We start from the raw sequence: 144179 nt of genomic DNA on the forward strand, positions 1-144179 counted from the left end.
ATACCTTTACTTGTAGTTATTGCTGCTCAAAGGGGTCACACCTGATACTGACAGCAAACGTTCACATATTTTTACCACTCACAGACATGTGGATCATTTTTCTCATAAAAAAAATACAGCCTAATGTCTTGACTAGATAATTTTATTTTGTTCTCTTTATCTACTTTTAGGACATCTGTGAAAATTTGATGTGGGTTTTAAGTTAAATGTGTGCAAAAATATGGAAAAATCTGTAGTGTTCAAAAACTGTCAAGCACTATTTAATGTCAGGATAATGAGGGCCTGGATACTTTTGGCATAGGTGTTGTAAACTTAACAACAAAAGGTGAAGAAAATGGCTTTATTTAGGCTGCACTCAGACGGCTATAGATACTTTCACCCGAGAGAATCGGGCCGATTATGCTAATGACACTCTGATCAAATTCTGATCAAAGTTAGATCCGAGTGTCAGCTTAGTGTGATCTCATACTAAGAGAGAATAGAAGCACATAGTGTCACGAGTGTGTCACGGGTGACAGACGGTCATGTGCTTTCTGGCTATAGAAGTTCACAGTGTTTGGCTGCACAGAATGCTCCCTGCTATCAGTAGTCATTGGTATAGGTAGCTTTCCTGCTGGATTTATCACTCCCCTTTTAGACTGAGGAGGACCTCACCTTACACCCAGCTGCTGATCATTTGCATTCTCTTGGTGCTTAAATACCCCTTTTTTCCTTGGACTGGTGCTAGTGATGTTTTCAGTTCATTCAAGCCTTGGTTGCAAGCAGGTGGCTTGTACTTTTCTGTGGTATCATTGCTGAAAAGTTTGCTGAACTTCTACCTTTGTCATCTGTAGATAAGTAGCTCATGCATTTTTCCCCCTAGGTGTCCTTGTGTCGTGTATCGTGTTTAGTGGGGTTGACGAAGAGCTCATCCCATCCACTCGCTATTTAGGGCCCAGCACTAGGGATACCTAGGGTCAGGTACCCGGCTCGACACATAGGTGCAGAATCTATCTAAGGTGTTGAGGGACTCCAGAGATTAGCTATTGGTTTGGTTAGGGGTCACCATCTTCCCTTTTCCTAGACACAGAGTTTTCCTTCCCTTCCCTTTTGCCATTCGCTTGATACTTCCCCGTACCTAGCGTGACATAAGTTCTCCATATTCTCCATTCTATGAGTAAGTGGAAATCCGAGTGCAATTTGATGACTTCCATTCACCCACAGACTTGGGGTGGGCACCGTCCAATATATACTGCCACTCACAGCAAGCTGTGGTTTTTTTCTCATGCTGATTTGGTATGAAAAAAAAAGCGCTGATCGGTATTGACCCATACTATAACATTGGAACGAGCGCCATCAGATAAAACATCAGCTAGCGCTTATCGAAGTTATACGCTCATGTGAGTGCAGCTAAACTCATAGACTTGCATTCTCCAACAGATTTTTGAAAAGCATCCTTGACCCGTATACTTGTATACCACATCACCCTAACAGACATAGATACAAAAGGGAACAAAACTCTTACTAGTGCTCTACATATTGAAGCTATCCACCCTTTACATTTTAACAAGCCTTTCAACATGCAAAATGCAACACTGGTTGAAAGGTTGGACACTGGCAATTATATAGTAACTTCTCAGATAGCACTAGTTCAACCTCAGTCTTGTGTAAAGTTAAATGTCATATTTTTCTTTATTTCCATGGATTATTGCCAATAAGACTCCACACCTCCCACAAAATCTTCCCCAATGTCACAATGTACCATTACACAGAATGGTATGAAAAGGAAGTAGGCAGCGCATTTTTACTGTTTATGGGAGTCAGAAGCAGATGTATGCAGCTGTATATGTCACTCATTCATTGAACGTAATACCCAGAGGCAGAGTAAAGCCAGCATTACCTGTGTATGTTCCATACACACCTCATTTCTGGTAGAAACCAGTAATTAGGAATGCAAATAGCTTTTGCAATTGTATTTTGTTGAAAAATCCCAAATATGGAGGAAGCAGGAAGTCCTTTTAGTATTTTGCAAGTTTTAAGTACTCTCTGGTTAGAGTTTATTATTTCATCTTAACGTAGAGTACATATTCTTGGTTTTATAGAGTTGGATATAAGTAATTTGACGACGTGAAGTGAAAAAGAGGATGATCCGGCACAAAATCTCCTTAGGTAAAAACATCCAAAATTTATTGAAACATCATTAAAAACAGCGTGAAGACCAAGTATCCACTCAGATGGTAAACATGGGGGTCATGACAACTTAACGCGTTTCGGACTGTGATAAAAGCAAAAAAAGTCCTTAATCATAAGTGTCTCATGAACACTGCAGAGCTACTAAAATAGACTGGTCTGATGAGTGGATAAGAGGGAGGAGAGGAGGTATGCTAATTACATGCAAACATCAGGTGGAAGTCAGAATTAATGGAGTCGCCCTTCAGCTAAGATTATGTAATTAATATGTGCAATTAATTATATGTAAAGAAAAACTGAAAGGGGGAAAAAAATATATATATAGATAAAAATGAAAATAAATATAAATATGGAAATGAAATAAAGAAAAATATGAGAGTAAAAATAAAAATAAAAATAAAAATATAGATATGAAAAAGACAAGGAAATTTGGTATCAACTGATTTGATAAGCAGTAGTGTTCCAAATTGTGAAATTACATGTCCAATGTATCAAATTAGTATTAATTCATTAAGCATAATCCGGTATGGATATAAATATGGGCAACCTCCCTAGGTGGATCTACACTGTTTACATATGTGTACATAAATCTCTCCTTGACCCATACAGGGGGGGGGGGGGGCGAGGGGGGGTAAATGGGTAGGGAAATCCATAAAGAAATGATCAGATCAATCATGTCCACATATTGGGTAGAGTTAGGAAAGCCCACCAAAAACTATCCTGTAAAACTGATGAATATATACAGTAAAAGCCCCTATATTTATAATTCCCGATTAAACGATGTGTGCCAATAGAAATAAGAGGCCGCTTCTTAAAGAAAAAAGGGGGGGGGACGGATAGCCTATTGGTAATATGAATGTGTGTATAGATGGAGTCCCTTGAGAAGGAAAAGAAGAAAGGGAAAAAATATATATATATATATATATATATATATATATATATATATATATATATATATATATAGGGGGTGAAGAGGCATGAAATATATATCCATATGAATATGTGTATGGTTCATGTTGAACTGATTTATATGTACCAAAAAAATATATATATCAGAAACATGCCAAAGCAATGTTATGTGGATCGTAACCGCCAAAGAAATATACACTCATATCAACTACAATCCCCATAATTATGATACCCCACTACCTCAGGACCATAAATGCTCGGGCGTATCCGTCTATTAAAAAATGAATCTCAGGTCGGAGCGATAATTAAACCCGTTAGGGTATCTGGAATTTAGCTTAAGGATCCACTTAGCTTCCGCCAGTAGTAAGGCTTTAAACCAATCACCTCCACGCGGAGGTCTAGGAATATGTTCTATGCCCGTAATCCTAAGTGTAGAAAAATCACCCGCATGGTTTTCGATGTAGTGCCTAGTCAATCCTGATAAGGAACGCTTTCTGACAAGTGTAGCATAGTTCAAGGAAGTTTTATCTTGGGCGGCTATGGGGATGCGTATGTGTTCTGAAATCCTCGTCCTTAAAGTACGTGAGGTACAACCCACATAATTTTTACAACATAAAGTACATGTTGCTACATAAATAATGTGTGTGGAAGAACAATTGATGAATGTCCTGATTTCAAAGTTCTCCCCATTGTTACCCAAAATGAATTTACCCAAAACTTTGCTCCAACTAGTAGAGCGGATTTATTTCAAACTATTACCGACATTAATAAATTTATGAGAAATCTTACAGTCAAAAGGCATTTCTTCAATAATGAAATTAGGGAAGACACGGGACATGAACTACCGGATCCAGCTGCTACTAATCTTAATAATATTCCCTTGCATTTGAGCCTCAAGGAACAAATTGCGATCACACAGTTACAGAAATTGGGCAATTTTCATATTAAAACACCAATACCCCCTAGTTTTTCCACCAAAAGCCCTAGTTTCTACCCAATTGCATCTAGAACCCCTCTAATGGACACTTTCCAGGACCTTATGGAAACAGAGGTCAGGAGTATACTGTCCAAAAAATCTCAAGCTTGTAATAATCTTACATTTGGGGAGAGGAAAGCCCTTAAAGATCTGAAAGACAATGACAACATTGTGATACGCAGGGCCGACAAAGGAGGGGCAGTGGTAGTGCTCGACAGTGGCTTATATGTAAAAGGGATCAATGCGATTTTGAGGGATGAATCTACATACAAGAAGCTCTCATGTGACCCCACATCAGATACTTCATCTAAGCTACAAGCCCTTTTATTAAGAGGCTTTGAATGGGGCATTTTTACTAAGAAGATCCAAGAGTACCTTTTCGTGGCCTCCCCCATATGCCCCATATTCTAAGGCCTCCCCAAGGTTCACAAAAATCTATTTCCCCCCCACTCAGACCTATAGTAGCCAGTACAGGATCCCTGTTGAGTAATCTGAGCAATTGGTTGGATCACCAGATCCAACCATTAATGAAACGCACCGTAGGCTACATCAGGGACACTAAAAATCTACTACAGAGTTTAGAGAAAATTCCTTGGACGGAGGACTCCTATTGGATTATGAGTGATGTTGTTTCACTATACCCAAGTATTCCACACAGGGAAGCCATTCAAGCCCTTTATTTTCACCTTGAGAAATATAGCCCATTAGATGATGTAGTGAAAGAATTCATTCTCATGGTGACAGGTTTTTTACTAACTCACAATTTCTTTCAATTCAATGGCGATTTCTACCTCCAGGTAGCAGGTTGCCCGATGGGAGCGAGTTTCTCCTGTGCCTTAGCGAACATCTACATGGCCTACTGGGAGGAACAGTACATCTATACGGACAATAATCCCCTTATGGATACCCTTGTCTGGTACGCTAGGTACATAGACGACCAGATTTTAATCTGCAGAACTGGTCAATTCGATACCCCCCAGGAGGCCATGAATAATATCAAGAAATATTTTGATAATAATTCCCTCAATCTAAAATTCGATATGAATTTATATATGGAAACAGCTCCTTTTTTGGATGTCCTACTATCTGGAGAACCAACCACAGGCTCGATACGTTCCACCTTATTCAGGAAGCCCACTAGTGGGAATTCTTCCCTTTATGCAACCAGCTGTCACACACCCCACACTATTAACAACTTACCTGTGGGGCAACTTTTACGAGCCAAACGTTTGTGCTCTACTGAAGCTTCCTACCATAAGGAAGCTAGCAACATCAAAGGGAGACTCAGTAGGAGAGGATACTCAGAATTGACCCTTAGGAGAGCATCCTCCATTGCTGCTAGTCGACCCAGGGCCAAACTACTGGGGGATCGTCCTACACCCCCTAAGATTGGAGATCGGGTAACATTTTCTACACCCTTCAGCACAGATTTTTTCAAAATTAAACAGACCATCTTACGTTTTGTTCCCGTACTATGTCAGGATGTCACTTTGAATCATATCCTTCAATCAGGTGTTAACATAGTAGCCAGGAAGGCAAATACTATAGGTAACTCGGTTGCGCCTAGTAGATATGCCTCCAATAAATCCAGTAAATCAAGCAAAAACTGGCTCAGTATCCAGGGTTCTTTTAAATGTGGATCCAATCGCTGCGGACTCTGCAAGTTTATGCTGAATAATAAATTCATTTTGGGTAACAATGGGGAGAACTTTGAAATCAGGACATTCATCAATTGTTCTTCCACACACATTATTTATGTAGCAACATGTACTTTATGTTGTAAAAATTATGTGGGTTGTACCTCACGTACTTTAAGGACGAGGATTTCAGAACACATACGCATCCCCATAGCCGCCCAAGATAAAACTTCCTTGAACTATGCTACACTTGTCAGAAAGCGTTCCTTATCAGGATTGACTAGGCACTACATCGAAAACCATGCGGGTGATTTTTCTACACTTAGGATTACGGGCATAGAACATATTCCTAGACCTCCGCATGGAGGTGATTGGTTTAAAGCCTTACTACTGGCGGAAGCTAAGTGGATCCTTAAGCTAAATTCCAGATACCCTAACGGGTTTAATTATCGCTCCGACCTGAGATTCATTTTTTAATAGACGGATACGCCCGAGCATTTATGGTCCTGAGGTAGTGGGGTATCATAATTATGGGGATTGTAGTTGATATGAGTGTATATTTCTTTGGCGGTTACGATCCACATAACATTCCTTTGGCATGTTTCTGATATATATATTTTTTTGGTACATATAAATCAGTTCAACATGAACCATACACATATTCATATGGATATATATTTCATGCCTCTTCACCCCCTATATATATATATATATATTTTTTTTTTTTTCCCCTTTCTTCTTTTCCTTCTCAAGGGACTCCATCTATACACACATTCATATTACCAATAGGCTATCCGTTCCCCCCCCCCCTTTTTTCTTTAAGAAGCGGCCTCTTATTTCTTTTGGCACACATCGTTTAATCGGGAATTATAAATATAGGGGCTTTTACTGTATATATTCATCAGTTTTACAGGATAGTTTTTGGTGGGCTTTCCTAACTCTACCCAATATGTGGACATGATTGATCTGATCATTTCTTTATGGATTTCCCTACCCATTTACCCCCCCTCCCCCCCCCCTGTATGGGTCAAGGAGAGATTTATGTACACATATGTAAACAGTGTAGATCCACCTAGGGAGGTTGCCCATATTTATATCCATACCGGATTATGCTTAATGAATTAATACTAATTTGATACATTGGACATGTAATTTCACAATTTGGAACACTAATGCTTATCAAATCAGTTGATACCAAATTTCCTTGTCTTTTTCATATCTATATTTTTTTTTTCATTTTTATTTTTACTCTCATATTTTTCTTTATTTCATTTCCATATTTATATTTATTTTCATTTTTATCTATATATATATTTTTTTCCCCCTTTCAGTTTTTCTTTACATATAATTAATTGCACATATTAATTACATAATCTTAGCTGAAGGGCGACTCCATTAATTCTGACTTCCACCTGATGTTTGCATGTAATTAGCATACCTCCACTCCTCCCTCTTATCCACTCATCAGACCAGTCTATTTTAGTAGCTCTGCAGTGTTCATGAGACACTTATGATTAAGGACTTTTTTTGCTTTTATCACAGTCCGAAACGCGTTAAGTTGTCATGACCCCCATGTTTACCATCTGAGTGGATACTTGGTCTTCACGCTGTTTTTAATGATGTTTCAATAAATTTTGGATGTTTTTACCTAAGGAGATTTTGTGCCAGATCATCCTCTTTTTCACTTCACGTTGCCTGTTACCGGTTGGGATAACCGAAGGATCCTAGGCGAGATTAGAGATTAGAGATTAGAGATTAGAGATTAGAGATTAGAGATTAGAGATTAGAGATTAGAGATTAGAGATTAGAGATTAGAGATTAGAGATTAGAGAACCCTGCTAACCATAAGAGCTTACACTCTACAGGAGAAAGAGAAAGAGAAAGAGAAAGAGAAAGAGAAAGAGAAAGAGAAAAAGAGAAAGAGAGAGAGAGAGAGAGGACCCTGCTGACCATAAGAGATTAAACTCTACAGAAGAGAGAGACTTATTTTGCTACTCTGGTAAGATAATATGGACTCTGCTGTACAAACTGTGCTCCACTAAGATTTGCTGAGCTGTGATGGCCCCAGTACTGACCACTAGAGTTGAGCGCGGTTCGAGGTTCTCCAGTTCGCGGCTCGAGTGATTTTGGGGGCTGTTCTAGATCCAACTAGAACTCGAGCTTTTTGCAAAAGCTCGATAGTTCTAGATACGTTCGAGAACGGTTCTAGCAGCAAAAAAAAAAAAACAGCTAATTCCTAGCTGGCTTTCCGCTGTAATAGTGTAAGTCACTCTGACTCACACTAATGACATTTCAGTGTATAGTGTGCGGGAACAGCGCATTCAGATCACTGCTGTATGGATAATGGCGATCGCCATTTTTTTTTTTTCCTTGCCTTCCTTCCCTAAGCGCGTGCGTGTAGTGGGGAGGGCCAGCATGTCAGCCAATCCCAGACACACACACAGCTAAGTGGACTTTTAGCCAGAGAAGCAACGGCATGTGTGATAGGATGTCCATGTCACATGTCCCTGCATTATAAAAACGAGTATTTGCCCGTCCGGACGCCATTATCTCTTCTACGTCCTTGGTGTCAGACACCACTGGCGCAGCTCCGTCCTGAGTCCTATCGCCGATACAGCTGTATGCGCTCCATACACAGCGCTGGACAGCTTAGGGAGAGCACTTTCTATCAGTCCTTTTAAGGGCTCGTACGGGCAGGGTCAGAGCCATAGGTGACAGGTCCTGAAAACAGAGACAGCGTCTGTGTAGCAAAGGTCAGGGATTTCCTCGCTGCATTTCCCCATTAGGAGGGATAAAAAGGCAGGCTTCCATTCCTCTACCCAGAGACCCACAACCCTGGCACTGTACCCTCCTGTCCTCTGCACACTCCAACTCATTATAACTAAGCCATTATACTAGCAAACACTGAGTGTACCTAGTGGCATCCTAAATGTGGCTATTGGACTTTTGTATAGTCCCACTAGTGCAAAGATATTTGCAGCACGTCTGCCTGCATTGCACACTCAAACTCATTGTTACTAAGCCATTATACTAGCAGACACTGCTGCCAGTTTAAGGGCCGTAGTTGCATTGTCAGTGATAATTATTGTTGTTTATTCTGCTGTTAATAAAGATAGACCACCGCTGCAATCTACACCACCTCTCAATTTTCATCCCATCCCAATCAAACTTGCTTTCTCCCAGCTCTGAAGTCTCCATCCGCCCTGCACAGTATGGTGGAACTGAGATGGCTGATTCTGCAGAGCTGTTCAGTCACACTATAGCCTGGGAATCAGAGGTCTGCTCCCAAGCTACAGTGAGTACAGACCAGGAAATGGTATGCAGTGATGCCCAGAACCTTTGTGACTCTGATTCAGGCCGTGAGGACCAAGTTTCTGAGCATAATGTTGACCCTTTGTCACAAACTGTAACACCTGTTATAGACAATGAGGAACATACTGAAGACGATGAGACGCAGATACCAGATTGGGATGACAACTTAAATATTCGGTCAGGGCAAGAAGAGGCTCGGTCTGAGGTTGAGGGCAGTGCAAACACAACAATTGATGAGGAAGTTCTAGATCCCACCTACTGTCAACCCACAGTCAGGCACTCGAGGAGGTCAACAGAGGTGGTGGAGGAGGATGCAACTGATGACGAAGTTACCTTGCGCCTTCCTGGACAGAGTCGGAGTACTGGTAGCACGTCTACAACTGCATCCTCAGCCACCACTTGTAATACTATTGTATATACTGAGGATTTCGATTGCGTTAGGGCAATGACAACCAGAGACGAGTTCTTGGTGCAAGACGTTTATAATATGCAACCAACAATATGTACATAAACGGAACAAAAACACAGTAGAACATAAACACAGGAAATACCTTCCAGGGTCGGAGCGAAAGGGAATTCCCGGGACCACGCACCGGACTCCCCCAGGGAGACCACCAAGAGCGAACCCCTATACAGGGACTGTCTGGCAATCACCCCAGAAGGCCTAAATGCGCAGCAGCCGGGACACAAAAGGGCAATAGGTATAGTCCAAAAATGTCCGTACGTGATGTGAGTCCAGAGTGGTTATGAAACGGAAGGAACCGGGCAGAAGTGCCGACCAAAGACGGCAGACGGAGTCCGGGCACAGCTAGATGAGACCAGGTGAAGTCCAGAGTCAGATTCGTTTGTTTTTCAAGAGGATCCAAATAACAATCAGGAACCAAGAGCAGCAGGGCAGGAGCACACAGGAAGCAGTATACTCAGGCACTGGACTAAGCTTAGGGGCGGCTTTTAAACAGATGGACAGGAAGTAGGGCAACAGAACAGAAAACTCCATGTTAACAAAGGGCAAGCTCTTTCAAAAGAAAACTGGAAATCCCGGAACTCTGACAGTACTCCCCCCCCCAGAAACGGCCTCAGGACGGATCAGGGCCTGGCTTGTCTGGGTACCGCCGATGAAACTGAGCAACCTTCCGGGGCGCTCGAATGTTACCCACAGGTTCCCAGGAATCGTCCTCGGGGGAGTACCCCTGCCAACGTACCAGATACTGAAGCCGATGCCGATGGAGCCGGGAGTCAATAATGTCCTCAACCACGAACTGCTCCTGGCCGTCAACCATCACAGGCGGAGGATGAGGCACGATACGACCATGAAACGTATTAGGGGAGACAGGTTTGAGTAGAGAAACATGAAAGACCGGGTGTACCTTCAAATGGTGCGGCAACCTCAGCCGACAGGCCACAGGGCTCACAATCCCGGTGATCTTAAACGGACCGATGAATTTCTGCCCCAGCTTCTGCGAAGGAACACCCAATCTCAGATTTTTGGTGGATAACCACACCGAGTCCCCTACCTTATACATGGGTGCCTGTTTCCGGTGACTGTCTGCCGACTTCTTGTAACGCTCCTGAGCTGAAGCCATAGAGTCCTTTAAAACCTCCAGATTCTGTCGTAGCTCCGTCAATCTGTCCTCCACCGCTGGCACCGAAACCGCCACCGGTGACCTAGGCAAAACATTCGGATGGTAACCCAAGTTAGCGAAAAAGGGCGTTACCTTAGTGGAGCTGCTCTGAGTGTTGTTATACGAGAACTCCGCCAAAGGAAGCAGCTTCAACCAATCATCCTGCAGATGGCTGACATAACATCGTAGGTACTGCTCCAGGGTTTGATTAGTCCGTTCGGTTTGCCCATTTGTCTGAGGATGGTATGCAGAAGACAAACAGACATCAATATGGAGTGCCGAACAAAACCCCTTCCAGAACTTAGACGTGAACTGCACGCCCCGGTCAGAGATGATCTCATCTGGTACCCCATGCAATCGGAATATATTCTGGATAACCAAATCCACTGTCTCTGCGGCTGAGGGAAGACCGGTACATGGAATAAAGTGAGCAGCTTTTGTCAACCGATCCACCACCACTAAAATGGTATTGTGACCGCCTGAGACTGGCAACTCCACAATAAAATCCATTGAGATGGATCCCCAAGGGCGAGATGGAACGGGTAACGGTTGAAGGAGTCCCGTAGGAGCCACACGAGGGACCTTGCACCGGGCACAAACCACACATGAGTGGACATAGTCTTTCACATCCTTTAAGCAGGTTGGCCACCAGAAAAAACGACTCAGAAATTCCTGCGTCTTCTGTACCCCCCTATGACCTGCCAACACGGAGTCATGGACCAATTTGAGAACCCGAAGTCTGACGGCCTCCGGGACATACATACATCGCTCTCTCAACCACACACCATTCCGAAGAACAAGAGTCACATCATTCGGGGGGGCAGCAAGAAATACGTCACCATCATAGGCCAGCTTGATGTCCTTCCACAAGTTCTGGTCCTGGATTACTCCAACGAAATTGGCATCAGATAACACGGTCTGAGACGGGGTTCCAGGCACGGAGTCCATGGCGTGGATTCGGGACAAGGCATCGGCTTTCCCATTGCGTGACCATGGACGGTATGTAACGATAAAATTGAACTGGTTAAGGAACAAGCTCCAACGGGCTTGCCGTGGAGACAGGCACCTGGCAGATTTAAGGAATTCCAGGTTATGATGGTCTGTGAGAACTATCACTTGCTGCGCAGCTCCCTGTAAGTGGTGTCTCCATTCCTTAAAAGCTGAAATAATCGCCAACAATTCCTTGTCCGCAATGTCATAGTTCCTTTCTGCAGGGGACAACCGGCGAGAAAAGAAAGCACACGGATGCAAGAGACTCTTGTCCCCAGTCCTTTGGGAAAGGATAGCCCCTAATGCATAATCGGAAGCGTCGACTTCCACAATAAAGGGGAGTGCGGGATTCGGGTGTATTAGTATTGGTGCTGAGGTAAAACAAACCTTGAGACGATTGAAAGCTTCCTGGGCCTGGGCGGACCACACAATCTTCTGTCCTTTCTTGGTTAACAGAGTGATAGGACGGACGATCTCTGAAAAGTTACAGATAAAGCGTCTGTAAAAGTTGGCAAAACCGACAAAGCGTTGTACCTCCTTGATGTTTCCCGGTTCCGGCCAGTCTAGAATTGCTTGTATCTTGCCAGACTCCATGTTCAGTCCCTGAGGAGAGATGACATATCCTAAAAATTGTATTTTTGAGCAATGGAATTCGCACTTCTCCAGTTTAATATACAGGTGGTTATCCCTCAGTCGGGAAATGTCAAGCTCCCCGGGTCTCCTGCCTCGCTCCCCGGCTCCCCTGCCACGCTCTCCGGCTCCCCTGCCTCGCTCCCCGGCTCCTCTGCCACGCTCCCCGGCTTCCCTGCCTCGCTCCCCGACTCCTCTGTCAGGCGTCCCTCGCTCCACAGCCTCCAGGCCCCATCACCTGCGATCCCCAGGCGGCCCAGTCCCCGCTCCCGGCGCCCGTCGGCAGCTCCGCTCCAGCCCGGCTCTCCTGCCTCCTGTTCACCGCTCCCTGCCCTGGCTTCTGGCACCCGGGCCTCGCGCATGCGCATTAGGGCGCGCGCGCGGTCATTGACCCTTTCTTAAAGGGCCAGTGTCCTCCAACAGGATATTGAAGGATCAGGTACTGGGTATATAGGGGGATCCTTTCCAAGTAGGCGGGGCCTGTTCTTCGTGTTTTGCTAAGCTAGGAGTCAGGTCTCCTTGTGTCTTCTGGTATACTTACCTATCTCTCTCCTAGAGCCGCTCCTGCCTCGCCATCCGGTCCTGATGATTCCCGAACCCCGAACGGTGACTGTCCGCCATCCCGTCAGTCCATACCATCTCTGATCCCTGTGGTGACCCGTCTTCTCGCTTCGTCGGTTCCGGACTCTGCCTGACAACATCTCGGCCTCCGAACCTGAGCTCCGTCACCCGGGCTACCTTCGGTGACTCCGTGGTCCCAGGGACTTCTACACTCCACTCCTTGAACGGACTGTCCTGCTACCTGTAGTGCTCCGGCTACCGGACCCTTTGCCTTCAGTGAGGTGTTCGGCCCAGTGGATCCACCTCCTGGGTCTGCCCGTCCACCCGGCCCTAACAGGTAAGTACTGTCTTGACGTGCTCCTGGTGTTCCTGTAGGGAATCAGAAAAGATCAAGATATCATCCAGGTAAATCACCATGAATTGGTCCATTATATCCCTAAAAATATCGTTGACTAGGTGTTGAAAAGCCGCAGGGGCGTTACAAAGTCCAAAAGGCATCACTAGATACTCATAATGTCCATACCGACATCTGAACGCTGTTTTCCACTCGTCCCCGGGACGTATGCGGAGTAGATTATATGCCCCACGGAGATCCAATTTAGTGAATATCTTTGCCTGTTGAACTCTCTCCAATAGCTCAGGAATCAACGGTAACGGATACCGGTTCCGGATGGTTATCTTATTTAGTTCCCGGTAGTCGATACAAGGTCTCAGAGTCCCCTCTTTTTCACAAAAAAGATGGGTGCCCCTGCTGGTGAGGTAGAAGGGCGAATAAATCCCTTGGCTAGACTTTCATCGATGTAATCTTTTAGTGCTTCTAACTCAGGTGCCGCCAACAGGTAGACATGACCAAACGGGATCTCTGCCCCTGGGAGTAAGTCTATGGGACAATCATACGGTCTATGCGGGGGAAGCCGATCTGCTTTTCTTTTGTCGCATATATCAGCGAAGTCATGATAAACCGGGGGTAGAACAGGTACCTGTACAGTGCCCTCCGCATTCGGTGTTACTGGAACCGGTACAGTTGGACTAATGGTCGGACCACTCTGCGGTGGAAAGGATATTTCTTTAGTCTCCCAATCGATGACTGGATTTGTAGACCGCAGCCAAGGAATTCCTAAAATTATCGGAAAATGGGGAGAAGAAATTAACATGAAAACAAGGGTCTCCTGCTGACCTGGCTTCATCACACATTCTAGGGGTACTGTCTCCCGATCAACTGGTCCAGAAACTAATGGAGAACCGTCTACCGTCTCCATGGTAACCGGTGAGGATCTTTGTTGAGTCTGGATACAGTGTTTCCTGGCAAAAGAAGAGTCCATGAAATTTCCCCCTGCCCCAGAGTCTATCATAGCAGATGTAGGAATTAACTGTCCCTCCCACCGTATCTGAATGGGAAGCGAGCAATGGGTGTATTTCCCTTCTGAGTCCTTAGGTGAAGTTGACATTACAGTCAAGGGAAATACCGCATCCAGGTGTCCACTTGCCTCAGAGATATCGGACTCTGCGTCCGTGTTGTCACACTCTGCCATGGCTGCCAATACCTTATTTGGGCGATTTGGACGTTTTGGGCAGTCAATCAGAAAATGGTCCGATTGACCGCAATAGAAACACAAACACTCACGGAGCCGGTGTTCACGAGTTCGTTGGTCTCTCGCTTTTGTAGAGAGTCCACTTGCATAGGAACATCCTCGGCCTCCCGTGGCGTCTTGAGAGCGGGTTCTCTAGAAGGAAACGCAAAGTTGGTTACCCGGTTTACAGCTGCCCATTTTTCCTGTCTACGTTCCGTCAAGCGGGTATCGATACGCACACAGTGTTGGAGAAACAGTTCAAAATCCCGTGGAGATTCGGAACGAGCTAACTCGTCCTTGATGGTACCAGACAAACCCTTTCTGAAAACTGACAATAACGCATTGTTTCCCCAGTCGGTGTCTACCACTAACCTTTTGAACTCAGTGGCGTATTCGATGACAGACCGCTTTCCCTGACGTAAGGAAAGGAGAGCCGATTCAGCGGTAGCACAGCGATTAGGATCATCAAACATTTGCGCCATTGCTGTTAAAAAGTCATCCAGGTGATTTAAACGGATATCACGATTCTCTATCATAGGATTAGCCCAAGCCAGTGCTCGGGAGGTTAACAACATGATTATACATAACACTTTTGACCTGTCAGAACGGTAATAATCAGCATGTACATCAAAAAACAGTATACACTGGTTAACAAATCCACGAAACTGACTACGATCACCACTGAAACGAAATGGGGGTAACCTAGGCATACCGGCAGCTGATACGGACGTAGTGGGGGCGGCTACCTGAGCCTCCACTCTGGTTTGCAAATCCTGAATAGCCAGACCCAGTACCTGATGATCATGGCCCAGCTGTACCTCCACATCTCTAAGCTTAGTTTGCACCGCCTCCATCTCCTGCTGTAATGAGTTAATCATGGAGAAGAGCTGATCTACTCGTGTCTCAGTCATTGCCCCAGCGCAATCCTTTTATGGCCTGAGTATAATGTAATACTATTGTATGTATTGAGGATTTCGATTGCGTTAGGGCAATGACAACCAGAGACGAGTTCTTGGTGCAAGACGTTTATAATATGCAACCAACAATATGTACATAAACGGAACAAAAACACAGTAGAACATAAACACAGGAAATACCTTCCAGGGTCGGAGCGAAAGGGAATTCCCGGGACCACGCACCGGACTCCCCCAGGGAGACCACCAAGAGCGAACCCCTATACAGGGACTGTCTGGCAATCACCCCAGAAGGCCTAAATGCGCAGCAGCCGGGACACAAAAGGGCAATAGGTATAGTCCAAAAATGTCCGTACATGATGTGAGTCCAGAGTGGTTATGAAACGGAAGGAACCGGGCAGAAGTGCCGACCAAAGACGGCAGACGGAGTCCGGGCACAGCTAGATGAGATCAGGTGAAGTCCAGAGTCAGATTCGTTTGTTTTTCAAGAGGATCCAAATAACAATCAGGAACCAAGAGCAGCAGGGCAAGGGCACACAGGAAGCAGTATACTCAGGCACTGGACTAAGCTTAGGGGCGGCTTTTAAACAGATGGACAGGAAGTAGGGCAACAGAACAGAAAACTCCATGTTAACAAAGGGCAAGCTCTTTCAAAAGAAAACTGGAAATCCCGGAACTCTGACACCACTCTGCCTATGAGCACTAGTCGGGGTGGATCAACAGGTCGCATGCCCTCTAAGCCTTGCCTAACCTGGTCCTTTTTTGACATAGCAAAAGATTGCCCAAATTATGTGATCTGTAAAATTTGTCTTGGACCAGTAAGCATGGACAGGGACGTTACATGTCGCTGACTGGGCACTGGGTAACTATGGTGATAGATGGTGAAGGGTCTGCTGCACAAGTCTTGCCGTCCCCACGACTTGTGTGTCAATCCTCTGTCTGTCCAAGTTCCGCCACTGCTTCTGCCTCCTCCACCTCATCTGGGTCCTCCACCTCCGCCCCAAGCCTGCCTGGTCAGGCCACCAGCGTTCTCACTGCGCAGAAGGAATCACGCACCCCTCATTACTATGCTGGCAGCAGAGCGCAACGGTATCAGGCGGTCTTTAGCTTGACATGTCTTGGGAATAAGAGTCACACAGCTAAGGAGTTGTGGTCAGCTCTGCGGTCCGAGTTTAATAAATGGTTGTCTCCACTCAACCTGCAGCCTGGTAAGGCCGTGTGCGACAATGCTGCAAACCTGGGTGCGGCCCTTCGCCTGGGCAAGGTGACACACGTGCCTTGTATGGCTCACGTGTTGAACCTTGTTGTCCAGCAATTCTTAACACACTATCCCGGCCTAGATGGCCTTCTGACCAGGGCACGAAAACTGTCTGCTCACTTCCGCCGTTCAACCGCCGCAGCTGAGCGACTTGCATCGCTCCAGAAGTCTTTTGGCCTGCCGGTTCATCGCCTGAAATGCGATGTGCCGACACGCTGGAATTCGACTCTCCACTAGAGTTGAGCGCGGTTCGCGGTTCGAGGTTCTCCAGTTCTAGGCTCGAGTGATTTTGGGGCCTGTTCTAGATTGAACTAGAACTCGAGCTTTTTGCAAAAGCTCGATAGTTCTAGAAACGTTCTAGAAACGTTCGAGAACGGTTCTAGCAGCAAAAAAACAGCTAATTCCTAGCTGGCTTTCCGCTGTAATAGTGTAAGTCACTCTGTGACTCACACTATTATGACATTTCAGTGTATAGTGTGCGTGAACAGCGCCTTCAGATCACTGCTGTTTTTTTTTTTTTTTCTTGTCTTCCTTCCCTAAGCGCGTGCGTCTTGTGGGGCGGGCCAGCATGTCAGCCAATCCCAGACACACACACAGCTAAGTGGACTTTTAGCCAGAGAAGCAACGGCATGTGTGATAGGATGTCCATGTCACATGTCCCTGCATTATAAAACCGGACATTTTCCTCCAGGACGCCATTATCTCTTCTGCGTCCTTGGTGTCAGACATCACTGTCGCAGCTCCGTCCTGAGTCCTATCGCTGATACAGCTGTATACGCTCCATACACAACGCTGGACAGCATAGGGATAGCACTTTCCATCAGTCGTTTTAAGGGCTCGTACCGGCAGGGTCAGAGCCATAGGTGACAGGTCCTGAAAACAGCGACAGCGTCTGTGTAGCTAAGGTCAGGGATTTCGTCGCTGCATTTCCCCATTAGGAGGGAATAGAAAGGCAGGCTTCCATTCCTCTACCCAGAGCCCCACAATCCGGGCACTGTACCCTCCTGTCCTCTGCACACTCCAACTCATTATAACTAAGCCATTATACTAGCAAACACTCAGTGTACCTAGTGGCATCCTAAACGTGGCTATTGGACTTTTGTCTAGTCACACTAGTGCAAAGATATTTGCAGCACGTCTGCCTGCATTGCACACTCAAACTCTTTTTAACTAAGCCATTATACTAGCAAACAGTCAGTGTACCTAGTGGCATCCTAAACGTGGCTATTGGACTTTTGTGTAGTCACACTAGTGAAAAGATATTTGCAGCACGTCTGCCTGCATTGCACACTCAAACTCATTATAACTAATCCATTATACTAGCAAACACTCAGTGTACCTAGTGGCATCCTAAACGTGGCTATTGGACTTTGCTATAGTCCCACTAGTGCAAAGACATTTGCAGCACCTCTGCCTGCATTGCACACTCCAACTCATTATAACTAAGCCATTATACTAGCAAACACTCAGTGTACCTAGTGGCATCCTAAACGTGGCTATTGGACTTTGCTATAGTCCCACTAGTGCAAAGACATTTGCAGCACCTCTGCCTGCATTGCACACTCCAACTCATTATAACTAAGCCATTATACTAGCAAACACTCAGTGTACCTAGTGGCATCCTAAACGTGGCTATTGGACTTTGCTATAGTCCCACTAGTGCAAAGACATTTGCAGCACCTCTACCTGCATTGCACACTCCAACTCATTATAACTAAGCCATTATACTAGCAAACACTCAGTGTACCTAGTGGCATCCTAAACGTGGCTATTGGACTTTGCTATAGTCCCACTAGTGCAAAGACATTTGCAGCACCTCTACCTGCATTGCACACTCCAACTCATTATAACTAAGCCATTATACTAGCAAACACTCAGTGTACCTAGTGGCATCCTAAACGTGGCTATTGGACTTTGCTATAGTCCCACTAGTGCAAAGACATTTGCAGCACCTCTGCCTGCATTGCACACTCCAACTCATTATAACTAAGCCATTATACTAGCAAACACTCAGTGTACCTAGTGGCATCCTAAACGTGGCTATTGGACTTTTGTCTAGTCCCACTAGTGCAAAGATATTTGCAGCACCTCTGCCTGCATTGCACACTCCAACTCATTATAACTAAGCCATTATACTAGCAAACACTCAGTGTACCTAGTGGCATCCTAAACGTGGCTATTGGACTTTTGTCTAGTCACACTAGTGCAAAGATATTTGCAGCACGTCTGCCTGCATTGCACACTCAAACTCTTTTTAACTAAGCCATTATACTAGCAAACAGTCAGTGTACCTAGTGGCATCCTAAACGTGGCTATTGGACTTTTGTGTAGTCACACTAGTGGAAAGATATTTGCAGCACGTCTGCCTGCATTGCACACTCAAACTCTTTTTAACTAAGCCATTATACTAGCAAACAGTCAGTGTACCTAGTGGCATCCTAAACGTGGCTATTGGACTTTTGTGTAGTCACACTAGTGGAAAGATATTTGCAGCACGTCTGCCTGCATTGCACACTCCAACTCATTATAACTAAGCCATTATACTAGCAAACACTCAGTGTACCTAGTGGCATCCTAAACGTGGCTATTGGACTTTGCTATAGTCCCACTAGTGCAAAGACATTTGCAGCACCTCTGCCTGCATTGCACACTCCAACTCATTATAACTAAGCCATTATACTAGCAAACACTCAGTGTACCTAGTGGCATCCTAAACGTGGCTATTGGACTTTTGTCTAGTCACACTAGTGCAAAGACATTTGCAGCACCTCTACCTGCATTGCACACTCCAACTCATTATAACTAAGCCATTATACTAGCAAACACTCAGTGTACCTAGTGGCATCCTAAACGTGGCTATTGGACTTTGCTATAGTCCCACTAGTGCAAAGACATTTGCAGTACCTCTGCCTGCGTTGCACACTCCAACTCATTATAACTAAGCCATTATACTAGCAAACACTCAGTGTACCTAGTGGCATCCTAAAAGTGGCTATTGGACTTTTGTCTAGTCACACTAGTGCAAAGACATTTGCAGCACCTCTACCTGCATTGCACACTCCAACTTATTATAACTAAGCCATTATACTAGCAAACACTCAGTGTACCTAGTGGCATCCTAAACGTGGCTATTGGACTTTGCTATCGTCCCACTAGTGCAAAGACATTTGCAGCACCTCTACCTGCATTGCACACTCCAGCTCATTATAACTAAGCCATTATACTAGCAAACACTCAGTGTACCTAGTGGCATCCTAAACGTGGCTATTGGACTTTGCTATAGTCCCTCTAGTGCAAAGACATTTGCAGCACCTCTGCCTGCATTGCACACTCCAACTCATTATAACTAAGCCATTATACTAGCAAACACTCAGTATACCTAGTGGCATCCTAAACGTGGCTATTGGACTTTTGTCTAGTCACACTAGTGCAAAGACATTTGCAGCACCTCTACCTGCATTGCACACTCCAACTCATTATAACTAAGCCATTATACTAGCAAACACTCAGTGTACCTAGTGGCATCCTAAACGTGGCTATTGGACTTTGCTATCGTCCCACTAGTGCAAAGACATTTGCAGCACCTCTACCTGCATTGCACACTCCAGCTCATTATAACTAAGCCATTATACTAGCAAACACTCAGTGTACCTAGTGGCATCCTAAACGTGGCTATTGGACTTTGCTATAGTCCCTCTAGTGCAAAGACATTTGCAGCACATCTGCCTGCATTGCACACTCCAACTCATTATAACTAAGCCATTATACTAGCAAACACTCAGTATACCTAGTGGCATCCTAAACGTGGCTATTGGACTTTTGTCTAGTCACACTAGTGCAAAGACATTTGCAGCACCTCTACCTGCATTGCACACTCCAACTCATTATAACTAAGCCATTATACTAGCAAACACTCAGTGTACCTAGTGGCATCCTAAACGTGGCTATTGGACTTTGCTATAGTCCCACTAGTGCAAAGACATTTGCAGCACCTCTACCTGCATTGCACACTCCAACTCATTATAACTAAGCCATTATACTAGCAAACACTCAGTGTACCTAGTGGCATCCTAAACGTGGCTATTGGACTTTGCTATAGTCCCACTAGTGCAAAGACATTTGCAGCACCTCTACCTGCATTGCACACTCCAACTCATTATAACTAAGCCATTATACTAGCAAACACTCAGTGTACCTAGTGGCAATCTAAACGTGGCTATTGGACTTTGCTATAGTCCCACTAGTGCAAAGACATTTGCAGCACCTCTACCTGCATTGCACACTCCAACTCATTATAACTAAGCCATTATACTAGCAAATACTGAGTGTACCTAGTGGCATCCTAAACGTGGCTATTGGACTTTGCTATAGTCCCACTAGTGCAAAGACATTTGCAGCACCTCTGCCTGCATTGCACACTCCAACTCATTATAACTAAGCCATTATACTAGCAAACACTCAGTGTACCTAGTGGCATCCTAAACGTGGCTATTGGACTTTTGTCTAGTCCCACTAGTGCAAAGACATTTGCAGCACCTCTACCTGCATTGCACACTCCAACTCATTATAACTAAGCCATTATACTAGCAAACACTCAGTGTACCTAGTGGCATCCTAAACGTGGCTATTGGACTTTGCTATAGTCCCACTAGTGCAAAGACATTTGCAGCACCTCTGCCTGCATTGCACACTCCAACTCATTATAACTAAGCCATTATACTAGCAAACACTCAGTGTACCTAGTGGCATCCTAAACGTGGCTATTGGACTTTTGTCTAGTCACACTAGTGCAAAGATATTTGCAGCACGTCTGCCTGCATTGCACACTCAAACTCTTTTTAACTAAGCCATTATACTAGCAAACAGTCAGTGTACCTAGTGGCATCCTAAACGTGGCTATTGGACTTTTGTGTAGTCACACTAGTGGAAAGATATTTGCAGCACGTCTGCCTGCATTGCACACTCAAACTCTTTTTAACTAAGCCATTATACTAGCAAACAGTCAGTGTACCTAGTGGCATCCTAAACGTGGCTATTGGACTTTTGTGTAGTCACACTAGTGGAAAGATATTTGCAGCACCTCTACCTGCATTGCACACTCCAACTCATTATAACTAAGCCATTATACTAGCAAACACTCAGTGTACCTAGTGGCATCCTAAACGTGGCTATTGGACTTTGCTATAGTCCCACTAGTGCAAAGACATTTGCAGCACCTCTACCTGCATTGCACACTCCAACTCATTATAACTAAGCCATTATACTAGCAAACACTCAGTGTACCTAGTGGCATCCTAAACGTGGCTATTGGACTTTGCTATAGTCCCACTAGTGCAAAGACATTTGCAGCACCTCTGCCTGCATTGCACACTCCAACTCATTATAACTAAGCCATTATACTAGCAAACACTCAGTGTACCTAGTGGCATCCTAAACGTGGCTATTGGACTTTGCTATAGTCCCACTAGTGCAAAGACATTTGCAGCACCTCTGCCTGCATTGCACACTCCAACTCATTATAACTAAGCCATTATACTAGCAAACACTCAGTGTACTGTGAGGTATCAACCGGCTGTATTACAAAGGGCCGGTATGTTTTGCAGAAGCGTGGGTGCTCTGCAATGTGAAGCTGGCTGGGACCTGTGGTTCCACAGGATTGCATTACATGCAGAGCCATGGAAGGGTGTGTGATGCTGATTACACACTCCTTACCACCTGTGGGTGTGGCTCCAGGGGTTAAAGCAATCCTGTCTCTGAACCCGGGAGAAGTGTGTCTAGGGCAGTCTAGAGAGAGACTGGCTCTAGACTTCCAGCGTGTATGCTGGGAGAGAGTGAGAGCAGAGCCGAGAGTTCTGCATGAAGTGTGTCTAGGGCAGTCTAGAGAGAGACTGGCTCTAGATGTCCAGTGTGTGGACTGGAAACAAGTGAGAGCAGAGCCAGGAGCTTTGGGTGTATCAGCCTGCATGGAGGCTGATCACAAGGCTCTGATATTGAGTCTGAGGTGAGTGCAGCCAGGCCAGGGCTGTAGGGCCGAATCTCTCCTGGAGGAGAGACAGACAGGGGTCTGCAGAGGGCCCTGGGTGCTGGAAGGAACCTTGGCTAGAGCTGTACGCTGGCAGGTGCCAGAGAGTGGGGAAGTTGCTAAACTTCCATTATGGACTTATTGTTTATGTTTGAGGGCACTTTATGCTGAGTGTTTTTAATAAACTGGCAGAATTTTTATGAAGAGACTGTGTACGTGTGTTGCTGAAGCTACCTCACACCGCTGCAAGCGAGTGAAACCCCCCACGTTGCAGGGCGCAACGTTACAGTACCTAGTGGCATACTGTCACGCTCCCCGGGTCCCCTGCGCTGCTCCCCGGCTCACCTGTCACGCTCTCCGGCTCCCCTGCCTTGCTCCCCGGTTCTTCGGTCCGGTCTCCGCCGCTCCCCGCTCTCCAGCGTCCATCGCCTGCGCTTCCCAGGCGTCCTGGTCCCCGCTCCCGGCGCCCGTCGGCTTCTCAGCCCCAGCCCGGCTCTGCTGCTTCCTTCCCTCAGCTTCCTGCTCTGGCTTCTGGCACCCGGGCCGCGCGCATGCGCATTAGGGCGCGCGCGCGGTCATTGACCCTTTCTTAAAGGGCCAGCGTCAATTGACAGGAAATGAAGCACACAGGTACAGGGTATAAAGGGGTTTAATGTCCAAGTGGGCGGGGCCTGATCTTCGTGTTTCTCTAGCTAGGAGTCAGGTCTCCTTGTGTTCCTGTGAGATACTCACCTCTCTCTCTTCTAGAGCCGATCCTGCCGTGCCATCCGGTCCTGCCGAATCCCGAGACCCGAACGCTGTCTATCTGCCATCCTGACAGTCCGTACCGTCTCTGATCCCTGCGGTGACCCGTCATCTCGCTCCCAAGGTTCCGGACTCCGCCTGACATCATCTCGGCTTCCGAACCGGAGCTCCGTCACCCGGACTACCATCAGTGACTCCGTGGTCCCAGGGACTTCTCCGTTATACTCTTGTGCACGGACTGTTCAGCTACCTGTAGTGCTCCAGCTACCGGACCCCTTACCACCATCAAGGAGTTCGGCCCAGTGGATCCACCTCCTGGGTCTGTCTGTCCACCTGGCCCTAACAGTAAGATCAGGCCATGGATCCCGCTGAAGCACTAGCAGCCGTACAGGAGGAACTCCAACGCCAGCGTGAGTCTCAGACCCGCATGCTGCAATTCATGTCTTCTGTGAACGCCCGCCTGAACACGCTACAAGCGTCAGTTACGTCTTCAGCATCCCGGGCTTCCACTAGTCAATCCACGGCTCCAGCTCCCGTGGCGACTTCTTCGGATGCTTCCAGACTTCGTTTGGCCTCACCACCCCGGTACGCCGGAGACCCCAAGACCTGCAGGGGATTCATAAACCAATGCTCCCTCCATTTCACGCAGCTGCCGCATTTGTTTGCCTCCGACCAAGCCAAGGTCGCCTTCATCATGTCCCATCTAGAGGGTGAGGCACTGGCGTGGATGAACCCCTTGTGGGAGAAGGGGGATCCTGTGACCACAAACATCCAGGAGTTCCTGCAGGCATTCCGTGGCATCTTTGACGAGCCAAGACGCGCCTCCGCGTCTGCTTCCTCTCTTCTCCGGTTACGTCAGGGGACTCTGACGGTGGGTCAATACGCAATCCGGTTTCGCACCTTGGCTTCGGAACTCGGGTGGAACAACGAGGCCCTAACCGCCGCCTTCTGGGAAGGACTCTCGGGGCGAATTAAAGATGAGCTGGCGGGTCGTGACGTACCGTCCACCCTGGATGCCCTGATTACTCTAGCGACTCGAGTGGACATACGCTTTCAGGAGCGATCCAAAGAGGTGTCCCGTGAGAGACGTCCGGTACGGCATTCCTCTCCTCCGCAGAAGCCCCTTGTACTTCAATCAACGGCATCTGGTGTCTCCGTCCACGAGCCCATGCAGATCGACCGTGTGCGGCAGTCTGAACAACGTCGAGCCGAGCGGCTCGCCAAGGGCCTCTGCTTTTACTGCGGAGAGGGCACACACCTTCTACGCTCCTGTCCAGAGAGGCCGGGAAACTCCAAAGCCTAGGGTTGGTAGGAGAGGCCACCCTAGGTGCTGGGACTCTCTCAGACCCGGTTACGTGGACTGTGCAAGTGACAACGGGAGAGACGCGGTTCACGGCTGAGGCGTACCTCGATTCTGGGGCCGCAGGCAATTTCATCCAGCAGACCACGGTGGACAAGTACCAGGTGCCTGTTACTCCACTCGACAAGCCCCTAGTGATTGCCTGTGGATGGGAGACCCCTCTCTGACACCATCTCCTGGATCACCAGGCCGGTCGAACTGCGTATCGGTGCCCTGCACACCGAGAACATCGCTCTCTACGTCCTCCCACACATGTCCCATCAAATCCTGCTGGGACTTCCCTGGTTACGGACACACGAACCATCAGTCAGCTGGGGCACTGGTGAAATCACCCGATGGGGCTCTTCGTGCCATGATAAATGTCTGAAGACCATACAACCCATCCGACGACCTCCGGTTCCAGAAAACCTACCGGGACTGCCCTCGGCCTATTGGTCCTTCACGGACGTCTTTGATAAAAAGGAATCTGAGGTACTTCCGCCACATCGTCCTTATGATTGTGCCATCGACCTGCTCCCGGGAACAACACCACCTCGAGGACGGATATATCCATTGTCTCCAGCCGAAACAAGGGCCATGTCTACCTACATCACAGAGAGCCTGGCAAGGGGATTCATTCGGAGATCCTCCTCTCCTGCTGGAGCAGGCTTCTTCTTCGTTAAGAAGAAAGAAGGCGACTTATGCCCATGTATAGACTACCGGGGATTAAACCAAATCACCGTGAAAAACAAGTACCCTCTGCCGCTCATCCCCGAATTGTTTGACCGGCTTAGAGGAGCTCGTGTGTTCACCAAGCTGGATCTTCGGGGTGCCTACAATCTGGTCCGCATCCGCTCTGGGGACGAATGGAAGACCGGGTTCAATACTCGCGATGGGCACTATGAATACTGCGTGATGCCCTTCGGCCTGTGTAACGCACCAGCAGTCTTTCAAGAATTGGTGAACGACGTTTTCCGGGACCTTCTCTACGTCTGTGTGGTGGTGTATCTGGATGACATCCTGGTCTTCTCTCCGGACCTCCAGACCCACAGAGAGAACGTGCAGCTGGTTCTACAAAGACTGAGAGAGAATCGTCTGTACGCCAAGTACGAGAAGTGTGTCTTTGAGCAGTCTTCTCTCCCCTTCCTGGGTTACATCATCTCCGATACCGGACTGCAGATGGATCCAAAGAAGGTCTCCTCCATTCTCAACTGGCCTCCTCCTTCTGGACTGAAGGCAATCCAACGCTTCCTGGGGTTCGCCAACTACTACCGCCAGTTCATCCCTCACTTCTCTGCTCTGACTGCTCCTCTCTCCGCCTTGACCAAGAAGGAGGCTAATCCAAAGGACTGGTCACCTGCGGCCGACGCCGCGTTTGGCTCTCTGAAGCGGGCATTTGCCTCCTCTCCTGTACTCCACCGTCCGGAGTTAAACCGCCAGTTCACCTTGGAGGTGGATGCCTCCTCCTCGGGAGCCGGAGCAGTGCTCATGCAGAAGTCCTCCTCCGGGAAGATGGTGACTTGCGGATTCTTCTCCAAGAGCTTCTCAGCGCCTGAACGCAACTACACCATCGGTGACCGAGAGCTATTGGCAGTCAAACTGGCTCTGGAGGAATGGCGCTACCTTCTGGAAGGAGCAGTGTACCCCGTGATTATTTACACGGACCACAAGAACCTGGAATACCTGCGGTCCGCTCAGCGACTGAACCCACGGCAAGCCAGGTGGTCCTTATTCTTTGCCAGGTTTGATTTCCAGCTCCATTTCCGACCCGCAGACAAGAATGTACGCGCTGATGCCTTGTCCAGGTCTTTCATGCCCATGGAGCAGGAGGAGGAGACTACCCAACCCATCATCTGTCCTAGCAAAATCATTCCGGTGGCCCCTGTCACCCTGGCCCAGATACCGCCCGGGAAGACCTATGTCTCTGAGACTGACAGGCAAAAAGTGTTACACTGGGGTCATGCCTCGAAAACAGCCGGTCATGCTGGTCAGAAGAGAACATGGGGTGCGATTGTACGTCATTACTGGTGGCCATCCCTTCGCACGGACGTCGCTGCTTTTGTCTCTGCCTGCTCCTCTTGTGCCAGGAACAAGACGCCCAAACACCTGCCATATGGCCGTCTTCTGCCTCTGCCGATACCCTCAGTTCCGTGGCAACACATAGCGATGGACTTTATTACGGACTTGCCATTGTCCTCCGGACACACAGTCATATGGGTCGTGGTGGATCGGTTCTCTAAAATGGCTCATTTCGTCCCTATGGCTGGACTGCCCTCTGCTCAGGAACTCGCGGACGCCTATATACATCACATCTTCCGCTTGCATGGCTTTCCATCACACATCGTATCTGACAGAGGAACTCAGTTCACCTCCCGCTTCTGGAGGGCTCTCTGCAAACATCTGGGAGTGACTCTGGACTTTTCTTCTGCCTACCATCCTCAGTCTAATGGCCAAGTGGAAAGGGTCAATCAAATCTTGACCTCCTTCTTACGTCACTATGTCAACGCCCATCACGACGACTGGTCCACGCTTCTTCCTTGGGCTGAATTCTCCCATAACCACCACATCAGTGAGTCGTCCTCCAGCTCTCCCTTCCATGTCGTTTACGGACTTCAGCCCTCCGTCCCATTGCCTGTATCCCCTTCTTCGGATGTCCCTGCTGCTGATATTGTAGCCCGTGACTTTGCAACCATTTGGGACTCTGTCAAGGCGTCCCTTGGGCGTGCTTCCCTGCGGATGAAGAGACACGCAGACAAGAGACGTCTGGAACCTCCGTGTTTCTCTCCTGGAGATCTAGTCTGGCTTGCTTCCAAGTACGTCCGATTGAAGATACCATCCTACAAGCTGGGTCCTCGTTACATCGGGCCGTTTAAAGTCCTCAACAAGATCAATGAGGTCTCCTACAAGCTACAGCTCCCAGCCACGATGAGGATACCCAACTCATTCCACGTCTCCCTGCTCAAGCCGGTTGTCCTTGGTCCCTTCTCCGCTGCTGCCAGTTCGGCTCCTCCTCCTATTGCCGATGACGACATCTATGTGGTAAGGGATATCGTGACCATGAAGACCGTACGGGGTCGACAGTTCTTCCTGGTGGACTGGGCAGGGTATGGTCCTGAGGATAGGTCCTGGGAGCCCCGGGAGAATGTGGGTACTCCGCTGATCTGTGCCTTCCTGTCCCGGTTGCGGGGAGGGGGGCGTGGGGGGGGTACTGTCACGCTCCCCGGGTCCCCCGCGCTGCTCCCCGGCTCACCTGTCACGCTCTCCGGCTCCCCTGCCTCGCTCCCCGGTTCTTCGGTCCGGTCTCCGCCGCTCCCCGCTCTCCAGCGTCCATCGCCTGCGCTTCCCAGGCGTCCTGGTCCCCGCTCCCGGCGCCCGTCGGCTTCTCAGCCCCAGCCCGGGTCTGCTGCTTCCTTCCCTCAGCTTCCTGCTCTGGCTTCTGGCACCCGGGACGCGCGCATGCGCATTAGGGCGCGCGCGCGGTCATTGACCCTTTCTTAAAGGGCCAGCGTCAATTGACAGGAAATGAAGCACACAGGTACAGGGTATAAAGGGGTTTAATGTCCAAGTGGGCGGGGCCTGATCTTCGTGTTTCTCTAGCTAGGAGTCAGGTCTCCTTGTGTTCCTGTGAGATACTCACCTCTCTCTCTTCTAGAGCCGATCCTGCCGTGCCATCCGGTCCTGCCGAATCCCGAGACCCGAACGCTGTCTATCTGCCATCCTGACAGTCCGTACCGTCTCTGATCCCTGCGGTGACCCGTCATCTCGCTCCCAAGGTTCCGGACTCCGCCTGACATCATCTCGGCTTCCGAACCGGAGCTCCGTCATCCGGACTACCATCAGTGACTCCGTGGTCCCAGGGACTTCTCCGTTATACTCTTGTGCACGGACTGTTCAGCTACCTGTAGTGCTCCAGCTACCGGACCCCTTACCACTATCAAGGAGTTCGGCCCAGTGGATCCACCTCCTGGGTCTGTCCGTCCACCTGGCCCTAACACATACTAAACGTGGCTATTGGACTTTTGTCTAGTCACACTAGTGCAAAGACATTTGCAGCACCTCTACCTGCATTGCACACTCCAACTCATTATAACTAAGCCATTATACTAGCAAACACTCAGTGTACCTAGTGGCATCCTAAACGTGGCTATTGGACTTTGCTATAGTCCCACTAGTGCAAAGACATTTGCAGCACCTCTACCTGCATTGCACACTCCAACTCATTATAACTAAGCCATTATACTAGCAAACACTCAGTGTACCTAGTGGCATCCTAAACGTGGCTATTGGACTTTGCTATAGTCCCACTAGTGCAAAGACATTTGCAGCACCTCTGCCTGCATTGCACACTCCAACTCATTATAACTAAGCCATTATACTAGCAAACACTCAGTGTACCTATTGGCATCCTAAACGTGGCTATTGGACTTTTGTCTAGTCACACTAGTGCAAAAATATTTGCAGCACCTCTGCCTGCATTGCACACTCCAACTCATTATAACTAAGCCATTATACTAGCAAACACTCAGTGTACCAAGTGGCATCCTAAACGTGGCTATTGGACTTTTGTCTAGTCACACTAGTGCAAAGACATTTGCAGCACCTCTACCTGCATTGCACACTCCAACTCATTATAAATAAGCCATTATACTAGCAAACACTCAGTGTACCTAGTGGCATCCTAAACGTGGCTATTGGACTTTTGTGTAGTCACACTAGTGCAAAGACATTTGCAGCACCTCTACCTGCGTTGCACACTCCAACTCATTATAACTAAGCCATTATACTATCAAACACTCAGTGTACCTAGTGGCATCCTAAACGTGGCTATTGGACTTTGCTATAGTCCCACTAGTGCAAAGACATTTGCAGCACCTCTACCTGCATTGCACACTCCAACTCATTATAACTAAGCCATTATACTAGCAAACACTCAGTGTACCTAGTGGCATCCTAAACGTGGCTATTGGACTTTGCTATAGTCCCACTAGTGCAAAGACATTTGCAGCACCTCTGCCTGCATTGCACACTCCAACTTATTATAACTAAGCCATTATACTAGCAAACACTCAGTGTACCTAGTGGCATCCTAAACGTGGCTATTGGACTTTGCTATAGTCCCACTAGTGCAAAGACATTTGCAGCACCTCTGCCTGCATTGCACACTCCAACTCATTATAACTAAGCCATTATACTAGCAAACACTCAGTGTACCTAGTGGCATCCTAAACATGGCTATTGGACTTTTGTCTAGTCACACTAGTGCAAAGACATTTGCAGCACCTCTACCTGCATTGCACACTCCAACTCATTATAACTAAGCCATTATACTAGCAAACACTCAGTGTACCTAGTGGCATCCTAAACGTGGCTATTGGACTTTGCTATAGTCCCACTAGTGCAAAGACATTTGCAGCACCTCTACCTGCATTGCACACTCCAACTCATTATAACTAAGCCATTATACTAGCAAACACTCAGTGTACCTAGTGGCATCCTAAACGTGGCTATTGGACTTTTCTATAGTCCCACTAGTGCAAAGACATTTGCAGCACCTCTGCCTGCATTGCACACTCCAACTCATTATAACTAAGCCATTATACTAGCAAACACTCAGTGTACCTAGTGGCATCCTAAACGTGGCTATTGGACTTTTGTCTAGTCACACTAGTGCAAAGATATTTGCAGCACCTCTGCCTGCATTGCACACTCCAACTCATTATAACTAAGCCATTATACTAGCAAACACTCAGTGTACCAAGTGGCAACCTAAACGTGGCTATTGGACTCTTGTCTAGTCACACTAGTGCAAAGACATTTGCAGCACCTCTACCTGCATTGCACACTCCAACTCATTATAAATAAGCTATTATACTAGCAAACACTCAGTGTACCTAGTGGCATCCTAAACGTGGCTATTGGACTTTTGTGTAGTCACACTAGTGCAAAGACATTTTCAGCACCTCTACCTGCATTGCGCACTCCAACTCATTATAGCTAAGCCATTATACTATCAAACACTCAGTGTACCTAGTGGCATCCTAAACGTGGCTATTGGACTTTGCTATAGTCCCACTAGTGCAAAGACATTTGCAGCACCTCTACCTGCATTGCACACTCCAACTCATTATAACTAAGCCATTATACTAGCAAACACTCAGTGTACCTAGTGCCATCCTAAACGTGGCTATTGGACTTTTGTCTAGTCACACTAGTGCAAAGACATTTGCAGCACCTCTACCTGCATTGCACACTCCAACTCATTATAAATAAGCCATTATACTAGCAAACACTCAGTGTACCTAGTGGCATCCTAAACGTGGCTATTGGACTTTTGTCTAGTCACACTAGTGCAAAGACATTTGCAGCACCTCTACCTGCATTGCACACTCCAACTCATTATAACTAAGCCATTATACTATCAAACACTCAGTGTACCTAGTGGCTTCCTAAACGTGGCTATTGGACTTTGCTATAGTCCCACTAGTGCAAAGACATTTGCAGCACCTCTGCCTGCATTGCACACTCCAACTCATTATAACTAAGCCATTATACTAGCAAACACTCAGTGTACCTAGTGGCATCCTAAACGTGGCTATTGGACTTTTGTCTAGTCACACTAGTGCAAAGACATTTGCAGCACCTCTACCTGCATTGCACACTCCAACTCATTATAACTAAGCCATTATACTAGCAAACACTCAGTGTACCTAGTGGCATCCTAAACGTGGCTATTGGACTTTTGTCTAGTCCCACTAGTGCAAAGATATTTGCAGCACCTCTGCCTGCATTGCACACTCCAACTCATTATAACTAAGCCATTATACTAGCAAACACTCAGTGTACCAAGTGGCATCCTAAACGTGGCTATTGGACTTTTGTCTAGTCACACTAGTGCAAAGACATTTGCAGCACCTCTACCTGCATTGCACACTCCAACTCATTATAAATAAGCCATTATACTAGCAAACACTCAGTGTACCTAGTGGCATCCTAAACGTGGCTATTGGACTTTTGTCTAGTCACACTAGTGCAAAGACATTTGCAGCACCTCTACCTGCATTGCACACTCCAACTCATTATAACTAAGCCATTATACTATCAAACACTCAGTGTACCTAGTGGCATCCTAAACGTGGCTATTGGACTTTGCTATAGTCCCACTAGTGCAAAGACATTTGCAGCACCTCTACCTGCATTGCACACTCCAACTCATTATAACTAAGCCATTATACTAGCAATTTTTGCTGCCAGTTTAAGGGCCGTAGTTGCATTGTCAGGGATATTTATTCTTTATTATTCTGCTGTTAATAAAGCTAGACCACCACTGCAATCTACACCACCTCTCAATTTTTACTACCACATTTTCAGTCCACAATCTTGTCGCAATCAACATGAGTGGCAAAATGACAGATGCTGGTGGAAAGGGGAAGAGGCATGGTGGAAAAGGCTAAAAAGGTTTTGTCCGTGGGGAAGGTGGCAAAGCTCCATTATCATCTGCTGAAGATAGACCATCTACCAGCAAAAGTAAGATGTCTACTACTTACCGTGGACAATCCGATGTGCTCCCTTTTTTACGGACACGAACAACAGGAACAAAGGTAGATGATGGCCAAAAAAGGAAAATGCTTGAATGGATCTCAAGTGGTCCAACAAGTGCCCTCTCAGCCACTTCAAGTACCGCATCCAAAAAACACCAGTCCTCTGAGTTGTCATCCCAATCAAACTTGCTTTCTCCCAGCTCTGAAGTCTCCATCAGCCCTGCACAGTATGGTGGAACTGAGATGGCTGAGTCTGCAGAGCTGTTCAGTCACACTATAGCCTGGGAATCAGAGGTCTGCTCCCAAGCTACAGTGAGTACAGAACAGGAAATGGTCTGCAGTGATGCCCAGAACCTTTGTGACTCTGATTCAGGCCGTGAGGACCAAGTTTCTGAGCATAATGTTGACCCTTTGTCACAAACTGTAACACCTGTGGTTATAGACAATGAGGAACATACTGATGAAGATGAGACGCAGATACCCGATTGGGATGACAACTTAAATATTCGGTCAGGGCAAGAAGAGGCTCGGTCTGAGGGGGAGGGGAGTGCAAACACAACAATTGATGATGAAGTTCTAGATCCCACCTACTGTCAACCCACAGTCAGGCACTCGAGGAGGTCAACAGAGGTGGTGGAGGAGGATGCAACTGATGACGAAGTTACCTTGCGCCTTCCTGGACAGAGTCGGAGTACTGGTAGCACGTCTACAACTGCATCCTCAGCCACCACTCTGCCTCTGAGCATTATTCGGGGTGGATCAACAGGTCGCATGGCCTCTAAGCCTTGCCTAGCCTGGTCCTTTTTTGACATAGAAAAAGATCGCCCAAATTATGTGATCTGTAAAATTTGTCATGGTTCTCTTAGTAGAGGTCAAAACCTCAGCAGTTTGACAACTTCTTCCATGAATCGTCACATGAATAAATATCATATGGCCCGGTGGGAAGCTCACCGTGCTGCAATGCGGCCTAGCGGAGCGAACCATCCACCGCCTGCCCCTTTCAGTGCATCCGCGCGCTCGTCATCTTCTAGGACTGTGGGGACAGCTGTCACACCTGTTTTTCCACCCACAACTTCCACCACTGTAACCGCAACAGGCAGTTTGCTTGGTAGGTCGTCAGTTGGTTTGGAAGGGGAAACAAGTGAGTGTGTACAGCTCTCTCAGACATCGATAGCACCAACGTTGGATGAAGGCAACATCATGTCTCCGCCTGCACTTTCCTCACAAACCTGCATTTTTCCAGGGACACCCTACTCAACACCGTCTACACACAGCATTCAGATCTCTGTCCCTCAGATGTGGTCAAATAAAAGGCCACTTCCTGCGACCCATGACAAAGCTAAGAGGTTGACTCTATCCCTCTGTAAGCTGTTGGCTACCGAAATGCTGCCTTTCCGCCTAGTGGACACACAGGATTTTAGAGACCTTATGTCTGTCGCTGTGCCCCAGTACCAGATGCCTAGTCGCCACTACTTCTCTAAGAAAGGTGTGCCCGCGCTACAGCAGCATGTCGCACACAACATCACCGCTTCATTGAGAAACTCTGTGTGTGAACGGGTGCATTTCACCACCGATACTTTGACCAGTAAGCATGGACAGGGACGTTACATGTCGCTCACTGGGCACTGGGTAACTATGGTGATAGATGGTGAAGGGTCTGCTGCACAAGTCTTGCCGTCCCCACGACTTGTGTGTCAATCCTCTGTCTGTCCAAGTTCCGCCACTGCTTCTGCATCCTCCACCTCATCTGGGTCCTCCACCTCCGCCCCAAGCCTGCCTGGTCAGGCCACCAGCGTTCTCACTGCGCAGAAGGAATCACGCACCCCTCATTACTATGCTGGCAGCAGAGCGCAACGGCATCAGGCGGTCTTTAGCTTGACATGTCTTGGGAATAAGAGTCACACAGCTGAGGAGTTGTGGTCAGCTCTGCGGTCCGAGTTTAATAAATGGTTGTCTCCACTCAACCTGCAGCCTGGTAAGGCCGTGTGCGACAATGCTGCAAACCTGGGTGCGGCCCTTCGCCTGGGCAAGGTGACACACGTACCTTGTATGGCTCACGTGTTGAACCTTGTCATGCAGCAATTTTTAACACACTATCCCGGCCTAGATGGCCTTCTGAACAGGGCACGAAAACTGTCTGCTCACTTCCGCCGTTCAAGCGCCGCAGCTGAGCGACTTGCATCGCTCCAGAAGTCTTTCGGCCTGCCGGTTCATCGCCTGAAATGCGATGTGGCGACACGCTGGAATTCAACTCTCCACATGTTACAGCGACTGTGGCAGCACCGCCGTGCCCTGGTGCAATACGTCATGACGTATAGCCTGGGCCAACGAGATGCAGAGGTGGGGCAGATCACCCTGATGGAGTGGTCTCAGATCAAGGACCTATGCACCCTTCTGCACAGTTTCGACATGGCGACGAATATGTTTAGCGCTGACAATGCCATTATCAGCATGACGATTCCAGTCATTTACATGCTGGAGCACACGCTAAACACTATTCGGAGTCAGGGGGTGGGACAACAGGAAGGGGATGAACTACAGGAGGATTCATATGCGCAAGACACAACAACATCACCAAGGTCCAGACGTTCATCATCACCAAGGCGCCAGGCATGGGACCATGGGGGACAGGGATCAACAAGGGCGCATGGTAGCAGGCGAGATGTTGAGGAAGGTGCAGGAGGACATGAAGATATGGAGGACGAACTGTCCATGGACATGGAAGACTCAGCAGATGAGGGAGACCTTGGTCAAATTTCAGTTGAAAGAGGTTGGGGGGAGATGTCAGAGGAAGAAAGAACGGTTAGCACCTCTATGCCACAAACACAGCGTGGACTTGGTCCGCATGGCTGCGCAAGACACATGAGTGCCTTCTTGTTGCACTACCTCCAACATGACCCTCGTATTGTCAAAATTAGAAGTGATGATGACTACTGGATTGCCACACTATTAGATCCCCGGTACAAGTCCAAATTTTGTGACATAATTCCAGCCATAGAAAGGGACGCACGTATGCAGGAGTATCAGCAGAAGCTGTTACTCGATCTTAGATCCGCTTTTCCACCAAACAACCGTGCAGGTGCAGGGAGTGAATCTCCCAATTGTAACTTGACAAACATGGGACGGTCTCGTCATCTTCAACAGTCTACACGTACCAGTAGGACCGTATCTGGTGCTGGTAACAGCAATTTTATGGAATCTTTTCATAATTTTTTTAGACCCTCCTTTGCAAAGCCACCAGAGACAACAAGTCTGACACATAGTCAACGGCTGGAGAGGATGATACAGGAGTATCTACAAATGAACATCGATGCCATGACTTTGCAAATGGAGCCTTGCTCATTTTGGGCTTCAAATCTAGAAAAATGGCCAGAGCTATCCAGTTACGCCTTGGAGATTTTGTCGTGTCCAGCTGCCAGCGTTGTCTCTGAACGTGTCTTCAGTGCTGCTGGGTGTGTGCTGACAGATAAGCGCACGCGTCTGTCCAGTGACAATGTGGACAGACTAACGTTCATCAAAATGAACAAGTCATGGATCCAGAAGGAATTTACAACCCCTGTGTCATCCTGGGGAGAGTAAATGCTTGTGGATTTGGAATGTGCTTGATGCAAATCTAGCTGTGAAGTGTACAACTAGGGCACAAGTGCTGCCACTGAATGGGTGGGTGTGTGTGGGGCACAATTTTTGGAAAAAAGGGAGGCTCCGCTTGGAGTAACCCTTGCTTGATGTGTTTTTAAAAGAAGCCAAGATGAACAGAGCTGGGATCAGGAAAGACTTTGCTACCTACCCCGGTGTCATCCTGGGGACGGATAAGAATGGAGTATTTTGGAATGTGCTTGATGCAAATCTAGCTGTGAAGTGTACAACTAGGGCACAAGTGCTGCCACTGAATGGGTGGGTGTGTGTGGGGCACAATTTTTGGAAAAAAGGGAGGCTCCGCTTGGAGTAACTCTTGCTTACATTGTTTTTAAAAGGAGCCAAGATGAACAAGTCATGGTTCAGCAAAGACTTTATCTACCTACCCCGGTGTCATGCTGGGGACAGTTAATTATGGCGTATTTTTGAATGTGCTTGATGCAAATCAAAACATCCTGTTTGCAACTAGGGCACAAGTGCTGCCACTGATGGGGTGTCTGTGTGCCCAATTTTTGGAAAAAAGGGAGACTCCGCTTGGAGTAACCCTTGCTTACATTGTTTTTAAAAGGAGCCAAGATGAACAAGTCATGGTTCAGCAAAGACTTTATCTACCTACCCCGGTGTCTTGCTGGGGACGGTTAATTATGGCGTATTTTTGAATGTGCTTGATGCAAATCAAAACATCCTGTTTGCAACTAGGGCACAAGTGCTGCCACTGATGGGGTGTCTGTGTGCCCAATTTTTGGAAAAAAGGGAGACTCCGCTTGGAGTAACCCTTGCTTGCTGTGTTTTTTAAAAATGATCCAAGATGAACAGAGCTGGGATCAGGAAAGACTTTGCTACCTACCCCGGTGTCATCCTGGGGACGGATAAGAATGGCGTATTTTGGAATGTGCTTGATGCAAATCTAGCTGTGAAGTGTACAACTAGGGCACAAGTGCTGCCACTGAATGGGTGGGTGTGTGTGGGGCACAATTTTTGGAAAAAAGGGAGGCTCCGCTTGGAGTAACCCTTGCTTGATGTGTTTTTAAAAGAAGCCAAGATGAACAGAGCTGGGATCAGGAAAGACTTTGCTACCTACCCCGGTGTCATCCTGGGGACGGATAAGAATGGCGTATTTTGGAATGTGCTTTATGCAAATCTAGCTGTGAAGTGTACAACTAGGGCACAAATGCTGCCACTGAATGGGTGGGTGTGTGTGGGGCACAATTTTTGGAAAAAAGGGAGGCTCCGCTTGGAGTAACCCTTGCTTGATGTGTTTTTAAAAGTAGCCAAGATGAACAGAGCTGGGATCAGGAAAGACTTAGCTACCTACCCCGGTGTCCTCCTGGGGACGGTTAAGTATGGCGCATTTTTGAATGTGCTTGATGCAAATCTAGCTGTGAAGTGTACAACTGGGGCACAAGTGCTGCCACTGAATGGGTGGGTGTGTGTGGGGCCCACTTTTTTGAAAAAAAGGGAGACTCCGCTTGGAGTAACCCTTGCTTGCTGTGTTTTTTAAAAGGAGCCAAGATGAACAAGTCATGGTTCAGCAAAGACTTTGCTACCTAACCCGGGGTCATCCTGGGAACGGTTAAGTATGGCGTATTTTTGATTGTGCTTGATGCAAATTTAGCTGTGAAGTGTACAACTGGGGTACAAGTGCTGCCACTGAAGGGGTGGGTGTGTGTGTGGCCCAATTTTTGGAAAAAAGGGAGAACTCCGCTTGGAGTCATCTTGCGGTATTGTACATGATTTTAGAAGGGCGTGCCATGCCTATATCTGTGTCTCCTCCTCTTTTTCCTTGTCCTGCTCTTTTGTTTTCGCATGAGTATATGTCCTTGTCACTTTCCCATGTGTTTGTGTTGTGTTGTGAGTTGTTTGTCACCTTTTGGACACCTTTGAGGGTGTTTTCTAGGTCTTTTTATGTGTTTGTGATTGCCTGCCATTGTTTCCTATGGAGTTCGAGTTCGGTTCGTCGAACGTTCGACGAGCCGAACTCGAACGGGACCTCCGTTCGGCGAACCGACCTCGAGCCGAACCGGGACCGGTTCGTTCATCTCTAATGCTCAGTAGCCTGAACTGAGGACTTAGCCTAAGGAGTGGCACAGTCAGGCTGAGCATGCTCACTAGGAGAAACACTGGACTTAGGCTGTGGCTGGGGTAAATCGGCACGCGCATGCGGACTAGCCGCCTCTCCACACTTAGATGTGGAGGAGGAAGCAGCCAGCTGGACGACCAAAGGCACGGCCAAAAATGGCAGCTGACGCCTTGACACAACTGGAACCGCAGAAGGCTGCTTGCGGGTACGGCGGCACCGATTCGTAACCAAAAATTTCAGCCAAAATAAGATGTCTACTTCTTCCCGTGGATAATCTGATATGATCCATTTGTTTACGGACACGACCATCGCTAACAACTGTAGATGAGGCACCAAAAGAGTAGGTGCTTGAATGGATCTCAAGTGCTCCATCAAGTGGCCTCTCCTCCACCTCAACTTCAATATCCCAAATACTCCATATCTCTGTGGTGTCACCCCAATAGCACTTGCTTCCTACCAGCTCTCAAGTTTCCACCCGCCCTTCTCAGTATGGGGTAACAGAGATGGTTGAGTCTGCAGAGCTGTTCAATCGAGAGGGGTAATCCCGGCACACAGTATATGAAAGAAATGGTAAGTCCAGGTATAGTATGCTTGAAAAAAATTTTTTCTTTATTTTTCACCAATTATTGTACTGCCCGCCCAAAGTTTCGGCTCACGCAGGAGCCTTCATCAGGGGTCAAGAGCACCGAGAAATTGGTAATGGTGAGAAATCATGTAGGTACAGCAGGACTTAGTGTAGTCAGCTAATGGGTTAATCCAACAGGAGGAAATGGTTGCTACCGAAAAGGTAGACAAGGTAAACCCATGATAATACCAAAACATGATATAATATGTCATGAAGGAGACAATCAATACGAATTACAAGATACTGTGATCATATGAAAGGGTAAATGAATACCGTAACATCAAGGATAGGTATCATGGGTACGTAAAGGACTCCTATAGAACCTCTTAAAACATGTAAAAAAGCATAATGAAAATTGATAATATCAGCAGACAATTTCATAATCCCTGTTGAGCCCCATGGGCTCCAGGGTTTTGAGTGTGTGGATCCAGAAGGCTTCTCGCAGTTTAAGTCTCTGGATCCGATTGCCACCTCTGCGAATGGGGGGGACATGTTCGATCACCTGGTACCGTAACTGGGCTATGGAATGGTTATGTGAGATGAAATGGGAAGGGATTGGTAATAAGGTTTGTTTGCAGCGAATTGTGGATTTATGCTTGCTTATTCGGTCTCGGATATGTTGGGTCGTCTCCCCAACATACCCGAGACCGCAGGGGCACTTGATAAGATAAACGACATACGAAGAGTCGCATGTAAAAAAACAAGCATAAATCCACAATTCGCTGCAAACAAACCTTATTACCAATTTTCATTATGCTTTTTTACATGTTTTAAGAGGTTCTATAGGAGTCCTTTACGTACCCATGATACCTATCCTTGATGTTACGGTATTCATTTACCCTTTCATATGATCACAGTATCTTGTAATTCGTATTGATTGTCTCCTTCATGACATATTATATCATGTTTTGGTATTATCATGGGTTTACCTTGTCTACCTTTTCGGTAGCAACCATTTCCTCCTGTTGGATTAACCCATTAGCTGACTACACTAAGTCCTGCTGTACCTACATGATTTCTCACCATTACCAATTTCTCGGTGCTCTTGACCCCTGATGAAGGCTCCTGCGTGAGCCGAAACTTTGGGCGGGCAGTACAATAATTGGTGAAAAATAAAGAAAAAATTTTTTTCAAGCATACTATACCTGGACTTACCATTTCTTTCATATACTGTGTGCCGGGATTACCCCTCTCGATTGAATAATTCCTTTTCCCCGAGCACCAGGACTATAGCAGTGAGCACAATTTATTCTCTACTGTTACTACTGATTTTTTGATTGTAGCTCCTGCCTTTCTACCACTCTTTTGGATATGTCGTTTTCTACGTTTTCATATAATGACGACGATACTTCCGCTATATTATCTAAAGTGCATGTATCCAATCAATTTCTTATGACTCCTACTGAGGAGATTCGAAACAAGGATTACGAGAAGGAGTTACGCCGTCACACCGCCTTGGAACTACATTATATCACTCTGGCAGAGTATCACAGGGCGAAAAGGATTCCTCGTGGACTTCGCATCCCCCTACGACCGACCCTCTTTTCGGACAATACCTCCTACTGCGATAAATACGAGAGCATTCTTAATAAATGCTCTATGGACCTTATATTACTAACTATAGAATTCTTGGAGAAGGAGATTACGGATATTGGTGTCAACATTACCACCATTGAGCAACAATTACAAAATACCCTTTCATCCACAGAGTTTTCGTCTATCAAAACTAAAACCGAATCCACGATTCTCGAATTTCGTAAAAACTTACAAACACGCAAACGAGAGAAATTCCAGCGTGACCAACAAGACTACGTTAAGAACCAAGTGTACACATGGCGTTCATCCAGTTACACCTATCCAAGACGCTCACCCTACCCTGGACATTACACCTCGTCCAACAGCTCGGACAGCGAGCAAAATCAAGCTCACTCTTCTCTTTTTTTAGGTCAGCGACGACCGCAAAAAGGAAAACGCGGCGGAGCAAGGGAATTCGTCCCAAGAACAGTGACGACACGCTCACAGGTAAGACCAATCTGGTCTTCAACATTTCCTCATACACCCTGTCCCCCACCGAGTCATCAGTCCTTCAGAAGGGCTTATCGTTCTGTCCCACTCCACCCTTCGATTCCTTCACCTTAGACCAAGAGACAAGGAGATTCTTCAGGAACCTCCGTCTCAAGGTGCACTTCGACAATCTTCAACCTAGTCCCTTGGACACTAGCGGTCCCGTGGCCTCAGACACGTTTCACCTGAAGGGTTTGGGTCTACGTATTCCCAGTACTTTTTCTCCACCTAAGAATCATCACCCAGTGGAGACATATATCTCCTTGGTTTCTAATGATATCAATCATCTCGTGGATAGTATACACAGAGGCACATTTCGCCTTAAACATAACTGCACACCTGATGAGACACGTGCAATTTCTAGTCTCAAGAATAACCCACATATCATTGTCAAACCTGCGGATAAGGGCGGGGCCATAGTGGTCTTGGATAAAACTTACTATCTCTCTGAGATTACTCGCCAGCTTAGTGATACCAGTACTTATGCCCCGATTTCACGAGATCCTACCTCTAACATATGTAGTATCATCACTAACATTGTTAAGTATCATTTACAGATCGGCACTATAGACACAAAGCTAGCTGAGTATCTCCATAAGACCAACCCCATCACACCAGTCTTTTATATCTTACCCAAGATCCACAAAAATTTGACCCGCCCCCCTGGACGACCCATCGTTGCATCCACCGATTCTATCCTTTCCCCTCTGGCCATCACCCTTGATAAAATTCTGTCACCACTGGTTCCTTCCATTACCTCATATCTTAGGGACACCACAGAATTTCTATCCCATGTACATACTTTCGGGACACTACCCACCGACTGCCTACTAGTGACTATGGATGTTAACAGCCTCTATACCAGTATCGACCACCACCTAGGTATAGAGGCAGTTAACTGGTTCCTCGAACGATACAGCCCTTTTTCTGAGCAGCAACATACTTTTTGCCAAGACCTCTTACGCATTGTATTGGAACACAACTTTTTCCTATTTGGTGACCAATACTACATCCAGCGGAAAGGTACTGCGATGGGGTCGAATGTGGCACCCCCTTATGCCAACATATTTATGGCCTGGTTCGAGGATCGTCATGTTTACAACTCTCCACTTTTTCAGTCTCACGTACTAACTTGGAAACGTTACATAGATGACGTATTTGTCATCTGGCACGGTGAGCTCCCTGAACTTCTCTCATTTTTTGATTCTCTGAATGGATGTATCCCTACCCTCACCTTTACATTACATCATGATCCTAGATCTATCAATTTCCTGGACACCACTGTAACACTGGACAGAGATGGTCACATAATCACTGACTTATATACCAAGCCCACTGACCGTAATAGCCTCTTACACTACACTAGCAGCCATCCCAAGCACATGAAGAATTCTCTACCCCTTTCCCAACACCATAGGATCGCTCGCATTGTATCTGACCCGGAGACCAGAAACACTCGCCATGTTGACATGAGCTTGAAATTTCAGGAACGTGGTTACCCACCACATATATCCCACCATAAGGTGTCACCTACTGCTAACATTCCTAGAACTCCTATGCCCACGAGGATTCCTTTTGTGTCAACATATCATCCTTTCAAGACACCCATTCGCAATATTATTCGCCAACATTGGCCTTTACTCTCCCGGTCATACCCATCCATTTCTGAATTCAGCCATCCTCCACTCTTCTGTCATAAGAAATCTAAAAATCTAAGAGACCATCTGGTAAGAGCCGACATCGGCTCCTCTAAACCTCTTCACCTTCAGCCCACTTTGACCACACAGAAGAATGGAACTTTTCCCTGTCTAGGCTGTACACAATGCTCTAATGTGACTAAGGGGCAGACTTTTACCCATCCTCATACCGGTCAGCAATTTCCCATAAAAGGTTTTTTTACATGCGACTCTTCGTATGTCGTTTATCTTATCAAGTGCCCCTGCGGTCTCGGGTATGTTGGGGAGACGACCCAACATATCCGAGACCGAATAAGCAAGCATAAATCCACAATTCGCTGCAAACAAACCTTATTACCAATCCCTTCCCATTTCATCTCACATAACCATTCCATAGCCCAGTTACGGTACCAGGTGATCGAACATGTCCCCCCCATTCGCAGAGGTGGCAATCGGATCCAGAGACTTAAACTGCGAGAAGCCTTCTGGATCCACACACTCAAAACCCTGGAGCCCATGGGGCTCAACAGGGATTATGAAATTGTCTGCTGATATTATCAATTTTCATTATGCTTTTTTACATGTTTTAAGAGGTTCTATAGGAGTCCTTTACGTATCCATGATACCTATCCTTGATGTTACGGTATTCATTTACCCTTTCATATGATCACAGTATCTTGTAATTCGTATTGATTGTCTCCTTCATGACATATTATATCATGTTTTGGTATTATCATGGGTTTACCTTGTCTACCTTTTCGGTAGCAACCATTTCCTCCTGTTGGATTAACCCATTAGCTGACTACACTAAGTCCTGCTGTACCTACATGATTTCTCAGCATTACCAATTTCTCGGTGCTCTTGACCCCTGATGAAGGCTCCTGCGTGAGCCGAAACTTTGGGCGGGCAGTACAATAATTGGTGAAAAATAAAGAAAAAATTTTTTTCAAGCATACTATACCTGGACTTACCATTTCTTTCATATACTGTGTGCCGGGATTACCCCTCTCGATTGAATAATTCCTTTTCCCCGAGCACCAGGACTATAGCAGTGAGCACAATTTATTCTCTACTGTTACTGCAGAGCTGTTCAGTCACACTATAGCTTGGGAATCAGAGGTCTGATTCAGCTGATTCAGCTCAAAAGCTGCAGTGAGTCCAGACAAGGAAATGATCTGCACTGATGCCCAGAAGCTTTGTGAGTCGGATCCAGGCCCCGATGAAGAAGGTTCTGAGCATAATGTAGACCTCATTCCCAAACTGTAAATCCTCTTGGTGGAGACAATGGGGAACATGCTGATGAGACTCAGATACCTGATTGGAACAACAACTTTACTAATTGGTCAGAGCAGGAAGAGGTTGGCTCTGAGGAGTCAGGACGAGGGAAGTGAAAACACACAGGGTGATGATGAGGTTGGAGACCCCACTTACTGTCAAACCACAGTCAGCCAGTCGATGAGGTCAGCAGAGGAGGTGGAGGAGGATGCTACTGATGACGAGGTTAGGTTGCGTCTTCATGGACAGAGACAAAGTACTGGAAGCACATCAACAACTGAATCCTCAGCCACAACTCTGCCTCTGAGCAGAAGTCGTGGTGGCTCTGCAGGTCGCAAGGGCTGTAAACCTTGCCTAGCCTGGGGCTTTTTTGACATCACAAAGGATCACACAACTCATTTCATCTGTAAGATTTGTTACCAATCTCTAAGTTGAGGCCAAAAAATCAATACTTTGAGTACTTCATCCATGAACCGTCACATGAATATGAAGTGATAGGGTTAGGGTGTATTGATGCCTTTTATCCACTGTGAATGCAAGATGCTTATTTGCCGTTCATTGCATGCATTGTTGCAATGCTGACTACCAATAAGGGGCTGCTGGTTTGCATCTGCCTTTGACTGTTTGGTCACTATAGCAATATCAAAACGGTCTTCGGCTGTGGACTTGGAGACCGGAGTAGGTGCTGTATGTGAGCTGAAGGAAAAGTGAAAGGTGTGCCGAACAGAAAGGAGCAGCCGCGGAAACACTTTGGTGGATTGTGAGGAGACTCGTGTTGGAGTTTGGTACGGAGGACCGTAACGCCTGTGAGTAGCATCCTGTGCCGGAGACCGCCATTCTTCCATTGCTGGCTACACTGATTACCGTGAGCGGATCATCAAGTCTGTATTTATGGCAACTGGACACTACAGTACCTGGGTACAGTAGGCTGGGCCCAGCGAGGACTGCGTGCACCCAACACTTTGATTTGGTAACAAAACACATAGCTGTTCTGCTTAGGCCGACTATATAGACAATAACACTTGCTGCCTCTGCTATGTCAGTTTGTCAGTTACAGTTAAAATCCTAGAGGAACAGCGACACAAGTTTGCATTGCCGGTTGCTTTACAAGATTTCCATGACTGTGTTGATGAGCTGTGTGGTTTGCCTTACCACTTTTATCATCTGCCTTATCTGTGAGGCTTCAGCAAACAAGGGTATTCAGGGGGGTTAATGGGTTTTGTCTGTTTAGGTAGATAAGTTGAAAGCTCTTGTGATGCGCCACTTGTAGGTCGTGTTCACACACACACACAAACACACACACACAATTACTCCTGCTAAGCAGAGGGATTCCCAGGTATTAGGCCACTGTTTAGACAGTCCCTTGGTTAGGCAAAGGTTGGCGAGAAGGGGGTATAAATCACCATTACGAGTGTCGCAGCCTAGGGGTGTAGACTTTTGGACTTGTAAATAGATTGTTCTTTTCTTTCAGTTTTATGCATGGTTGTTATTGTTTGTTTTGGTAAAGTTAAACAATCATTTATCAACCCAACTGCCTAGAGTCCATTTCCTAGTGTGTGGTTTTGCTGTATACTGGGGAGCCCACCCTGTACACAACTTTAAATGAAGCATAAGTCGCAGTGGGAAGGTCACTGTTGTACAATGATGCCTAGTGGGGCGGTGCAACCACCGTCTGCCCCATCAAGTGCATCAAGTGCTCTTCATCCTGTGTGACTGTGGGGACAGCAGTCACACATACTTTTCGACGCAGACCTTCCACCCCTTTAACCGCAACAGGCAGTGTGATTGTCATGTCGTCAGTTGTTTTGGAAGTGGAAACAGATGCTGGTGTTGAGCTCTATCAGACAACGACAGCACCACCTTTGGATGAAGGCAACATTATATCTACGCCTGCAACTTTCTCACAGATTGCCTGGACTAACTGCAGTTTAAAATTACGTAAAAGAAATTGAGAGGTGGTGTAGAATGCAGAGATGGTGTAGCTTTCTTGTCAGCAGAGGAACCCTCACTTACTATCCCAGACAATGAAACTAGGCCCCTAAAACTGCCTGCACTTTTTGCAATAAAATTTGCGTAGCAAAAATGGACAGGTGCTGTCCATGGTATAGCAAAATTGTCAGGAGAGGATCCCTAACGTAGTATCCCAGAAAATGAAACTAGGCCCCTAAAACTTCCTGCACTTTTTGCAATAAAAACTGCGTAGCGAAAATGGAGATGTGGTGTACAATGCAGAGGTGGGATAGCAAAATTGTCAGCAGAGGAACCCTAACGTTGTATCCTAGACAATGAAAGTATGGCTAAAAAAATGCCTGTACTTTTTGCAATAAAAATTGCGTAGCAAAAATGGACAGGTGCTGTACAATGCAGAGGTGGTATAGCAAAATTGTCAGCAGAGGAAACCTCACATAATATCCCTGAAGTGCCTGAGCTGATGTAGCCAGACGCTGTGATATAAACCCCTGCACAACGCCGACACAGTCCTACCTAGCAACAATGGCTGTGAACGGCTGGAATGTAGCCCTGAAAAGGGCTGAAATTACAAGTAGTCCCTAATCCCTAAAGCGATGTGTAGATTGCACTGTATGTCTATAGCGCACACAGCAGCAGTGGGAGCGGGAGTGGTGACTGTCACCCACCCACAGCAGAGAGATAATGGCGACGATGGGGAAAATGGCCGGGTCTTATAGGGCAAAGACATGTGACTTGCACAGCCTATGACACATGCCCTTGCTTGTCTGGCAAAAATTCACTTTGCTGTGTGTGTGTCTGTGATTGGCTAACAGCCTGACCCGCCCCACTATACGCACGGTTAGGAAAAAAAAATGGCGATCGCAATTCTTTCAGCACTCAGCAGCACTGATCTAAACCCCGTCCCCCCCGCACACTAGACACTGAAATTTGATAATATCATTATTAACACTGACTCACAGTATTACAGTGAAAATCCAGCTAGTCACTAGCTACGCTTTTTGGTGATCGAGCCAATATCAAACGTAACTCGAACAGTCGAACTTGAAGCAAATCGTTCGAGTTCGTCGAACGACTCGAACACCAACCAAAATCACTCGAATTTGAAATTGGCGAACTGTTCGAATCGAATATCGCTCAACTCTACTCAGGAATACTCAAAATTCTTCCCTATTCTCTTGGGTAACTGAGTAACTCTCATATGATATACTGTATATTACACCCCTAAGGATCTGTGATCCCCCACAGATCTTCATTTTCTATAATGATAACAGATGGCTACTGTATATTATAGGCTGAGGGACAGGAGCAATACATTAGTTCATAGAGAAGCTCTGAATAATGACCTGCTTATATAAAAAATGATAGATAATGGATAGATAGATAGGTAGATAAATAGATAGATAATAGATAGATAGATGGATAGATAGATAGAGGGATAGATAGAGGGATAGATAGATAGAGGGATAGTTAGATAATGGTTAGATAGAGGGATAGATAGCTGGATAGATAGATAGAGGGTTAGATAGAGGGATAGATAGATAGATAGATAGACTCATAGATAGATAATAGATAGAGGGATATATAGACAAACAGAAGTGCACACATTACCCATGAACTTACCCTCTCTGCAGATGATGGCATATGGTGCCCAGCACAGCATGTTCTTCTCTGGAGCTGGCACTTCCATTTTCTTTGTAGTGCAGCCTCCCCTCCTCCATGGAGCCCGACTGCTGTATCCTCCTGCAATAATTTCAGTGCAGGAGGGGGAGCACTGCTCCATAGGGTAGACAGGAGCCATGTTTGTATCCAGCAGAGGCCCCTCTGCTGAAGCCTGGAGCCTCCTCTCTGCCTCTGACATCTAGTCTTCCTCTGGGCTGCCGGCAGCTTCTGCAGAGATGAATCCACCTGACTGCAGGCCCTAACAGGTGAGGAAGGGGCCTGTGTCAGCTCAGCATAATCATATGCTGTGAGCTGATCGGACCTCTGCTTCTCCTGCTAGGAATGAAGCTGCCACTGGCAAAGTAAAGCAGTACATGTTTTCAGGCCCTCAGGGGCCCCCTCCCACTCAGGGCCCCTGTGCAGCTAGATTGGCGATATGTCTGCCAGTGATTTGATACCTCTACACCTCCCTTAAGCTACTTTCACACATCAGTTTTTTGCCATCAGGCACAATCTGGTTTGCGCCTGATGCGACGAATGCGTCGCAGATTGTCGCAAAACTGATGGGACAGATCCATTAAAAAAATAGATCTGTTGTAGCAGTGGCTGCGGGTAACCTGACCGAAGTCACCGCTGACAGCGCAACTCACTTCAGATGCTCCGTGGAGCTCACAGCGAGCGGCGATGTTCTACGGCCGCTCCTGTCAGCTTCCAATGTAGCAGAGCTGAAAGCTTTGTGGGACCTCGTTTGGGTTACGCTGGACCTGGAGGGGTATTTTGGGATTAATAAAGTGGTGAAAGAGGGTGTTTTTTTGTCTTTTATTTCAAATTAGCTGTACTACTTGGCTTCGCCCGGGTTAATAGCTGTTGTTAACAAAATAGAATGTATTAACAAAAATGTATTCTGCACACAAAAACCAGAAAACAAATAGATAGAAATGTAATTATTAAAAGGCAAAAACTAAGCTAATAGAAGCATTTCACAACATATACAGTGCCTACAAGTAGTATTCAACCCCCTGCAGATTTAGCAGGTTTGATAAGATGCAAATAAGTTAGAGCCTGCAAACTTCAAACAAGAGCAGGATTTATTAACAGATGCATAAATCTTACAAACCAACAAGTTATGTTGCTCAGTTAAATTTTAATAAACTTTCAACATAAAAGTGTGGGTCAATTATTATTCAACCCCTAGGTTTAATATTTTGTGGAATAACCCCTGTTTGCAATTACAGCTAATTATCGTCTTTTCTAAGACCTGATCAGGCCGGCACAGGTCTCTGGAGTTATCTTGACCCACTCCTCCAGGCAGATCTTCTCCAAGTTATCTAGGTTCTTTGGGTGTCTCATGTGGACTTTAATCTTGAGCTCCTTCCACAAGTTTTTAATTGGGTTAAGGTCAGGAGACTGACTAGGCCACTGCAACACCTTGATTTTTTCCCTCTTGAACCAGGCCTTGGTTTTCTTGGCTGTGTGCTTTGGGTCGTTGTCTTGTTGGAAGATGAAATGACGACCCATCTTAAGATACTTGATGGAGGAGCGGAGGTTCTTGGCCAAAATCTCCAGGTAGGCCGTGCTATCCATCTTCCCATAGATGCGGACCAGATGGCCAGGCCCCTTGGCTGAGAAACAGCCCCACAGCATGATGCTGCCACCACCATGCTTGACTGTAGGGATGGTATTCTTGGGGTCGTATGCAGTGCCATCCAGTCTCCAAATGTCACGTGTGTGGTTGGCACCAAAGATCTCGATTTTGGTCTCATCAGACCAGAGAACCTTGAACCAGTCTGTCTCAGAGTCCTCCAAGTGATCATGAGCAAACTGTAGACGAGCCTTGACATGACGCTTTGAAAGTAAAGGTACCTTACGGGCTCGTCTGGAACGGAGACCATTGCGGTGGAGTACGTTACTTATGGTATTGACTGAAACCAATGTCCCTACTGCCATGAGATCTTCCCGGAGCTCCTTCCTTGTTGTCCTTGGGTTAGCCTTGACTCTTCGGACAAGCTTGGCCTCGGCACGGGTGGATACTTTCAAAGGCTGTCCAGGCCGTGGAAGGGTAACAGTAGTTCCATAAGCCTTCCACTTCCGGATGATGCTCCCAACAGTGGAGACAGGTAGGCCCAACTCCTTGGAAAGGGTTTTGTACCCCTTGCCTGCCTTTTGACCCTCCACGATCATGTCTCTGATTGCCTTGGAATACTCCTTTGTCTTTCCCATGTTGACCAAGTATGAGTGCTGTTCACAAGTTTGGGGAGGGTCTTAATTAGTCAGAAAAGGCTGGAAAAAGAGATAATTAATCCAAACATGTGAAGCTCATTGTTCTTTGTGCCTGAAATACTTCTTAATACTTTAGGGGAACCAAACAGAATTCTTGTGGTTTGAGGGGTTGAATAATAAATGACCCTCTGAATAAACTTTTCACAATTTAAAAAAAAAATAAAAAAAGAAATAACATTCTTTTTTGCTGCAGTGCATTTCACACTTCCAGGCTGATCTACAGTCCAAATGTCACAATGCCAAGTTAATTCCGAATGTGTAAACCTGCTAAATCTGCAGGGGGTTGAATACTACTTGTAGGCACTGTATTTCAACACCACAGACATTCCACACAGATTTAATTAAATTGGCCAAGTAATGTGCTCTGTCTGTCTCTTTCCAGGTCTGTCTCTTTCCAGGTCTGTCTCTTTCCCCGTCTGCCTGTCTCTGTCTGTCTCTTTTTTTTTTAAATTCTTTATTTAACATTTTAGAATACAACATATATCGGTAGGGAACCATCATGACACTTTCTTACAAATTATGACAATGTGGTTTCAGAAAAAACTTTAAGTATATTAACAACTTATAACACTGTCAGGTGGTTTCAGGAATAAAGAAATGGGGATGTAAGAACAAAGAGGTGGAAGGGGATGGGGGGGAATTATGAGGAAGAATATAGGGGTATAATACGTGAGAGAGTAAGGCAAGAAAGGGGGAGCAACAGGAGCAAAGACAAAGAAGAAAAAAAAATAATAAAACCTGCTAAGTTTTCTGGGTTTTTTATCGAAATGAAACTTCTCATTACATGCTGATCAGATGCAACTTTTCAACTAACTTCTTAGTATGATAACGATGCATTTAGCCAAACCTCCCAGTCATTTAAATCTTTTCCATGTTTGATTTTTGACAGTCTGATTTTTCAAGTGTACCAGTCTGAACTGTCTCTCTGATCCATTCTTTAAATGAAGGTGGCTCTTCACTCTTCCAGTGTCTTGTTATGACTATTTTAGCAGCATTACCGTATTTTTCGGACTATAAGACGCACCGGACTATAAGACGCACCCTTGTTTTAGAGGAGGAAAAAAGAGAAAAAAATAAAATTAAAGTAAAAGAATGTGGTCATGACACACTGTTATTTTACTGCTGACAGTGTTACTGAGGTAATAATATCCCCAAATTCTGTCCTCATATCCTCCTTTCTGGGTACCTTGTATATATGGCCCCCATCGTGGAATATGTATGTTCCCCATCATTATGTGTGTGATCCTCCAATCTGGATTGTGTGTGTGTGTGTGTGTGTGTGTGTGTGTCTGTGTGTATATAATGTGTGTGTGTATGTGTGTATATAGTTATATAGTGTGTGTGTGTGCGTGTGTGTATGTGTGTGTAAAGATATACATATATATGTATGTATATGTGTATATGTATATGATCCAACCCCATCCAGGTGTACAGTAATGCCTTTATATATTATTTATTGCCTTACTTTTACTGTTGTGCTGTTCACCATGCTTCAGTTTGGTCCTGGCATTACAAACAAAGTCTCACATATCTGAAGGACCTGCAGTGATGTAATGAAGAGGCGGGCACTGTGCTGTTCTGTGCTGTTCTGCCCACCCCTCTGCATTACATCACTGTAGGTCCTTGTCAGCTACGGGAGACAGTTTCTAGTGTAAAGGCAGCAGGAGCAAAGTGAAAGTAATTTGAGCCCTCAGCACTGAGACTGCGGCTGTGCTGTGAAGGTATGCCGTGCTCTGGCCCGGACACTGCAGTGATCTGCACTTCCCCCCGGGCCATACATGACTGCAGCGGCCCCCTGCTCCTGCGTCCTAAACAGCGGACATAGTCTCCCCAGCCGCTGCAGGAAGCCGGGGGCTGGAGCTCCCACGTGTGACCGCTGTTTACATTAAACAAGTTTTCATTAGCTGCTCCTCAACCCCGCTGACTGCAGAGAGAGGTGGGTGGGGAGCAGCTAATGAATATTCACTGACTTTAAGCAGCGGGCACACGTGGTTTCTCCAGCAGCCGGCATCCTGCAGCAGCGACCCTCCCTTCCTCCTGTGATCCCACTGCATAGCGCTGACTCCCCACAGCTCCCTACCCCGCAGCTTCAGACCATAAGACGCACCCCACTCTTTCCTCCCAAATTTGGAGGAAAAAAAGTGCGTCTTATGGTCCGAAAAATACGGTAAGTATTTGTGGTAACAGAGAATTTTTCCTAAGGAGTGACTTTGAGGGATCTAAGTTGAGGAGAATGAATTCGGAGGATAAAGGTATTTCCGCATTGGTCACCTTTTTAATATGGTCTCTCATTTTTTCCCAGTAATTTTGGATTTTTGAGCATTTCACCCAGATATGTGACAGGGTACCTAGTTCAGATCCACATCTCCAGCAGAGTGGGGAAATTGAGCTGTTTATTTTATTTAATATTATTGGAGTTTTATACCATCTTGAAACTATTTTGTAGTTTAATTCTTGATACCTCACCGAAGTAGTGAGGGAGGGAATGTTCCCTAGAATTATTTGATTTTCTTCTTGGAGGAATTTTGTATTTAATTCTGTTTCCCATTTGTTCAAAATGTCTGGAACATCAACATCTTGGGATAAGTTTTTATGTATTTTGGATATTATTTTTTCATTCTTTGTTGTGTTTAGAAAGAGTTTGAGTATTGGTGGGTCCGTAGTTGAGGAAGAGATATCTGGAAGGTGTAGATTTATCGTATCTTGTAGGATCTGAATATCTACTTTCTTAAGCTTTAGTGTGGAAATAAGTGCATTAAGTTTACCTTTATTCAGTGAGTCCTTTTTGTCTATTAATGACTGTATTGGCATGGTTTTATATTGATTCAGGTGGCTCAGTTTTTTTTTGAGTGATCTGTAGCTATTGGGGATTAGGTGAAGAATAGGAGTGGCTTTGCAGATCCTTGGTATCAGATTCATTTTTTTATTTGTTTTATGCCAAAGTTTGAGAGTTGTTATGGTATAAGGATTTCTGATACTTTTGTATTTGAATTTGTTAAAGGAAGTAGGCCACAAGTAATGTAGAAATCCTCTATGTAAATCGCTCAATTCAAGTATCGTCCAAAGTTTTGTTGATGTATGGGACTGAAGCTCAACCACTCTTGCTATATGTGCTGCTGTCCTATATTTTTCAAAATCTGGAAGGTCAAGACCTCCTCTATGTCTCGGATTTACTAGAATTTTGTGTTTAATCCTATGACTTTTCCCTGCCCATACAAACTTTGATATTATAGCATTCATTTTTTTAAAAAATTGTTGAGGGATATCTATTGGGAGGGTTTGTAAAAGGTAAAGAGCTTTGGGTAGAATTATCATTTTTATCAGATTAATTCTACCAAACCAGGAAATTGGTGCGTCTTTCCATGACATCAGGGAAGATTCTACTGACTTTAGTAAAGGCATAAAGTTGAGTTTGTAAAGGTGATTGGAAGAATTACTGAGCTTTGTACCCAAATAAGTGATGGAGGAACATTCTTTAAAGGGAGAGAGAGAAGATAGCTTTTCTTTGTTTTCAGGTGATAATAGGATATGCATTATATTGGACTTAGAGAAATTTATTTTAAAGTTAGAAATTGTGTTAAAGAGACGCAGTTCTGATAGCAATTCTTGTATAGAGTCATTTGGGTTTACCAAAAAGAATAGAATATCATCTGCATAAGCAGCGCATTTATGTTCAATTGTGCCAGTCTTCAGTCCTTTGATTTTGGGGGATTGTCTAAATTTTTGTAAAAGGGTTTCCAGTGTAAGGATGAATAGAAGGGGGGACAATGGGCAGCTCTGCCTCGTACCATTCTGTATATCAAAGCTGGGGGACAGTATATTATTCACTTTGACTCTGGCAAAAATTTTTGGGGAAGCCAAATTTAATGAGTGTTTGTTCTATGAAGTACCAGTCAACGCGATCAAATGCTTTTTCCGCGTCTGTGGAAAGGACCGATAATTGTATTTCCTGGTGTTTAGCCAGGTGAATCGCGTTGATTGCCCTCATCACATTATCCTTGGCTTCTCTACCCTTAATAAAGCCAACTTGTTCCGGATTTATCAAATTTGGGAGAAGTTTCTGCATTCGATTTGCTAGTATTTTGGCATAGAGCTTCACATCATTATTAATAAGCGAAATTGGTCTGAAGCTGCCGCAGGAGGTGGGTTCCTTTCCTTCTTTCGGTATGAGACTTATGTGTGCCTCTAGAGATTCCTTCTTGAATTTGTGAGATTTATCAATATAGTTAAAGTAATCTAACAGGTGTGGAATCAGTTCAGTTTTGAAATGTTTATAATATTCTATTGAAAATCCATCAGGGCCTGGGCTCTTACCATTTGGGGTTTGATGTATAGCTTCTTCTATTTCTTCCTTCGTTATAGGGAGATCTAGCGATTCCTTTTGCATAGCTGAAATTTGGGGAAGGGTTAGGTTCTTGAAAAATTCTTCCATTTTTTCAATTTTTTCTGAGTCAGATTTGCAGTTAGCTTTTAGATTATATAGGTTTGAGTAGAATTCTGAAAATGTTTTGGCGATATCTTCTGTTATGTAGAATATCTGATCCTTATTATTTTTTATTTTCAGAATATGTGTGGCATTAATTTGTTTCTTAATAGAGTTTGCCAGATATTTACCACATTTGTTTGCATAGGAGTATGCTTTAAAACGGGAGAATGATAGAAACTTTTCAAATTTATGATCATGGAGGGCCCTTAATTCAAGTCTTAGATTATAAAGGTTTCTTTCTAGAATATGGGATTGTGTTATCTTATGTTTGTCTTCCATATTTTTAATTTGGGCTATTTTTAGTGAGATCTCCTTTTCTCTTTCTTTCTTTGTTCTCGAACCAAGTTCAATGAGAATGCCTCTGAGAACAACTTTGTGCGCTTCCCAAATGTTGGAGTCGCATTTGCCAGAAATACAGTTTTCTGTAAAGAAATTCTTAATAGAACTGGCTAAATAATCTTGTGAGTTTTTCATTTTGAGTAAATTATTATTTAGCTTCCAATTTAAGGGGCTTCTGATTTGTTGTTGTATGTTCAGGTTGAGAAAAAGTGGGGCATGGTCTGAGAATATTATTGAGTCATAAGAGATGCTATGTACTAAGCTCAGATGTTTGTGGGGGAGAAATAAATAGTCAATCCTTGAGTATTTTTTGTGTACTGATGAGAAGAAGGAATAGTCTTTTGTGGCGGGGTGTATCATTCTCCACACATCTATTAATAGTCTGTTGTTTAGAAGTTTTTTAATGTATCTAGTTGTTTTGAGCGGGACCGTCGATTGGCCATTTGATGTGTCTAACGGAGGGTGTAAGGGTATGTTGAAATCTCCTCCCAGAATTAATTGACCTTCTGTGAAATTATCTAAAATCTCAGTAAAGCTTTTGAAAAAAGGGGCGTGATTGTTGTTTGGTGCATAATTGTTTGCTAGCGTATACAGTGTATTATATATTGTGTATTTCAGTAATATGTATCTGCCCTCTTTATCATATAACGCGTCCTTAAAGACGAAAGGAATCCTCTTATTTATAATTATAGATACACCTTTGTTTTTTTTGATTGGTGAGTTAGCGTTAAACCATTTAGTAAAGATTTTATTTTTAGTAACTGGTGTGTGTGTGTTTGTTTAAAATGAGTTTCTTGGAAAAATACTATATCTATTTTATTTTTATGTAGATAGTTCAAGATTTGTGATCTTTTTTCCTGGGATGTTTAATCCTTTTACATTATAGGTAGCTACCTTTATGTTGGCCATTGATGTTTGAGTGGGGCATATTTGCGTCTTATTTGTTTTGTCTTAGCAGGATTTTTAAATAAATAGGAACTATAGAAGGATGAGATAAATAAAACAAAAGAGTGAACCATGATGCGCAACGTGCCACCAGGTTTCTCAACTGGTTTGAAACTTTTTGCAGCTGGTAGGGATATGAGCAAAAATAATGCACGCCCTACCAGGAATAATTGCAAGGATAAAGGTGGTATTCAGGTCCGTGGGGGCGTGGACCTAGAAGAGAAGTAGCGGTTCTCTTCTTTTTTATATTTTTTAGGGTTCTCCCTTTTTTTAAAGACGGAGAAAAATATGTATGTACTTATTAGAGGATTAAACAGACTCCCGGTGAGTCTTAATTGAACCAGAGACATTGAATAACACAATGTCAAATCCCATTTCGAATGTAGCCTATGAGCTCAATCCGGCGGGATTATGTTGTTTAGCATATACATTGTGTCCAGGCTTCCCCCTATCTCTGTCGCCACCTCAGTGGGAAAGAGGGAGGGGGTAGTAGGTTGATGTATGTTGAGTATCGACAACTTCATATCTCTTCTCTAAATATAACTCTTAATTCAAACTAACTATAACAGAACTTTAGAAACAGTTAACCTAGAATTTCTGATCAAAGTAAATATTTATATCATAGGTTTTGCTTCTATCTTCACCCGATTTCTCCGTTTTCTTTGTGGTCTCTATTGGGTGTTCTCTTGTATTCAGAATTCAGTTTTCTTTTCTTTTTTTCTTTGGGTGGAGTGACTATAGACCACTTTTCAGATACTGGAAGTGGAGGCAAATTTAGAAATGCTTCCGCTGTTGTCCAACCTGGGACCTGGAGGTCCAATAAATCCAATTTTCTGAGGACGAACGGTAAGTCATCAGGAGTTCTGATTGTCAGGGTCTTGCCATTGAATGGGACTGCCAGCCCAAAGGGGAAGAGCCATCTGTAGGGAATGTTCTTATTTCTCAAAACTTTTGTCAAGGGTTGAAGCTGTCGCCTAAGGTCGAGAGTCAGCTTTGTAAGGTCCTGAAAGATTTGAATCTCCGAGCCTTTGTATTCTATTTTTTCCGTACCTCTCGCTTTCTGATAAATGTCCTCTTTGGCTTTAAAGCTTTGGAAAGAGCATAAAACATCTCTTCGTCTGTCTGTTCCCGATTGTTTTGGTCGGAACACTCTGTGTGCTCTTTCTATCTTCAGGTCATTTTCATCGTGTTTCCCGATAATGTTGTTGAAGATTGTGGTCAAGGTAGTGAAAATATCCTTATCAGGAATAGATTCCGGCAGGCCTTTAATTCTTAAGTTGTTTCTGCGGGACCTATTTTCGAGGTCATCTATGTGGGCCCTTTGCAGAAATTGATCTTTTTGTTTCTCAATTAAGATTTCTGTTACTTTTGAAGCGTGTGCTGTGATCTGTTCGTTTTTTTCTTCCAGGATTTGTATTCGGTCATGCGCCGATTTAACATCTTTTCTGAGATCTGCGATCTCATCCTTTACAGCCTGTGTAAAGTCCTTAAATAGATTCTTCATATATTCTGCTGTAGGGAGAGCCTTAATGTATTCTTTTACATCTTGATCCTGCTGTATGGATTTGGAGGCCTCATCTTCATCACTATTAGTGATGAGCGACTATGCTTGTTACTACTCGGTACTCGCACGAGTATCACTGTACTCGGGCTACTCGGCGGGGACCGAGTAATCTCGCGATACTCGTGCTGTACTCGTGGTCTTCATCCCTGCATGTTGGCGCTCTTTTGAGAGCCAGCCCTCATGCAGGGATTGGCTGGCAGACCACTGCAATGCCACAGCCCTGTTAGTTGTGGAATTGCAGTGATTGGCCGGCCCGCAAAGCGTGACCGAGCCTTTATACCGGCGGGCGCGCTGTGCTCTGCTCACAGCCATCCAGACAGTCAGTGCAGGGAGAGGGTTGCTGCTTCAGGGAAAGGTTTGCGGCCCTTTATAGTTAGTTCCGGAGCAGGGCTGCAAACAGTGTGACCAGAAGTCCTTCTCAGGACTATTATAGTTGTATACAGGCAGGCAGGGTATAGCCAGGTCGGAGTACAGTAGCAGAGTCCTTCTCAGGACTATTGTTGCTATATACAGGCAGGGTATAGCCAGGTCGGAATACAGGCTAGTGACCAGAAGAGTCCTTGTCAGGACTATTGTAGCAGTATACAGGCAGGCAGGCAGGCAGGCAGGGTATATAGCCATTCCTAGTGGTGACCGTATACCAGCCTTCATCATATCTGGGGCTGGTGTACACAGTCTAAAACAGTCCAGATAGTGTCAGACTTCTCAGTAATTGTCGCTCCTAGAAACCTGTTAGGTTCTTATTGCGTCCGTGCTTGCATTTAAAAACCGCACGTGTGTGCCTGTCGGTGGCAGCGTACAGGTGCACGTTTTGCACAAACTATTATATAACGCACAAGTCTAGTGAATAATACACGTCAGTCAGCAGTGGCTGATAGTGTCAGACTTCTCAGTAATTGTCGCTCCTAAAAACCTGTTAGGTTCCTATTGCGTCCGTGCTTGCATTTAAAAACCGCACGTGTGTGCCTGTCGGTGGCAGCGTACAGGTGCACTTGTGTGCGTTTTTCACAAACTATTATATAACGCACAAGTGTAGTGTATAATACACGTCAGTCAGCAGTGGCTGATAGAGTCAGACTTCTCAGTAATTGTCGCTTCTAAAAACCTGTTAGGTTCTTATTGCGTCCGTGCTTGCATTTAAAAACCGCACGTGTGTGCCTGTCGGTGGCAGCGTACAGGTGCACTTGTGTGCGTTTTTCACAAACTATTATATAACGCACAAGTCTAGTGAATAATACACGTCAGTCAGCAGTGTCTGATAGTGTCAGACTTCTCAGTAATTGTCGCTCCTAAAAACCTGTTAGGTTCTTATTGCGTCCGTGCTTGCATTTAAAAACCGCACGTGTGTGCCTGTCGGTGGCAGCGTACAGGTGCACTTGTGTGCGTTTTTCACAAACTATTATATAACGCACAAGTGTAGTGAATAATACACGTCAGTCAGCAGTGTCTGATAGTGTCAGACTTCTCAGTAATTGTCGCTCCTAAAAACCTGTTAGGTTCTTATTGCGTCCGTGCTTGCATTTAAAAACCGCACGTGTGTGCCTGTCGGTGGCAGCGTACAGGTGCACGTTTTGCACAAACTATTATATAACGCACAAGTCTAGTGAATAATACACGTCAGTCAGCAGTGGCTGATAGTGTCAGACTTTTCAGTAATTGTCGCTCCTAAAAACCTGTTAGGTTCTTATTGTGTCCGTGCTTGCATTTAAAAACCGCACGTGTGTGTCTGTCGGTGGCAGCATCAGGCTCCATATTGTCCCTGGATAGAGATGTGCATGAGGGCCTCAAAACATTGTTCCCATTGCAAAGGAGCGGGTCTCTTGTCGTTGTAATGCCCATTCTGAAAGAATGGGCGAAAAAATTTACCACTGGGGGTATACCTGAAACAACGGCCTAACTATTGTAACGGTCATCATGATGGCGCATGAGGAGAAGGAGGAGCAGTCCAGCGATTAGCCAAAGTCCAGAAGTGTGTTACCATGGGTGAGTGGAGGTACATGGCAAATTCCCGTTACAAACTTTAAATTCCGCTGTCATTTTGCTGGTGGTGTGTTGAAGTCTGGCCCAATCCAACCCTTGTTCATCTTGATCAGAGTCAGCCTGTCAGCATTTACAGTTGACAGGCGGGTGCGTTTATCTGTAATGATTCCACCTGCGGCACTAAAAACACGCTCTGACAAAACGCTAGCGGCAGGGCAGGCCAGGACTTCCAAGGCGTAGAGAGCCAATTCATGCCAAGTGTCCAGCTTGGATACCCATTAATTGTAAGGCACAGAGGAATGTCGGAGTACAGTTGTTTGATCTGCAAGGTACTCCTTGAGCATCTGGGCAAACTTAGGATTTCTTGTGGCACTACCCCGCACCTCAGGGGCTGTGGTATGTGAGGGGCTGAGAAAACTGTCCCACATCTTAAAGACTGTTCCCCTACCTCTGGCGGATTGGACTTGTGCCCCTCTCGGCTGTACGCCTTGGTTGTCCACTGATTCCTGACCTATGCCGCTAGCATTTTGTGAGGGGAATGCTTTGCCTACTTCCGTGACTATGGCCTTCTGGAACTGCTGCATTTTGCCTGACCTCTCCGCCTCGGGAATAAGAGACATAAAGTTCTCCTTTTAGCGTGGGTCTAACAGTGTTACCAACCAGTAATGATTGTCGGCCAAGATGTTCTTAACGCGAGGGTCACGAGACAGGCAGTTTACCATAAAGTCAGCCATGTGTGCCAGACTCTTAACAGCCATCACTTCAGTATCCTGACCAACACGATGACTGAACATGCTGTCCTCCTCCTCCTCCTCCTCCTCCTCCTCATCATCTACCCTGTCCTCTGGCCAGCCATGATGAACCGAGGATATGACTGCATGTCATATCCTCAATTTGGCCAGAGAGTTGCTCCATGTCTTCATCCTCCTCCTCGTCATAGTCCTCCACTGCACGTTGTGATGAGACGAGGCTGGGCTGTGTGTTATCACCCACACCCACTACTGTTTCTTGCTCAAACTCATCGCGCTCCGTCTGCAATGCATCATGGTTGTTTTTTGAGCAGAGACCGTTTTAGAAGGCAGAGAAGCGGTATGGTGACGCTAATAATGTCGTCATCGCCGCTCACCATCTTGGTGGAGTCCTCAAAGTTTTGGCGGATGGTACATAGGGTGGACATCCATCTCCACTCCTCAGGTGTTATGTGTGGAGTTTGACCCATTTCCCGACGGCTTAGGTGATGCAGGTACTCAACAACTGCCCTCTTCTGCTCACATATCCTGACCAACATGTGCAGAGTTGAATTCCAACACGTGGGGACATCACACACCAGTCTGTGAACCGGAAGATGCAAATGGCGCTGAAAGCCGGCAAGGCCGGCTGAAGGAGTAGGTGACTTTCGAAAATGTGCAGACAGGTGGCGAACTTTTACCAGCAGATCAGACAGCTCTGGGTATGACTTTAGAAACCGCTGAACCACGAGGTTGAGCACATGGGCCACGCATGGAACATGTGTCAGCTGGCCTCGCCTCAAAGCCGCCACCAGGTTCCGGCCATTGTCACACACGACCTTTCCTGGCTTTAGGTTCAGAGGTGTGAGCCAGTGATCTGCCTGCTGTTTCAGAGCTGTCCACACCTCTTCTGCATTGTGGGGTTTGTCACCTATGCAGATTAGCTTCAGCACACCCTGTTGCCGCTTCTCCGAGGCAGTGCTGCAGTGCTTCTGTGTCGCCCTGGACAAGCCAGGGGCCACAGAGCACAACACTTACACACCCCACACTCCCTGCAGGCATATCATAGTCAAAACACAAAATCCTTGTTGCCTTCCCCAGGGGCTGTTGTCCACACCAGGGGGTGGAGCCAGGCGGTTGGTCTCCACCCACCAAGGAGGAGGGAAAACACAGGCAGTGAGAGTTAAGCTAAGGAAGTGGAAGGAGGAAAGTAGTAGAGAGGAGAAAAGTGACAGCAAAGAGCCTGAAGTTGGTCCGGGTGTGTGGCCCGGACAGGACAGCAAGGTTGGCAGGATGTGGTGACCGTCTGCAGTGGAGGCCGATTGGAGTCTGCCGTAAGGACCGTGGACGGGTGGTGACCCGGCCGTACCGGACCGGTATACAAAGAGAAGCCAGCACCATTGGCAGGGGCCTTTCGGATCCCGGCAAGGCTTGGTGTCGCCGTGAATTTGCCAAATCCGTTAGTGAAGGGGACCTCAGGGTTTCCAAACAGCCAAGTCCCGATAGAAGGCAACCGTCCAACCGTGAAGGGGAGACACCGCCACTGCCAAGGGCAACCGTGTCCCAGGGCCAGCGCCTGTGGGCAAAAGGGGCTCCTCCGGCCCATATCCAGGTCGGGGAGCGGGTTACCGGTGGGAAACCATCACTACCAACACTGAACTTAGGTGCAGGGAGAGACAGTCATCACTAACCTGCAGGGAGGAACAACCGCAGCCGTCCGAGGGACCCGTGAATCCAGTCACTTGTTTTACCGTGAACTGTGTCATCATCATTGGGCTGAGTGAGTACCTCCGTGCCGTGCGGCACAGCGCTGCCCCTGCGACCCTGCACCTCATCAGGCCCCGCAACCCGCCTGTCATCCATCTCTACCCCATCACCGGGCCCCAGGACAACCAATCCCCCTACCCACGGAGGGGAGAAATAACAACAAAGCTGCTCCCTGTCACAGGCTCCCGGGATCCCCGTCCAGAGCAGCGGTGGTGTCCACAAAATCACCACAACCGTGGGTGGCGTCACGGACAATATCCCCAAAACCCAAACGACCCCTTTTCACTCACGGGCGATGAGCGCCGCTCGAGTCCCCGGGATCCGGCCATCGCTTGAGCCACCGAGCAGCAGCAGCCGTAGAGCAGCGGCAGCCGGACCCGAGCAGTGGGAGAGCGCAGCGTCCCCTCCTCCGCCCGCGACACTTCCAGTTTGGGACTGGTGTGGAGGGTAAAGTGGATGAGGATGCGCAGGAGGAGGAGGAGGCTGAGGAGCATGACATTCCGGAGCTGTAGAGTGTGGGTGAAACCCTGACTGAGGTAGGGCCTGCAAAACTTGGTGTGTGAAGGACGTGTTCCGTCCCTCGCTCAGACTGGGTCCCAGCTTCCACAATATTAACCCAGTGTGACGTCAACGAGATGTAGCGGCCTTGCCCACATGCACTTGTCCACGTGTCTGTGGTTAGGTGGACTTTGGCTGAAACAGCGTTGTTCAGGGCACGTGTGATGTTTTGTGACACGTGGTTATGCAATGCGGGGACGGCACACCGGGAGAAATAGTGGCGGCTGGGGACCGAGTAACGTGGGACAGCTGCCACCATCAGGTCGCGGAATGCTTCTGTCTCAACCAGCCTAAAAGGCAACATTTCCAGCGCAAGCAGTCGCGAAATGTTAGCATTTAGAAGTGTGGCATGTGGGGCGTTGGCAGTGTATTTGCGCCTGCGTTCAAAGGTTTGCTGAATGGATAACTGAACGCTGCGCTGGGACAAGGATGTGCTTGATGATGGTGTTATTTCTGCGTGGGCAACTGCAGGTGCAGGGCCGGAGGAGGCTTGTTCGCGGGCAGCATGGACAGGGGATTGGCTCGCATGCACAACAAGCGAAGACGAAGCAGTGACATCAGCAAGCACTGCTCCTCGACTCTGTTGTACATCCCACAAAGTCGGGTGCTTGGCTGACATGTGCCTGATCATGCTGGTGGTGGTCAGGCTGCTAGTTTTGGTACCCCTGCTGATGCTGGCATGGCAGGTGTTGCAAATGGCCTTTTTAGAATCATCTGGAGCCAACTTAAAAAACTGCCAGACTCGGGAAGACCTAACATTTGTACAGGCACCTTGTGTCGTGTTGTTCCGGGGAACAGTTGCCTGACGTCTGCCTGGGGCCACCACCCTGCTTCTTACTGCCTGTTGGGATGATACGCCTCCCTCCCCCTGTGCACTGCTGTCCTCGCTCTGCATATCCTCCTGCCAGGTTGGGTCAGTTACTGGATCATCCACCACATCGTCTTCCTCTTCCGCACCCTGCTCCTCCTGACTTCCTGACAATTGTGTCTCATCATCGTCCACCCCTTGTTGAGACACGTTGCCAACTTCATGAGAACGTGGCTGCTCAAATATTTGGGCATCTGTACATACAATCTCGTCATGGCCCACTTCAACAGGAGCTGGCGAGAGGCCAGAATGTGTGAATGGAAACGTGAACGAACATTTCTTCCTAGTGTCCAAGTGTGGGATCAGTAATGTCCGTGGACGTGTACTCGGCCTGGTGGTAGGAAGGAGGATCAGGTTCTGAAATGTGCGGTGCAGTATCACGGCTACTGACACTTGACCGTGTGGAAGACAGAGTGTTTGTGGTGGTGCCAATCTGACTGGAAGCATTATCCGCTACCCAACTAACAACCTGTTGACACTGGTCTTGGTTCAAGAGCGGTGTACTGCTGCGGTCCCCAAGAATTTGGGACAGGACGTGCGAGCGAGTAGATGTGGCCCTTTGTTGTGGCGAAATTAGAGCTTGCACACGACCTCGGTCTCTGCCTGCACCACCATCACGTCCACTTCCTTGTTCGTTGACAACGCCCTTGCGCATTTTGCAATGCTGTGCTGATGTGTATTCACTAGACTTGTGCGTTATATCCAAGTTTTTGCAAAACGCACACAAGTGCAGCGGAAAGCTGCCACCAACAGGCACACACGTGCGGTTTTTAAATGCAAGCACGGAGGCACTAAGAACCTAACAGGTTTCTATCCAGGGACAACGTGGAGCCTCCCAATTTTTGGCTGCCCTGCCAAAGGGCTATACTACAATAGACCCACTTCCTTACAATAGGCACTTCAGGTTTACAGGCCCTCATGCACGTCTCTATCCAGGGACAACGTGGAGCCTCCCAATTTTTGGCTGCCCTGCCTAAGGGCTATACTACAATAGACCCACTTCCTTACAATAGGCACTTCAGGTTTACAGGCCCTCATGCACGTCTCTATCCAGGGACAACGTGGAGCCTCCCAATTTTTGGCTGCCCTGCCAAAGGGCTATACTACAATAGACCCACTTCCTTACAATAGGCACTTCAGGTTTACAGGCCCTCATGCACGTCTCTATCCAGGGACAACGTGGAGCCTCCCAATTTTTGGCTGCCCTGCCAATAGACCCACTTCCTTACAATGGGCCCTCATGCACGTCTGTATGCAGGGGCATTGGTGAACCTCACAATTTTGGACTGCCCTGGCAAAGGAAAATACTACAAAGACTCACTTCCTCAAAATGGGCACATTAGACTCAAGAGGCCTTTATGTACGTCTCTTCTCAGGGACATCGGAGTGCCACACAATGTTTTACGTAAAATCGTTCATGTATTAATCTCAAAAAGTAACATACATTAGCTCTATCTCACTATTGGGTATGTGCCCTTAACATTTCCGCCATGAAAATTCATTTTGGTGTCATTTTTGAAGGTTTTCTGGTGAGTCCGTAAAAATGGCGTAAAACGCGGACAAAATTGTTCACAGCTGTGACTTTTGAGTGATAAATGCTTCAAGGGGTCTTCCCCATGCTGTTGCCAGGTCATTTGAGCACTCTTCTGAGACTTTTGTGACATTTGTAGGGTTTCTACATGCTGCCGGGGGTCATTTCACAAAAATACTCGGGTCTCCCATAGGATAACATTGGGCTCGGTGCTCGGGCCGAGTACACGAGTATCTTGGGAGGCTCGGCCCGAGCCTCGAGCACCCGAGCTTTTTAGTACTCGCTCATCACTAATCACTATCTGACCACTGGATGAGCGGAAGTGTTGCTGCTTTCTGTTTGTGTAGTTCATTACAAGTTTTATTACGTTGAGTGTTTCAGTTACAGTTCGTTTTTGCGACTTGTTTTCATCTTGACTTTTTTTTGGCGTTCTGTGTTGTTTATTTGATTCTTCAGTTTGGGGTTTGTTACCTTTTCCAATTTTGCCTGTATTGACACTACTACACCGGGAGTAAGGAAGTAAATAGTTAAATCATATGATCTTTTATGTGAGTTTCATCAGATTGTACATCTCAAGGTTTGATTGAAGGAAGGTCTCACCTATTTTGGTGGCGAGGAGGGGGAGGGGAGTTGCAGTTCGCTAGTAATATTCAGGGTGACTTTCTTTGCAGTGTACGGCTCACTATTATTTTTCTTGTGGAGCTCGTCTGTATATGTTGTTCACCACTGTTATTCAGGAGGGCTCCTCTGTGATATGTGGTTCTCTGTTGTTATTCAGGGGGAGTTCGTCTATGATATGAGGTTTGCAGTTGTTAAGCTACAAGGAGTTGTCCTGAATATGTGGCTTTTCTGTGTTGTCAAGAGGAGTTTGTCTGCAGTGTTCAAATCACCACTGTAATTCAGGGGGGGCTCCCCTAAGATATGTGGATCACTGATGTTATTCCAGAAGAGCTTGTCTGCAGCTCGTGTCGCACTATTATTTTTCAGAGAGAGTTCACCTGTCCTGTGCAGCACACTGTTGTCATTCAGGGAAGACTTGTCTGGGCCGTGCCACACAGTGATGTTATTCAGGGGGAACCTGTATACACACCCCAGGTCAAAGGCACTTTTATCATGTAGATGGGGACTCTGAAATTCAGGTACAGTGCTTGGTTTTAATATGCCTTATCTTTATGCTGCCACTCTCATTCACAGGCTTGCTTTGTAATTTGAGTCAAACCCTCCTGTATTGGGTATGACGACTCCTGTTTTAGAGATAAGCTGCAATTCCTATCTCCTTGTACAAATGCCTCCCCCTTCCTTCTTATCTCCTCCACTCTCAGTAAACAGTCTTTCTTCAGCTGCAGAGTGTCCTAGAGCAGCTCTCTTCCTGTCTTATCTTTTATAATGGCTGCCTCCCCCTCTCCTTCACACTCCTCTGTATCAAAGAATCTTGTGCCTCCTTGGATGTTTTCAGACAGAGTTTCCCCCACTCTGTGTGCCTCTCGATCTCCACCATAGATGAGGACCCTTTTGTGTAGTTTTGGGTGTTTTTTGCTGGAAATATTATATTAAAAGAAGCTATGCAGTCAGGAGCTCTCCTGTAATGGAACCTTCCCGCTCTCCAGCTAGGCCACACCCCCTGTCTCTTTTTTTATCTGTCTCTATCTCTCTGTTTCTTTCCCCAGCTGTCTCTTTCTAGGTCTGTCTCTTTCCCCGTCTGTCTCCCTGTCTCTTTGTCTGTGTCTTTTCCTGTCTGTCTCCTTCCCTGTCTGCCTGTCTCTGTCTGTCTCTTTCCTTGCCTGTCTCTATTTCTCTGTCTCTTTCCCCGTCTGTCTTTATCATGGTCTGTGTCTTTCACCATCTATCTTTGTCTGTCTCTCTGGTTGTCTCCTCCTTCCCTGTCTGCCTGTCTCTGTCCCTGTCTGCATGTCTGTCTGTCTCTTTCCCCATCTGTCTCTTTCCAGGTCTGTCTCTTTCCAGGTCTGTCTCTGTCTGTCTCTTTCCCGTCTGTCTCTGTCTGTCTCTTTCACCATTTGTCTCTGTCTGTCTCTTTCCCTGTCTGTCTCTATCTCTCTGTCTCTCTCCCTGTCTGTCTCTATGTCTGTCTCTCTGTCTCTCTCCCTGTCTGTCTCTATGTCTGTCTCTCTGTCTGTCTCTCTGTCTGTCTCTCTGTCTGTCTCTGTCTGTCTTTCTCTATCCGTCTCCCCACCAACATCTTATTACCTTACATATAAGCTTCTTATACTATGAATGTCTTTTGTTCCCATAGCAACCAATCACAGCTCCTACTAATAACCTGTAGTTCCAGGCTCCATTTAGTTTAATGGAGGCATGTTTTTTGGAGAGTAACTGTAAAGCGCGGGGTTAAATTTCCCTGTCAAAACATAGTCTACCACGTTCCCTGGGTCACATGAGGTGTCTGCAAAATTTCGTGATTGTAAATGCAATGGTGCGGATACACTTTTCGTTTTACTTTTTCACCATTATGTAGATAGGGGCAAAATTGATTGGTAAATTGGAACGCGTGGGCTTAAAATTTCGCCTCACAACATAGCCTATGACGCTCTCGGGGTCCAGACATGTGAGTGTGCAAAATTTTGTGACTAGCTTCGACGGTGCAAATGCCAATCCCGGAAATACATACATACACATTCAGCTCTATATAGTAGATAAAGGATTTTTCGGTGTTTGTGTTTATTTACTTTCACTACAGTTTAGTGATGGGGGGTGTCTCATAGATGCCTTCCATCACTAAGCTAGGACTTAGTGGCAGCTGTGGGCTGCCATTAACTCCTTATTACCCCGATTGCCACCGCACCAGGGCAATTCGGGATGAGCTGGGTAGAGTCCCGGGACTGTCGCATCTAATGGTTGAGGCATTTCCAGGTGGCTGCTGGCTGATATTTTTAGGCTAGAGGCCTCAACATAACGTGGGGCTCCCCATCCTGAGGATACCAGCCCTCAGCCATGTGGCTTTACCTTGGCTGGTATCAAAATTGGGGGGACCGCATGCCGTTTTTTTTAAAATTATTTACTTATTTTACTGCAAGATATAAACCCGCCCACCGGCGGCTGTGATTGGTTGCAGTGAGACAGCTGTCACTCAGCGTGGTGGCTCAACTGACTGCAACCAATCGTAGGCGCCGGTGGGTGGGGGAAGCAGTGAATATGAGATGGAATAATAGGTGGCCGGCATTTTCAATAGCAGGAGAAGCCGCCGGAGCAGTGTGACAACTGTGCAGCGCCGTGCCGCACCGGTGATCTGTGAGTATGAGAGAAGGGATGAGAGGGAAACACTGACAGAGAGAGGCCGACCGACAGAGAGGGAGAGAGAAAGAGACCGACTGACAGAGAGAGAGAGAATGACAGAGAGACAGACAGACAGAGAGAGCTTTTTTTTTGACCAGAAGGGAATTTACACAATGACTGGGCATGCTCAGAAACAAAACACGGATCCATCACCTGATTCTGTCAATTGACAGATGACGATGGATCCGGCGTCCATAGGTTTCCATTGTAAAAAAAAGATGGACAATGCCGGATCCGTCGCCTTCTGTTTTTTCGCTGGTCCAAAAAACCGTTCCTTTGGACGTTGCTTCTGGCGGCCGCAAAGACAATTTTTGCCGGATCCGGTACACACCGGATGAAATGCGAGGCCATGCGGCACAATCTGGTGCCAATACAAGTCTATGAGTAAAAAAACGGATCAGACGCCGGATCCGTTTTATCCGCAATTCACCGTATTGTGCATGATGGTAAAAAACTGATGTGTGAAAGAGGCCTTATACACAGTATTATGGGCTCTCCAAAAACAATGGTCCACTCCTCAGTAGCCAACGCACTGATTAACTGTCCCACAGTAGCCCACACATTATATAATGGCCTCAAAGTAAGAGGGCCCACAGTGTAGTCCCCACAGTATATAACAGATCCCCACATTAGAATACCTCCCAACTTTTGAAGAACAGAAAAAGGGACAAACTCCGCGCAATGCTGCAAATTTTGACCACGCCCCTAGCCACACCCATTTGGCAATAAGGGTAATTCAGCAGATGCCCTGGACTGTTCATTCATGGTCAGAGCCAACAGAATTTTCTTATATTTATATAAGCATCACTTCAAACATGTTGCTTATTTGTGCCTATAAGGCAGTGTTCACATGTTGCACAAATCAGGTGTTTTTTGTTTCTGCAGGTGTCTGCACCAAATTACACAATAACAATCTTCTCTGATAATTGCATTTTTTCTGCATTTTTTATTTCTTTTCTCCATTATTTAATGCGTTTTTGGTTCAGATGTGAATCTGCGTTTTTAAGTGTTTTTATAGTACAGAAAAGCTTGGATTCTGCTCTTTTAAAAGTATCTGCAGTTTTCTCCTGCATTTTTTAAGTTCCACAAAGAAACCTGTAGAGGAAAAAAAAAAGGACTAAAACCCGCAGATTTTAGCGTCATCTTTTCATGGAATCCCATCCATTTTTCTTGGACATTTACAGTACACACAGAATTTATGTACAAAAAAAGCAGCAGAAAAACCCAACATTTAAGCTACATGTGAACATGGGCTAAATGTCCAAGCATGAAATCTCCTCCCTCGGTCTAAAGACACTGTTGCTATCACCCTTAGAGACACAGTAAATAGGAAAACGTGGAGTTGATGTCAAAATCCTTTTCTTTTTATTTTGTAGTGAAAAATGTGCAAAAAGTGCTGTACAATAGTCCGCCAATCACAACGTTTCGGCCAATTTGGCCTTCTTCAGGTCGGACAGGCTTAAGAATAGAGGGACACTGAGTGGATGGATATATACAGGACACTATTGCTTGACCAATGCTGGGATGCTGTATGGATCAAAATATGCAAAATAACCAATTTCGGAATGCACTATAGGTAGAGGATGGCACTGTTATAAAGAGACGCATCAGTCCCAGACATTGTACCTAATCAGTAATGTGGTGGTGCATGGTCATGCACAAAGGGTCTGTATTACATCAGAACCAACACCTCGGTGATCTTTAGTATGTGGATAAGTCTCTGACGTAATCGGGAGCCTAAGATTGCCTAAGGAATGCGGTAATTCCTGGAGTAATGTGCAGGGGCTAAGAGTAAGAAGCCACAATATGGTCACAAATTGATCAGCAATTGGAAGAAGATGGGTGCTGGTCCAGGTAACTACCTGACTGAGACTCCACTGGTATTTAGTCTGGATAGGGGTCCCTAGGGGTGCCTGCGTGGTCACGGGAGTGAACCGCACGTCCTGTAGGTCTCACCTACAGGACGTGCGGTTCACTCCCGTGACCACGCAGGCACATGCTACCCGGACTCCTACCACTACATCCCAGGGACCCCTATCCAGACTAAATACCAGTGGAGTCTCAGTCAGGTAGTTATCTGGACCAGCACCCATCTTCTTCCAATTGCTGATCAATTTGTGACCATATTGTGGCTTCTTACTCTTAGCCCCTGCACATTACTCCAGGAATTACCGCATTCCTTAGGCAATCTTAGGCTCCCGATTACGTCAGAGACTTATCCACATACTAAAGATCACCGAGGTGTTGGTTCTGATGTAATCCAGACCCTTTGTGCATGACCATGCACCACCACATTACTGATTAGGTACAATGTCTGGGACTGATGCGTCTCTTTATAACAGTGCCATCCTCTACCTATAGTGCATTCCGAAATTGGTTATTTTGGATATTTTGATCCATACAGCATCCCAGCATTGGTCAAGCAATAGTGTCCTGTATATATATCCATCCACTCAGTGTCCCTCTATTCTTAAGCCTGTCCGACCTGAAGAAGGCCAAATTGGCCGAAACGTTGTGATTGGCGGACTATTGTACAGCACTTTTTGCACATTTTTCACTACAAAATAAAAAGAAAAGGATTTTGACATCAACTCCACGTTTTCCTATTTACTGTGTCTCTAAGGGTGATAGTGAGTGTGCCGGAGTTCTTATACTGTTTGACTTATTTTTCTCCTGAGCACCCACAAGAGGTGATGCGAGGTTTTCTCTGTATCAATAAAGACACTGTTGAACTCTGAGGATTTGAGGGTTTTTTTTCTTTCTAAGCTTCAGAATTCACATTTGCAACAAACATGTAACAAATAAGGGTGACAATGCATAAAAAATACAGCAGACACGCAATAATCAGAGGAGATTGTTATTGCGCTCGTGGTGCGGACACCTGCAGAAAAAAAGCAGCATTTACGCTACATGTGAACACGGCCTCAGCAACACATTTTTATTAAATCTTTTATGGGTTTAATACAGAAGCATAATCAATTGTGCCATTTTTTTTTTACTCCACTTACCAATCCTCATAAATAATCTAATTGCTGTGTTGTTTGGGTCATTACAATTATAGAGACACCAAATATGTCCATGTTATTTGAGGATTTGTGATAATTATTATTTTATAAAAAAAGCGCAATCAAAATTACATTATTCTAATTTTTTTATTATTATTTTTAGTAATTTTATTATAAGAAAAAAAAATCTCTCTTCCTCTCCCTCTAGAACACAAAGATGCTGCTCTGTTCAATGGAGCCTATGTCCTTTGTAAGAGGCAGCATTGTAGGTTCATCTACATAAAATCCTCCCTCTGCCATCATCACTCCTAGTGGCTCAACTTTTTTTATATATATATATATATATATATATATATATATATATATATATATATATATATATTTGTATATTTCTCTCAATTCTTTATAGTAGTTTTATGGGAACAAATGAATCTGACTCTTACCTTCACCTACACAGAGAGGCAATATCTATCTATCTATCCCTCTTTTTATCTATCTATTATCTATCTATCATCTATGATCTATCTATTATCTACCTATTACATATCTATTATCTATCTATCATCTATGATATATCTGTCTAATAGATAGATTAGATACACATATAATAGATTAGATACACAGATAATAGATACACAAATAATAGATAGACCTATAGATAATAGATAGAGGGATAGATAATAGGTGGATAGATAGATAATAGATAGAATAGATAAACAGATAATAGATTAGATACACAGATAATAGATAGACAGATTAGATACACTGATAATAGATAGATTAGATACACATAATATATAGATAGATTAGATACACAGATAATGGATAGATGAATTGGAATGATACACAGATAATATATATGTGACACCCTGGCCTATCAGGTCCTCACAGGACATTGTGCAATCTGCCCTTCTGCATGGTGTCCATCTCCTCCTTGGTTATGGGTCCCTGGCCTTTGGTGTTGCTAAGAACAAGCCAATCAAAAATCCTAGAAACACTCTGCACCACACCCATCAGACACAACAATGGGTAGCCTGAAGGGAATAGGGCCGCCCACTTGGGGGATTGGTAAGGGAGGGTCAGGAGGGTCAGAAGCAAGTCAGTCGAGTGGTGACTCGAGAGGAGAGGTCACAAGTAGTTGGAGGAGATTAGGAGCTGGGCTCCCCAGTTACTAGTTGGCAGACGTTGGTCTGGGCCTGGTAGGAGCTGGAACCCCGGTCGCAGGGGACGATGTCAAGGGGCACGGAACTGCCGAGTAGGGCAGCCGGCGCCCTTGAGCCTTCTCCGGGCAGGGGCCAGGGCACGGCGGGGTACGTGGACCCTGGGCCGGGAAGTAGCTTCAAGCGTCCTGGTAATTTACCCGACGAGGGCGATGACTTCATGATTCGTCATCCACCCGCTCCAAAATCGGGGTACTAGCGCAACGAGGGTATAGGACTTTCCCAGTACACAGTCCAGAAAATCCCAAGCGTGAACCCTGAGAGCAAGCTCACTCCGTTAGCCATACGGGTGAGCGGGACCCAACTAGTTTCACACTACAGGGGCCAACCAGTGAAGAAAGTGCCAAGGAAAAGGTCACAGGCTAAAAAGCAACACCATCGGGCACGGGATCCCAGTGTGCTCCCTCCTTGCTACAGCGGTGCTAAGAATTCTGGTTTACAAGTTGTCGGTGTCAGCGTTATTAGACTGAGTGAGTACGCAGTGACCCTTTCCTCCCCAACGGTACTCCCCTCTCGCCACCACCAAGCCCGGGGCATTCTCTCCCTACCCACGGAGGGGTTAAACACCTGGCTGCCATACCATCGCCACTGGGCGTTCTCCACAGCAGCGGTGGTATTACACCTTACCACACACCGTGGGTGGCGTCACGAACTCTAACCACAAAATCCCCTGTAAATACCCCCCTTTTTTTTCGGGTGTCCACGTGGCCCCTCCCAGGTCCGGAGATCCCTCCCACCGCGGATCCAGATCCGAGCGGCGGCCCGGCTGCTGGCGCTGGGGTGGTACATATAGATAGATAGATAGATAATTAGATACAGAGATAATAGGTAGATGTGCACACATTACACATGGACTCACCGTCTCTGCAGATGATGGCAAACGGTGCCCATTACGGTTCTTCTTTGGAGTCTGTTCTTCCATCTTCTCTTGTGTTGCAGCCTCTCCTCCTTCTCCTCCTCCTCCTCCTCCTGGAGCCCGACTGCTGTTCCTGTAATATTTCCAGTGCAGGTGGGGTAGAGCAGCTCATAATTACTGAATTATTGCTATTGATGTGACAGTAAAAGTACAAAATTATGTACAAAAGAAAGAGTGAAGCAGCACACAGTAAAATATATATCCAAATATTGAATATGTGAAATGTAATCTGCATTACTGCTCTATAGATTAAAGATTGGCCAATTTTTGTGAGCACACCGGCTATGACAAGGCAACTTTTCTTTTGATGGAACCCTAACCATTTCTACCAAACATGCCTCTCCCAGGCCAAAAAACTAAAAATCTAAAGGGCAGTTAGCATTAATTGATAATTAAAAACAACATTAGGGTATATGCAGATTACATCTTTCAGACATTGACACACCCACCAAGTTTTTCCATGGCAAATTTGCTTCACTGAAAAGCTGACAGCTTTCCTGGCTGTGTTGCCTTAATTTTAGTTGTCTTTTTCTGTAATTTATACTATGGCTAGCTAGCATTTTTTGAGGTGGGTTTTGTGATTCTTTTTCAGGCAAGTTCCAGGTGGAATCTGCCTGAAAATACTTTGTGTGCACATACCCTTAGATTGATGGGAAGAATGCCCCACACTTTTGGATGTAGTGACTGCCTTTTGATTATCAACTACGTGTGGTATTATTGAAAACTGGAAATGTAGCACCCCAGGGGGTTGGGGGAAAATACTCGTTGCCTGGCCGGTAAAGGTCAGGGGATGTCACGGGTGGCCTTACCCGATTTCGTGACCCCGAGGTGTACATGGAGGGAGAGGGAGATAAGGATAAGAATGGAGGTTGATTTTGTGACGCCACCTGTGGTATGCGGCCAGGGAATTAGCTGCCGCTGCTGTCGCTGTCCTCCAGGACAGATGGTAGTAGCAGCCGAGGGGTTTCTGCTCCCCACAGGTTGGGCAGCCCCCGGGGAAGATGATGAGAGGAGTAGTAATGGCGGGCACCGAGGTGCGGGCCGGCAGCGCCGGGAATGACAGGCGGACACAGTCTCTGTGGGTTCCAGGTGTTTTACTCACAGTTATGCCGCTTGCCTGGGAAATACCGGTTACCAGCTGTGATGGACCTCATCGAACCCAGATCCTTTAGAGGTCAGAGCCGGTGAAATGGACTGTGGGACCTTCCTCCTCACGCTTGGTGTGGATCCCCGTGGCTTGAAGCTCGTGGGATCCCCTGATTCTTGAAAAGTGTGTACTCCCTGCCCATATGCAAGTGCTGTGGGTCCGCTGTGGGGCCTGCCTTGGAACACAACCCCGGATCCTATCTGGCACTGAGTGGACCGGAGGGACCTGCAATCCCCAAAGCCTGCAGATTTTGATAGACAACCTGGAGTATAATACACCCTAGGATTCTGCACCCTGCACAGCACCAATCCCGAGGGAGCAATAAAGTTCTCCCCTCGGCGATCATATTGACTCCTGCGTCCCACCGAAGTCACAGGTATAAACCTGTCTGCTCTCTTGCTCTCCTGGTGGAGAACTCCCTAACTGTTGTGTTGGCTCTTAACTTCCCCGGGTAGTTGCTCCTCCCGTCCCAGGTTCCTGCCACTAGTGGATTGGGGATCCCAGATGTGGTGGTGTCCGAAGGACCCAACCCCACTGGCAACCTCTTTTGACCCAAACCTAGCCTGGACCACGGAAAAGGAGGGCAACCAGGTTGTGTGTATGAGTTGTGTAAGTGGAACCGGAATCGATCTCCTCTGGACCCGGGTTGAGTACTGCACCTTAAGTCAGGTGCAGTACCCTGTGGCGACTGAAGCCTCAGGGGCGCCACAGAAACATTTAATAAAAACCAACAACTCAGCCAGGAGTGGCAGACTACATAAGGTTACACAAGAGCTTGTTGAGAGCTCAGGTGCAAAATATATAAAACGCTGTGTTGACTCAGTATTGTAGAGTTTCAAACATCCTCTGACATTAACATGAGCCAAAATCTGTGCATCAGGAACTTAGTGGCCTGGGTTTGCATGGCCAAACCTTACATCACCAAGCACAATGCCAAATGTCAGAAGAATCAACAACAAGTAGGACACAATTGTGAAGTTGAACGAAATTTATTGCTTATTTTAAACTTGTAAAAAAAAAAAAATAAACTGAAAAGTGGGGCGTGCAATATTATTCATCTCCTTTAAGTTAATACTTTGTAGCGCCACCTTTTGCTGCGATTACAGCTGCAAGTCACTTGGGATATGTGTCTATCAGTTTTGCACATCGAGAGATTGAAATTCTTGCCAATTCTTCCTTTGCAAACAGCTCGAGCTGAGTGAGGTTGAATGGAGAGCGTTTGTGAACAGCAGTTTTGAGCTCTTTCCACAGATTCTCAATTGGATTCAGGTCTGGACTTTGACTTGGCCATTCTAGCACCTGGATATGTTTATTTGTGAACCATTCCATTGTAGATTTTGCTTTATGTTTGGGATCATTGTCTTGTTGGAAGACAAATCTCCGTCCCAGTCTCAGGTCTTTTGCAGACTCCAACAGGTTTTCTTCAAGAATGGTTCTGTATTTGGCTCCATCCGTCTTCCCATCAATTTTAACCATCTTCCCTGTCCCTGCTGAAGAAAAGCAGGCCCAAACCATGATGCTGCCACCATGTTTGACATTGGGGATGGTGTGTTCTGATGAGCTGTGTTGCTTTTGCGCCAAACATATTGTTTGGCATTGTTCCCAAATAGTTCGATTTTGGTTTCATCTGACCAGAGCACTTTCTTCCACATGTTTGGTGTGTCTCCCAGGTGGCTTGTGGCAAACCTTAAATGACACTTTTTATGGATATCTTTGAGAAATTGCTTTTTCCTTGCCACTCTTCCATAAAGGCCAGATTTGTGCAGTGTACGACTGATTGTTGTCCAATGGACAGACTCTCCCACCTCATCTGTAGATCTCTGCAGTGCATCCAGAGTGATCATGGGCCTCTTGGCTGCATCTCTGATCAGTCTTCTCCTTGTTTGAGATGAAATTTTTGATGAACGGCCGGGTCTTGCTAGATTTGCAGTGGCATGATACTCTTTCCATTTCAATATGATTGCTTGCACAGTCCTCCTTGGGATGTTTAAAGTTTTGGAAATCTTTTTGTAACCAAATACGGCTTTAAACTTCTCCACAACAGTATCACGGACCTGCCTGTTGTGTTCCTTGGTCTTTATGATGCTATCTGCGCTTTAACCCCTTCACGACCTTGGACGGATCTATCCATCAAGGATCGTGTCCCGTTAAGCCCCGCCCCCTGCCGCGGGCAGGCGGCGGCGGTCGGCACACATATCAGCTGTTTTCAACAGCTGACATGTGTGCCTGCTAGCCGCGGGTGGAATCGCTTCCACCCGCGGCCATTAACCCCTTAAATCTTGCTGCCAAAGTCTGGCAGCAAGATCTAAATGCGGCCATGTTTTTTACTTACCGCCGCCCCCACGTTATCACGTGACTATCGGTGGTTGCCATCGTAGCACAGGGTCATGTGATGACGCCTGCAGCTATAATGTTTCACTTTCGTTTTCCCTCGGCTGAGAGCAGAGGGAAAAACAAAGTGACTGAATCTGCTGTTTACAGCTGTATAGCTGTGATCAGCAGATAGATAATAGCAATCGGATTGCTGATCACTATAGCACCCTAGGGGGACTAGTAAAATAAAAAAAAAGTAAAAAAAAAAAGTTTTAAAAAATAAAAAAAAAATAAAATAAAAAAAAAGTTCAAATCACCCCCCTTTCCCCCATTGAAAATTAAAGGGTTAAAAAATAAATAAATATACACATATTTGATATCGCCGAGTTCAGAAATGCCCGATCTATCAAACTATAAAATCAATTATTCTGATTGGTAAACGGCGTAGTAGCAAAAAAATTCCAAACACCAAAATTACGTTTTTTGGTCGCCGCAAGTTTTACGCAAAATGCAATAACAGGCGATCAAAACATAGCATCTGCGCAAAAATGGTACCATTATAAACGTCAGCTCGAGACGCAAAAAATAAGCCATCACTGAGCCATAGATCCCGAAAAATGAGAACGCTACGTGTTTCGGAAAATGGCGCAAAACGTGGGCCACTTTTATTGGACAAACTTGTGAATTTTTTTAACCCCTTAGATACAAGTAAACCTATACATGTTTGGTGTCTACAAACTCGCACCGACCTGAGGCATCACATAGATACATCAGTTTTATCATATAGTGAACACGGTGAATAAAACATCCCAAAAACTATTGTGCGATCACACTTTTTTGCAGTTTTTCCACACTTGGAATTTTTTTGCTGTTTTCCAGTACAATATATGGTAAAACCTATGGTTTCATTTAAAAGTACAACTCGTCCTGCAAAAAACAAGCCCTCATATGTCAAGATTGACGGAATAATAAAAAAGTTACGGCTCTCGGAAGAAAAGGAGCAAAAAACAAAATCGCAAAAACGGAAAGTGCCCGGGGGCTGAAGGGGTTAAAGAGAACACTGAGACTAGAGCAGAGCAGGTGCATTTATATGGAGACTTGATAACACACAGGTGGCTTAAATGTATCATCATCAGTTATTTAGGACAACATTGTATCATTCAGAGATCCTCAATGAACTTCGGGAATGAGTTTGCTGCACTGAAAGTAAAGAGGACGAATAATATTGCATTTTTCAGTTATTTATTTTTTTAAAAAAGTTTAAAATAAGCAATGAATGTCGTTTAACTTCACAATTGTGTCCCACTTGTTGTTGTTCTTCACCATAACATTAACATTTTTATCTTTATGTTTGAAGCCTGAAATGTGTGATAAGGTTGAAAAATTCAAGGGAGCCGAATACTTTCGCAAGGCACTGTATGTTTCATCATGGGACCTTGTGTGGATTACATCGGATCTGTAGGAGTATTTTGGGGGTTAATAAATTGGTGAAAGAGGGATTTTTTTGCATTTTATTTAAAATATAGGATTTTATGGGGGTTTGTGTTTATTTACTTTTACTTACAGATTAGTATTGGGGGTGTCTTATAGACCCTTCCCATTACTAATCTAGAGCTTAGTGGCAGCTGTGGGCTGTCATTAATCCCTTAAATTACCCTGATTGCCACCGCACCAAGGCAATCGGGAAGAGCAGGGTAAAGTTCTGGGACGGGACTGTCACATCTAATGGTTGCGACAAATTCAGGCAGCTGCAGGCTGCTATTTATAGGCTGGTGGAGACCCAATAAGCATGGGTCTCCCCAGTGTGAGAATACTAGCCCCAGCTGTTAGGCTTTATCATGACTGGGTATCATAATTGGGGAGGACCGCACACCATTTTTTAAAAATTATTTCTTTAAATAATTTAAAAAAAATCTGCATGTGGTTCCTCTTATTTTGATACACAGCCAAGATAAGCGCACGGCTGAGGACTGCAGGCTGTAGTAGTATGCTTTATCTGTGCTGGTATTAATACAGTGGGGACCCTACACCAAATATTTTATTTATTTATTTATTTTTATACCACGATACTGACTTGCAGAGAGCGCCTTTGATTGGTTGCAATCAGATGCTGTCCCACAGGCTGGGGGGGCGCGTCTAACTGCAACCAATCACAGACGTCAGGACAGCCGGTGGGCGGGGAAAGCAGTGCATATGGATAAGCAGTAATGAGCAGCCCAGGAAGTGAAGGAGAGGCCGCAGGAGATGTGTACAGCCACACCGAAGCCTTGGTAAGCTATAGCGCTCACTTCATTCTTATTTTCTTTATTTTTCCTTTATTTTTTTTATTTCCCCAATTGCCAGATCAACGCCCAAAATCCCAGGTCTGGATCCGGCACTTGGGTACCTTTGAAACTGTGTGGATCTGGACTTTTACAGTCTGGGTCCGTCCATCACTACTAGATACCCATAAACCATTGTGGATCAACTACATGCAAGTCAATTGGCTCTTGTTTGAAGGCCAGTCACATGGGCCAATTCAAACTCTTTGGGGACAGAAGAATCGTTAACATGATCATTCTGTCCCATATACAGTAGATTTTATTGGCAGCACATTTCCCTGTTTACATGAGGTGATGCACTATCAACAATTATTTTAATAAATTATCTAATCAGCTCACAAACAAGATTTTGCTCATTCATCAGCTTATTGGCAGCATGTTTTACACAGGCTAATATTTGGGAATTAGTTTTCTTACTGAACGCAAAATATTGGCCAGTGTATGTTGTAGGAAGGCTGCATTGCAATATATAAATCATCAGCAGATAATTTCCTTACATTGTTGTGTATCTGTTTCGTAAATTGCAGCCTGAGATTGGTGTGATTAGTTAATCAAACCTTCAGTGCTGTTTTATTATTCAGAAAGATTTTCTGGGACATTACTGTAACACATTTGTTATGTAAGCAAATGAAACACTTTTATTATGTACATTCAACATTTAATATTTTATTAAAAAAAACAAAACAAAAATGACTTCCAGTTCCAATAACCTAATAGATCATGCTGAATAAAATTAAGCATAAAGCAGCATATATTCTTTATACACTGCTCAACATTGACATTGCAACACCAAGAAGGAAAAGTGCAAGTATGGAAATCACAGGATGGATTGGATACACATGCCAATGATGTGCAAATGATGGAAAAAGGAAACAAAATTTTCAAAACATCACAATTTATTCACTATCAAGTATGAGCGCCAGGTGTAGAAACAAAAATGTTTGTCTGAGGAATGTTTTCCTAGGCTGAATGCACGTGGACACGCAAATCATCAAGATCTGCTGCTGGCAGCTCCTTTTGCAATTGTCGACCACTGACATCCCAGATATATTTGATACTGAATAAATCAAGATGTTTTGAAAAAAAATATATTTTTTTTTCATTATTTGTATATCCTTACCATATCTATCAATCCTGTGATTTCCATAATTCAATGACTTTTCCTTCTCGATGTTGCAATTTCAGTGTTGAGGAATGTATTATAAACTAATATAAAGTAAGAGAAAAACACAAATTAAGCATGTACACTATAATAAAGAAAATAAGTAAATATTAGTAGTACATTTAAAAAAACAGGGTACTTGGTTAACGTTTGATCAAAAAGCATAAAAGCCATCCCACCGCGACAAGGTGTACCCAGTCAGGACAGCCCTACTCAAGTATTTAAACCTTACCTTTTGTCAATGACATCTGTGTGAATAAGAAGAGAGAAGGACGGGGCTGAATTACAGCCACCTGCCCATGGGAACCTATATAGATGCAATGTCACACTGATGTCTTTAATGCAAGGTAAGGTTTTAATACGTGACTAGGGCCATCCCGACTGGGTACACCTTGTCGCTGTGGGATGGTTTTATGATTTTTTATCAAACAGTGTTAACCAAATTGCCAATGTTACATATATGTACTACTATTATTTACTTATTTACTTACTATAGGGTACATGCTCAATTTGTGTTTGCATCTTGGGTTTGATATATGAAATGGCCACAGTGTGAATGTGCTCTTATTTCACATATACCAACTTATGCTCCAGCTCATTTTTTTTGTTTTTCTGATCAAAAATAATGCATCTTTCTTCATTTATCAGATGTCTCTTGTCCCGTGTACCAAGAATCAGGATTTCTGCACTCACTGAAAAATGATTGCATTCATACCACACAGCAGGATACAAAGAAGAGTAGGGAAGGGGAAATTAAGACAAATATATGAATACATAAAATAATTCTGAATTTATTTAAATTTTTTTAAAAATAAAAAAGCCGCGTGTGGTTCCTCTTATTTCGATACACAATCAAGATAAGCACACAGTTTGGGGCTGCAGCCTGCAGCTGTATGCTTTATCTGTGCTGGGTATCACAATATAGGGGACCCGACACCAATTTAATAACTTAATTTATTTATTTTTACATCACTATAGAGACACAGACAGCATGTATGGGTTCATCCAATCACAGACGCTGTCACACATGGTGGGGGCGCAGTCTGCCTGCAACTAATCACATACAAAAAAAGACAGTTTGCACTCTGATAATGCTAAAGTATGGAAACCATGAATGTGTGAACATGGACCTGCATTACTGCTAAGGTAAATCTAAGAAAAATGAGATATTTAGCATATATAAATGGCCATTTGTATATCTGCCGAGTTGCCCCTTCACGGCATATCTCGTAACTGGGTGCATACACTATGCTGAAGCCTCTCTCTGGGTTAAAAACCTCCTGTGTATGGGCAAGTAGGAACCTGCTATATAGGATAAGATTAACTGTGGCAACTGGGGGAGGGGTGCACGGTCAGAAGGTATGACCCTCTTGATATAGACAAAAAGACTGACTGCACTCACCAAACTGAGGTGTGAACAGGTGCATAACTGAACATGACATAAAATACAAAAAAAGACAGTTTGCACTCTGATAATGCTAAAGTATGGAAACCATGAATGTGTGAACATGGACCTGCATTACTGCTTTAGCATAGTGTAGGTACCCAGTTACGAGATATGCCAGGGGCAACTGGGCAAATCTACAAATGGCCATTTATATATGCTAAATATCTAATTTTTTTAGATTTTCCTTAGCAGTAATGCAAGTCCATGTTCACACATTCATGGTTTCCATACTTTAGCATTATCAGAGTGCAAACTCTTTTTTTGTATTTTATGTCATGTTCAGTTATGCACCTGTTCACACCTCAGTTTGGTGAGTGACATCAGTCTTTTTGTCTATATGCAACCAATCACATACAGCAGGACTGTCGGGGGAAGCAGTGAATATGCATGAGAGTTAATTATCAGACCCGGAAGTAGTGTTACAGCCAAGTGGAAGACTTCATAGGTATAACGCTCCGGCTTTATTACCTATTTTTTTTCTTTTTCATAATTATCCGGGGGGGGGGGGGCGAATTTGAACAGTTACACAGAGTTCTCTGAGAACTCCGTGTTTGGGGTCCATGTACGGACACTAGGTATCCGGTACGGACCCCAAACTTTACAGTTTGGGTTCGCCCATCACTACTCATGACATGAGTCCATCTGACCACAATCTTCGCTACTGAGCCATATGGAAAATGAGTTTAAAGCATAAGAGAGGATTATACAGCCATTCTGATATGTATTTTCAAAGTAAGTACACCAGGTCTAAGATATCTGTTAGATAATGGTGAATTGTGGGATAATTTGTTAGATTTGTTTTAAAGCTGAATGAACTTGGAAAGCTCACCCATGACAATGATCAGAATAATCTACTCATAGAAGTAAGCACAGAATTTGGACTGGAATGATCGGTGCTCTTTAGTGTGGAGAACATATTATCAGCTAATATTCTATTGGAAAGGCATTGAATGAAATAATAATTGGTAGTATATAGTCAATGACTAGGCAGCATGGTGGTTGGTCTTGAGTTTGTATCCCACCAAAGAAAATATCTGCAAGGAGTTTGTATGTTCTCCCCATTTTTTGCATGGGTGTCCTCCAGTTTCATCTTAAACTCCAAAGACATAGTGATAGGGTATTTAGATTGTGAGCCCTAATAGGGACAGTGCTGATCACATCTATAAAGTGCTGTGGAATATGATGGCTCGGTTTAAGCAATGCATGATAATAATGAATACTTTCAAGAGTGGAAGCTTAAGATCTATGATTCTCCAGGTTTGTGAGAACTCGTCTAGGTGGAATAACCTTACATTTTCCTAAACAAAATATTTTTAAAAGTATATCAAGTTTCATATGTGAAGCAGTATCTACACTACATGTGATGGACATTTTTTTGCACAATCCCAAGAATTTCTTATGTTAGTGCCTATGACACTAAGAAGACACCTCAAGTGATTGGTCGCTGCTTGAGTGAATTATTAATAATGGCAAACAAAGGCAGTGCATTAACCTTACCTTTAAGGGAAAAGTGCGTCACCACTTCATGTCAGGTGTTTGACCTTTAAATGATAAATGCACTTTGAAGATAATTTTACAATATTTTAGATAGATTTGATTTTAATGAAAAGTAGAAGAACTTTGTACTATGTTAATTATTTTATACTGGTCAAACTGTCTTAAACCACAGAACTACAAACAGTTACAGTATATAGTTTTATCATTGAAAAAGTTGACTTTTTCAGCAGTTTACTTTGTGTCTTTTCCGGCCTAGTTTAAAGATTGAATCTGCCAACAGTTTTGAAATACTCAGCTTTATATTTTGCAGAATTGTTAAAGCCGCTCTGGATTAATAGCACGGACGTGAATATTTTATTTCGAAGCAGAAGGTACTGTGATGGAGTATGAGATAATAATAATAATTAATTTATACAGTGTGTTCACCCATATCCTGTCCACCGCCATTAACTTGAGAACGGCGGCAGCTATAGGCATAGAAGTGGTGTCTAGGTATAGTAAAGTATCCATGCGCTACGCAATGAAACCACCTATAGCGCCACCTGGTGGAAAACAACGGAGTTTGCATTTATATCTCGAAAACGGAACGAGATAGAGAAAAAAAGTGAATTACAAATTTGTAGGGCATCATCAATTCAATTACAGATCGACACCTTGCATACAGAAAAGCCATGATATGAAACCCATGACCCCCAAAACATTGAATGCTGGTCATGCATATGGCGCTCATTTAACTTTGATGCTCAAAGTGGCCACCGTCAGCTGCAATGCACATCTGGGCTCTGGACAGCATACTATATCGTGCTGCTCCACATAGCCACCATACCCAATGACTTGTAGGAAGGTCTCCATGAGGTATCGCTTCACGTCCGCAGCCTTGTGAGTTTTACACATTCTAATCATAGCTTTTCTGTATGCAAGGTGTCGATTCGGATTGCATTGATGATGCCCTACAACTTTGTAATTCACTTTTTTCTCTATTTCGTTCCATTTTCAAAATAAAAATGCTAACTCCGTTGTTTTCCACCAGGTGGCGCTATAGGTGGTTTCATTGCGTAATGCATGGCTACTTTACTATACCTAGACACCACTTCTATGCCTATAGCTGCCGCCGTTCTCAAGTTAATAGCGGTGGACAATATATGGGTGGACACACTGTATAGCGCTATTAATTCCACAGCGCTTTACATACAAAGAAAACACTGTCCCCAATGGGGCTCACAATCTACGTTTCCTATCTGTATGTCTTTGGAGTGTGGGAGGAAACCGGAGAACCCAGAGGAAACGCACGCAAACACGGGGAGAACATACAAACTCCTTGCAGATGGTGTCCTTGGTGGGATTTGAACTGCAGTGCTAACCACTGAGCCACCGTGTCACCCTCAGGCCATTTATGAAAGAACGATTATATTTTTTTTATTTTTCATTTGGGCAACATCCAAATAATTAAGAATACAAAACAGAAGATGTAGGAAAAATATTCTCTGATTTTGGGGGCTCGATGGCTCTGCTTTGGAAGTCACCACATTTGAATTGCATACTTCTTGATAAAGTACCGTAATGTCTGCAAGACAAGCTATGTGGTTGTAAGCTTATCTGGTAGAACTTCCCAACGCTGTAAAAAGAAGGAGCCATCATACTCACCTATCACCATATTTGAGTGTACAGTACCTTTAACTTTGGGTGCAAATAAAATACAAAAGCATAGAATAAATACCAATCATTTAATAATGAGAGGTTGTTGTTACAATGTTAACAAAAATCTAAAGTCATTGACACATTTACTGGCTGCAATTTTGCCAATCTTTACTGTTCATATATTTACAATGTTTACAATATATTCAATCATATTCCAAAAAAAAAATATATACTGGTGGACATTTATAAAATATTTGTGCTAGTCGTGAATTTCATTCTTGCCAATGTCTAATCTAAATATACCAAAGTTTTATGGCCAGGGCTGAAACAAGGTATTTAGTGCCCTAGGCATATGAAACCAATGACATCTCCCTAACACCGCTCCCCTCTCTAAAGCGAAGTAACGGGTCAGAGACTAAAGTAACAAGACCTCTAATGCACCTCTCCTCTAATGGGTCAGGTATCAAGCTCCAATGGTCCACTTCCACTAAAATTGTTACTTTTTTTACCCAAGATATACTAGCAAAAGTTAAAAAAGTGGTGCACTTTAGTGGTGTGACTTAACAGAGAATGCAATTTACAAGTTAGATAAAGATTCATTCACTGTTTGTAGACTATTTACACAATATGAGGGACATATCCAGATATTCATCCCAGATGTCCTATATTTTGAATGTCAGACCTAAGGAAACTAAAGGGAATGCTATTCTACTAACGGAGGCTGACACACCATTCCAGCATGCCAGTGAGGAGACTTTAAGCCACAATGCTCCTCTGGGAAATATTCAAATTGTCTCCTTAGCGAGGAAGAAGACGAACTCTAGTGCCACCTATTGGAGGTAGCAATGCTAAAAGTCAAAAGTGACCCTTTAATGAGCCTTGTCATATGACTTAGGAGTTATGCCAGATCAGAACCTCAATTTGCAGACACAGTGTTTTGGAATGGTTGTCCCTCATCAGTGCAAAATATGACATCTTATCTGGCTGTATGAGAGGCTAAGACAGGGTCGAAAGGTGAAGCTATTCTTACGGAGACTGACACACTTTTCCAGCATGCCAGTGAGGAGACTTTAAGCCTTTATTTCCTTTGGGAAATATTCAAATTGTCTCTTCAGGGAGGAATAAGATGAACACTAGTACCACCTATTGGAGGTAGTAATCCTAAAAATCAAAAGTGACCCTTTAACGAGTTTTGGCGTATGAAACCTATGGATAGTCATGGAAACTGATATAGGTTAACTACAGTATGATGGGATCCATTTTGCTTCAATTAAGGTGTTGAGCATTTGGCGGATACCGTAATGAAAACTAAATAGACCTCCATTATAGATAATAGGATATGTATGATGTTTTTTGCAACCGTCATGTGACAAATACAGCTGATGAAGCTGTATACAGCTGAATACAGCTGATGGCCCCTGGACGAAGGTGTGTTGCCGAAACACGTGTAGGGCGTCTGTGTAACCGGGTATTTTTGACTTGCCATATATCACTATTTGTATCAGGTAATATTAACCTCTAGCCGCCCTGATATAATATATTATATCTCTTGCAGAATTAATGTGTATGTATGCCAGCACATGTTATTCTCATGCTACTATAGCGCATCAATTTAATTGTGGGTGTGCATATAGAAAAGTCTGCACTCTTGTGGTAATTGTGGTTCTTTAATGACTTATCCGCATCATGGTATTCACTCTTCGCTGCTGCCAGCATATGGTTTGCAGCGATGTGTTTTAAAATACTGCTGTCATCTGCTAGTTCTATCTAGATACTGACAGGTATATTTGACCTACTAAATACTACTACTTGTATCAGGTATTATTAACTTCTAGTCACCCTGATATTATATATTATATATCTTACATAACTAATGTGTATATATGCCAGCACATGTTAGTCTTATGCTACTATAGCGCATTAATTAATTACGGGTGTGTATATAGAAAAGCCTGTTCCTTAATGATATATCCGCATCACGGTATTCATTTTTCACTGCTGCCAGCACAGGGATTGCAGTGATGCGTCTTAAAATACTGCCGTCATTTGCTAGCTCTATCTAGATACTGATGGCCACATATTGTCCAAATATAGCAGCACGAATTAGATATCATTGTTATCTTAATCTATTTAAATCCTCTTATCATACACTTGATGACTTGGTTGTGGCTGGGTTTACACACTGCAACATCTCAAACGACATCGCTGTAACGTCACCGGTTTTGTGACGCAATAGCGGTGTTGTTTGCGATGTTGCAGTGTGTGAAACCTATCAGCGACCCGGCCCCTGCTGTGAAGTTGTAATCGTTACAAATCGTTCAGGACCATTCCTAGGTCCTTTGTTTCCCACTGTGCAGCATGAAGTTTCAGTGTGTGAAGACTTTGCAGCGACTTTGTTAGCAACTTCCCTTTCAAAAGGCTGCTTATCAACGTCCCCAACAACCAGCTAGGTCGCTCTGCAGGTCCGGATCGCTGTTGAGTTGTTGGCCAGGTTTGCCTGTTTGACAGCTCACCAGAGACTTAGCAGAGACTTAGGGAGGTCGCTATTGCGTCACCAAACCGGTGACGTTACAGCGATGTCCTTTGCGATGTTGCAGTGTGTAAACCCAGCTTTAGCTGTGATGGAACTGCAGTGTAGTGTTAATTGATTTCATGAATGCAGCTATAGTTCTTATAATTAATTACCACTAAGCTATAGTTTACTTTATCAACCCCTAGTCACCCCACTATTTATTACATCTCTTGCATAGCTATATGTATATGTTAAAACACTAATATTCTGTATACATGTGCTGGTTACCTTAATCAAACTGGCTTTTAGTACGGTGTCTACAAAGAAAATATATGGATTGATACATACCTATACATCTTTACTATTCTTGAATGGTTGCAGATTGTGATCTGTTTTTTCTGATAATATATGGATATATATCAGATATTCTAATGGGAGGCTGATATGGTGCGGTTCCCAACATATGAATTGCTTTTGACTAAAATAATAAAATTTGTGGGGTAAATCTGATATAATCAGTATATTATAGGAATACATTGTTTTTTACCTATGGCATAACCTCACTTTTTTTCAACAGTCTGATTGAATTTGTTTGCAATTTTCAACCTGTAACAAATTGGCATCTATAAGAGATTTGTCACCCGGCTATTAGTTTTTATGGTGTTTTAACCCTTCACTTGATAATAAAATATTTACACATATTTTGGACTTCCTGATCGCTTCTTTCTCCCCCTTTTTCTCATTATGTCTGCGATTGTCCTGATAGTCCTGATAATCCACATATTATGAATTTCTATGTTATAACAAGTTGATTGTGAGTATATATGATTAAATATGTGGATATTCAATATAGTCTTACTTTTTTCATATAGGTTAACTACAGTATGATGGGATCCATTTTGCTTCAATTAAGGTGTTGAACATTTGGCGGATACCGTAATGGAAACTAAATAGACCTCCATTATAGATAATAGGATATGTATGATGTTTTTTGCAACCGTCATGTGACAAATACAGCTGATGAAGGTTATGGTGCTGTATGTTATAAACATAAATGGGTAATGGAAAGAGGGAAGACCTACTACAGGGATTCGCTGCCCCCAACTTGTCCCTGTACAGACTAGAAAGACCCTAGCCGTGCAACTCAAAACATCACCTTGGAACTGACTCCCCAAAAAGATGTCAAGGGGTTTCTTGTACCCAGTCAAAGATCAAAGGGGAGGGTGCAATAAAATGCCAAAAAGTGAGAGGATTATGTACAAAAACGTTGCATGTTATTTTTTTATTTAAACCTTACTATGTAAGTATTGCTTCCTATCAGAGAGTTGTGATATATGTAGAGGCCACTGTGCAGGAAGGGGTTGGAAGTGAACTGTTATAATCAGCCAAATTTATTCTGCAGCAGGACAACTACTCCAAACATAAAAGGCAATATCATAACTACCTTCAGTTGAACGGCGTCCATGAAGTGATGATATGGCCCCCACAGAGCCCTGATCTCAACATCATCAAGTCTGTATGGGCCTACATGAAGAGTCTGAAGGTTTTTTACCTGATGATTGTAACAAGCTTCATGGTAAGTTCCTTCAAAAACTGCATTCAAGTGTACATAGAAAGTGGGGCATAATGATCATGGTCTCAAGGGGTGTGACTGTGACTGGGCCCGTGCAGAAGGGGATCCCAACGATACCAGCTCCTATTTCAGCTGAATGTTTCTCCAAGGATGCATATTCAGCTGAAATGTATTGCTGCACAGAGACTCGCAGGGACCTACACAGCAATACACACTGCTGGCCAATAATTGGCTAGCAGATGACGTCGGTGAGCCAGTCACAGGTGGCACATAGCAGTGATGTTGTACGTAGCCCATAGTAGGCATTCTGATGTCAACTGCCAGCCTCAGCGCCAACTACAGACCGCATGCTGCACAATGTGGGAGTGTGGGAAGGTCAGAAGAATGTTTGGGGTTTATAAATGCATTAAAGAACAGCGGCAGAATAGGTAACAAACATACCAGGAATAGGCCCAGGATGGGGGACATATATACCAGGATGGAGGACAGATATACCAGGATGGAGAACATATATACAAGGAAGGGGCCCTGTATGGGGGCCAAATATAAAAGAGGCCCAGGATTGGGGACATATATACCAGGAATAGGCCCAGCATGGGGGAAATTAGTACAGAATGGGGGACATTAACACATAATGGGGGGATGGCAACATGTACGTTCTTATAGGATTTAGAACACTATAAAGAGCCATAGATCTGACCAACATGCAGGGGGGAGGAGCCTAGATTAAATTGGGTTCCACTCGGGCCCATCGGACTCTAGTTACACCACTGCCTAAAAGAGATGATGCTTTGATGCTGTTTTAAATGCAAATTAAATGCATTGATAAAAATATAACTATTAATTTACATTTCTCTTTTTGAAATCATTCATACTGTGCAGGATTTTTACCTTATCTGCATAATTCTTTTTTTATAAAAATGTATTTCAGAACTTTTCCAAATACATATGCTGGTGTTAAATGTTTAAACATGAAGTTCTCCTGAAAGGTTTTCTTCTAAAAAAAACTATAACAGAATAATGTAGTTGAAATAGTTCTATAGTCACTGAACACAACTGTAGACAGAAGAACATTTTTTTTTATTACTGTCGCTTTAAGAGGGCACACCTTGCTTAACAGCTTCAACACTCAGAAGCCACAGAGTCTTTCACTTCATACAAAAGTTACAGGATTTCTTAATACTGTAGTGCAAAACAATAGGACACAAAAATAGTTCATTGTTTGCTTGTCAGCGGGTCACAACCAGATCGGTGTTTTGAGACACTCCTACACCAATCACTCAATCTTTGTCATGTATTTAGTGACAATCCCTCTTGCAGATCCCTCTCTTAAGAGGAATGCCTTTTTGACCAGATCTCCTTTCTTTAATGAGACCTTGAACTCAAGAGTTCTATCCACTCATTCATTTTCTCCAGATACACAGTCCAGTGTGCTAAAGCACTATAGTACGATGAGGTCACACTTGAGGCCTTCAAGAGAACTCCAGAGAGGAGGCAACATCTTTACACTGTATTTCACCTATTCCTTTTTTTCTGAGCAATCAAGCCACATCCATGCCTGTTGATCAACTAGACTTCAACGCATCTACCGGCTGGCCCTGAGGGACAGAGAACCTCCTCAGCCTTTCACCTACAATACAAACAGACAGCATGTCCTTCAGTTTGAAGACACAGCCGCTCACTTTTACTCCTTACTCGTTCTCTTACGGGGTTTTCCAGTCTGAAGAAATTGATAGCCCTATGGGGATCCAACATCTCGAAGCCCCACCGATTTGCTGTTATTAGTTCCGGTGATAGCAAAATGTAAACACTGAAAGGAGATCCATTACCCAGCTTCATTCAATAAGTCACGGGCACTGCAGCGTACTCCAGAACAGCTCCTAGCTACTGATCAGGATAGTTAGTTTTGAAAGTGGAAATAGTTTGTTAATTATTAGGGATGATCGAATACTTCGATTATTCAGCTTCGCGAATATTTTCCGAATACCACGCCGCTATTCGACTATTCGCGAATATTCGATGCGCAATGTAAGTCTATGGGAAACCCGAATAACAACTATTCGGAACTATTCAGGCTTCTCATAGACTTACATTGTGCATCGAATAGTCGAATAGCAGCGAGTTATTTGGAAAATATTCGCAAAGCCGAATAATCAAAGTATTCGATCATCCCTATTAATTATATAATGCATATACTATAAAAGGCAATATACTATATTACAATCAGTGTGAAATTCTGTAATTAGATCCATAATTGTTGAATCTTTGTTTTCCCATCTTTGTTTTCACAAGTATGTTGAAATGGAATAATTATCCACAGTCACATAGCTGGTGCATTACGCAACTGCGCGGAAATTCTTTTTTTGTGTAAAATCTTTACCTGCAAGACACACAGGTCATTGCAAAGTGGAATTTAAATGCTTCAAGGGAATCTGTCACAAAGTTTATGTCTTTTTAACCCATAAATAAAAGACTTTTCAATCCACTTTCGGATACAGACAGAAGAGGGCCTCTGTGCAAGGACAGTAATTGAGCCCTTTGAAATCCAATAGCTCATCATAATGCACAATTATGCCTACTTTACGAGGTGGAAATAGGCTCCCTTATGTCTTGGGCCCCGTGTGACTGCACATGTTGCACTAATGATATACCTGCCCCTGTGTCGATCATATTACGTTGGCTGGGGGGGAAATGAAAGCTATATTGGAAGTTCTGAGTGGACATACCTCCTGGATCATAGTACATAAGGCATCTTTCTTACTCAAATGAAGGCCCTTGAGCATAGAAATGTGTTGTATTGTGACTTTATTAAGACATTAAAGCAGGCTTTACACGAGACGATAGATTGTGCGATATGTTGTTGGGGTCACGGTTTTCGTTACGCACATCCGGCATACCGCACGACGTGGTTTCGTGTTACACCTCCTAGCGACGCAGTATCGCTCACAAATCATGAGTCGTGTACTCGTCGCTAGGTTTCATATAATTGTTTAATTAAAATGGCGGCGGTTGTTAATCGTTTCCATGGCATCACACGTGGCTCCGTGTGACACCACGGGAACGATGAACAGCAGCTTTACCTGCCTCCCGCGGCACCGGACGGCTTAATGGAAGGAAGGAGGTGGGCGGGATGTTTACATCCCGCTCATCTCCACCCCTCCGCTTCTATTGTCCGCCTGCCGTGTAACGTCGCTGTGATGCCGAACGTCCCGCCCACTCCAGGAAGTGGACGTTCGTCGCCCACAGCGAGGTCGTCCGGAAGGTAAGTACGTGTGACGTGGGTTAAACGAGTTTTGTGCACCATGGGCAACTAATTGCCCGTGATGCAAAAACGACGGGGGCGGGTACGATCGATTGTGCTATCGCACAATCTATCGTCTCGTGTAAAGCAGGCTTAAGACTTGCTTCAACACGCCATTCACGGTGATGCTGTTGTCTTTCTAAGACCTACAAATAAAAGAGAGAACCTGTGGACAGAGAGGTGCAATAGGGTCTTACCCAGTATATGAGAGGAGAAGAGATGGAGGAATGTACTCAGCTGTAGGGGTAGTAAAAGGTCACAACATCTGGAAGAACATCTAATGATGGAGATAGCTGCACACCGGAGAATTAGGCAGATAGGAACATCAAGGGAAAACCGATATTTTTTGACGCGCTTGTCAGCAGTCCAGAGACGGAAATTGATACATCCAAGTCTTTATTAAGAACGCTATATACAGGTCAACGTGTTTTGGGGTGTGCACAGCCCCCTTCTTCAGGACGAAAATAGCACTGACAAGGATAGTCAATGACTATCGTTGTCAGTGCTATTTTTGTCTTGAAGAAGGGGGCTTCGACCCCAGAAATGCGTTGACCTGTATATAGCGTGCTTAATAAAGACTTGGATGTATCAATTTCCGTCTCTGGAGTGATGACAAGCGTGGCGAAAAATAACGGTTTTCCCTTGATGTTCCAATTTGAGATCTACAAATGTCGTTTTAGTTTCTGTAGTTGTCTTCTACTTTTGAGTTTCACACGTCACAAGGCTGACATCCTTTAAAAAGACAGATAGACACAGCCTACATCCAATCCAGATAAGCTTCATGCTGCAATTTTGTCAAAAACTGCAGAACTTCATGAGGTGAGCCTCCATAATCCAGTCATGTGCTAAAAACTATTACCCTGCCCAAAAATACTAACCTGTAAACACACCTGTATGTGTTCTCTTCCCTGTGCTCTTTCATTAGCAATCAGGGCAGATTTTAGTTAAATATCATCATATTATCACATTTTAAGGCTGGACTCACACGAGCGTATGGCATCCGATGCGAGAGCATCGAATGCGATATGCTAATGTCCCCCGCCTCAGGCTCTGCTGCGAGCGTGAGCCGAGTGTCATGTGACTGTAACCCGATCTTGCGATCGGGTCACAGCTGTGTAGCTGAGTGCGGGCGCTGCGGAGGAGAGGGAGGGGTTAATCCTCCCATCTCCTCCACTGTCAGCCTGTGCGTATATCGCACTGCACTGGGATAACATCCGAGTGCAGTCCGATGTATCTCTCGCATCCATTCACTTGAATGGGTGCAAGAGATACAGCGGTAGCAGCAAAACGCAGCATGCTGCCGCTTTTCTCACATCCAGAATCTGAATGCAAGAAAAGCTGACCAACAGCTCGCACTCATAGAATAACATTGGTCCGAGTGTAATGCGAGAATTTCTCGCATTGCTCTCGTCCGTATTTGTCGCTCGTGTGAGCGTACCCTAATCCTCACACTCATCATTAGGCGCAATTACATGTGCACATACGCTGGAAATCAAAATTAGAGCCCAATGTCTGATCGCTTGCATTTTTCAGAAATAATGTAATCTACATTGATCAACATTTCAAGGTTTTTTGTAAGGAATACACCATGCCACTAGAACAGTGTTTTACAAAAGATCCAAAGTTTATCACCATAAACCCTTTATTTTCCCCAAAACGTGATGACCATAATTACAGAACAGCAATGGTACCAACAGTCACCAATCAGTAGAACATGTACAGGCCTTTGCTTTGAATTACTTCAACACATCTGCGGCCACAAGACATCACTAGTCTCACACTTCTCTGGTGTGATTTTGGTCCACTCTTCTTCCAGTCTCTTCCACAGTTCTTTGACTGTTGTGGGTTTTTTGCCCATAACTTTGTCACCAAGGATTTCCCAGAGGTTTTGTATTGGGTTTAAATCAGGACTCTGGCCGGCCATTTTATTTTTTCAATGTTTTCTCTTCCAAGGAACTGCTTTGCCTGTTTTGCTGTGTGACAGGGGGCATTGTCCTGCATGAAAATTGCTGGCTGATTGAGTGCTGAACGCAAGTAAGGAACCACGTGTTGTTGAAGAAGCTTCTGATACACACTTGTAAGCACCATGTAGCTGTATGAGAGGTCCAACTCTTGCTGCAGAAAACATTCCCCAAACCATGACACTTCCACCACCACCTTTTACTGACTTCTTAACACACTTTGGTTTCAGTCTTTCCCCAGTTTGTCAACAAACTTAATGTTTCCCATCTGACCCAAATAAATTAAACATGATTTCATCACTAAAATGAACTGTGGACCACTTCTCCTCATTCCACACAACATGCTCCTCACCAAATGTGAGTCTAGATTTTTGATTCTTTATGATATTGAGGTTTGGTCACTGCAGAGTGGGCTTTCAGTCCAAATGCTCTTAAACGTCATGACACTGTATGATGAGACAGATCCTTACCCTGTTCAGTGCTGAACTGGAGAGCAATTTCAGCTGCAGTGTTGAAACGATTACCCATGGAGAGTCATATCATTATCCTGTCCTCTCTTGCATTTGTCTTTCAAGGGCGACCAACCTTCTTGGGTGACCTAAAAGAGTTTGTGATGCTGTAAAGATGCAAAATTCTCAAAATCACAGACTTGGAAAGACCAAATTCTTTTGCTTTGGCTGATAGGGTCATCCCTTTGACCTTCATCTGGACAAATGTCTGCTGGAGGGTTTCAGTCACTTGGAGCGGCACACCATTTTTGCAAAGTCAGTGCAAACTGGAAAGTTAGGCTTCCAGCTGAATAGGGTTTTTCAGATATTTAACAAAATTAGCACCGGGTGCCACATTAACACCAATAACTTGCAGGAATCTGAAAGTGTTCCCTAATTTTGATCAGTGTTCTTTTTAATTTATCTAATTTACATTTTTATTATGAAATAAGCTTAAAATACTGCGAATTTACTCATGTTAGGATTAGAGTTGAGCGCGGTTCGTGGTTCGAGTGATTTTGGGGGTGTTCTAGTTAGAACTCGAGCTTTTTGCTAAAAGCTCGACAGTTCGAGTTATGTTTGAGAACAGTTCTATCAGCAAAAGCGTGGCTTTTTACAGCTACAGTGTGCAGGGAGCCATGGCTGGCAGCCTGCGGTAAGCTGGTAACCAAGATAAACATCGGGTATCCAAGCAAAGCGCTTTGGTTAGTAACCCGATATTTACCCTGGTTACGTGTGCAGGGAGCCGACACTTCCCTGCTCAGCTCGCTCCAACCCCTCCTGCACGCGGCATGTACACACACACACACTCACACTCACCTGACCCCAGCCATGCAGTCCACGACACTGATGTCCTCAGCGCCACATGGCCCCGCTAAGCTCCACCCACTTTGCACTCCGCCGCCCGCACACATGGCCCCGCTAGGCTCCACCCACTTTGCACTCCGCCGCCCGCACACATGGCCCTGCTAGGCTCCGCCCACCTGGCACTCTGCACACATGGCCCGCTAGGCTCTGCCCACCTGGCACTCTGCACACATGGCCCCGCTAGGCTCCTCCCACCTGGCACTCTGCACACATGGCCCGCTAGACTCCTCCCACCTGGCACTCTGCACACATTTCCCCGCTAGGCTCCGCCCACCTGGAACTCTGCACACATGGCCCTGCTAGGTTCCGCCCACCTGACACTCTGCACACGTGGCCCCGCTAGGCTCCGCCCACCTGGCACTCTGCACACATTACCCCACTAGGCTCCGCCCACCTGCCACTCTGCACACATTACCCCGCTAGGCTCTGCCCACCTGGCACTCTGCACACATGGTCCCACTAGGCTCCACCCACCTGGCACTCTGCACACATGGCCCCGCTAGGCTCCGCCCACCTCGCACTCGGCACGCATTACCCCGCTCGGATTACTTGTGGTGATGAAGTCCCGCCCTCCCGCTGTCACTGTCCTCCATGGCCGCCGCTTGTCATATCTCCTCTCACTGGGGCCTGATACTGTCACTAGCGGTGACATCACAGGCTCTTGTGATACTTGGCTGTGAAGGTCATTGAACTCAGTGACAGGTCTGCTGTCAGCAGTGCAGTAGATCGTCACCGCAGGTAATGTACCTCGCTCCTGACAGCAGCACTGGTCATGCCCTGCAGTGACCTGGTCTGACCTATTGATGTTAGCTCAGGTCACTGCATTGCTCTCCCAGCCAATGGGGAACATTCTGTTCTTCATTGGCTTGGACAGTGACTATGGTATGGATCGTCATGGTAACTGCTTGGATTACAGCAGACCTGGATTTGTTTTTCTTTCTAATAAATTGGTGAAAGAAGGAATGTATTGGGCAGTGTTTTTTCAAATAAAAATGTGTTTGTCGTCTATTTTTTTTATTACTGACTGGGTTGGTGATGTCGGATATCTGATAGACGCCTGACCTCACAAACCCCAGGGCTTGATGCCAGGTGACATTACACATCTGGTAATAACCCCGTATATTACCCCGTTTGCCACCGCACCAGGGCATGGGATGAGCTGGGGCGAAGCACCAGGATTGGCACATCTAATGGATGCGCCACTTCTGGGGCGGCTGCGGCCTGCTATTTTTAGGCTGGGGAGAGTCCAATAACCATGGACCTCCCTAGTTTGAGAATATCAGACCCCAGCTGTCTGCTTTACCTTGGCTGGTGGTCCAATTTTGGGGGGATCCCTACGTGTTTTTTTAAAATAACAGCGTGGGGTGCCCTCAGTTTTGGATTACCAGCCAAGGTGAAGCTGCCAGCTGTGGTCTGCAGGTTGCAGCCGTCTGCTTTACCCTAGTTAGCTACAAAAATAGGGGGAACCCCACGTCATTTTTTTTTAAATTTATTTATTTATTTTGGTAAATACAAGGCTAAGCACCCCATAGTGCCACATGAAAGGCACCAAAGGTTGCAAAATTACAAAATGCAGGAGAGTGGGACATTATGTGTCTTTCTGCTATTATAATGACAGAAAAGACTGATATGAAGTGTACAAGCACAAGAAAATTACCAGAGCGCTCTACGCTGTGAAAAGCAGTAGAAAATGGCACTGGAGTGAACATGTGACCGCCTCATGTAGAATGAAGCTATGGATCCTGGGTAAATTTATGTATTTTCCCTCCTTCAGTTTTTTGGCAGTATGCCAAAAAAACGGAAGGCACACGGATGACATACGGACCGCATACGTGTCACGCTCCCGATGCCTCGGCACCGCTCCTTGCCCACTGATCCGGTGGCACCATCCCGGCACCACTCCTTACCCACTGATCTGGTCGCACCTGCACGGCACCGCTCCTTACCCACTGATCCGGTCCACGTGTCCACCGGTCACTGCTGCCGCTCCCGCTCGTGCTTTCCTGTGTCCTGTCCCCAGTCTCATGTGTCTGACTCATGCTTCTGTATAGGGTCGGGCCGCGCCCACTCACCTGGTCTTCTGGGCCCAGCACTGCTGCAGCAGGATATGACATGAGGCTGTGCTGGGTATATAAGACTGGCCTTGCCATGTGGGCGGGGCCTGATCAACGTGTCTTGTAAGCCTTGTCTTGAAAGCTAGGTGCTCAGGTCCCCCTTGTGCCATGTCCTGTGATCAATACTATTGCCTGACATTACTACCCGGCACCTGTGCCGGATTCCTGCACTGTCTCCAGGAACTCTGAAGCCCCAGTGACTGTTCTACCTGTCCCCTGTGGGACGCTGTGCCTGCCACGCTAGTGCTCCGGCTAACGTGCACCCAGGCCTCCGGTGGGGTGCACGGCCCAGTGGATCCACCACCCGGACCTAACAATACGGAACGGAAACGGATGCCACACGGATGCACCTGTGAAAAAAACAGACCGTTTTTTTGCGGACCGCAAAAACGGATCGGTCGTGTGAATGTCGCCTTATTCTAATCTGCCGTTTATAATCAGCAGGCAGAAATAAGTGAATAGCGCCCCACAGCATCAGAAAATCTCTGGGGTTTTAGGGGTAGCTGAGACACTGGAGATCATGATTCAGGCCAGTTTTTCCACTCCCCGCTCACGTGATCACCAGTATACACCGTATACCAGTGATCATGTTACAGTAAATGACAGCGCCGGTAAAAAAATTATTTATCTCCCATCTGGCATGAACAAACATGTCAGATGAGAGATAAATCTCCTCCCCGGTCCCCTCCAGTCACCCGGTGTCACCAAAGTGCCCCCCCCCGACCCCCTCCCGAAAATCCAAGATAGGCACGCGCACAGCAGCGCGCCGGCCGCATTCACCCAACTCCTCTGATTTCTGTCGCATGTGCCATGACACATGCGACAGAAAACTCCCCAGGCCCTGCCAGGTCATCCCCTATAACCCCACCGGTGTTCCCCAGTGTCCCACGGTACCTGTGCAGCGTTGATCCCCCGCGGCCCCCTCCTTCACAATAGACGCTGCCACATGCACAGAGCGGCTGTCAGCTCAGCTTCCTGTGTTCAGACACAGTGAGTGGCGGTAACCATGCATCTGTAAGCTACTGCAATGCCCTGTTCATGAGGTAAGGAACATAGTTGATCAGCAGAGCAATGCTACATTTACAAATGGAGGGATTTGCTATTTCTGTTGCCCTGCTGAACGACTACCAAACATGAGAGTCCGTTATACGCCACAAGAAAACATGTCTAAATAGCGAGCTCTGTTGTTTAGTATTCATTCAGCTGGATAACTGGACTTAAAGGGGTATTCCATCTCCAAGATCCTATCCCCAATACATAGTAGGTGGAATAGCAATAATATCAGCAAATACCAATATTTGGAAATGTAGAATAGTTCATTGCACCCACACTCCTCACATGGAGGGTCTGCACTCCTAGAAAATGGGGGATACGTTCCCTGAGCGTGTCCCCCCATATTCTAGACGGTCCAGAGTCATCGTGGGACCCCCTTATTTTTTTTCCTTACAATAAATTGGTGAAAGAGGGAATGTTTTGGGGAGTGTTTTTTCAAATACATTTTTTTTCGTCTATTTGTTTTGTTAGTACTGACAGTTTGTGATGTCGGGTATCTGATAGACGCCATGACATCACAAACTGCTGGGCTTGATGTCAGGTGACTTTACAGCTAGTATCAACCCCATTTATTACCCCGTTTGCCACTACACCAGGGCACGGGATGAGCTGGGGTGAAGCATCAGGATTGGCGCATCTAGTGGATGCGCCAATTCTGGGGCACCTGCGGCCTGCTATTTTAAGGCTGTGAAGGACCAATAACTATGGACCTTCCCACCCTGAGAATACCAGACCACAGCTGTCCGCTTTACCTTGGCTGGTGATCCAATTTGGGGGGGACCCTACTTTTTTTTGTAATTATTAAAAAATAATTATAAAAAAAGAGCCTAGGGTGACCTCCACATTGGATCCCCAACCATGGTAAAGCTGCCAGCTATGGTTTTCAGGCTACAGCCATCTGCTTTACCCTAGCTGGCTATCAAAAATGGGGGAACCAACGTCATTTTTTTTTTTAACTATTTTTTTAAATAAAAAAAATGAATGGGCTTCCCTGTATTTTGATTGCTAGCTAAGGTAACGCCAGGCAGATGGGGGTGGCAACCCATAGCTGTCTGCTTTATCTATGCTGAGAATCAAAAATACCGCCGAGCGCTACGTCATTTTTTTTAAAGAATAATTTTTACAGCACTGTGATGTCCAGCAATCAAAATACAGGGAAGCCCTTTTTGTTTTTAGTTATTTAAATAAATAATTAAAAAAATATATATATGGGCTCCCACTGCATTTTTTGTATTGCTAGCTAAGGGTAATCCAAGCAGCTACTGGCTGCTACCCCCCACTGCTTGGTGTTACCTTCACTGGCAATGGAAAATCCGGGAAGCATTTTTTATTTTTTTTGCCAAAAAACTACAAAAAAAATTACATGATATTCGCCATATTTTTGTATGCTAGCCAGGTACAGCAGGCAGGTACGGCTGCCCCCAATCCCCAGCTGCCTATTTGTACCTGGCTGGGAACTACAAATATAGGGAAGCCCTTTTTTTACTTAATTAATGAATTTTATGAAATAATTAAAAAAAAAAAAAAAACGATGTGAGCTTTGCCCCATTTTTGTGTCCAGTCGGGTACAACTAGGCAGCTGGAGATTGGATCCACAGCACAGGTTAGCCCGAGGTTTCTGGGCCCCTCTGCTGAGAATTGCAGTCTGCAGCCGCCTCAGAAAATGGCGCTCTCATAGAAGCGCCATCATCTGGCGCTGTATCCAACTCTTCCAGCAGCCCTTAAGCCGGGTGGCTTGCTGGGTAATAATGAGTTAATACTAGCTTTGTTTTACTAGCTAGTATTAAGTCAGAGATTCTTAATGTCAGGCAAGTTTGACCCGGCCATTAAGAATCTCCAATAAAGGGTTAAAAAAAACTCCACACAGAGAAAAAATACTTTAATAGAAATAAATATGCAGACACATTAGAGATTCCATCTTTATTACCCCCTCTCAGCCCTCCACGATCCTGCTCTTCTGTCTTCTTTCTCCTTCAACACATGCAGCTCTGCTCCATCAGACAGCACAGCTGCATGGGAGAAAGGACGCTGTGCTCCGTGCAGAAATCACTCTGTGAGAGTGACCACAGGCTCCCGGCTGTAAGCAGTGGCACGGGTTGCCATAGCAACGCTGCTTCGATCACGTTATTCCGGTGCCGTTGCGTGCTGGTAGCGGGACGTCACCATCACCGCTACCAAGCGCGTTGCTATGTAACGGTGATCTCCGTTATTGACTGGCTGTGTCAGCCGGCCAGGAGCCGGCTTCTGCGGACGCTGGTAACTACGGTAAACATTGGGTAACCAAGAAGCCCTTTCCTTGGTTACCCAATATTTACCTTCGTTACCAGCGTCCGCCGCTCTCACGCTGTCAGTGCCGGCTCCCTGCTGCCTGCACACGTAGCAGAGTACACATCGGGTAATTAACCCGATGTGTACTCTGGCTAGGAGTGCAGGGAGCCAGCGCAAAGCGGTGTGCGCTGGTAACTAAGGTAAATATCGGGTTGGTTACCCGATATTTACCTTAGTTACCAGGTGCAGCATTGCTTCCATGCGTCGCTGCTGGCTGGGGGCTGGTCACTGGTTGCTGGTGAGATCTGCCTGTTTGACAGCTCACCAGCAACCCGTGTAGCGATGCTCCAGCAATCCCTGCCAGGTCAGGTTGCTGGTGGGATCGCTGGAGCGTCGATTAGTGTGACGGTACCTTAAGGGAACGAGGAAGCAGAGCGGGGAGTTGACCGTGTGCTAGTGCATGTCGCCGGTACACGGCGATACACAAACGTGCACCGTGTAACAGAGAGATGCAATGACAGGTCCTAGCATGACGCGTCATAGTCATGTGACCAGTCTGTAGCCAATGAGATAATAGACACGTGACTGGTCACATGGCTATTTTGACGTCACGATAGGTCCTGCATCACTGCTGGTGTTCCCGGAGGACGCAGCGATTACCGATGGAAAAGTTGCGGGAGACAGAGTGCAGGACGCATCCCGGGGACAGGTAAGTGTTATGGCAATGTTTATTAACTATATGTGTACATTTATAATGCGTTTCTATGTGTTTGTGATTGCCTCCCATTGTTTCCTATGGGTTCGAGTGGTTCGCCGAACCGGTTCGCCGAATCGAACCAGACCTCAGTTCGGCGAACCGGGCTCGAGCCGAACCGCGACCGGTTCGCTCATCTCTAGTTAGGATATAATCACATAGGACTACACAATAACCTTAACATTTAAGAAATTGTGTGTTGTACTGTAATTTTGATCTCTAGTGTAGTTCACTTTAGTATATGGAATATTGATTGACACGTTGCTGCAGCTTGTAATAGGTCTTTTCTATAACAAGTCTTCATTTAGAAGGTTTCAATGATTCTAAAGTTGTGAATTCTTTCTAAAATTAGTGATGGGATGGAACCTAGACTTCCAATGGGTAAATCCTGCAACTGACCTCCAGATTAGCTCCTGGCCACAAGGGCAGAAAAATAAGCAGGAGTTTCCTATCTTGTGTAACTCACCTGTTGACTTTGATGTAGATTGAAACAGAAGGAATCATCCCATTATGATTAGATATTGACAGAGTTTGTGAAAGCTCTATTGAAATGCTGCAAGAATAAATAATACAGGATAACAATATTATACCCAAGCCACAGATAAGGCTCTCATTAAACTGTATGGTAAAAATGTATATATATTTTTTTGTCAATTAACTCCCTTATGTTTTATCTGCCAATACAGAATAAAAGTGTGTTCCTCCAATTTCTCAGGGACATTTTTAAAAGTGAATAGCTTAAACAGAAATGCAAAGCATAGATTTACAGTCTAAATACTAAAATCACACAAAAGAGACATTCCCATTAAAGGGAATTATTCAACACGCTTTTACTACCCCATTTGAAAGCAGCATTATGTAAGGGCCAAAACCCTGACTCCACCAATGTGTCACTTACTTGACTGCTTGCTGCAATTTTGAGAAAATCATAGTTCTTTTTGTTGCAGATCTTCCAGTTCTTTGAATGGTAACTTCTTTATTTCATAATGATATGTATCCACAGGTTCTGGCCAGAAAGTGTCTACTCGGTTTGGTGTTTCAATCCATTGACCTATTGCTGCATGATCGGTTACTCTGTCTGCTGGACTATTGCCTTTTCTTCCTTGTCTAAATGCTGATGGTTCCAATTGTGTTTTTCTCCCTTCTTGGTTTCCTCCTCTCTAGGTCTTTCTCATATTCCTGTTTAGGTCTGTCCTATCACATTCTGGGTATGTTATCTTTTCACTATACTTTCTTGCTGGCTATACCTCGAGGTGCACTTGTGTTTAGGCCTTCCAGTCCTTCTCCTTAGAATTTTACCTTGTTGGGTTTAGTTCTTGCAGTGAATTGGTATGTTTTCCTTCCTAGCACCTTTTCCTTTCACCTCCTTTAGGTTTTTGGGAGGTTTTACTTGATTCGCTTACTTGTAGTGCTCTTGGACTTTCCCCCTCTACCTTATATGAGCGTGTTTTAGTTTTCTCACCCTGGGTTTTGTATCTTCCTGCACATCTTCCTCTCCCATTAATGGCGGTGTGTTGTGGTCTCCCCCTGGTCCTTCAGGAGGTATGAGAAATTGCTCGACGGCCTTTTAGGGAGTCAGGTCTGAGTTGGTGTTTTGAGTTGTGAAGCTAGGCTCATTATAGTCTGTACAGGGACCAGTTGGTTGCGATTATGTTGTCTCTATGTAGTAGGTGTTCCGCATTTCCGTTACCCATGTGTGAAAGTGTTTACGTTCATAACAGAGGTGCTCTGAATCTTACGATTAGATATCTGTCACGCTCCCCGGGTCCTCTGCTCCGCTCCCCGGCTCACCTGCCACGCTCCCCGCTCTCCAGCCTCCATTGCCCGCGCTTCCCAGGCCTCCTGGTCCCCGCTCCCGGCGCCCGTCGGCTTCCCAGCCCCAGCCCGGCTCTGCTGCTTCCTCCTCTCAGCTTCCTGCTCTGGCTTCTGGCACCCGGGCCGCGCGCATGCGCATTAGGGCGCGCGCGCGGTCATTGGCCCTTTCTTAAAGGGCCAGTGTCCACTGACAGGAAATGAAGCACACAGGTACAGGGTATAAAGGGGTTTCATGTCCAAGGGGGCGGGGCCTGTTCTTCGTGTTTCCCAAGCTAGGAGTCAGGTCTCCTTGTGTTCCTGTGAGATACTTACCTCTCTCTCTTCTAGAGCCGATCCTGCATTGCCATCCGGTCCTGCCGAATCCCGAACTCCGAACGCTGCCGGTGTGCCATCCTGACAGTCCGTACCATCTCTGTTCCCTGCGGTGACCCGTCATCTCGCTCCAACGGTTCCGGACCCTGCCTGACATCATCCCGGCTTCCGAACCTGAGCTCCGTCACCCGGACTACCTTCAGTGACCCCGTAGTCCCAGGGACTTCTCCATTGTGCTCTTGTGCGCGGACTGTCCTGCTACCTATAGTGCTCCGGCTACCGGACCCCTTGCCCTCATCGGGGAGTTCGGCCCAGTGGATCCACCTCCCGGGTCTGCCCATCCACCTGGCCCTAACAGTAAGAACAGGCCATGGATCCCGCCGAAGCACTAGCGGCCTTGCATGAGGAACTCCAACGCCAGCGTGAAGTCCAGACCCGCATGCTGAACTTTATGACTTCCGTGGACGCCCGCTTGAACACGCTACAAGCATCGGTCACATCTTCAGCGCCTCAGGCCTCCACTACACAATCCACGGCCCCAGCTCCCGTGGCAGCCTCCTCGGATGCTTCCAGGCTTCGTTTGGCCTCACCACCCCGGTACGCCGGAGATCCCAAGACCTGCAGGGGGTTTATAAATCAATGCTCCCTCCATTTCACGCAGCTGCCGCATTTGTTTGCCTCCGACCAAGCCAAGGTCGCCTTCATAATGTCTCACCTAGAGGGCGAGGCACTGGCGTGGATGAACCCCTTGTGGGAGAAGGAGGACCCTATGACCAAGAACCTCCAGGAGTTCCTGCAGGCCTTTCGTGGCACCTTTGACGAGCCCGGACGCGCCTCCGCGTCTGCCTCATCTCTTCTCCGGTTACGTCAGGGAACTCTGACGGTGGGCCAATACGCCATCCGTTTCCGCACCTTGGCTTCGGAACTCGGGTGGAATAATGAGGCCTTAACCGCCGCCTTCTGGGAAGGACTCTCGGGTCGAATCAAAGATGAGCTGGCTGGTCGTGACGTACCGTCCACCCTGGACGCCCTGATTACCCTAGCGACTCGAGTGGACATTCGCTTTCAGGAGCGGTCCAAAGAGGTGTCCCGTGAGAGACGTCCGGTACAGCATTCCTCTCCTCCGCAGAAGCCCGCCGTACTCCAGTCAACGGCATCTGGTGTCTCAGTCCATGAGCCCATGCAGATCGACCGTGTGCGACAGTCTGAACAACGTGGAGCAGAGCGGCTCGCCAAGGGTCTCTGCTTCTACTGCGGAGAGGGCACACACCTGCTACGCTCCTGTCCAGAGAGGCCGGGAAACTCCAAAGCCTAGGTTGGTAGGAGAGGCCACCCTAGGTGCTGGGACTCTCTCAGACCCGGTTACATGGACTGTGCAAGTGACAAAGGGAGAGACGCGGTTCACGGCTGAGGCGTACCTCGATTCTGGGGCAGCAGGCAATTTCATCCAGCAGGCCACGGTGGACAAGTACCAGGTGCCTGTTACTCCACTCACCAAACCCCTCGTGATAGCCTCTGTGGATGGGAGACCCCTCTCTGACACCATCTCCTGGATCACCAGGCCGGTCGAACTGCGTATCGGTGCTCTGCACACCGAGAACATCGCTCTCTACGTCCTCCCACACATGTCTCATCAAATCCTGCTGGGCCTTCCTTGGTTACGGACACACGACCCATCAGTCAGCTGGGGCACTGGTGAAATCACCCGATGGGGCTCTTCTTGCCATGAGAACTGTCTGAAGACCATACAACCCATCCGGCGACCTCCGGTTCCAGAGTCCCTACCGGGACTGCCCTCAGCCTATTGGTCCTTCGCGGACGTCTTTGATAAGAGGGAGTCAGAGGTGCTTCCGCCACATCGTCCTTACGATTGTGCCATTGACCTGCTCCCGGGAACTACACCACCTCGAGGACGGATATATCCACTGTCTCCAGCCGAAACAAGGGCCATGTCTACTTACATCACAGAGAGCCTGGCAAGGGGATTCATTCGGAGATCCTCCTCTCCTGCTGGAGCAGGCTTCTTCTTCGTTAAGAAGAAAGAGGGCGACTTACGCCCATGCATAGACTACCGGGGATTGAACCAAATCACCGTAAAAAACAAGTACCCCCTGCCGCTCATCCCCGAATTGTTTGATCGGCTCAGAGGAGCTCGTGTCTTCACCAAGTTGGATCTTCGGGGTGCCTACAACCTGGTCCGTATCCGCTCGGGGGACGAATGGAAGACCGCGTTCAACACTCGCGATGGGCACTATGAATACTGCGTGATGCCCTTCGGCCTGTGTAATGCACCAGCAGTCTTCCAAGAATTAGTGAACGACGTGTTCCGGGACCTTCTCTACGTCTGTGTGGTGGTATATCTGGATGACATCCTTGTCTTCTCTCCGGACCTCCAGACCCACCGAGAGAACGTGCAACTGGTTCTACAAAGACTGAGAGAGAATCGTCTGTACGCCAAGTACGAGAAGTGTGTCTTCGAACAGTCTTCTCTCCCCTTCCTGGGTTACCTCATCACCGATACCGGACTGCAGATGGATCCAAAGAAGGTCTCTTCCATTCTCAACTGGCCTCCTCCTTCTGGACTGAAGGCAATCCAACGCTTTCTGGGATTTTCCAACTATTACCGCCAGTTCATCCCTCACTTCTCTGCTCTGACTGCTCCTCTCTCCGCCTTGACCAAAAAGGGGGCTAATCCAAAGGACTGGTCCCTGCGGCCGACGCCGCGTTTGGCTCTCTAAAGCGGGCCTTTGCCTCCTCTCCTGTACTCCACCGTCCGGAGTTAAACCGCCAGTTCACCTTGGAGGTGGATGCCTCCTCCTCGGGAGCCGGAGCAGTGCTCATGCAGAAGTCCTCCTCCGGGAAGATGGTGACTTGCGGTTTCTTCTCCAAGAGCTTCTCAGCGCCTGAACGCAATTACACCATCGGTGACCGAGAGCTATTGGCAGTCAAACTGGCTCTGGAGGAATGGCGCTATCTTCTGGAAGGAGCAGTGTACCCCGTTATTATATACACGGACCACAAGAACCTGGAATACCTGCGGTCTGCTCAGTGACTGAACCCACGGCAAGCCAGGTGGTCCTTGTTCTTTGCCCAGTTCGATTTCCAGCTCCATTTCCGACCCGCGAACAAGAATGTACGCGCTGATGCCTTGTCTAGGTCTTTCATGCCCATGGAGCAGGAGGAGGAGACATCCCAACCCATCATCTGTCCAAGTAAGATTATTCCGGTGGCTCCTGTCACCCTGGCCCAGATACCGCCCGGGAAGACCTATGTCTCTGAGAATGACAGGCAAAAAGTGTTACACTGGGGCCATGCCTCGAAAACAGCCGGTCATGCTGGTCAGAAGAGAACTTGGAGTGCGATTGTACGTCATTACTGGTGGCCATCCCTTCGCACGGACGTCGCCTCTTTTGTCTCTGCCTGCTCCTCTTGTGCCAGGAACAAGACGCCCAAACACCTGCCATATGGCCGTCTTCTGCCTCTGCCTATACCCTCAGTTCCCTGGCAACACATTGCGATGGACTTTATTACGGACTTGCCATTGTCCTCCGGACACACAGTTATATGGGTCGTGGTGGATCGGTTCTCTAAAATGGCCCATTTCGTCCCTATGGCTGGACTGCCCTCTGCCCAGGAACTCGCGGACGCCTATATACTTCACATCTTCCGCTTGCATGGCTTTCCATCACACATTGTGTCCGACAGAGGAACTCAGTTCACCTCCCGCTTCTGGAGGGCTCTCTGCAAACATCTGGGAGTGACTCTGGACTTTTCTTCTGCCTACCATCCTCAGTCGAACGGCCAAGTGGAACGGGTCAATCAGATATTGACCTCTTTCTTACGTCACTACGTCAACGCCCATCATGACGATTGGTCCATGCTTCTTCCTTGGGCTGAATTCTCCCATAATCACCACGTCAGTGAGTCCTCCTCCAGCTCTCCCTTCCATGTCATCTACGGACTTCAGCCTTCTGTCCCATTGCCTGTATCCTCTTCCTCGGATATCCCTGCTGCTGATGCTGTAGTCCGTGACTTCACAACCATTTGGGACTCAGTTAAGGCGTCCCTTGCACGTGCATCCCTGCGGATGAAGAGACACGCAGACAAGAGACGTCTGGATCCTCCGTGTTTCTCCCCTGGAGATCTCGTCTGGCTTGCTTCCAAGTACGTCCGATTGAAGCTACCATCCTACAAGCTGGGACCTCGCTACATCGGGCCGTTTAAAGTCCTCAGCAAGATCAATGAGGTCTCCTACAAACTGCAGCTCCCGGCCACGATGAGGATACCTAACTCCTTCCACGTCTCTTTGCTTAAGCCGGTTGTCCTTGGTCCCTTCTCCGCTGCTGCCAGTTCGGCTCCTCCTCCTATTGCTGATGACGACATCTATGCGGTAAGGGGTATCGTGGCCATGAAGACCGTACGGGGTCGGCAGTTCTTTCTGGTGGACTGGGCAGGGTATGGTCCTGAGGATAGGTCCTGGGAGCCCAGGGAGAATGTGGGCACTCCTCTGATCCGTGCCTTTCTGTTCCGGTTGCGGAGAGGGGGGCATGGGGGGGGGGGTACTGTCACGCTCCCCGGGTCCTCTGCTCCGCTCCCCGGCTCACCTGCCACGCTCCCCGCTCTCCAGCCTCCATTGCCCGCGCTTCCCAGGCCTCCTGGTCCCCGCTCCCGGCGCCCGTTGGCTTCCCAGCCCCAGCCCGGCTCTGCTGCTTCCTCCTCTCAGCTTCCTGCTCTGGCTTCTGGCACCCGGGCCGCGCGCATGCGCATTAGGGCGCGCGCGCGGTCACTGACCCTTTCTTAAAGGGCCAGTGTCTACTGACAGGAAATGAAGCACACAGGTACAGGGTATAAAGGGGTTTAATGTCCAAGGGGGCGGGGCCTGTTCTTCGTGTTTCCCAAGCTAGGAGTCAGGTCTCCTTGTGTTCCTGTGAGATACTTACCTCTCTCTCTTCTAGAGCCGATCCTGCATTGCCATCCGGTCCTGCCGAATCCCGAACTCCGAATGCTGCCTATCTGCCATCCTGACAGTCCGTACCATCTCTGTTCCTTGCGGTGACCCGTCATCTCGCTCCAACGGTTCCGGACCCTGCCTGACATCATCCCGGCTTCCGAACCTGAGCTCCGTCACCCGGACTACCTTCAGTGACCCCGTAGTCCCAGGGACTTCTCCATTGTGCTCTTGTGCGCGGACTGTCCTGCTACCTACAGTGCTCCGGCTACCGGACCCCTTGCCCTCATCGGGGAGTTCGGCCCAGTGGATCCACCTCCCGGGTCTGCCCATCCACCTGGCCCTAACAATATCACAATACCCTCTGGCATGAACTACAAAAACGACCTATTAAAAGTTTATTGAAAAAAAAGATTCTTTAAACTATCATTAGAGAAAATGTTAAATAAAATGTTTTCTATTAACAAGTAATCAGAAATATTTTTCAGTACTCATATATATTATACATTTGTCGAAATGTCTACACATGCTTCAATCTTGTGATGTATCTGGATAATAAGTAAAGAGGGTGCTTTTGCAATTACCTATTTCTTTTAAAGCATGTTTTTTTTACTGTTCAAAACATACTACGAGTAAAAACTGTTAAAATTCGAAATTCCTAGGTTTTCATCCCTAGATTTATCTGTCTGCATGGATTGTGTGATGGAATTTATACAATTTGTTTGATATCCTGTCAGCCTACAGGTCACTTGCAAAGTTTTTGATGAGAATGAATGGCTGTGAACTTTAAATTACTGCTAGATAAGCACATTCCTCGCCTTTGTTGTACTTTGAATAATTCAAATTCTCATCTAAAAATACATAAAGATAAATATCTAGAGATACCAACAAGACAACATATTTCCTGAGAATTATACACTTTTGAGCAAAAGGGTAACAATGTTTTTAACGTTTGATTTTCAGACTCCATATCTTACCATCCACTTCAGCTCGGAGCACGAGACTGCCTTCATTTTATACACAATCATCCCATAAATACATTTGACTTGCAACTATTTAGCATATGATTAGTTATGCAAATTCTTGTCATGTTGCTGCATTGTTACTGTTTTGCTTCTGGTGTTTGAAAAACCTAAAAACTTTCTCTTCCAGTATATTACAAGTTACAACCTGTTCTCACATTCCTTAATAGCTCAGTGTATTATTAGGTTGATTCCCAAGCAAAAAGTCACTGGTTCGATTGAGAATCAGCCATGAACAAGATTTTTCAAGAAAAGCAAAACAGCATCATCCAGCTCATTGATTGTGGCCTCTCGGCCAAGAAAATTGCCAAACTGCATCATGTGAATGCCATAACAGTTGTAAGGATATAAAATGATGTCTGTCCATTTATTCAAAAGCCAAGAGGTGGACATCCAGGCAAAATATCTGTGTCAAGAAAGCCTGGATAATATGGGGTTATTTCCCAGCCAAAGGCATTGGATACTTGACCAGGAGCAATAATGGTCTCAATGCTGAGCTATATATACGTATCCTACAAAATTAGTTACTTCGGACACTCAAGTACTATGGGTTCAAAAAGGATGTCATAGTGTTCCAGCAGGACAACAACCCAAGGAATACATCAAGACTGGCAAAGTAATGGTTCAATAACAATGAAGTGGAGGTGCTGGATTGGCCTCCACAGTCCCCAGATGAGCACAAACACTTGTGGGTAGAGTTCAAGAAAAATCTGTATACATATCCAAGTGAGTTGACAAGTATGTACCAAAATTGGAAACGTTTAAAAGAAGCCTGGGATCAGATTTTGATCAAGACATGCTTGAATCCGGATTGAGAGCATGCCCAGAAAGATGCAGGCAGTGTTGAAAGCCAAAGGTGGATTTACAAAATACTAACAAAGTAATACAAATTTACATCTAGATTTTTAGGAGCAAAGAGGTACAATGTGAAAAAAATCAAAGAGGCCTCCCTAAGCCACTAATTTGTCAAATTTGTCAAATGCTGAGAGAGGGTAACAGCAGAGCCCAATGCATTGACAACATGCTGATGGTCAGGCATAAGGACAAGAGTGATGTCCTTATCTTGACCCCAATACTCAGTAACAACAGCTCTCTTGTCACTGTCTGATGTACCACATGAGAAATAACAAAGCCATATTGTATCTTGGATTATATGTTCATGGAGGGTGTAGATCTCTTGGATCAGGTCCTCAAACCATACAGTGCCATGTGAAAAATAAAAGTATGATACTAAAAGTCAGCCATGCACATTGTACAGATGGCACTATACAATGAGTTTGAGCTGTTTCGATGTGCAGACAATACGGGAAGCTTCCTTCAGTTTCACAAGGTAGTCATCCATGCTGTAATGTTTGACAGTTACGAAGATGAGGGTCCTACTACTTCTGAAACTGATGGTGCCCGTATTGTACCAGGACAACATTTTCCAAGTGAGATTCTCTAAACTCCGAAGAAGGGAAGAACACAAAAAGGATGCAGAGTATGCTCCAAAAGAGGAATACAAAAGGACACAATTTACCATGATGAAACCTGCCCTGAGAAACCTAGCCTTTGCATTAAGGATTTCGTCAAAGTGTTCCACATGTACATGAATTGATAAAATTTGGTTTTACCCTGTTGACACAACACCTTTTCAATTCTGATATACTTGAACAACTTACACATACTGTACTACCACATTATTAATTTGTACACCAGTAAAACCAAAAGCATTATTGTCATTACTATAATTATGCCTCTGGATAAATTCCTTGAGAGGTGTAGTTTCCTAAAAGGGATCACTTGTGGGGAGTTTCCACTGTTTAGACATATTAAGGGCTCTCCAAACACAGGCCTGGTGCCTACAGACCATTCCATCAAACTCTGTATTGTAAAAGATCACTCCTTCCTTTTAGAGCTTGGCAGTGTGCCCAAACAGAACAGTAATCTACTACCACATATGGGGTATCGGTATACTCAGGAGAAATTGCGCAACAAATTTTGGGGTCCATTTTCTTTTGCTAACCTTGTAAAAATGCAATAATTTGGTGCTCAAGCAATTTTTTCATTTTCATGGTTCAACTTTGGAAAATTCTGTGAAGCACCTGGGGCTTCAAGGTGCTTACCACACATCTATATAAATTCCGTCAGAGGCTTAGTTTCCAAAATCAGGTCACTTGTGGGGGATTTTATGATTCAGGCACATCAGGGGCTCTTCAAAAGCGACATGGCATTCTCTATCTATTCCAGGCAATTTTACTTTTCAAAAGTCAAAACGTGCTCTCTCTTTCAAGCCTTTCTGTGTACCCAAATAGTTTTTTTTCTACCACAAAAAGAGGATCAGCATACTCAGGAGAAACGACACAAATTGTATGGAGCACTTTCTCCTGTTACCTTTGTGAAAATAAAAAAAAATGACAATAAAACAATAGTATTGTGGAAAAAGTGAAATTTCAATTTTTTTCCTTCCACATTGCTTTAATTCTTGAAAAGCACGTGTAGGGTCAATAAATTTCCTGAATATGGTTTTGCGCAATATGAGGGGGCAGTTTTTAGAATGGTGTCACTTTTGGGCATTTTCTATCACCTAGGCCTCTCAAATTCACTTCAAATGTGATGTGGTCTCTAAAAAAATGGTTTGGTAAATTTTATTAGATAAATTAGAAATTGCTGATAAAGTTTTAACCCTTTTAACTTTATAACAAAAAAAATGACATTTTAAAAATGATACTGATGTAAAGTAGACATGTGGAAAATGTTATTTAACAATTTTCGGTGATATAACTCTCTGGTTTAAGGGTACAATAATTAAAAGTATGATTGTCAATTTCACAATTTTAACAAAATTTCTGATATCTGTATAAATAAAAACAAAAATATTGTCTTAACTTTACTACAAGTACAATATATAATATAAAACAGGCTCGGAGATTAGGGGGTTAAAAAAAGAAGTCACAATAACATTAAAATAATTTCCAGATTTTCTATGTAATGGGGTAGATTTATCAAACATAGTACAAATAAAAATGGAGAAGTTACATAGTTACTTAGGTTGAAAAAAGACCTAGGTCCATCTAGTTCAACCTTCCTCCACCAGTTCTACATTTAGTTACTAAGTCATTTATAACCAACAATGTTGTGTGTATGGGGGAAATCATCCAGCCCTTTTTTAAAAGCTGTTATAGTACCTGCCATTATGTCACGCTCCCGGTGTCCCAGCAGCGCTCCTTACCTACTAAGCCGGTCTCACCATCCAGGCACCGCTCCGTAACCACTGAGCCAGTCACACCTGCGTCACGCCGCCGCTCTGTACCCACTGATCCAGCCTCGCCAGCGTACCACCGCTCCTTCCTCACTGGTCCAGTCCATGCGTCCACCGGTCACGCCTGCCATTCCCGCTCATGCTCCCCAGAGTCCTGTTCCTGGTCTCAGGAGTCTGATTCTGACTAATGTTCTGTATAGGTCCGGACCGCGCCCACTCACCTGGTCTTATAGCCCCAGCACTGCTGAAACAGGAAATGACCTGAGGCTGTGCTGAGTATATAAGACTGGCCTCTCCATGTGGGCAGGGCCTGATCATCGCTTGTGTTTCTATGCCTTGTCTTGTGAGCTAGGTGCTCAGGTCTTTGTTCCTGTTTCCGATTACTGCCTTAAAGTATGCTGTGACCTTAGTGACCTGGTCCTGTCGTTGCTTCCTGATACCTGCACCCGTTCCTGCCACGTTAGTGCTCCAGCTATCGTGTACCCTGCCCTCCAGGTGGGGTGCTCGGTCCAGTGGATCCACCTCCTGGGCCTACCAGTCCTCCCCGGCCCTCACACATTACTACCTCTTGTGGTCGGCATTCCACAGTCTGACTGCTCTAACTGTAAAGAACCCTTTCCTATTTAGCTGTCGGAATCGCTTTTCTTCCACTCGCAGTGAGTGCCCCCTGGTCCTTAGTATTGTCTTTGGAAGAAATAAGTCATGTGCCAGTCCATTATATTGACCACACATGTGTTTATACATATAAATGAGATTTCCTCTGAGACGTCTTTTTTCTAAGCTAAACATATCTAACTTTTTCATCCTCTCATCATATGGGAGGTCTTCCATTCCTTGTAGCACACAAACAAAAACTGGAGGACAAGGAGTAAAGTGCAAATATGTTTAATAAATAGCAACTGGCACAGCGGCAAAACAGGCCGGCAGATAAAAGATAAATGTACTAGATGACAAATACATATAGGGCACAAGTAAAAGAAATAAATAACAGACTGGGTCAAAACCATGGACAAGGCATCCTGCACATAAAAAGCATGATGTGGAGTTTCGACAATTGTTACATGGACAGATGGTAAAAACCAGCACTGGATAAGCACTATGATAAAAGTGTATACTCTGAGATAACAGAGATATATTCAAGGTATAAAATAGGATCCAAGTATCACTAATAAACAGAGCTTAATATAGGTGCTGGTGAAACAGCAAACTCTGCAGGGACAGAGTCAAATAGTTAAACAAGGTCAAAGCTTATGAACAAATAAACAAGTTTAGCCACCATGAGGTGCTAAATGGATGCCAATGAACAGTCAGATTAAGTACAAAGACATGAATACATGAATAGGAGCCCAGCCGGTTAAGCAAACATACCCATAAAGTGCACAAAGCAGACCTGAAAAGCAGCAGAGCAGGCATAGGTGTAGGCTGGTATCCATAGTACACATCGGGTAACTATAGAAACCGCTTTCCTTAGTTACCCGATGTGTAACATGGTTACTAGCTTACCCCGGCTCCCGGCACACGTCAGCACTGTCGCTTACCTTTTCTCCACTTTGTCGGATACGGCACGCTCCCGTGCACTGTGTAAACTACAGTTGCCGCGCCACAGGCTCCGATAACGTGTTGTCATGTGACCAGGAAGTTGCAGCGCAGCCACTGTCCTGTACACAGTGTACGGCTGCCTTCAGACATCCATGTCACACATAGCACACATGCATGTATAAACACACACACACACATAGCAGACACATATGGATACACTGACGCATGCACACATAGCACACATGCACACACACTGAGCACATATACACACATAGCAGACACACATAGATACACCGCGCGCATACACACATAGCGCACATGCATGTATACACACACACACAGCAGACACACATGGATACACCGAGCGCATATACACATAGCACACATGCATATATACACACACACATACTCTGCTGCACACTCACCCAGCGATGCGGTCCCCGACACTGAAGTCCCCAGCGCTGTTCCTTCTTCCAGCTCCTCAGGGCACTGAATATTCAGTGACTATAATGAGCGGCGATAAGGAGCGGGAGGCAGCAGAGCCGGAGACAGCATCTCTGGAGAGAAGTAAATATAGAAAATATTTTTGTTAAAAAGACCCATATTTTCTCTGGTATGTTTTACACTGATGTCGTACGGATCACATCAGTGTGCGATCCGTGTGACATCCGTGCTGCCGAAGATACCTGCGTGTGTGCGTGCGGGGTCATGAAAAGTCACACGGTCCGTGTGCAAACATGGACGTGTGAGGCACATCATAGAATAACATGGGTACGTGTGACATCCGTGTTACAAAACGCATGTCACACGTACCTAAAACACGGACTTCTGAAACCAGCCTACTTCAGCGCGCAGGATCCGACAAAGTGGAGAAAAGCCGGATGTGTGAAACCACTAGTTTACCCCGGCTCCCGGAACACGTGTGCCTGAGCCGGCGTAGGCTGGTAACCATGGTACACATCGGGTAACTATAGAAACCGCTTTGTTTAGTTACCCAATGTGTACCATGGTTACCACCTTACCCCCGGCTCCCGGCACATGTGTGCTTGAGCCGGCATACACTGGTAACCATGATACACATCGGGTAACTAAGCAAAGCGCTTTGCATAGTTACCCGATTGTGTAACATGGTTACCAGTGTACGCCAGCTCCCTGCCCATTCAGATCGTTGGTCTCCCACTGTCAAACACGCCGATACGTGCTGCACAGCGGTAGACCAACAAGCAAAAAATAAACCAGCACTGTCGCTTTGCATAGTTACCCAATGTGTACCATGGTTATCAGCTTACCGACGTACGCTTGTAACAAATGGTACACAATCCTGTAACTATGGAAAGCGCTTTCGTTAGTTACCCAATGTGTACCATGGTTACCACCTTACCCCCGGCTCCCGGCACATGTGTGCTTGAGCCGGCGTACGCCGGATAACCATGGTACACATCGGTTAACTAAGCAAAGCACTTTGCATAGTTACCCGATTGTGTAACATGGTTACCAGTGTACGCCGGCTCCCTGCCCATTCAGATCGTTGGTCTCCCACTGTCAAACACGCCGATGTGTGCTGCACAGCAGGAGACCAACAAGCAATAAATAAACCAGCACTGTCGCTTTGCATAGTTACCCAATGTGTACCATGGTTATCAGCTTACCGACGTACGCTTGTAACAAATGGTACACAATCCTGTAACTATGGAAAGCGCTTTCGTTAGTTACCCAATGTGTACCATGGTTTTTTTTTTTTAAATTCTTTATTTTAAAGACCGACTCGAGAACATACAAAATAACCACTGTTCCACAAAGAGCAGAAAAACAGATTTCAAATATTTAACATTGACATGTAGCCCACCCTTCCGCTCCCCTATACATATCTAGTAACTGCAACTGCTCGAGTCAGGCCCATTTTAATCCTTTTATGAACCAACCCAACATGGGTAGAATACAGAACATAGAAAGAGAGAGCAAAGCCCGAAAAGAATTTAGAACAGGATAAGAGAAAGAGGTAGAAAGAGAATAAAGGGGAGGGGAGAGTAGGAGAAGATAGGGGGCAAAGAGGTGAGAGAAAGGGAAAGCGAGAGAAAAAAAAAAAAAAAAAAAAAAAAAAGGGGGGGGGGAGGGAATGCTCCACCAGAGCCTCACAGCAGACGTGGAGGAGCGAGTAATCTGGCGTAATCCGCCGAGTAAGTGAACTCCAACCATGGGAGCCAGGTCCTACGAAAACCTTCCTGACTGTCATTGAGAGAGGATGTCAGGTCCTCCATGTGCCTTAGGTCGTTAACCCTTGAAACCCACTGTGCCAGTGTGGGGGGGGTAGTAGACTTCCAGCCAAGCGGGATACAAGACCTGGCGGCCATTACCAGAAATCTAAGCAAAGAGCGCTTGTATCTATGAGCCGGGAGTTCCGAAAGCTGTAAGATATACAGTTCCGGACCCAATGTCTCAGCCGTGCCGGTCACCAGTCTAGTTACCTCCCTCACTCCTGACCAAAACCGTTGCAAAGAAGGGCAAGACCAAAAGATGTGCACGTAGTCACCCTCCCCCGAACCACATCTCCAGCAAACGGGATCGACTGAGGGGAATATCCTATGAAGTCTGGTCGGGACTCTATACCACCTGGTCAGTAGTTTGAAGTTGGCCTCCAACATTCTGGAACTGATCGAGGTTTTATGTGCCATCATTAGGACGTTGTTTCGCTGCGTGTCTGATAAGGCCGTCCCAAGGTCCCTTTCCCACTGCCGCAAATAAACCGGGGTGGGCAAATCTCCCGGGTCTGATAGCAGATTGTATGCCAGGGAAAGTGAGTGCCGCAGGGCCCCCTCTCCCAAACACAATTTTTCGAATCTAGTGAGAGGCCCAGCATACCGGGCGAAGCAGGGAAGGGAGCTCAAGAAGTGTCTCAACTGCATGGCCCTCCATCTCCCCAAGGGGTCCGGCGGCAGGAGACCACAAATATCCGAAAGAGATAGCCAGTCACCCTCTCCTCCCATCTGGTAAGCTCTGAATCTGCCCCCCTGTACCCAGCTCCGAAAAACTGGGTCCGAGAGGCCGGGACGGAAATCCGGATCTCCTATAATTGGTGACATGGGAGAAGGCAACGGCAGGAGGAGGCGCCGAACCTCTCCCCTCGAACAGCATTCCAGAGTAGCGCCAATGGTGGGATGGGATCTCACAGAGGCCGGGAATAAGCTCCCGACCCAAGGCATGGCCGGTAAATGTACCTCCGAGAAGCTCTGTTCCAGGGCGACCCATGGTTTCATCCTAGAGTGACGGCACCAATCCAGAACCCTGACCATATGTGTGGCCCAGTAATATTTTTTCATATCAGGTATTCCCAGCCCCCCCCTACGCTTAGGTCTGCACAGTAGGGAACGGGAAAGCCTCGCCGGCTTATTTGCCCAGATAAATTTAGTATATAGTGAGGCCAATTCCTTGAAAAAAGAGCTCGGGATCTTAATTGGCAGGGCCTGGAAGAGATAAAGAAGCCGTGGTAATATGTTCATCTTCAATATTGCACACCTCCCAAACCATGTGAAAAGACCCCTCGCCCAGTTTGCGCAGTCTGTTCTAATGGACTGCAGGAGAGGGAGATAGTTCAGCTTATAAAGTTGGCTATTTTCCGCTGCCAGCTGGACCCCCAGATACCTCAGAGAGTGATTAGCCCACTTAAACCCGAACGCAGATTGAAGCGCAATAACAAGATCTTGGGGGAGAGATACATTCATAGCCTCTGATTTTGACATGTTAATTCTAAAATTAGAAAGAGAGGAGTATGTTTCCAGCTCTCTCAGTAAATTGGGCAGGGAGACCCGAGGGTTAGTAATAAAGAAAAGTAAATCATCCGCGTACGCCGCGATTTTGTAGGTGGAACCCGCAACTATAGGGCCGGAAATGTCAATGTTACCTCTAATTCGGCAAAGCAGGGGTTCCAGGGTCAGGATAAAGATCAGGGGTGAGAGGGGACATCCCTGCCTTGTGCCGTTAAGAATGGAAAATCTATCTGAAAGGAGACCGTTCACCCTGACCACAGCAGAGGGATTGCTATACAGAGAGCAAATCCACCTGAGCATCATCCTCCCCAACCCCACCTCCCGCAGAACCTCCTCCATGAATATCCAATTGACTCTGTCGAATGCTTTTTCTGCGTCGGTCGACAAGAGCATCAGGGGCAACCCTTCCGAATTAGCCCTGTGGATTAAGTTCACCGCCTTAGTGGTGTTGTCCCTCGCTTCCCTTCCCATCATGAACCCAGCCTGGTCAGGGTGGACAATCTCCCCCAGCAATGGAGAGAGTCTCTCTGATAATATTCTGGTGAAGAGCTTCAAATCTGTGTTGAGGAGGGAGATGGGTCGGTAACTAGAACAAGAGGTAGGGTCTTTACCCTCTTTAGGGATGACTACTATATTAGCGGCCAGAGAGTCTCTCGGCAAGTGGACTTTTTCAGAGAGTGAGATATTGTTAAAGGCCGAGAGAAATGGGGGAAGCAACATGGAGCCCATCTTTTTGTAGTAAAGCAGGGGGAAGCCATCCGGACCAGGGGCCTTACCAGTGGGGGAATTTTTAATTGCAGCCCAGTACTCCTCCTCTGAGATGGGTCTTTCCAGGGCGTCCGCATCCTCCGGTTTAAGGTGTTTCAACCCGGAGTTAGAAATGTACTTCTGGATACGCTGCCGTAGTTCCGTCCTGGCCCTCTCCGACCGCCCCCCATCTATTGAGTAGAGAGAGGCGTAAAAGTCTTTAAAGGCGGAGGCAATGTCTTTCGGAAGAGTGGCCCACCTGTCGCCAGACACGTGCACTCTAGGAACATAGCCCCTCGCCCTCTGGATCCGGAGGGCTCTAGCCAGGGTCCTGCCACTTTTATTGCCATATTCATAGAAATGCCGCCTGCATTTAGCTAGCACTCCCTTGGCCTTTTGATATAGCAAGGACCTGAGTTCCTCCCTCTTCCTGGCCAGATTGGCGCCCACGTTCCCTCCCAGAGACCCCTTATGTACTGCTTCCAACTCCCTTATGTCTGCTAGTAGAGATGTAACCTCAGCTTCCCGTTCCCTTTTCAGACGGGCCCCATGTTTAATGAATAATCCCCTCACGACACATTTGTGAGCTTCCCACACAATGTTGGGGGACATCCCCTCCCCCCCACTACAATCAAAGTATTCCTTCAGGGCCTCCCTTATTTCTTGCATTGTCACCGGCTCATTGAGTAGCGAGGTGTTCAATAGCCACTGACCCTGCCTCCCGATGGGACATTCAAGGGACAGAGTGACCGTGATCAGTGCGTGATCAGAAAAAGATATGCACTCAATTGACGCATCCACCAGAGAGTGTAGGTCCCCATGTTTAATAAAAAAGAGGTCCAACCTAGAATAGCAGTCGTGCGCTGCAGAATAAAATGAAAAGTCTTTGTCTGATGGGTACAGCAATCGCCAAGTGTCTATCAGTTGGTGGTCATGTAATCCCCGTCTCATCCGGCGCAGCGTCATGTGTGGCATACCGGACACCCCTTTTGAACTGTCTCTCAACGGTTCCAAAACTACGTTAAAGTCACCCCCGAGAACCAGAGTGCCCTCCGAGAATTCCTCTATCTTCTCAAGGTACCGCAACAAGGTGGGACATTGGCCCACATTAGGCAAGTATACTGCCACAAATGTGAATATCTGAGTAGCTATGCATCCCTTGAGCATCATAAGTCTACCCAGGTCGTCTGTCTGAGAGTCTAACAATTCCCACGGGAGCGTGCTGGACATGAGGATGCTCGTTCCCTTAGATCTAGGATCAGGGGAGGGTGAGTGGTGCACAATGGGGTACCTTCTGTCCGAGAGTCTGTAAGGCTTAGCTTCACAGTAATGTGTCTCCTGGAGGAAGGCTACCTGGATTCGGTTTCTCCAAAGAAGGTTCAGCAGGATAGACCGTTTCTCCGGGCTATGAAGGCCCTTGACATTCAGTGAGCCCACCCGCAGTTCGGCCTGCCTCTGTTTTGCCATTTTCTGTCGCGAGGTCCTAGAGGAGCAAACCAAGAGAAAAGAGGGGAAGGGGGGAGAAAAAAAAAAAAAAAAAAAAAAAAAAAAAAAGGGAAGAGAGGGAAAGCTGGTAAAAAGAGAGGAGGGGTAGAAAAAGTATTGACAAAGAGGGAAGTAGCTGAGACCCTTTAGCAGGGGGAAGAGAGAGAGGCAAGAAGTTCAGAGGAGAGAACAAGAAAGAGGAAAAGCAGCGAGACTGCCGCTCGCAGCACCAGGGACCAGCCCAGGGACTACTAAGAAAAAGATAGGGACAAGAACTGACATGCGGCCAGAGCGCAGACCCGCGCCCCTCTTATTAGCACTAAATGACCCCTCTCCCCGACGGAGAGGAAGGGTCAGCCGATTAACCACCCACACACCCCACCACCCAGGATGAACGCGGTAAAGAAAAACATCCCCCCCACCCCCCCCCCCAATCTTAAACTAGACATTGCCAAAGAAATAGAATTTTCAAAAACTTTAGACAGTATACTATGTCCAGAAAAAACTAGCCCAAGGCCAGGGCTCCTGCTCAGGAGTCGTATAGACAAGAGAGAGCCTCCCAGCTCCCCGTACTTTGACTCCGCCTCTCATCAAAAGCACCTTCGTCTCACATCTTGGACCACTCCTTCCTCCCGGCAGCATCCGGTACATGCCAAACCCCTCAAGGATCGCCGCTTTGAGCAGAAAGGGTCCCTCCCTTCCTCCTCCGCGGCCTCGGGGGTGCCTGGGGTTCCCACTCCAACCAGTCCGGAATTGAGCAGTCTGGTATTCCCAGGAATGCAAAAAGATCAGGAAGCTCTGAGTGCCTCCTCAGCAAAAACACGGAGTCCCCCTTGCGTACTATCAAATGGAAGGGATGGCCCCATCTATATGAAGCGTTTACTTCTTTGATGCCGAGCAGGAGAGGATGAAGCAGGCATCTCATATATAGCGTGCGGCCGGAGACATCAGGGAATAACTTCACCATGGCCCCATCCATCTCCACCGGTCCGTATGACCAAGCTCCCTGTAGGATCCTTTCTCTGTCTCCATAATAGTGCAAACGACATAGTACATCTCTAGAGGAGGGGGCAGATCTAGGGCCCGTCCTTGCGACTCTGTGAATTCTGTCGAAGAGGTAGGTAGCCTCCAATGGGCGATCAGTGACCCGGTTGAAGATGTTTAAGACTTTAGTACGCAGGAGTTCCTGGGGCCAGTCCTCCGGTATACCCTTCAGTCTGATATTATTTCTTCTGCCCCTGTTCTCTTGATCATCCAAGAGCAGGGCAAGGTCTCTGATGCGGGCATTGGATGACTCACAGTCTCTCTCAATCCTCTCCATTCTGCTCTCCAGGGACTCCTGAGCCTGCTCTGTGGCTTCAATTCTGTCCTCCAGTACCACCATTTCCTCCCTCAGGGCAGACAGCGCCATCTGCTGGGAGGATTCAATTCTAGCCACAACATCCTCCAGATCTTTCTTGCTGGGGAGGGCCAAAATGAGCTCTCTCAGGGCTTGTATGTCCCCCTGTGGGGGGCCAGCATGCATACTGTTTGGTATCACCTGAGGTTCTGTATGCCCCGTGGGCGGGGGGGTCTCCTGTGTGCAGAGCATGGCCGGTATCCCCGGGTCTGGTGATCCCCTCAGGGCCCCCCCCCTATCCACAGCAGCGTGCTGCGAGGCAGGCTGAGCAGCCTCCCCCCTCCTCCAGTCCTCTGTACCTGGGCCCGCTCCGTCCAGTGCCACCGCCGCCTCCGACCTCCGTTTCTCTGCACCGCTGGTCCCCTGCTCTGCTGCACAGGCTGTGGGAGAATGCCGAGCGGCACCTGGGGAATCCCCCGCTGGAGGACGCCGCGCGCCCGCCGGCGCCATCTTGCTTCGGGCCGCCTGCGGAGGTTCAGAGCCCGGCGCCGTCAGAAACTTTGTGAGGCTCCCCTGGGGTCTCTGGCTCGTCACCGGGGAGGCAGAAGCGGGCGCTACCCCCGGTCTCTTCTTGGGGGCCATCCTGGGTAAGTGGGGGCTGCAGGATTTAGTAGATTTAGGCTGTGGGCGCAGGAGCTCTGGGATCCAGCGTCCTCACGCTTCCATGTCAGGACACGCCCCCCGTCAATGTGTACCATGGTTACCACCTTACCCCCAACTCCCGGCAGATGTGTGCTTGAGCCAGCGTACGCTGGTAACCATGGTACACATCGGGTAACTAAGCAAAGCGCTTTGCATAGTTACCCGATTGTGTAACATGGTTACCAGTGTACGCCAGCTCCCTGCCCATTCAGATCGATGGTCTCCCACTGTCAATTATGCCGATGCGTGCTGCACAGCAGGAGACCAATGAGAAAAAATGAACCATCATCATTCAAGACTTGCTGCTTATATTATTATTCAATCTGCTAACCTACATACACATTCTAGACTACCCGATACGTTAGAATCGGGCCACCTTCTAGTTATATATAATTTCATTAACGCCTTCATCCCTGGGCGATTTTCCATTTTTCATTTTCATTTTTTCCTTCTCTTCTTCTGAAAGCCATAACATTTTTATTTCCAGGACGTCCTAACATGACAGCACCACAGATTTAATAGCCTGGTGGCCGGTTTAGTGATCCACTAGCCTTATTATGCGTTATTTGTGTTTTAGGGCAGGGACTCCTCACCAGTGCCGGCACGTAAATGGCCGGCTGGCCTGAAGGTGGCTTCTAAATCTAAACGCTGCCTTGTCTGTCACGTAAAATTGACAGTTTCCTATGTTAAGGACCTGTGTGCGGCATGCATTGCTAACATTATGAATGACGAACAATCCTCCCTCAGCTCCTGTCACCTCCATGCAGCAGAGCTGGACTCGACGCTGGAGGTCCGTGGATTACGCCGGACATGGAGGGTTTGTCGGGGTTAATAAATTGGTGATGAGGGACTTTGTTAGTGTTTTTTATTTCTAATAAAGGATTTTTCGGGTGTGTGTGTTTATTTACTGTAATTTACAGATTAATCATGGAAGGAATCTCAGGGAGACGCCTGACATGATTAATCTAGGATTTAGTGGCAGCTATGGGCTGCCATTAACTCCTTATTACCCCGATTTGCCAACGCACTAGGGTAAATCGGGAAGAGCCGGGTACAGTCCCAGAACTGTCGCATATAATGTATGCGGCAATTCTGGGCGGCTGCTGACTGATATTGTTAGACTGGGGAGCTCCCCATAACGTGGAGCTCCCCATCCTGAGAATACCAGCCTTCAGCCGTATGGCTTTATCTGGCTGGTATTAAAATTGGGGGGACCGCACGCCATTTTTTTAAATTATTTAATTATTTATTTCACTGCACAGTATACACACACCCACCGGCTGCTGTGTTTGGGTGCAGTGAGACACCTGTCACTCAGCGTGGGGGCGTGTCTCACTGCAACCAATCATAGGCACCGAAAAGTAGGAAAGCAGGGAATACGAGATTGTTTAATAAGCGGCCGGCTTTTTCAAAAGAGGAAAAGCCGCCGGAGTTTAGTGAACAGCTGTGCAGCGCCGCGGCAGTGATCGGGGAACGGTAAGTAAGAGAGAGGGGGGAGACGAACCGACAGACTGTGAGAGGGGGACAGACAAGACAGAGAGAGACAGACAGAGCGAGACCGACCGACGGGAGATAGAATGAAAAAAAAAATGACCGACATCGCTAGTAAAAAGCACAAAACGTGCGTTTTGGACATCGGAGTGCCACACAATGTTTTACGTAAAATCTTTCATGTATTAATCTCAAAAAGTAACATACACCAGCTCTATCTCACTATTGGGTATGTGCCCTTAACATTTCCGCCATGAAAATTAATTTTGGTGTCATTTTGGAAGGTTTTCTGGTGAGTCCGTAAAAATGGCGTAAAACTCGGACAAACTTGTTCACAGCTGTGACTTTTGAGTGATAAATGCTTCAAGGGATCTTCCCCATGCTGTTGCCATGTCATTTGAGCACTCTTCTGAGACTTTTGTGACATTTTTAGGGTTTCTACATGCTGCCGGGGGTCATTTCAGAAAAATACTCGGGTCTCCCATAGGATAACATTGGGCTCGGTGCTCGGGCCGAGTACACGAATATCTTGGGATGCTCGGCCCGAGCCTCGAGCACCCGAGCTTTTTAGTACTCGCTCATCACTAATCATTACCGGTAGGTCTAATTCTTATTTTTTCTGTCAATATTGCCATATGAGGGCCTATTTTTTTACAGGACGAGTTGTACTGTTGAATGAAATCATTAGTTTTACCATATAGTATACTAGAAAACAGGAAAAAAAATTCCAAGTGCAGTGAAATTGCAAAAAAGTGCAATTGAATGATAGTTATTCACAGGGTTCACTATATGGCAAAACTGATGTGTCTGTATGGTGCCTCATGTCAGTACGAGTTCGTAAATACCAAACATGTATACTTTTATTTTTATCTAAGCGGTAAAAAAAAATTCTGATGTTTGTCCAAAAAAACAGTAGAGCTTTTTGTCGCCATTTTCCGAGACCCTTAGCATACTCATTTTTCGGGATCTGGGGCTCAGATTATTGCATTTTAAAAAAAATTTGCAGCAACCAAAAAACATATTTGGTGTTTGAAATTTTTTTTCTCGCCGTGCCGCGTACTGATCAGATTAATTGATTTCATATTTTGATAGATCGGGCATTTCTGAATGTGACTATATAAAATATGTGTATGTTTTTTTTTTTTGTTTTACTGTTTTATTCCCAATGGGCCGAAAGAGGGATGATTTGAACTTTTAGGTTTTTTGATTTTTTTCATATTTTTAAAAACTTTTGTTTTACATTTTTTATTTATTTTACTAGCCCCCCTAGGTAACTATATCACTGCACGGTCTGATTGTTTGTTCATTTCTGCTGATCAGTGCAGCATCGCTCTGATCAGCAGAAATGCACTGTTCCTGTGAGTGCCGGCACTCTGCCAGCTCTCATAGGAAGTCATGGTAGCATCAGGGGTCATCAGCTGACCCAGCGCTACCATGGCAACACATTAGCGCCCTGTGATCGCGTTACTGCGCCACCAATGGCAGTGGGGAATGCCGTGGCCCCTGCCGTGATCATTTAAATTGTGCCGTCAGTATTTCACAGCACGATACGAGTACAAGGGGTTAACAGGCATGGGTGAACCTCTGATCCGACTGCGTGGTTTGGTGTGGGATTGGTCTGTAAATTGGCCACAGTTTGAACTTGCTCCTATTATTCCACGTTGCATATTTTTTTTGTGTTGAAAATGTAACTCTGATCATAACTATTCTAGAGCATCCAAAAGAGAAAATGTCTCCCTAACAATTAAAATTTACACAACTATTGCTCTTGGTTAGATGACTGACTTTTTTTTCATAACGACCGTTCCGTTTTTGCAGTCCACAAAAAACAGTCCTGTTTTTCCACGGATGCATCCATGTGGCATCCGTGTGACAACCACATTTGTTGTGAATACATTTGAATTAGATTCCAGTTTGGGGCTCCCTCTTGTGGTCAGTGCTGGTAGTGAAGTTGGCTTGCAGAATAGAAACCAGACAGCTGGGGAGGATTGGCAATCAGGGTGTTCTTACTGGGCCTATATAACTGAGAAGTGTTCTCTTGTTCCTTGCCAGTGCTCAATTTATCTTCTATGTGCCTTTTCTCTGTGTCTACCAGAACTCCTCTCACATATGTTGGTCTTTGTACCTCTGCTTATGGTTTCCACTTTCTTGTCATTTTACCTGTGTGGAGTTCTTGGTGGAGTTGGATCATTCTCTGCTGGGAATGTCTGTGTACCTTGCTCCATGTTTTGCTATGTATTATGTTTTGTCATGCTTGGTGCAAAATTCAGTCCCTCCTGTATATCAGTGTTTTTCTTGGATCCCAGTAACACCAGAGTACTGATATAGTAGGGGAGAGCCTGTGTAGGCTCAGTATTTTTCCATATCAGTCGTGCTGGTATTTACTAGGGTTTTTACGGCTGCAGTCAGTGCTCTTTCCTATCCTTTCCTATGCTGATAGTTTAAGCCTCATCTTTACTGAATCTCTTCTCTAGCTACGTATTGTGTTTTCTTATATAATAATAATAAATAATTTCATTCATTTATATAGCGCTATTAATTCCACAGCGCTTTACGTACATTGGCAATATCACTGTAGTCTTTACATATGGGAGCTATCTATATCTTTGGGGACTACTCCGAGGCAGATTAGCTTTTCTAATATTTCTCTCTGTAAGAATATTTAGTTCTCCGGCTGTGTCGAGGTGACCAGGTCATCGTAGGCACGTCCCACGGCTACTTCTAGTTGCGTGTCAGTATTAGGCCTGCAGTCTGTTAAGGTTCCAGCCATGTTATTTTTAGGGTTTCCAAGTTTTTGTCCTTTTTCTGATCCTCTTCGGTCACTGAATCATAACACACATCTGTCCCATTCCATTCAGCATACAGTCCGTGTGTCATACGTGTGACTTCTGGTTATTTTTGCGGACCGCAAAAAAAACAGAAGGAGAGTTCCATGCAGTCCAGGGTATCTGGACAGATGCTGGTCCCCATATAAAGTCTATGGGAACAGAATCCAACACAAAGGGGTAGGAGCAAGCGCTACATACTCACAGATCACTGGCATGGCTAACACACTGCTTCCGCAGCAGCTCTTTTTTCTTCCTGAGCCTGCCGCTCATTAGACTCATACATATTCACGGCTTCCCTGGCTCACCAGCGTATGATTGGTTGCAGTCAGACATGCCCCCCCGCTGAGTGACAGCTGTCTGACTGCATTCAATCACAGACACTGGTGGGCGGGGCTATATCATACAGTACAATAAATAAATAAATAGTTAATAAAAAACGATGTGCGGTCCCCCCAAATTTTATACCAGCCAAGATAAAGCCTCAGCTGCTGGCTGGTATTCTCAGGCTGGGGAGGCCTACGTTATTGGGAGACCCTTAGCCTAAAAGTATCAGCCAGCAGCCGGCCAGAATTGCCACATCCATTAGATGCGACAGTCCCGGGACTTTACCCGGCTTATCCAGAATAACCCTGGTGCGGTGGTAAACGGGGTAATATATGGGGTTGATACCAGCTGTGTAATGTCACCTGGCATCAAGCCCTGGGATTAGTGATGTCACGGCATCTATCAGATACCCGACATCAATAATCCAGTCAGTAATAAAAACAAATCGACAACAAAAAAATTTTTATTTGAAAAAACACTCCCTAAATCATTCCTTCTTTTACCAATTTATTGAACAGCAAAAAACAAATCCGGATCCGGCGTAATCCAATAAGGGTGTCCCACGACGAACCATACTCACTGTCCTAGTCAATAAAGAACAGAATGTTGTCCATTGGCTGGGACAGCAGTGCACTGACCTGAGCTAACATGAATAGGTCAGCCCAGGTCACCACAGAAGATGACGAGCACTGACTTCATGAGGTTAGCTAGGTACATTACCAGCAGTGATGAAGTCTGCTGCACTCTTGATGTCAGCGCTTATCACTGACTTCCATTGTCCTCCGCGTTCAGAAGCAAAGTATCATGTGAGCCTGTGACATCACCGCTCGTCACAGTCTCGGGCTGCTCACAAGACTTGATTTGAGAACACGGCGGGCATGGAAGTCAGTGAAGAGCGCTGATGTCAGGAGTACAGCAGACTTCATCCGATAATGAACTTTGTTAAACTCCTAATGTTGGCGCTTGTCATCTCCGCAGCTGCTGACACTGCTGTGCGGGCAGATACTGACACACTGCAGTGTAAGCAGCCGCGGGGCTGGTGCGGGTTCGGGACACAAACTGCAGTGGCACCCGACAGAGGTCACACAGAAGTGCTTCCTTGTTGCTTCCGGGGATTTTGCAGACCCATTGACTTGTATTGTGTCATGGTTCGTTATTACGGAACAGAATAGGACATGTTCCATAATAACAGAACGGACATACGGCATCCAATGTGTTTTTTGTAGGAACTGATGCACATGGAAGTGCTTCTGTGTGCCATCCGATCCTACACAAAAGACATTGAAAAGATGGTCCTGTCAGTAGGTCCGTAAAAAAACAGGAACTGACCAGGACAAACAGTAAGACGAACAGTCGTCTGAATGAGCCCTATATATTACGTGCTATCACTTCTTCAGAATTTCTTGTTACCCCTGATATTTGACTTTAAATTTCTAATCAAACATTTCTCATTTGTGAAAAAATTGAAGTTGTTGCATATTTTTTTACTTCATATCTGGAATCAGCACCTTTTATTTCGGATAAATCAGCAAAACTACCAGCAATGAAAAATAGTCTGCCTTTTTTGAAGAAATTGCACCACTTTTATCCATGATTTTGTTTGGTGTCTTAACTCATCTTGATTTAACAAAAATGGGCCCTTATTACAAAACCTCATCAACCACTTAAATTTAATTACATCTCCTGTCTTGGTTAATTAATATGTGATAAGTAAACTTCTTAGATGCGTGCCCACGATCGGTGTTTGCAGCGTTTTGGATGTAGCGTGTTTTCGCTGCGTCCAAAACGCTGCGTTGTACAGTACAAGCATAGTGGACGGGATTTCTAGAAATCCTGGGCCCACTGTGCTTGTTTTTTCCACATCATGTTAATTGTTTGCTGCAGATTTGCATGCGTCCTCCAAAGGGAGAACACAAGCGAAAGACCGCAGCGCACTGAACCCTGATTGTGGGTACGAGCAGCTGCGGTCTCCTGCATTCTCCTGCAGAGGAGACTCTGGCCCCGCAGGTCAGGACCCGCTGCGTCCAGGACGCAGTGAGTAGAGATGAGCGAACCGGTCCCGGTTCGGCTCGAGGCGGTTCGCCGAACGGGGGGTCTGGCTCGAGTTCGGCTCGTCGAACGTTCGACGAACCGAACTCGAGCCCATAGGAAACAATGGCAGGCAATCACAAACACAGTAAAACACCTAGAAAACACCCTGAAAGGTGTCCAAAAGGTGACAAACAACTCACAACATAACACAAACACATGGGAAAGTGACAAGGACATATACTCATGTGAAAACAAAACAGCTGGACAAGGAAAAAGAGGGAGACACACAGATATATGAGTATATGCAAAGAAACATCGATTCCATTATTGTGCAACTTGAGCCCTGCTCATTTTAGGCTTCCAATCTGGATAAATTGCCTGAGCTCGCCACGTACGCCTTGAGGATCTTGTCGTGTCCTGCAGCCAGCGTTCTCTCGGAACCTGTCTTCAGTGCTGCTGGGGGTCTGCTGGCAGATAAGCACACGTGTCTGTCCACTGACAATGTGGACCTGGCTCTCAGAGGACTTTTCTTCCCCTGGGTCAGCCAGGGGAGGCGAAAGGCACGCGTATTTTTGAGAGTGCTTCATGCAAAGCATCTTTTTCTTTGTCAAAAGGGGGGCTCAACCGATGCCAGTCAAGTGGGGTGTGTGTGGCCCAGTTAGTGGCAACGAGGGAGACTGTGGTTGGAGTCCCCTCGCTGTGTCTCTAAAAGAACCAAGATGAACAAGTCATGGCTCTCAGAGGACTTTTCTTCCCCTGGGTCAGCCAGGGGACGGGAAAGGCACGCGTATTTTTGAGAGTGCTTCATGCAAAGCATCTTTTTCTTTTTCAAAAGGGGGCTCAACCGATGCCAGTCAAGTGGGGTGTGTGTGGCCCAGTTAGTGGCAACGAGGGAGACTGTGGTTGGAGTCCCCTCGCTGTGTCTCTAAAAGAACCAAGATGAACAAGTCATGGCTCTCAGAGGACTTTTCTTCCCCTGGGTCAGCCAGGGGACGGGAAAGGCACGCGTATTTTTGAGAGTGCTTCATGCAAAGCATCTTTTTCTTTTTCAAAAGGGGGCTCAACCGATGCCAGTCAAGTGGGGTGTGTGTGGCCCAGTTAGTGGCAACGAGGGAGACTGTGGTTGGAGTCCCCTCGCTGTGTCTCTAAAAGAACCAAGATGAACAAGTCATGGCTCTCAGAGGACTTTTCTTCCCCTGGGTCAGCCAGGGGACGGGAAAGGCACGCGTATTTTTGAGAGTGCTTCATGAAAAGCATCTTTTTCTTTGTCAAAAGGGGGGGTCAACCGATGCCAGTCAAGTGGGGTGTGTGTGGCCCAGTTAGTGGCAACGAGGGAGACTGTGGTTGGAGTCCCCTCGCTGTGTCTCTAAAAGAACCAAGATGAACAAGTCATGGCTCTCAGAGGACTTTTCTTCCCCTGGGTCAGCCAGGGGACGGGAAAGGCACGCGTATTTTTGAGAGTGCTTCATGCAAAGCATCTTTTTCTTTGTCAAAAGGGGGGGTCAACCGATGCCAGTCAAGTGGGGTGTGTGTGGCCCAGTTAGTGGCAACGAGGGAGACTGTGGTTGGAGTCCCCTCGCTGTGTCTCTAAAAGAACCAAGATGAACAAGTCATGGCTCTCAGAGGACTTTTCTTCCCCTGGGTCAGCCAGGGGACGGGAAAGGCACGCGTATTTTTGAGAGTGCTTCATGCAAAGCATCTTTTTCTTTTTCAAAAGGGGGCTCAACCGATGCCAGTCAAGTGGGGTGTGTGTGGCCCAGTTAGTGGCAACGAGGGAGACTGTGGTTGGAGTCCCCTCGCTGTGTCTCTAAAAGAACCAAGATGAACAAGTCATGGCTCTCAGAGGACTTTTCTTCCCCTGGGTCAGCCAGGGGACGGGAAAGGCACGCGTATTTTTGAGAGTGCTTCATGCAAAGCATCTTTTTCTTTGTCAAAAGGGGGGGTCAACCGATGCCAGTCAAGTGGGGTGTGTGTGGCCCAGTTAGTGGCAACGAGGGAGACTGTGGTTGGAGTCCCCTCGCTGTGTCTCTAAAAGAACCAAGATGAACAAGTCATGGCTCTCAGAGGACTTTTCTTCCCCTGGGTCAGCCAGGGGACGGGAAAGGCACGCGTATTTTTGAGAGTGCTTCATGCAAAGCATCTTTTTCTTTGTCAAAAGGGGGGGTCAACCGATGCCAGTCAAGTGGGGTGTGTGTGGCCCAGTTAGTGGCAACGAGGGAGACTGTGGTTGGAGTCCCCTCGCTGTGTCTCTAAAAGAACCAAGATGAACAAGTCATGGCTCTCAGAGGACTTTTCTTCCCCTGGGTCAGCCAGGGGACGGGAAAGGCACGCGTATTTTTGAGAGTGCTTCATGCAAAGCATCTTTTTCTTTGTCAAAAGGGGGGGTCAACTGATGCCAGTCAAGTGGGGTGTGTGTGGCCCAGTTAGTGTCAACGAGGGAGACTGTGGTTGGAGTCCCCTCGCTGTGTCTCTAAAAGAACCAAGATGAACAAGTCATGGCTCTCAGAGGACTTTTCTTCCCCTGGGTCAGCCAGGGGACGGGAAAGGCACGCGTATTTTTGAGAGTGCTTCATGCAAAGCATCTTTTTCTTTTTCAAAAGGGGGCTCAACCGATGCCAGTCAAGTGGGGTGTGTGTGGCCCAGTTAGTGGCAACGAGGGAGACTGTGGTTGGAGTCCCCTCGCTGTGTCTCTAAAAGAACCAAGATGAACAAGTCATGGCTCTCAGAGGACTTTTCTTCCCCTGGGTCAGCCAGGGGACGGGAAAGGCACGCGTATTTTTGAGAGTGCTTCATGCAAAGCATCTTTTTCTTTTTCAAAAGGGGGCTCAACCGATGCCAGTCAAGTGGGGTGTGTGTGGCCCAGTTAGTGGCAACGAGGGAGACTGTGGTTGGAGTCCCCTCGCTGTGTCTCTAAAAGAACCAAGATGAACAAGTCATGGCTCTCAGAGGACTTTTCTTCCCCTGGGTCAGCCAGGGGACGGGAAAGGCACGCGTATTTTTGAGAGTGCTTCATGCAAAGCATCTTTTTCTTTGTCAAAAGGGGGGGTCAACCGATGCCAGTCAAGTGGGGTGTGTGTGGCCCAGTTAGTGGCAACGAGGGAGACTGTGGTTGGAGTCCCCTCGCTGTGTCTCTAAAAGAACCAAGATGAACAAGTCATGGCTCTCAGAGGACTTTTCTTCCCCTGGGTCAGCCAGGGGACGGGAAAGGCACGCGTATTTTTGAGAGTGCTTCATGCAAAGCATCTTTTTCTTTTTCAAAAGGGGGCTCAACCGATGCCAGTCAAGTGGGGTGTGTGTGGCCCAGTTAGTGGCAACGAGGGAGACTGTGGTTGGAGTCCCCTCGCTGTGTCTCTAAAAGAACCAAGATGAACAAGTCATGGCTCTCAGAGGACTTTTCTTCCCCTGGGTCAGCCAGGGGACGGGAAAGGCACGCGTATTTTTGAGAGTGCTTCATGCAAAGCATCTTTTTCTTTTTCAAAAGGGGGCTCAACCGATGCCAGTCAAGTGGGGTGTGTGTGGCCCAGTTAGTGGCAACGAGGGAGACTGTGGTTGGAGTCCCCTCGCTGTGTTTTACATGCTTTTAGAAGGGCATGAAATGGCTTGGAGGTTGACTTTCATCATATGCAAACTGTTGGCTACCAAAATGCTGCCTTTCCAACAACTGTGGTTATAGGCAATGAGGAACATACTGATGAAGATGAGACGCAGATACCCGATTGGGATGACAACTTAAATATTCGGTCAGGGCAAGAAGAAACTCGGTCTGAGGGGTAGGGGAGTGCAAACACAACAATTGATGATTAAGTTATAGATCACACCTACTGTCAACCCACAGTCAGACACTCGAGGAGGTCAACAGAGGCGGTGGAGGAGGATGCAACCGACGTCGAAGTAACCTGGCGCCTTCCTGGACACAGTCGGAGCACTGGTAGCACGTCTACAACTGCATCCTCAGCCACCACTCTGCCTCTGAGCATTATTCGGGGTGGATCAACAGGTCGCATGGCCTCTAAGCCTTGCCTAGCCAGGTCCTTTTTTGACATAGAAAAAGATCGCCCAAATTATGTGATCTGTAAAATTTGTCATGGTTCTCTTAGTAGAGGTCAAAACCTCAGCAGTTTGACAACTTCTTCCATGAATCGTCACATGAATAAATATCATATGGCCCGATGGGAAGCTCACCGTGCTGCAATGCGGCCTAGCGGAGCGAACCATCCACCGCCTGCCCCTTCCAGTGCATCCGCGCGCTCGTCATCTTCTAGGACTGTGGGGACAGCTGTCACACCTGTTTTTCCACCCACAACTTCCACCACTGTAACCGCAACAGGCAGTTTGCTTGGTAGGTCGTCAGTTGGTTTGGAAGGGGAAACAAGTGAGTGTGTACAGCTCTCTCAGACATCGATAGCACCAACTTTGGATGAAGGCAACATCATGTCTCCGCCTGCACTTTCCTCACAAAGCTGCATTTTTCCAGGGACACCCGACTCAACACCGTCTACACACAGCAGCCAGATCTCTGTCCCTCAGATGTGGTCAAATAAAAGGCCACTTCCTGCGACCCATGACAAAGCGAAGAGGTTGACTCTATCCCTCTGTAAGCTGTTGACTACAGAAATGCTGCCTTTCCGCCTAGTGGACACACAGGATTTTAGAGACCTTATGTCTGTCGCTGTGCCCCAGTACCAGATGCCTAGTCGCCACTACTTCTCTAAGAAAGGTGTGCCCGCGCTACACCAGCATGTCGCACACAACATCACCGCTTCCTTGAGAAACTCTGTGTGTGAACGGGTGCATTTCACCACCGATACTTGGACCAGTAAGCATGGACAGGGACGTTACATGTCGCTGACTGGCCACTGGGTAACTATGGTGATAGATGGTGAAGGGTCTGCTGCACAAGTCTTGCCGTCCCCACGACTTGTGTGTCAATCCTCTGTCTGTCCAAGTTCCGCCACTGCTTCTGCATCCTCCACCTCATCTGGGTCCTCCACCTCCGCCCCAAGCCTGCCTGGTCAGGCCACCAGCGTTCTCACTGCGCAGAAGGAATCACGCACCCCTCATTACTATGCTGGTAGCAGAGCGCAACGGCATCAGGCGGTCTTTAGCTTGACATGTCTTTGAAATAGGAGTCACACAGCGACTGAGTTGTGGGCAGCTCTGGAGACTGATTTTGATAAATGGTTGTCTCCACTCAACCTGCAGCCTGGTAAGGCCGTGTGCGACAATGCTGCAAACCTGGGTGCGGCCCTTCGCCTGGGCAAGGTGACACACGTGCCTTGTATGGCTCACGTGTTTAACCTTGTTGTCCAGCAATTTTTAACACACTATCCCGGCCTAGATGGCCTTCTGACCAGGGCACGGAAACTGTCTGCAGTGCTCACTTCCGCCGTTCAACCGCCGCACCTGAGCGACTTGCATCGCTCCAGAAGTCTTTCGGCCTGCCGGTTCATCGCCTGAAATGCGATGTGGCGACACGCTGGAATTCAACTCTCCACATGTTACAGCGACTGTGGCAGCACCGGCGAGCCCTGGTGCAATACGTCATGATGTATAGCCTGGGCCAACGAGATGCAGAAGTGGGGCAGATCACCCTGATGGAGTGATCTCAGATCAAGGACCTATGCACCCTTCTGCACAGTTTCGACATGGCGACGAATATGTTTAGCGCTGACAATGCCATTATCAGCATGACGATTACAGTCATTTACATGCTGGAGCACACGCTAAACACTATTCGTAGTCAGGGGGTGGGACAACAGGAAGGGGAGGAACTACAGGAGGATTCATATGCGCAAGACACAACAACATCACCAAGGTCCAGACGTTCATCATCACCAACGCGGCAGGCATGGGACCATGGGGGACAGGGATCAACAAGGGCGCATGGTAGCAGGTGAGATGTTGAGGAAGGTGCAGGAGGACATGAAGATATGGAGGACGAACTGTCCATGGACATGGAAGACTCAGCAGATGAGGGGGACCTTGGTCAAATTTCAGTTGAAAGAGGTTGGGGGGAGATGACAGAGGAAGAAAGAACGGTTAGCACCTCTATGCCACAAACACAGCGTGGACTTGGTGCGCATGGCTGCGCAAGACACATGAGTGCCTTCTTGTTGCACTACCTCCAACATGACCCTCGTATTGTTAAAATTAGAAGTGATGATGACTACTGGCTTGCCACACTATTAGATCCCCGGGACAAGTCCAAATTTTGTGACATAATTCCACCCATAGAAAGGGACGCACGTATGCAGGAGTATCAGCAGAAGCTGTTACTCGATCTTAGCTCGGCTTTTCCACCAAACAACCGTGCAGGTGAAGGGAGTGATTCTCCCAGTTGTAACTTGACAAACATGGGACGGCCTCGTCATCTTCAACAGTCTACCCGTACCAGTAGGACCGTATCTGGTGCTGGTAACAGCAATTTTATGGAATCTTTTCATAATTTTTTTAGACCCTCCTTTGCAAGGCCACCAGAGACAACAAGTCTGACACATAGTCAACGGATGGAGAGGATGATACAGGAGTATCTCCAAATGAACATCGATGCAATGACTTTGCAAATGGAGCCTTGCTCCTTTTGTGCTTCAAATCTAGAAAAATGTCAAGAGCTCTCCAGTTACGCCTCGAAGATTTTGTCGTGTCCAGCTGCCAGCGTTGTCTCTGAACGTGTCTTCAGTGCTGCTGGGTGTGTGCTGACAGATAAGCGCACGCGTCTGTCCAGTGACAATGTGGACAGACTGACGTTCATCAAAATGAACAAGTCATGGATCCAGAAGGAATTTACTACCCCTGTGTCATCCTGGGGAGAGTAAATGCTTGTGGATTTGGAATGTGCTTGATGCAAATCAAAACATCCTGTTTGCAACTAGGGCACAAGTGCTGCCACTGATAAGGTGTCTGTGTGGGGCCCAATTTTTGGAAAAAAAGGGAGACTCCGCTTGGAGTAACCCTTGCTTGCTGTGTTTTTTAAAAATGATACAAGATGAACAGATCTGAAGGCAAGATGAAGCCAACATCATGTCTCCGCCTGCACTTTTCTCACAAACCTGCATTTTTCCAGGGACACCCTACTCAACACCGTCTACAGACAGCAGCCAGATCTCTGTCCCTCAGATGTGGTCAAATAAAAGGCCACTTACTGCGACCCATGACAAAGCTAAGTGGTTGACTCTATCCCTCTGTAAGCTGTTGGCTACCGAAATGCTGCCTTTACGCGTAGTGGACACACAGGATTTTACAGACCTTATGTCTGTCGCTGTGCCCCAGTACCAGATGCCCAATCACCACTGCTTCTCCAAGAAAAGCATGCCCGCGCTACACCGGCATGTCGCACACAACATCACCACTTCCTTGAGAAAATCTGTGTGCGACAGGGTGCATTTCAACACAGATACTTGGACCAGTAAGCATAGACAGGGTCATTACATGTCACTGACTGGGCACTGGCAAACTATGGTGAGAGATGGAGAAGGGTCTGCTGTACAAGTCTTGCCGTCCCCACGAGTTGTTTCAATCCTTGTTCTGTATGTAGAAGTTAATACACTGCTTCTGCCTCTTCAACCTCGTGTGGGTCCTCTACCTTTGCGCAAACCCTGTGTGGTCAGGCCACCCTTCCTTGCAACTGCGCACAAGGACTACCACACACCTCCTTACTATGCTGGCAGCAGAGCTCAATGCCATCAGGCGGTCAAAGTTTTACTTTGAAATGTATGGGAAATGTGAGTCACACCGCTATTACAGAGAATAGTAGTCAGGCAGGGTCAAAACATTAATTGAGGAACAGGAACAGAATGGGACGGCCAGGACTTAATCAGAAAACAAGCAGAGGTGAAATGCGTATCGGCCAACAAGGTACATAAACAGCAAGCAGGAAAAGTAGTCAGGTAACAAGCACACAAAATCATAAAACTGAACTGGGGGTAAAATTAACCAGAGGTTCATAGCTATGTCTGGCAGTGGTCTGCAGACAGGATGGGCATAAAAAAGGGTGTGGTGTCTTCCCATTGGTTGTAGCTGAATGATGGTATTTCATCTGTGAGATACCCACCAGCTACATTCAGCCAGAGATTCTGCATCTGTCAAGGTAATGCAGCCCAGTGGGTGAGCATAACCTGCGTCCACCTGCGCCGCTGGCATCGACTACTCTCCCATCATCAGCACTATTCATGAAAGGAACACGTTGTCACCTGGCGACCGGAGTACAAATTGACGGAGCGGACTCCGTTGGTGACTTAACAGCCGTGTGCGGCAATGATGCAAACCTGGCTGCGGGCCATCCTCAGGGCAATGTGACACACGTGCCTTTTATGGCTCACGTGTTGATCCGAATTCTCCAGCAATTTTTAAAACACCATCACGGCCTACATGGCCTTGTGCAGCGGGCACGCTCGCTATGTGCTCACTTCCATCGTGCGCACACAGCAGCTCAACAACTTTCATCACTCCGGAAGTCTTAGGGTCTGGCAGTTAAACGCCGGAAATGCGATGTTCCGACACGCAGGAATTGGAATCTGCACATGTTGCAGCGTGTGTGGCAGCACCGCAGAGCCCTGCTGAAATACGGTAAGACATATAGCCTGGGATAAGTTGATCCAGAGGTGGTGCAGATCACGCTGCTGGAGTGGTGTCAGATCAAGGACCTATGCACCCTGCTACACAGTTTTGAAATGTCGACGAAGATGTTTAGCACTGGCAATGTCATTCTCAGCGTGACAATTCTGGTCATCTACATGATGGAGCACACTGTAATTATTATTCGGAGTCAGGTGTTGGGACAAGAGGAAGGGGAGGAAGTACAGGAGGAGTCATATGCGGAAGGGATAACAAGATCTACGAGGTCCAGATGGTCAGCGGCACCTATGCGGCAGTCATGGTGAGGGAGAGGGATTAACAAGGGCGCATAGTATCAGCAAAAAGTGTTGATGAAAGTGCAGGAGCCCATGAAGAAATGGAGGACGAACTGGCGATGGGCATGGAAGACTCAGCAGATGAGTGAGAGCTTGCTCACATTTCGGTTGTGCGAGGTTGTGGGTAGAGGGCAGAGGAAGGATGCACGATTCTCACCTCTCTGCCACCAACACACCAAGGACTTGGTCCTCCTGGATGCACAAGACACATGAGCGCCTTCTTGCTGCACTACCTACATGACCCTCGGATTGTATGAATTTGAAGTAATCCTGAATACTGGGTTGCCACACTGTTAGATCCCCGGTACAAGACAAAATTTGGCGAACTAATTCCTGCCATAGAAATAGACGCACGTATACAGGAGTATCTGCAGAATGTGGTACGCAATCTTAGATCTACTTTTCCACTAAACACCAGTGCTGCACAGAGTGAATCTCAACACTTTGTCATGGATAGGAGGAAATGGTCTTTTACTTGTCCACATCGGAGGGACCGAGGGATGGCTGCTGTGCTGAGATGGCGTTGAGTACGGTGTCCCTGCACAGTTGCACTTTTGGTCATATCCCAAAATGAGTTGAAAAAGGACAGATGCTGTTGGAAAGGGGAACAGGTGTGTTGGAAAGGGGAAAAAAATTTTGGTCCGTGGATTTGGTGGTTAAACAACTGTAACATTTGCTGAAGAAACAACATCTGTTACAGTGGGACTGGCAGATTTGGATAAAGTGGTATATAATCTGTGACCGCTATATAACAAAAATTAATAAGAAAAGAAAGAGAAAGGTATATATCACCTTCAGCAGTCAGTGTCCACCGTGCTCCCAGTTGGAAAAGGAGAGGTTGGCAACTTGAAGGTTTGGTGGAGGATACAGAGCTGTGTGGCTATGAAACTAATAGTAGCCTGAACCGAGTTAGACGCCATTCGGATCTGGAGACTGTGAGCCCTGTTAGCGTCACAGGGTCCACATGCCCACCCAGCCCAGGAACTCCCTGTTAACAACACAGGGGCCATTGAGTACGCTGACCGTGTGCGTAGGGGCCACACCTGTGGACAGCAGGCGCATCAGCAGCAGCAGGCCTGTTAATGCCACTGGGCTGCACAAGCAGGACTGTTAGGACAGGAGCTGGTCTTAACCGTTCTGCGTTACCAACTGTGGTGGTGGCCTGCATCCACCACCCTATCCCTGCCTACCTCTGGCCTAAAGCCGCAATGGGTTCAACACATGGAGGTGTGCTCTTTCGGAGCATAATAGAAGACTGCGCACCTCCTTGTTGGCTCCAGCCCCTTTTATAACCTGGGTCCGCCCCAAACCAGGGTGAACCACAATGCACCTCCTGGAGACAAAAGCAGAGTGACACGTCATGAGTGGCATAACTAGCGTCCTATTTGGAAACGCAACTTCAATGATGACCTCATGGCTGCCATGACCCAAACACCTCACCAGTCATCGTCTGACCATCAATAATGCGGTGACAAGTCATAGGTGTGGGCCTCTGCAAGCCATTTGGGAGGACACCTGATGCCCTGTGGTCTATATGGGACCCCCACATCAGGGCCAGGGCCAAAGAGTTCATTACCGGACCTAGTCTCTGATGCAGGAAGTGCCTGAGCATGCTCAGTAGCATGAAATACAGTCTCTGAAAAAAGACTATCAGCTTTAGCATGGTGTCTAGGCACAAAACAGGACTTAGACCCGGCACAGAATGCAAGCACCTGTGCAAAGAGGCTTTTCACACTTAGTGTGGGAGCATGCGCTGTATCCCGAAATGAAGACTTAGCGTCAGGAATGGCACAGTCAGGGTGAGCATACTCACTAGGCGAAACACTGTAATTATGCTGCAGCTGGGGTACATCGGCACACGCATGCGCACTAGCTGCCTCTCCACACTTAGACGTGGAGGGGAAATTTGTCTTGGAGATGCTGTCTATGAACAGAAGGAAAAGCTAAAGGAAGCCTGACTTTCTATCCCTCCGAATTATGAAATGCAGCAATGAATTCCATGAGTTTGCTATAACATTAGCGTAGCTAAATGTGCATGAGGGTGTGATGTAGAGGTGCTAGAAATAGCTTGTCACCAGTGGGGCACTAATGGAATACAACAGCCAGTTCTATGATGCCACAAAATGGCAGTATTTTGTGCTATCATTATAGCTTATTAAAAACAGAGCACGAGGTTGTCATGCAGAGGTGCTGCACATAGATTTGCAGTAGTGTGAATAGACAAAAGTACAATAGCCACGTTTAGGATACAACTAGGTACAGTGAGTGTTTGCTAGTATAATGGCTGAGTTTAAAAAAGTTTGAGTGTGCAATGCAGGCAGACGTGCTGCAAATAACGTTCCAATACTGTGAATTGACAAAAGTACAATAGCCACGTTTAGGATACAACTAGGTACACTGAGTGTTTGCTAGTATAATGGCTGAGTTTAAAAAAGTTAGAGTGTGCAATGCAGGCAGACGTGCTGCAAATAACGTTCCAATACTGTGAATAGACAAAAGTACAATAGCCACGTTTAGGATACAACTAGGTACACTGAGTGTTTGCTACTATAAATGGCTGAGTTTAAAAAAGTTTGAGTGTGCAATGCAGGCAGACGTGCTGCAAATAACGTTCCAATACTGTGAATTGACAAAAGTACAATAGCCACGTTTAGGATACAACTAGGTACAGTGAGTGTTTGCTAGTATAATGGCTGAGTTTAAAAAAGTTAGAGTGTGCAATGCAGGCAGACGTGCTGCAAATATCGTTCCAATACTGTGAATAGACAAAAGTAAAATAGCCACGTTTAGGATACAACTAGGTACACTGAGTGTTTGCTAGTATAATGGCTGAGTTTAAAAAAGTTAGAGTGTGCAATGCAGGCAGACGTGCTGCAAATAACGTTCCAATACTGTGAATAGACAAAAGTACAATAGCCACGTTTAGGATACAACTAGGTACACTGAGTGTTTGCTACTATAAATGGCTGAGTTTAAAAAAGTTTGAGTGTGCAATGCAGGCAGACGTGCTGCAAATAACGTTCCAATACTGTGAATTGACAAAAGTACAATAGCCACGTTTAGGATACAACTAGGTACACTGAGTGTTTGCTACTATAAATGGCTGAGTTTAAAAAAGTTTGAGTGTGCAATGCAGGCAGACGTGCTGCAAATAACGTTCCAATACTGTGAATTGACAAAAGTACAATAGCCACGTTTAGGATACAACTAGGTACACTGAGTGTTTGCTAGTATAATGGCTGAGTTTAAAAAAGTTAGAGTGTGCAATGCAGGCAGACGTGCTGCAAATATCGTTCCAATACTGTGAATAGACAAAAGTACAATAGCCACGTTTAGGATACAACTAGGTACACTGAGTGTTTGCTACTATAAATGGCTGAGTTTAAAAAAGTTAGAGTGTGCAATGCAGGCAGACGTGCTGCAAATAACGTTCCAATACTGTGAATTGACAAAAGTACAATAGCCACGTTTAGGATACAACTAGGTACACTGAGTGTTTGCTAGTATAATGGCTGAGTTTAAAAAAGTTAGAGTGTGCAATGCAGGCAGACGTGCTGCAAATAACGTTCCAATACTGTGAATAGACAAAAGTACAATAGCCACGTTTAGGATACAACTAGGTACACTGAGTGTTTGCTACTATAAATGGCTGAGTTTAAAAAAGTTTGAGTGTGCAATGCAGGCAGACGTGCTGCAAATAACGTTCCAATACTGTGAATTGACAAAAGTACAATAGCCACGTTTAGGATACAACTAGGTACAGTGAGTGTTTGCTAGTATAATGGCTGAGTTTAAAAAAGTTTGAGTGTGCAATGCAGGCAGACGTGCTGCAAATAACGTTCCAATACTGTGAATTGACAAAAGTACAATAGCCACGTTTAGGATACAACTAGGTACAGTGAGTGTTTGCTAGTATAATGGCTGAGTTTAAAAAAGTTTGAGTGTGCAATGCAGGCAGACGTGCTGCAAATAACGTTCCAATACTGTGAATTGACAAAAGTACAATAGCCACGTTTAGGATACAACTAGGTACAGTGAGTGTTTGCTAGTATAATGGCTGAGTTTAAAAAAGTTAGAGTGTGCAATGCAGGCAGACGTGCTGCAAATATCGTTCCAATACTGTGAATAGACAAAAGTAAAATAGCCACGTTTAGGATACAACTAGGTACACTGAGTGTTTGCTAGTATAATGGCTGAGTTTAAAAAAGTTAGAGTGTGCAATGCAGGCAGACGTGCTGCAAATAACGTTCCAATACTGTGAATAGACAAAAGTACAATAGCCACGTTTAGGATACAACTAGGTACACTGAGTGTTTGCTACTATAAATGGCTGAGTTTAAAAAAGTTTGAGTGTGCAATGCAGGCAGACGTGCTGCAAATAACGTTCCAATACTGTGAATTGACAAAAGTACAATAGCCACGTTTAGGATACAACTAGGTACACTGAGTGTTTGCTACTATAAATGGCTGAGTTTAAAAAAGTTAGAGTGTGCAATGCAGGCAGACGTGCTGCAAATATCGTTCCAATACTGTGAATAGACAAAAGTACAATAGCCACGTTTAGGATACAACTAGGTACACTGAGTGTTTGCTAGTATAATGGCTTAGTAACAATGAGTTGTAGTGTGCAATGCAGGCAGACGTGCTCTGCAAATGTCTTTGCACTAGTGGGACTATAGCAAAGTCCAATAGCCACGTTTAGGATGCCACTAGGTACACTGAGTGTTTGCTAGTAAAATTGCTTAGTTTAAAAAAGTTGGAGTGTGCAATGCAGGCAGATGTGCTCTGCTAATATCTTTGCACTAGTGGGACTATAGCAAAGTCCAATAGCCACGTATAGGATGCCACTAGGTACACTGAGTGTTTGCTAGTATAATGGCTTAGTTAAAATGAGTTTGAGTGTGCAATGCAGGCAGACGCGCTATGCAAATGTCTTTGCACTAGTGGGACTATAGCAAAGTCCAATAGCCACGTATAGGATGCCACTAGGTACACTGAGTGTTTGCTAGTATAATGGCTTGGTTTTAATGAGTTGGAGTGTGCAATGCAGGCAGACGCGCTCTGCAAATGTCTTTGCACTAGTGGGACTATAGCAAAGTCCAATAGCCACGTATAGGATGCCACTAGGTACACTGAGTGTTTGCTAGTATAATGGCTTGGTTAGAATGAGTTGTAGTGTGCAATGCAGGCAGATGTGCTCTGCTAATGTCTTTGCACTAGTGGGACTATAGCAAAGTCCAATAGCCACGTATAGGATGCCACTAGGTACACTGAGTGTTTGCTAGTATAATGGCTTAGTTAAAATGAGTTTGAGTGTGCAATGCAGGCAGACGCGCTATGCAAATGTCTTTGCACTAGTGGGACTATAGCAAAGTCCAATAGCCATGTATAGGATGCCACTAGGTACACTGAGTGTTTGCTAGTATAATGGCTTGGTTAGAATGAGTTGTAGTGTGCAATGCAGGCAGATGTGCTCTGCTAATGTCTTTGCACTAGTGGGACTATAGCAAAGTCCAATAGCCACGTATAGGATGCCACTAGGTACACTGAGTGTTTGCTAGTATAATGGCTTAGTTAAAATGAGTTTGAGTGTGCAATGCCGGCAGACGCGCTATGCAAATGTCTTTGCACTAGTGGGACTATAGCAAAGTCCAATAGCCACGTATAGGATGCCACTAGGTACACTGAGTGTTTGCTAGTATAATGGCTTGGTTTTAATGAGTTGTAGTGTGCAATGCAGGCAGACGCGCTCTGCAAATGTCTTTGCACTAGTGGGACTATAGCAAAGTCCAATAGCCACGTATAGGATGCCACTAGGTACACTGAGTGTTTGCTAGTATAATGGCTTGGTTAGAATGAGTTGTAGTGTGCAATGCAGGCAGACGCGCTCTGCAAATGTCTTTGCAGTAGTGGGACTATAGCAAAGTCCAATAGCCACGTATAGGATGCCACTAGGTACACTGAGTGTTTGCTAGTATAATGGCTTAGTTATCAGTTGGAGTGTGCAGAGGACAAGAGGGTACAGTGGCAGGATTGTGGTGCTCTGGGTAGAGGAATGGAAGCCTGCCTTTCTATTCCCTCCTAATGGTGAAATGCAGGTAGGAAATCCCTGACCTGGGCTACACAGACGCTGTTGCTGTTTGCAGGACCTGTCACCTATGGCTCTCTGACCCTGCCGGTTGGAGCCCTTAAAAGGACTGCTATAAAGTGCTCTCCCTAAGCTGTCTAACGCTGTGTATGCAGCGCATACAGCTGTATCGGCTATAGGACTCAGGAAGACGGAGCTGCGACAGTGATGTCTGACACCAAAGACGCAGAAGGCAGATAATGGCGTCCGTGAAGAAAATGTCCGGTTTTATAATGCAGGGACATGTGACATGCAGATCCTATCACACATGCCGTTGCTTCTCTGGCTCAAAGTCCACTTAGCTGTGTGTGTGTCTGGGATTGGCTGACATGCTGGCCCGCCCCACAAGACGCGCGCGCTTAGGGAAGGAAGACAAGAAAAAAAAAAAAAAAAAATGGCGATCGCCATTATAGAAACAGCAGTGATCTGAAGGCGCTGTTCACGCACACTATACACTGAAATGTGATAATAGTTTGATTCACA

The 144179-nt window shown here is 46.1% G+C and overlaps 1 long non-coding RNA gene across 1 annotated transcript; it reads left to right on the plus strand.

The window, feature by feature from the left end:
* Positions 1-65243: 65243 nt before the first annotated feature.
* Positions 65244-103614, plus strand: LOC142245940 (uncharacterized). The gene is made up of 3 exons (XR_012724821.1): positions 65244-65363; positions 88096-88269; positions 103215-103614. It is a non-coding gene; the product is annotated as an uncharacterized LOC142245940 (long non-coding RNA).
* The last annotated feature ends 40565 nt before the right edge of the window (positions 103615-144179 follow it).

Source organism: Anomaloglossus baeobatrachus, chromosome 7, assembly GCF_048569485.1.
Source record: "Anomaloglossus baeobatrachus isolate aAnoBae1 chromosome 7, aAnoBae1.hap1, whole genome shotgun sequence".
Taxonomy (NCBI): domain Eukaryota; kingdom Metazoa; phylum Chordata; class Amphibia; order Anura; family Aromobatidae; genus Anomaloglossus; species Anomaloglossus baeobatrachus.